Here is a 131,587-nt window from a genome sequence, read left to right on the forward strand (position 1 = left end):
GTTGGCAGTAGTGTAGCCATCTGGGATGGCCATTTACAAAGGATCATGGGAAATCTGGCCACCTGCAAAGGACCATGGGAAATATGGTCAACCCAGGACTCAGACGTTCAGAGATTATGTATATTGGATATTGGCAACTCAGATAACTAGATGCTATCGAAACCCCTAGCTACTTTGCATTTTAATGGCCCATTTCCCCAGAACAAAAGACCTGTAATCAGGTAACAGATACAGAAAGAGACTCATCGGCACCACTCCCTTTGCTCAGGGAGCACAAAAAGCCAAGGTCAATAACCGTTCAGGACACTTCCCGCCATCAAGGCACCCGCCCCTTTATTGGCCAAAATCGAAGGCAGTAATCGAAGCCTGCCGAATTATTGGGTCCAAAGCTAAGGACCGCCCAAAGGAGCACGAAATCCCAGAAGGATAAAGAGAGACACTGCCATGTGTTCAGTCTCTCTTGGCCCAGGCGCTCCGTTTCTCTTGGCCCCGACCTCCGCCTAAAACCAAATGTAGCATCACGACCAGAAGACAAGTTCAAGACCAACGATCGCTGCCAGATGGATGAACCCAGCAGAAACGAAGTCACTTCTCCATACCCAGCCACACAAGATTCGAACAAAGGCCTTGTTCCTCTGCATTAAGCCAGGTGCCTGAAGTTAAGTACAGGTTGTTGTAGTGTTAGGTGTAATTTAGCTTGTAGTGTTTTATGTTGCATTTTGAAGTAATTCTTGTGTGTAAATAAACTGTCATTGAACTTGAACTAACCAACTGGTTGTTTGGTCTTTGATCGATATCCGGTAAAACCTTGTGGTGGTATCATTTGCTACCTGGCGACTCTGAAAAGCAATATCATCATTAATAACTGTCATATCAGTATCCAGTTAAAAAGAGCAACATTATTGGTGTCTCCGGTGCGAATTGGCAACAGTACACAGACAGGAGTTAGACATAAGCAGTACCTGAGGGGCATCACAGACCATTTCTCACTGCAAATCGTCACACCTGCATTTATCCCATAACCTTTGATTATCTTACTGATTCAAGAGCTGTCTACCTCAGCCTTAAACATACTCTACCACAGAGGGCTGTAGAGGCTAGGGAGTTAAGTATTTCACAGATTCACTACCCTCTGAGAGACAAAATTGCTCCTCATCTCTGTCTTAAATGGGCGTCCCCGTAATCTGAGATTATACCCTCTGGTCCTAGACTGTCCCACAAGGAGAAACAACCTCTCAGCATCTACCCTTTGAAGTCCTTTGAGAATCCGATATGTCGCCTAAGAAACTCCAATGAATACAGGCCCAACTTACTTAGCCTCGCCTCATAAGAAAATCCCTCCCTACTCTGGATCAACCTGGTGAACCTTTTCTGGCCTGCATTGACCGGACAACAGGCACTCCAGGACTCCCCAGCCCCAACATCCTGATGATTGAGATCTCAACCACCTTCATCCCCTGGTGCAGAGGGGTCACAATGACCTGGAGAGGTCACCTTGTAGACAAGCGAGCTTAACTTTGTCGTGTTGGGTGTTCTGGTCTACAAACAGGTCAACACGGCTGGAGATGGTGTAACTCTATCTTATTAACAACTCAACTGTAATAACATATTGTAAACTTGGGTACGTACATTACCAGCTTATCTGTGGACCCTGTCCTATCACTATCCAGGTGAGGCACTAAGCACATGGTGAATGTCTGAGAGGCAGCCTGTGAGCTCGGTGCTCTGAGCTGGCTGCTGCTAGAAGGGCCGGGAATTCTGGTGTTCCCTGTCTTTATAGTGCGTGTGCTCTCACTGGTGATTGGCTGCGATGTGTATGCTGGTTGGTCCTACTATATGTCCATCAGTGTGTCAGTGTGTGTGTGACTGCACCATGATATGCTGATGTATATCATGACAAACTTCATCCATGAAGTGGGTGGAGATGAGGATGTCTCTCGTCCTCCATGTGAACCCTCGCCCCTGCTGACCTCCATCCTCAGTCACTTCCTCGGTACCCTCAAGCACGTCCTCATCTGAGAACACATGGCGCTCTTCAAGGTCGTCCTCAGGAAGCTCCTCTCCCCACCGAAGAGCCACGTTGTGGAGGGCACAGCAGACCACAACAATCCAGGAGACAATCTGGGGGATGTACTGAAGGGCGTCATATGACCGGCCAATGCAGCGGAACCACATCTTTAACATCAAGCACCGTTTGATGACAGCTCGGGTTGCACTGTGTGCCTCATTGCACATGGTCTCTGCAACAGTCTGTGGCTTCCGCACTGGCATCATCGACCACGACCTGAGGGGATATCTCCAAGGAGCCATTCCTATAGCCTGGAGTGTCCATAGAAGAGAACTGCAACTGGACTAGGATGAAGTTGTCCTGCACACTCCCTGGAAAATGGGTACTCGTGCACGACACGTCTCTGGTGGTCGCACACCAGCTCGACATTGAGGGAGTGGGGCCCCTTCAGTTTGATGTAGGGGACTCCTTGAGGCCATGGGGAGTGGAGAGCGAGCAGTAGAAATTGAGCAAAAGATAGGGATCGCCGCTACTGACCATCGTTATCTCCCTGACACTCTGGCCTTCCTGGAATCAGCCATTCCCAGAGCATTGTTTGTAGTGATCGCACACTCACAGTTCAAATGCCCTCCTATCTCCAGAACAGGGCTGTCCCCTCACATTTGACTTTTTTCTGATTAGCAAGTTCTTTCCTTTCCTCCTATCTCAACTTCTCTTTCAAAATTCATGTTTAATGTTGTGCCAAGCCTTATCTTTCTGAAATCTGTTCATCGGCCCCTTGCGCAAGAAGAAAATGGAAGTGTGGCCCCTCACGGGAAAAGGTTGGGCAAGCCTGCTCTAAAGCCGCAGATTTGGACTGTTGGGTTGGACCAGCCACTAGGCTCAAGCCTTTCACTCTCCCGAAGGAAGCTGTTATCACTGAATTCTGGTTTCATGGCAACATTGGGTCAGCAAATGGGCTGACCTGTACCAAATGGTCTGCTCATTGTCCCAAAGGCACAGGTCAACCAAATGGAAAACAGGAGAAAATACCTGTAGACTCCAGAGTGCTTAGCAAAGGCTACAGATCACTATTGGAGAGCCCCACTAGACTAAATGCACCCAAAACAGACTTCTTTCCCCTTAATCAAAATGTGGACCTTGAAGATCAGTGGTGTTTGTTTTCTGTTCAGAGTTAATTTGGGCAGCACGGTAGCACAGTGGTTAGCACAGTTGCTTCACAGTTCCAGGGTCCCAGGTTCGACTTCCGGCTTGAGTCACTGTCTGTGCGGAGTCTGCACGTTCGCCCCATGGGTTTCCTCCGGGTTCTCCGGTTTCCTCCCATAGTCCAAAGATGTGCGGTTTAGGTGGACTGGCTATGCTAAATTGCCCTTCATGTTCATAAAAAGGTTAAGTGGGGTTACTGGGTTACGGGGATAGAGTGGAGGCGTGGGCTTCAGTAGGGTTCTCTTTCCAAGGGCTGGTGCAGGCTCAATGGGCCGAATGGCCTCCTTCTAGCACTGTAAATTCTATAATTTGCCACTTTCTTCAGTTTTGGTTTTCAACGATTGTAGTCATTTACCTGCCTGTTTTAATTCACTACTTACTTAGCTATGCACTTTGGTTCCTGTTGTACCCTCCTTTCCTTCCTCTTCGGCAAAAGAATGCAATTGGGAGCGAAGATTTCTCAACTTCCTGATAGCACATGATTAAAAACTTGCCAGTGACGTGCTAAGTCATGCAGATCAGAAGAATTTATAGTTTGATCCCCAGGCTGTGCTGATCATAGTCACTGACAATAAGAAATTATAATTGACTCCAATCCAGACAGAGGAAAAAAAGGGAAAGTGTTCTAATTCGTCCTTGCTATCCAGAAATGCCTGTCAGAAAAGATGCATAGGCAGATGACAGGTAAGCACAGGTTTGGACTCAATCACAGTAACACTCCCCCTATTTTGGATAGACATATGGACTATAAGGGAATAGTGTAGATGGGCTTTAAGAGTGGTTTCACAGGTCGGCGCAACATCGAGGGCCAAATGGCCTGTACTGCGCTGTAATGTTCTAATGCTAAACAGCCTAGGCTAGTGAGTTGAAATCAGGCTTGTTCACTAACCATGACCCTGTGAATAAGATTGAATACATGCCAAATATTTCAGAACTAGTTGTAGAAAATGCTTAATCATTTACATATTAACAGAACTATCAAACTTCAAATAGTTTAAAACAAAATAAATATTTACACTGGATGCAGAAGGAGCGCACGGCTCTTTCAATGTTGTGTGTAATCAGCATGTACCTACCTTCACCTGCCGTTATTTTACATACATATCACTTCAGCCACATTGGTGGGAAAAATATGTGGACAGTAATCAGCAGAATGTGGCAACCCTGTGTGTGGGCAATGGTCAAATCCCGTGGGCCACATTCCAAACCCAGATGGGCCGTATGTGCCCCCCCACCCCCCAGGTTGCCTGCTGTGGTAGTCTGTGTAGAGGTATTACGGTACCTGGTAATGCTGGAACACCTTAGTAGATATTGTATGTTTCCTATTGGTCAAGCTGTATGGTAGCTCCACCCTGCAAGGCGGGGTATAAGAGCCCGTGCCGCCCCAGCAGCCTTCATTCTGTACCCGAGCTTCTGGAGGAAACATCTAGCTTATTAAAGCCTTCAGTTGGACTACAACCTCCCTTTTGTGGTCATTGATCGTGCATCACCTACTATCGGCCCAAGATCACTCCATTTATCCACCGGATGTTTATAGAACTGCACTGCAGCAAAGAACTGCATCGACAAAACAGCAAAAGGGGTGGAATTGAACTGACAGAACCATTGGTTATTTTTCCCTCCACTAACTTCTGGTCTTCCCTTAAGAACTGTCCAAATGGAGGAGATGGGAATGCAAACTGCATGAGCAGATCCACATGACAACTGGCCGCATGCAGGTGGTACAGCATTTCTTCAAGCAAGCTAATAGTTGTTATTGTGATGCTCAATAAAAAGTTAATAGCACTGGTCTGGATCAAAGCACGATACCATTCCAATCATGCACAGGAACGCAGCTTTACCCGAAGCACTGCCAGCACTCAGCCACATTTGAGTCAGTCATGAATCAAAACTTGTGAAGCAAGCCAAATTTGGACAGGAGATGGTTGGCTAAACTTAAAAGCTCTATCCTGGCTGTCTTTGAAGTAGGTTGACTAGCTGAGGGCTGGGTTCATCAGCTGCATTGTTACCAGCCTGAATTTTGTCTTGGAAAGCGAGTTGTAACAGGAAACATCAGCGGGAGGGAGGGCTGATGTTACAGGAATGGATGTTGCAGGTTCCGGGGTTTAGGTGTTTTAGTAAGCTCAGAGAAGGAGGCAAAAGAGGGGGAGGTGTGGCGCTGCTAGTCAAGAGCAGTATTACGGTGGCGGAGAGGATGCTAGATGGGGACTCATCTTCCGAGGTAGTATGGGCTGAGGTTAGAAACAGGAAAGGAGAGGTCACCCTGTTGGGAGTTTTCTATAGGCCTCCAAATAGTTCTAGGGATGTAGAGGAAAGGATGGCGAGGATGATCCTGGATAAGAGCGAAAGTAACAGGGTAGTTATTATGGGAGACTTTAACTTTCCAAATATTGACTGGAAAAGATATAGTTCGAGTACATTAGATGGGTCGTTTTTTGTACAGTGTGTGCAGGAGGGTTTCCTGACACAATATGTTGACAGGCCAACAAGAGGCGAGGCCACGTTGGATTTGGTTTTGGGTAATGAACCAGGCCAGGTGTTGGATTTGGAGATAGGAGAGCACTTTGGGGACAGTGACCACAATTCGGTGACGTTTACGTTAATGATGGAAAGGGATAAGTATACACCGCAGGGCAAGAGTTATAGCTGGGGGAAGGGCAATTATGATGCCATTAGACGTGACTTGGGGGGGATAGGTTGGAGAAGTAGGCTGCAAGTGTTGGGCACACTGGATAAGTGGAGCTTGTTCAAGGATCAGCTACAATCAGGGAGGGAGGAAGGCGTAGAGCGAGGGAACTGTGGTTTACCAAAGAAGTGGAATCTCTTGTGAAGAGGAAGAAGGTGGCCTATGTGAAGATGAGGTGTGAAGTTTCAGTTGGGGCGATGGATAGTTACAAGGTAGCGAGGAAGGATCTAAAGAGAGAGCTAAGACGAGCAAGGAGGGGACATGAGAAGTATTTGGCAGGTAGGATCAAAGAAAACCCAAAAGCTTTCTATAGGTATGTCAGGAATAAGCGAATGACTAGGGTAAGAGTAGGACCAGTCAAGGACACGGATGGGAAGTTGTGTGTGGAGTCTGAAGAGATAGGCGAGATACTAAATGAATATTTTTCGTCAGTATTCACTCAGGAAAAAGATAATGTTGTGGAGGAGAATGCTGAGACCCAGGCTATTAGAATAGATGGCATCGAGGTACGTAGGAAAGAGGTGTTGGCAATTCTGGACAGGCTGAAAATATATAAGTCCCCGGGGCCTGATGGGATTTATCCTAGGATTCTCTGGGAGGCCAGGGAAGAGATTGCTGGACCTTTGGCTTTGATTTTTATGTCATCATTGGCTGCAGGAATAGTGCCAGAGGACTGGAGGATAGCAAATGTGGTCCCTTTGTTCAAAAAGGGGAGCAGAGACAACCCCGGCAACTATAGACCGGTGAGCCTCACGTCTGTAGTGGGTAAAGTCTCGGAGGGGATTATAAGATACAAGATTTATAATCATCTAGATAGGAATAATATGATCAGGGATAGTCAGCATGGCTTTGTGAAGGGTAGGTCATGCCTCACAAACCTTATTGAGTTCTTTGAGAAGGTGACTGAACAGGTAGACGAGGGTAGAGCAGTTGATGTGGTGTATATGGATTTCAGTAAAGCGTTTGATAAGGTTCCCCAAGGTAGGCTATTGCAGAAAATACGGAGGCTGGGGATTGAGGGTGATTTAGAGATGTGGATCAGAAATTGGCTAGCTGAAAGAAGACAGAGGGTGGTGGTTGATGGGAAATGTTCAGAATGGAGTTCAGTTACAAGTGGCGTACCACAAGGATCTGTTCTTGGCCGTTGCTGTTTGTCATTTTTATCAATGACCTAGAGGAAGGCGCAGAAGGGTGGGTGAGTAAATTTGCAGACGACACTAAAGTCGGTGGTGTTGTCGACAGTGTGGAAGGATGAAGGATGTAGCAGGTTACAGAGGGACATAGATAAGCTGCAGAGCTGGGCTGAGAGGTGGCAAATGGAGTTTAATGCAGAGAAGTGTGAGGTGATTCACTTTGGAAGGAATAACAGGAATGCGGAATATTTGGCTAATGGTAAAGTTCTTGGAAGTGTGGATGAGCAGAGGGATCTAGGTGTCCATGTACATAGATCCCTGAAAGTTGCCACCCAGGTTGATAGGGTTGTGAAGAAGGCCTATGGAGTGTTGGCCTTTATTGGTAGAGGGATTGAGTTCCAGAGTCAGGAGGTCATGTTGCAGCTGTACAGAACTCTGGTACGGCCGCATTTGGAGTATTGCGTACAGTTCTGGTCACCGCATTATAGGAAGGACGTGGAGGCTTTCGAGCAGGTGCAGAGGAGATTTACCAGGATGTTGCCTGGTATGGAGGGAAAATCTTATGAGGAAAGGCTGATGGACTTGAGGTTGTTTTCGTTGGAGAGAAGAAGGTTAAGAGGAGACTTAATAGAGGCATACAAAATGATCAGGGGGTTAGATAGGGTGGACAGTGAGAGCCTTCTCCCGCGGATGGAAATGGCTGGCACGAGGGGACATAGCTTTAAACTGAGGGGTAAGAGATATAGGACAGAGGTCAGAGGTAGGTTCTTTACGCAAAGAGTGGTGAGGCCGTGGAATGCCCTACCTGCAACAGTAGTGAACTCGCCAACATTGAGGGCATTTAAAAGTTTATTGGATAAGCATATTGATGATAATGACATAGTGTAGGTTAGATGGCTTTTGTTTCGGTGCAACATCGTGGGCCGAAGGGCCTGTACTGTGCTGTATCGTTCTATGTTCTATGTTCTATCTCGCAGTTTGCTCGAGTTTTTTTTGAAGTTAAGGCCCTATACTATTTCAAGCACCAACAGCATGGCAACAGACTGCAAATTCTTGCAGAGTTTAACAATATATTTGCAGGTTTCTACTGGTGGATGTGACACAGAATACATGGAAATAGATATAAATGATTTCTTTGTAGTAAACAAGTTTTGTTTGTCACATCATACCCTCAGCAAGATAGAGGTAGGGGAACAATTTTAGGAAAGGGTTTGTGCGAGGACAGACATGAATGAGGTCAGACTCCACAGTCAAATAGCCTGTGGATAGGGGATGATAATGCAGTTGAAATGCTGTTCCAAAGCATGGCAACAACGGTCAGTCGCATGCAGTGTGTCATGTGGAAACTCCAGAATACTTTGCATCCTGGCAAGTCACATATGCTGGAATTATCTCCAATACTCCAAGCTCATATCTTACAAGTTTGGAGGCAGACTACAGTGAATAAGGAAGCTGACAGTTTTGCAGTTTGAATGTTTCAAGAGATGGTCACACATAGCTAGAGAGTTCGGGAAGTGGAGTGGGTGAACACCATCCCCAAGCAGTACCACACTCACAACTTCAGTGTTGAATATGAGTGAGGATGCCAACACCGCAGAAGGAACGTAGTCATATGCAACATTCCCACTAAGACGTGCAGCAATCTGGAACATAATAGTGCAACAGATGGTGTACGAACTTGGTTCCAACCAGTTAACATACAAGACGATAGAACAATCTGGAACATATGCAGTGCACCATAGCTGCAAACAAGCAATGCTCCAGTTAACATGCGCCTGTGCATGGTTCCACAGCAATCTTAAAAGGACCAATAGGACCAACAGTGCAACAAACATGCCTCGCACAACAAAGAAACGGCTAGAGGGAGCTTTGATCAGAAGTACTGCTGGAGTTGGAGATGTGGCAAGAGTGTGCAATAGGATCATGAAAGTGTAGAAATGTAGTTGTTGTAAGGAAACTCAGTAGTCAGAGGATAGATAAGCATTTCTGAAATGTGTGTTGCCTCTCCAGTGTCAGAAACCTCACTGAATGGATGTAGCACCTTCTGAAAAGGGGAACAGCCAGAAGTCGGGATCCATGTTGAAACCAAACAAGATACGTTCAAACCCCCAAGGGTAGAATATGAGGTGCAAGGAAAAAGATTATAAAGAGCAGGACTTTAAAAGAAGTAATCTCGGATTACTCCCAGTGCCACGTGAATACAGAAACAGGAAGATAGTACAGGTGAATGCAGGGTTTGAGAAATGGTGCAGGAGGAAGAGCTTGGTGTTACTGAGAGCCACTGAGGCCAGTCCTAGCACAGGAGAGACATGTTTGACCAGGGCAGGTTGCTTCAGAATGGGCTGGGATCAATTTCCTAATCATGTTAACTGCTGTCAGGGAGGTTTTAAACTAATTTGAAAGGGGAAAAGGAGCACCAGGATGGAGCAAGAGAGGAGAGACAAGGTGCACGGAAAACAAGTAGGGACAAACCACAAGAACAGTGTACAAAAAATGGAAATTAGACGGCAGAAGGAAGCAAGGTGGTCCAAAAGCATTGGAATGCATATGCGTCAATTCAAATAAGTTGGATGCACTCCAGGCACAAGGAATAAAAATAAGTTAATTGTAGACAAAAATTCAGATGGTGGAATATAATATGGAAAAATGTAGTAGACACCGTCGTAGGAAGAATTGAAAAGCAGATTATTTAAGTGCTACAGTACAGAGGAAGTCCTCGTATGTGAATCACTATATGTTGCAGAGGCGACAGCAGTCAGGGGGGTTAGGTCTTCCGAATTTACAATTTTGCTATTGGGCGGCGAACACGGAGAAGGTGAGGAGCTGGGTTAGAGGGGGGACTCCCAGTGGGTTAGAGGAGAGTCTGTGTAGAGGGTCGGGGCTGAGGGCATTGGCAACAGCGTCACTCCCGATGGCCCCGGGGAAATTCTCGAGGAGACCGGTAGTAATAGCGACATTTAAAATCTGGAGGCAGTTGCACCAGCACGTTAGGCTGGGGGCAGGATCAAGGGAAATGCCAATTCGGAGGAATCACAGATTTGAGCCAGGGAAGTGGGATGGGGGTTTTCGGAGATGGGAGAAGGGCATTAAAGGATTTGTTTCCAGGGGGCCAGTTTGTGGGATTGAAGGAGCTGGAGGCGAAATATGGGTTGGGGCATGGGGAAATGTTTAGGTATATGCAGGTCCGAGATTTTGAAAAGGAGATACGGAGCTTTCCGTTGGCGCCGACCCCCACATTGTTGGAGGAAGTGCTGACGACAGGAGGAATGGAGAAGGGTTGGTGTCGGTGATTTATGGGGCGATTCTGGGAGAAGAGAAGGCACCGTTGGAGGGGATTAAGGCAAAATGGGAGGAAGAGTTGGGAGAGGGCATGGAGGAAGGGTTGTGGTGTGAGGTGCTCCGGAGGGTAAATGCGAGGTGTGCGAGGTGGGGGCTGATACAGCTGAAGGTGGTGTATAGGGCACACCTCACAAAGATGAGGGTGAGCTAATTCTTTAAGGGATAGAGGATGTTTGTGAATGTTGCGGGGGGGGGGGGGGGGGGGGGGGGCGGCGCACAAACCACGTTCATATGTTTTGGTCCTGTCCAAAGCTGGAGTGGTATTGGAGGGAGGTGTTCAGGGTAATTTCAAAGGTAGTACAAGTGAGGCTTGAGCTGGCTCCTCTGGAGGCCATATTCAGGGTATCAGATCGGCCGGATGTGGGTGCTGAGGCAGATGTTTTAGCCTTGGCCTCGCTGATCACCCAAAGGCGGATCCTGTTGGGGTGGAGGTCATTTTCTCCTTGTGTCCTGGCTTGGCGGGGGGATCTGTTGGAGTTTTTAACACTCGAGAAGGTGAAGTTTGAATTGAGGGGAAGGAGGAAGGGTTCTACAATTCATGGGCTTTGTTTATGATGCACTTTCAAGAATTGGATGACATTGAACATTCGGGGGGCAGGGTTGGGGTGGTTGGGGTTGTACTGTGTATGTTGTTGGTGACTACGTATGGGTGGATGGTGGATTCCTGAATCCTTTTCTTTGATGTTTGTATTTAAAATGTTGAGGGCTGTTTGGGGGTTGGTTGGTGGGAGGGAGGAATTGTTAGCCAGGGAACTGACATTGTATTTGTTACCGTTGATCGTTTATTGGTGGGTGTACATTTGGATGAAAATGTGAAAAAGGAGAATAAAAATATTTATTTAAAAAACTAGCCCATTTTGAGTTCTTTGAAGAAATTCAGGATCGATGGAAGGCAGTACAGTAAATTTTGGGCTTTCTAAAAAGGCATTTGCAAAAGTACCACAGGACAGACTTATTTGGAAAAGAGAAGCACGTAGTATTAAAGAGCCATTGGTAATGTGGGTGCATAATTAGTTAAGTGATGGGCAGCAGAGCGTGGTAACAAATTATTTTTTCTGATGAGAGTGTACATAGCAACATCCAGGGGTCAGTATTAGGGCCACTGCTTTTCTTGCTATTTATAAATGACCTGGAGTTGAGTATAAGGAATAACATTTCCAATTTTACAAAAAATACAAAACTTGGCAGGATGATTGCAAATTTATGAAGGACCTAGCCAAATTAGTGTGATGGCAGGTGCAGTTTAATGTGGTTCCACGTAAAGTGATGCACTTTCGGAGAACCATGGAGAGGAGGCATAATCAAAATACTCTGCTGAGGTGGGGTGCAACTGCAAATCGGGGCATATTCATAAATCTTTGCAGGTGGTAGACAAGTTGATATGGCAGTTATAGGAACGAGGTTAGATTAAATTGGACAGCTCTTTCCAAACAGCCAGCACAAGCAAAATGGGCTAAATAGCATACTTCACTTGTCTAATCCAAGATTCTTTGAAAGCTCATCTAATCTTTCTTTCAGACCAAGTAGTGCACTACACACTTCCTTCTCGAGTGATTAGTTACTGGTTTAATGTATCAAATTTGAACCAATATTGACTGTGCACTTTTATTGCAGTTAGTCAATAAACAAGCTACATTTCCACTAGTCATTATGGTTGCAACAAAATCTGGGAAGTTGAATTCTACAATGACACAAACTCGTTATTTAAAGTGCAAGAGATATAAAATTATAGGGTGGAACAATGGCACAGTGGTTGGCACTGCTGCCTCACAGGGCCAGGGACCCGGATTCAATTCCAGCCTTGGGTGACCTGTCTGTGTGGAGTTTGCACATTTACACCCTGTCTGCTTGGGTTTCCTCTGGGTGCTCTGGTTGCCTTCCACAATCCAAATAAGTGCAGGTTAGGTGGATTGGTCATGTTACATTGCCCCTTAAGTGTTCAATTAGGGACTTCCGGTGGCGGACATGAGTGAGAGGTCGCTTATTTGGTAGCTCCTGCTTGTGGTAGACCTTTGGGACCTTTCCCCCTGATCTTTTATTGTTATAAAACCATATATGCCTTAATAAAATGTTTGTAAAATGTGTTCAGGTTAGGTGGGGTTATGCATATAGGGTGGGGGAATGGGCCTAGGTAGGACGTTCCATCAGAGGGTCGGTACAGACTAAGTGGCCGAATGGCTTTCTTCTGCACTGCAGGAATTGTATGTATTTATGCATGTGAATTTGAATACACCACTAAAAGTTACCAAATTACTGGATATGGTGCCAGCTACAGAACAGAAACGAGGAAAGCTTCCTCTCCTACAACCCACCAACACTTTTTTGGTTATATTTGGCTTGAGGTCTCTTGACAAGAAAAGCTAAATTTAACTTACATGGGGGATTTAACCTGGACAGTATCCAGTTTAAAGATACAGCAATTATGGAATACTTTGTGATGTAGCCTAATCCAACTCTGGATGGCAGGAATCCAAGTTATGCTTGACTATATCTGCAATTACTAAAAAACAAAAAAGCGAAAGGAGTTTGCAACATGTTTAGCTGTCATAAATCACTAATCCAGCATTTTGTCCAGAAAACATGGGAGTGCACGCAGGCTTTGATTCTGGCAGCAAGACAACAGAAGCTCAGTTATTCCACTCATAATTTTATTCAACATGAAATGAGAGGTATTCAAGTTATCCGGGCCAAAGGGCATCGACCCGAAATGCTGATTCAGTCTACCTGCTGCGTATTCACACCATTTGGTGCTTTTATTTTTTGGTCAAAAGTTTGGTCAAAGACATAAATTTGTCTGACAGGAAAAGAGAAGATAGAGAGTTGGACTGGTTTAGGGTCAGAACTTCAGAGTTTAGGGCCTAGACAACGGAAAACACATCCACAAATGGTGGAGCAATTAGAAATGGAGGTGACTAGGCTAGATTTAGACAAGTGCAGATATCTGGGATGTTTGTGGGACTGGAGATTCTCGAGATGAAATTGAAAATCGCTTATTGTCACAAGCAGGCTCCAAATGAAGTTACTGTGAAAAGCCCCTAGTCGTCACATTCCGGCGCCTGTTCGGGGAGGCTGGTAGGGGAATTGAACCGTGCCGCTGGCCTGCTTTAAAAGCCAGCTATTTAGCCCAGTGTGCTAAACCATCCCCTGATAGGGGGCTGGATTCTCCGTTTCAGGGACTGTGTCCCCACACCATTGTAAAAACTGTGGCCTTTCATGCCAGAAAAACTGGTGTGAAAAGGCCACATATTCATAGACCTGCAGGGGGCGAGCAGGGACCCGTCGTGAATCTAGCAGCTTTAGCTGCAGATACGGGCCCCTGCACTTCTGGGTCAGAGGTCGCGCATGCGCACAACAGCGGCCTCGCCATGCTCCATGACAGACTCAGATCGCGGAGCTGGACTTCCTAAATAGTGTCCCCGATCGGCCGCGCACCCAACCAGACAGCCCGCCCAAAAATAGCCCGGTCCCGTATGAGGCCCCCCCTGCCCTCCGATTGGCCCGCGCCTGACCATGGCGGCCACGGACTGAGTCCGTAGCCGCCACGCGAGTATCCCGAATGGCAGGACCACATTAGATCCACGCTGTCGGGACTTCGGCCGGGCGGGGCGGAGAATGGCGGGGCAGGCCGCCAGCAATGGCCGCAAGTGGGGGATATGCGGCACGGCCTACTTCACAGGTAAGCCACTTTTCGGGGCCCGGAGAAGAGGCGCCGGTCCCGATTCCATGTGCGGAGGTGGATTTTCCGCCCCGGAACCGGACGAGATTTCGGCGTCGGGGTGCAGAGAATTCTGCCCAGGGAGGGGAAAGGAAAGCCATGAAGGTATTTGAAAACAAAGTAGTGTTTAAAAATCCAGGCATTACTTAGGGGAGCCAATCAAGGCCAGGATGAGCAAGAGTGATCGGTGAATGGGGCATTGCAAATAAGAAAGTGGGCAGCAGAGTTTTGGACGGCAAGGATATATGGTGACAGTAGAATAGTAAATGTTGGTGGACAAGGCATCCATACGCCTGGACTAATGCTCCAGAGACGAGTTCAAATCTCACCACAGCAGCTGGAGGAATTCAAAGTCAATTAATTAATAAGTCTGGAATAAAATACTAGTCTCATTAATTATGAAACTATCATATTGTAAAAATCCACCTGGTTCACTAATATCCTGCAGTTTGGCCTACTTGTGATTCCAATTACAGATCAACTGAGGTTGACTCTTACCTGCCCTTAACTTGGCCTAACAAGCCAGGCAGTTGTAAGTGGCTCTCCATCACCTGCTCAAGGACAAATGGATTGAGGCAATAAATGCTGGCTTTGCCAGAAATGCCCAGATTCCATGAACAAAGAAAACAATAAATGTCAGAAATTCATCTCAGGAGTCTAACATTAGGATAGGTGAAGAAAAGCATGGTCAAAGAACTAGGATGTGAATAACATCTTTTTCAGAGGTTTACCATCGGTTTTAAGATGATGAAATCAAGGTATATTCACAGCAGTGAAACCCGTGAGTTCAGCACAGAGTTGACAGCTGACTAATGGCACTTAATACTGAAAAAGGCCTAAAATAGTTAAAATTATCTAACAAATATAATCCCTTTAAGATAATGTAGGAAGGAAAGGCTTAATTGTAATGCTTTCAAATTTTACATTACTCTACAATTAATACCGCAGCAAGTGGACTGAAGAACTCAACCATCATCTGTGGATGAACAGAATATCAGATTTCCATATTTAGATTCTGAAACTTAAAAAAAAAAAATTTAGCGTAGCCAATTAATTTTTTTTCCAATTAAGGGGCAATTTAGCGAGGCCAATCCACCTAACTAGCACATCTTTGGGTTGTGAGGATAAAACCTACGCAGACACGGGGAGAATGTGCAAAGTCCACATGGACAGTGACCCAGGGCTGGGATTCGAACCCGGGTCCTCAGCACCACAGTCCCAGTGCTAACTACTGCACCACATGCCACCCTAGATTACTGAAATAAGGAAGAACGGAAAATAATATATATATATTATATATATATATATATATATATATATATATATATATATATATATAAATGGATTACTTTTCTCAGCAAAAATTAAAATCAAAACTCTACCTTCAAAATGCAAATATAAGCCAAATGACTATTATGCCAAAACTTAAAGCATATAACACAAATTACATTTGCCACTGTTTTAAATGATTAAAATGACACCACACACTGAATTCCGAGTTTAAAAAATGACTAGTCAACTCGTTTTTGGTCATTTCTTTTTAATCTAAATGTTGTGTACAATAACATTCAAATGAAATAGCTTTTTATTCTGAGCTGATGTTTTGTATAAAGAGCACTTTCACAGAAAGTCTGACATTTTGGTGTAAGTCTTGTGGATGCGCATTCAGCTATGTTATGTGTATCTCCTAGTGATCAAACTGTTGCAGTGAGGAGCAATAGCAATTTCAGGTAATAGAAAAAGCTGTAAACATCTTCATATCCTTAGTTTACCACAAATATCTTCCATAAAGACACTTTTTATGGCTATTTAGGTTATACAGCAAAGTATCGGTTACTTTTACTGACAAGATCATGACACAGGGCGACATTTCAAACCACTGGCAAAAAGTTCTTCAATTAGTTTGACTTTAATCAATGGCACTTTCATAAGTGTACACCAATCAGCAATGCCAGATTAATTTCAGTGCAGCCAAATGCCAAATTAAATTTCTATAACTTTAGTTGCATAGTCAAATGTCTTTATGGGTTGTGCATACTTGTGCTACTTTAAAATGAAATATTTCCACATCCAGATGAAATATATTCTCAAAAAAGCCACCACTTCTTTGGTCGGTCTGCTCAGGACTGCTGACCATAACTCCTCCTTTCAGCTTTGTATTCGAAGAGTTGTCACACAATGGATTATACCACTCCCACCAATCAAAACTTTAGCTCTCATGCACATTTCAGTGAACCCCAGAATACAGTAGCTAAGTATCCTTTAAGGACTCGGCCTTGGAGCACAACCTGGGGATGGGGGTGGTAAAGAGGGGCAGGCAAGACCGAATGGGTTGATTCCAATGATACAGCATTCAAATTTCAGCAGACAAGATTATTTTGTTGACAAATTTAATCTGTTTTCGGAGAAATCAATTCTCATCTAACAATTCAGGCAAGTGGTCTCCACATTTTTCATGATTCAAATTCACAGTGAAAATTTCCTCAATTAGAAATAGCTAAATCTGGGGTCAAATATTCTATTAACCAAAAATATGTGTAAACTCAAGCTGCTTTCATTAAGATTTCACAATTAAAAAAAAAAAAAGGTCTTCCCTTTCCTTACTTTGGCAAGTCAGCCAGAGATTTCCACCTAATGTAGATAAGTTGCTCCCAACTCTATACATGGTTCCTGCCTGCACAATGGTTGTATTCAGAAATAAATAGCATCTTCTGCTTTCCTGAGAAGATTGTAATTTCATTAGTATTTTCTATGATTGCCACCAGCACAGGGACATACAGACTTCCTTTTCTGGCAAGTCATAGGTCAGAATCGGGTTTTTTTTTGACTCCCCGGTGCAATTTCAGCAGGAGATACTCATGGCATGCCCCTCCTTTCGTAAGCTTTTAATAAAACTACAGAAGACAAACAGTGACTCAAAAGGCACATGAGTAACAAAACTGCTCTGGCTGGAATCTGTAAACGAGTTTTAGTCTTTGCATTTCATTTATTACAGAACAGACTAAAGTCTATTGGTTTCCTCAGCAGTTAGAATAGGCCATATAGAGAACACAGTCAACCCACCCATCCCATTTTAGGATTTGAGCCTAATGGTATACCCTAATAACATTGTTAAATAAAGCAAGGTTAGATAGTATACACACACTTTGTGTTTTGCAGAACAAAATTAATATGGTAGTGTAGCATATAGTACATAACATACTTAAATGACCTTCTTCCCAATCCCTCCCCATGTACTTTAGATTAATTGTCATGTAACAAACTCCTTTTTTTTTTTACAAAATATTGTTCAACAGATTTTGATATCAGATCACTAAGTTGGGACCCCAACATGATCTTTAAACGCCAAGCGTGATTCAAGAGTGTTCTTGCAGTTTACTGACCGCCTGCATTTTTCAGATGTGAAAAGGCCACACGAGAAAGGACCAGACTGGCAGAAGTTAAACACCATCATATTTTTGCAATGCTTCCTCCAACTTCTGAGTCACCTTCTGGTAAAAATGGATCTGCTGCTGAAGAAAATGCTGCATTTGCGTCTTGAAGTCTGACACACGAATAGTGTGAAAATGGTGAATTTCTGCCAGTGTGGCAAAAGAAATAGTGTCACAACGTTCACGGACCCCGTCTGCCTGCTGCAGCTCCATCTTCCCTTCTTCAACATGCCGTTTACTCTCCTTTACTTTGGTTAGAGCACCTGTTACAAAAATAAATCAGTCAGTCAGTCACCTGGGCCAATGCAAGGGACAGACCTTACAAGTGAGATTATAGAAACACTGAAAAAAACATACAAGGCCCCAAGACCATAAGAAATAGGAACAGGAAGGAGTAGGCCTTACAGCCTCTCGAGCCTGCTTCACCATTAATAGGATCATGTCTGATCTGACATTCCTCATGTCCACTTTCCTACCCTGACCCGTAACCTTAGATTCCCTTACTGATCAAGAATCTATCTACCTCAGCTTCAAATATACTCAAGGACTTTGCCCCCGCAGCTCTCTGCGGTAAGCAGTTCCAAAGACTCACAACCATCAGAGAAGGAATTCCTCCTTATCTCAGTCTTAAGTGGACACCACTTTATTCTGACACGGTGTCCTCTGGTCCGAAACTCTCATGAGGGGAAACATCCTCTCAGCATTTACCCTGTCAAGTCCCAAACAAATCCTATATGTTTCAATGAGATCACCTTTTATTCTTCTAAATTCCAATGATTTGAGTCCCAACCTGTTTAGCCTTTGCTCATAAGAGAATTCCTCCATACAGGGATCATCCTAATAAACCTTCTCTGAACTGCCTCCAATGAAATAATATCTTTCCTTAAATAAGGGGGCCAAAATTGCTCAACAGTACTCCAGCTGTGATCTCACCAGTACCTTGTACAGTTCTGTAGATGGGTTATGGAATTCAGCCCATTGTCACATGCACTAGTTTGATTTTATAAAAAAAATAACTCTATAGAAAAGATCAGAAATCTATTAAATACAACATGGAAAAATAGTTACTCGAGAATCTTGGATCAGTTGACCAAACATTAAAAAAGGACCAGTTCAAAACCTGGCGGCATGGACAAGTTGGGCCGAAGGGCCTGTTTACTTGCTGTAAACCTCTATTCTGAGAATGTAGTGACTTTCTCAATGAAATCCAGTTTATATAGGTTCTGTGCTCTAGGACCATGACATTACTAACTATAAAATGTATTTGCCAAGAAATCGAACACACTGAACTGCTGAGAATACCAACTATCTGAACAGTGTAAGTGACTTAATTTAAAATAACACCCAACTTTTTCAAATTGCAGGGTAACCATATCAAATTCAGATCACTATAATAAAGCATAAAGTAGATTGTGTTTATTGAGCAAACAATTTATTTTCACCTTTTGAATACTGCTAGCATTATCACAGACTATCAAACAACGCAACTAAACCCCCTCAGGATATCTAATTCATAAAATCTTCAAATGATTTGAGTTTACTAAGCTATTAAAATATAACAACATGAAAGAATGTTTCCATGAGCTGTTTCCATTTCAAAGGGAGCTCTGTTGGTCAAAAGAAACATCTGCTCCCTAAACAGAGCCTCATCGAGAAATGACGACATGATGCAGGAAACACGGATTGCAGAATCCCTAAACCACAGAAAAACCTTATGAAAGACACATACAGGAAGATAATCTACAAATGCAAATAGCTCTACCTTTATGCAGTTCAATTAATTATACGGTGTTCTCTTAGGGTAATCCCTTAATATGGTAAAAAGCAATTTTCTTAATGTCAGTTGTTGAACATCATGTTCAAATGTGATGCCAAAAATAAAGCTCAACTGTATGTACAACAATCATGCTGTGCTCGCTCACTCACACGTTTATTTCACTTTTCTGTAAATCAGTGTGAACGTCGCTTGCAGGTGTTGCCTTTAGGAAGACAAACGTATGTTGTCTACATGGCTTTGGGTTGGTTAAGTTAAGAATATTCAGCACAAATGAAAAATCCAGTCAATGCAACATTCACAACTTGCAATTTAACAATACCTTTTACATTTTAAATGTGTGTTCCCTGCAGGTCATCTAATCTGAGCTCAATGAAGTTTACTCTAGTGATTTAAATGGTCAATTAGAAAGGTCTGACCCATTGAAATGCGAACTTGCCAGACTACTTTCACTAATGGTGCTGCGTTTAACCGTCACCTCCGCCCACTTGGCTTTCACCTACTTAGGGCCTTGGATGGAGTGCAGACTGGAGAAGCTTTCCAAGAGGAAAGAAAACGCAAATTGGAGATCCAGTTATCCAAACTGTTCTTTCCAGAAGCAATTTAAAGAATAGCACTGGTGGAATGTTAGTACCAGGTTTTGGTCCGTAATCTCAGCCTCAGGTGGCATCCAAGACACCCATGTATGTGTCTTTTCAAGACAGCAAGCCACAAATAGAAGATATAATAATAATAATCGCTTATTGGCACAAGTAGGCTTCAATGAAGTTACTGTGAAAAGCCCCTAGTCACCACATTCCGGCACCTGTTCGGGGAAGCCCGTACGGGAATTGAACCCGTGCTGCTGGCATTGTTCCGCATTACAAGCCAGCTGTTTAGCCCGCTGTGCTAAACCTACCCCTATAAAGTCATGAAGCTGGTGTCATAATATGCACCTATGCACATCATGAGGTAAAAGCAGGCAGTGACAGACACCCAGGTGAGCCAATCAACATACAGGACAGAACACAACCAATCATCAGACAGAACACCAGAGAGGGCCTTCCAACTATAAAACATACGAGGCATCAGCACTCCGCCTCTTTCCACAGGTGACAACTGTAGTGACAGTCAGGGTGTCCATATCAGTCAGCACCTTCTACACGTGGATCAGAGCTAGCCTGGTCTAGATAGTTAAGAGTTAGTACACTTAGAGTAGTAGAGTGTCAACCCACAGCCAGCTGTGTGCCTTGTTATAGAATTTCAATAAATCGTACTGAACCAACGCCTATGTTTGGTGCATGCTTAGCAGTTCATCTACATTGTGTTGCAGTCCGTGTTACCCCAGGGTGGATAACTCGACAGCTGGTATATTCAAACAAGATTTTTATATCACTCAAAGTAATGCAATAGAATTTATATATCTTAATTTCAAAGTTATAGTGTTCAAAGAAATAGAGTAAAATTTCAAAGCAAGATGCAAATATTGTGATTACAACATAGAATTACATCACATCAAATGAAAGAGAACAAAAAAAGGGTAAGAGAACAAAGCGAAAAAGAATAAAGGAATAAACACAGGAAGGAGGAAAATATAAAAAAGAGAAACAAAAAAGGTCTGTGAAACTGAAGACAAGGAGAAAGAAAGGAGAGACATGGACATATCTGCACTCAGCATGGCTTTAAAATCAGCAAGATGATAAATAATTAGCTGACCCGAATAGTGGTGTGGCCATCTAAAATGGCCTCCCGCCAAGAACGCTGGGAAATTTGGCCAAGCTTGAACACAGACAGGCTACAAATATATAAACTGTAGCTCAGATTATGCAGAAACTAACACAGGAAAAAGGACATTCCAAGGTCTTCTCCTGTCAATCACATTGTCTACCAGATACAGCGGCACCCAAGCCCTGCTCTGAACATTTCCAGGCATGGCCACTTGAGTGCCCATCCCAAAATCGATGTGGCAGCCCCTGATTGGGCTTTATCGATCAGGGGGATGGAGCCCTGATCAATTGATTGACAACGACCCAGAGGCTGCCCACAAAAGGGGCAGGGAGAATCCAAGTCAGTTAAAAGGCACTGTGCAGACCATCACTCGCTCCCTCTCAACTGCAGCATCAACAGCTACCAACACCAGCCAAGACCAAGAGCCCACGCCATCCACAGAAGGACGACAACAGAACACAGACTACCTACAAGGACTGCAGCCTCCGCCGGACTACTGGAATCAGATAAGGCCTTATCTACTCTGTATCTGCCGGTCACCTGGAAGTTAAGTCAAGGTCGTTTAAGTGTGCTAGTTATAGTCCAATGTGCATGATGTGTGATTAATTAAGTAAACAATCTTGTGTATATCAAATAAACTACCATTGTACTAAACAAACTTGTGTGATCATTTGTCCGTTGTATACGGGTTAAACACACTGTGGTTATAAAAGAGCAATAGTGGTGTAAAAACAAAATACTGCAGATGCTGGAAGTCTAAAATAAAAACAGATAATGCTGGATAGACCCAGCAGGTCTGGCAGCATCTGAGAGAGAGAAACAGAGTCAATGTTTCGAGTCAGCATGACTCTTCTTCAGAACGGAAGACGGGTATAAAATAGTGGATTATATAGGGGGGGGGGGGAACAGAATAGAAGTTTAGTGGAAGGTCGGAGCCAAGGAGAGATTGACAAACATGTCATGGACACAAGACAAAGTGATTGTTAATGGTGGCTTTAAAAACAAAACATTACTTTATTGCCCACAAGATGGCCCTCGAGTTGGGCTTTACCTCCCTCCCACTCCAGATGACCTCTAACACAAGAAACATCCAAAGGATGTTCATATGCAAACATGGATATCCAACCCCAGAAAACCATGACACAGGAAAGCAAAGTAGTACCTGACAAGACCCATATTTTCTGCTGTAAAAAACAGACCCTGCTTTGAACCTAAACCAAAATCTTTCTGGCCTTTAACCAAAATACACAAAATCTTTAACAAACGTATCAACCTGGACCCAATAGTTTGTTTCAGAATGAGAATGTCATGGGTTCAAGCCCCGCTTCAGTACATTATGGACACTTCATGGGTGGGATTCGGCGTAACGGAGAATCCCGCCGGCGGGTCGAGGCAGAAAAGTGGTGTGGAGGAGAATTCAGCCTCATAATTTGAATTTACTGTCTTTCAGATGAGACATTACACCGAGGCAGACATTGGAGATCTGTGGCATACCAAAAAGAGGATTTATTTCATCCTGGCAAACAGTTATCCCTTACCTTATTGCTATTATTTGTAATGTGCAACTTAACAGCAACATTTCCTTGCATTTCAACATTCGCTACACTTAGAAATGCAAAATACTTCATTGGTTGTGAAACTTTGATCAAAGAGCATTTTGGACATCCAATAAAGTTAAAATTCACTATAAATTGAATGTGAAGGTGCAGCAGAAGATCTGCCATGATTGTATGGAATGGTGGAGCAGGCTAAAGGGGCCATCTTGGATTAGCTTATGCGGGCTGATTTGACTAAGATTGAACAAAGATAGGTGGTTTATGCAAAATGTAACATCGTGAACCTAGCTGCAGAATTTTGCTAAAGCAATTGTTGCAAAAAGTATTTTACAAACTTATGAGTCAATAGTAATAAATGGGTTTTATTTTGTACCAAGCAGTCAAAAGCAGTTCAGATTGAAGCTACAATGAGACACATTACATACAGTTCTGAAACGGAACAAAACACCACCACTGACATAAGTCAGTGAAACCAAATATGTTGGAGTGGTACAAAAAGAACATTATAACCCTGGTACAATACAGAATAAAGTAGCAGTGCAGAATTTCAGAACAAAATTTATACATCTCCTGTTGGCTCAAGTGTTTATATGGATTCTGAAAAAAAACCCTCAAAGTTTAGATATTATGGGCACGATTTAACGGGGAGGAAAACAGAGCCCCTTTTTGGGCAAGTTTAGAGGGGTGTTACTTGGCACTGCAACCCTGCTGTAAAACGGGACTCCCTTTTCTTCGGGCTTTGGCAAGGTACCACTTTGCCAAGAGCATGACCACCTGGGGCCTCCGATGGTCTCTCTCCCTCCCCCGGGACCATTATACCAGGCCTATGTTTGTGTGGGCCAGGTGCTAAACGGTGCGGTCTCCCAGCGCAGACGTTCGATCCCGGGCCTTGGGAGACTCCGGTGCAGACATATTTCAGTGAGCCGACCTGCTCATTTAAATATGCAAATCTGTATCCCACCCAGTGAGGGCAAGATCCAGATCACGACAGAGACATCACGATGTCTCTTGTGAAATTTAACAGCCTCATTGCATTGAGTCAGACGCGATGAGGCCATAATATCATGCCCTATGATTCTGGCCGTGCTCGTCCATAGAGGGATTTAAGCCATCCTGCACACAAGTACGATGATAGTGTTCAAACCAATTTGAGGAGATGATAAAATGCTTATAATAATCTTTATTGGTGTCACAAGTAGACTTACATCAACAGTGCCTGTTTGGTTGCACAGAGGGAGAATTCAGAATGTCCAATTCACCTAACAAGCATGTCTCCCGGGACTTATGGGAGGAAACCGGATCACCCAGAGGAAACCCATGCAGACAGGGGGAGAATGTGCAGATTCTGCACAGACAGACATCGCAATGTCTCGGTCGTGATCTGGATCTTGCCCTCACTGGATGGCGAAGGCAACATGCCAAAGAGCGATTTTTCACTATTTACGCAGTGTACAAAACCTTTTCCCAAAAATAAAGATTATGGGCAGAATCTTATGAATGTCAGGAGTGAGAAATGAGATAGGTGGGTGTGATTGCTTAATTGTGCGCAAGGCCAAAAATCAATTTCCTGATGGTGGGATGAAACCATGGTATTAAATTGGCAGTGGATTGGGTTTCAAGTTCAGGAGCCTCTTTTTAATACCGTCATGTCATGTATGTTCATTAAAAAGCAGCCTCACCAAAATTAATTGTACCTTTCCAATTAAGTATTCAACAAGCAAGAATCACATGCCTTTAGATTCACAACTGCTTAAACATGGCATACAGCAGGTGAGGTATACTTCCTGGTAGCTTTGGACCGAGCAGGTGGTGTTTTTTCTCGTATGCGGAGCTTTGTTTAGCTACTAGAGAAGAGACATTGATGACTGAGATAGGATGGTATCAGGCAAGGGGAGATGGAGCATGGCTGACCATGGGAGGAAGCTCAAGGGACAATGATAACCCATGAAGGGTAATGGGGACTCGGGGGGTGGGGGACTGTGGAGGTTCAACAGAAAACAAGAGTTTTATTTAGATATGTTGTTACAGGCTGTGATGTTACGCTGTCCAGTTACTCGCGCAAAGGGCCAATGGCATCATCGCCAATGATGTCACGCAAGCTTTCTCTTCAAGTGCCGCTGTTCAGCTACAAGGCTGCTGATAAGGAATCACTGAAAATACTATAAATACACAACAGGAGTATATGGTCAAAGTCATAGAAGGCAGAGCAAGGGTAATGGAGTGAGAGTCAGAGGGGACAGGGTGACTGGTACAGTTCCAGGGATCTGAATGGCTGGTGGAAGAGGGATCTAGGTGGAGACAGGGTTACAGCAGTTGCAATTCCCAAAACCTCCTCTCAGATAGTGAAAATAATGTTCCAGGCTTTCAGGAAATTAATGCCTGTTGCTTTTTTACAAAACCGTCCGGACCTTTGACCCCATATGGTAACTGCGGGGGCGTTAACTTCCTGTCTGTCCCACCACATATTTTTGCTGTGCTCCTCATGCACAACCAACTACATTTGGCCGCTGCGTGATTGTGCGTGGCCATCCCGCCTACAAGTACATCAAGTACCGCTGCCAACAACCTTGCTGCTACCAGAAGATTCCAACCTACGTGTATTTGTTAACTTCCAAAAACATACATGTGCAACACGGACTTTTCACAGAACTAAAGAAAAAGCAGGAATTCAAACTTTCAAGGGTGCATTTCACTCAAAATGTTTTCCCCAGTTCTCAAGTGCACGATAAACAAAAAACAATGTACTTTATTTAATTAATCAGCGGGACATGAAATACAATGGCACTATAATCAGGCAATGTCTCATATAAGGCTTTGACCAAGAAAATTCTGGAGGATAATGAGCTGGGCAGATAACTGACATTCCACTGTAAATGAGACTCAAAGCCCAAGCAAGGCCAACTGCTTTGACTCGATAGAAAATTTGACTCAAATTCAAAATCATACCCTTGCTAACGAATCATAGGGCTGAACAGTAAAAACACATCACAGTCTGAACAGGAGCAGTGCTAAAAATTTCTTTAAACAAAAAATGTAATAAATTACCCAAACAAAGACCAAGGGCACGATTCTCCGACCCCCCCACCGGGTCGGAGAATCGCCGGGGCCGGCGTGAATCCCACCCCCGCCGTGTAGCGCATTTTCCGCCACCGGTCGGCGGGAATCTCCCAGCGATTCTCCGTTCCGCGATGGGCCGAAGTCCCGCCGCTGTCAACCCACGCCAGCCGGCGTGGATTGAACCACCTTTGGGGGGCGGGACACGGCGGTGCGGGCGGGCTCTGGTGTCCTGGCGGGGGCGCGGGGCGATCTGGCTCCGGGGGGTGCCCCCACGGTGGCCTGGCCGCGATCGGGGCCACAGATCCGCGGGCGGCCCTGTGCCGTGGGGGCACTCTTTTCCTTCCGCCTTCGTCATGGTCTCCACTATGGCGGAGGCGGAAGAGACCCCCCTCCACTGCGCATGCGCGGGGATGCGGTGAGCGGCCGCTGACGCTCCCACGCATGTGCTGCCCGGCAAAGTCATTTCCGTGCCGGCTGGCGGGGCACCAAAGGCCTTTCCCGCCAGCTGGCGGGGCAGAAATCAGTCCGGTGCGGGCCTAGCCCCTCAAGGTAAGGGCTTGGGCCCCTCAAGATGTGGAGAATTCCGCACCTTTGAGGCGGCGCGATGCCGGACTGATTCGCACCGTTTTTGGCGCCGGTCGGCGGACATCACGCCGATTACGGAGAATCCCGCCCCAAGTCAGTGCCACACTGGAGCTTATATTAATTAAAACTAATTTATCTGAAATTCTCTGCATAACAGCGTCTACGGCATATGAAATTACAGTGAGAATATTAATTGGCCCAAGCCAGGTGAAGAAGCATAAAATGAGATACAATTCCTTTTCTTGAAAATTGATTTATTTACAGAATGAAGCATTGTATGCATAGGTCTCCTATCTATCATCTCAGTCTTTTAATTCTTTAATTGGATTTGGGTATCATTGCCTATCCCTAATTTCCCTTGAACTGAATGGCATGCTTGGCCATTTCAAGGGCAGTCAGGAGTCAACCGTACTGCTGTGGATCTGGAGTCACGTGCAGACCAGACCAGGTATGGACGACAGGTTTCCTTCCCGATACGAACACGAGTGAACCAGATAGGTTTTTCCAACAATCGGTGACTGTTTCATGATCACCATTCCCGAGACTAGTTTATATTCCAGATTGATTAATTGAATTTAAATTTCACCAACTGAACTTCCAGAGTGTCCCAGCAATCTCCCTTGTAAAATAAACTGGACTAATTAATCAAATTAACAATTTAACAAGTTAAATTAAAGTGATAGCCCCTTTGCAGGCCACTGTAACAAAAGAAAATCTTAAAGGAATCTTATCAAATCAAAATAAAATATAACTTTGGGGGCCAATAATACACTCCAGCCCCACAGTGCCCACCAGTCGCAGAAGGCCTCAAGCGCCAGTGGAAACAGCATGCTCCACCTCCCAAGGACATCCGGCCGTGAACATAGTCGCGGAAGAGGCAGACTATTGGGGAGTCTCCCTTCAGATTCTTCTGAACAATTGTGAAATTAACCAAATTAACCTAAGTGACAGCTCCTCAGTGGGGCACTGCAACAAAAGGGTAAGGATTTAAAGGAAACTGCAATGAAAACAAAATGTTGATTTGGGAACCAATAATGCACTCCAGCCCCGCGGTGCCCACCAGTCGAAGATGGCCTCAAATGTCCCAGTGGACACCACATGCTCCCTTTCCAAGGACACCAGGTCGTGAACATAGCTGCAGAAGAGGGGCATTCAGTCAGAGAGTCTCCTTTTACGTGGTCTTGGTAATTAGTTGATCAATTCCCTTCATACGTGTATCTGTGGGGTGGCACAGTGGTTAATATTGCTGCCTCAGTGCCAGGCACCAATTCTGGCCTCAGGCGACTGTCTGTGTAGAGTTTGCACATTCCCCCCATGTCTGAGTGGATTTCCTCTGGGTGCTCCCACAGTCCAAAGGTGTACAGGTCAGGTGGATTGGCCATGCTAAATTTCCCCTTCGTGTTCAGGGATGTGCAGGTTAGGTTACGGATATGTGTGCGGGATGGACAGGGGAGTGGACTTGGGTAAAGTGCTCTTTTGAATGGTCGGTGCAGACTTGATGGGCCGAATGGCCTCCTTCTGCACTGAAGGGATTCTATGATCTTAACAATATAATTAACACACCATTAACAGCTATCGTGCTGTAAAATCAATGTGGTTTGTTTGAAGAAAGAGAAAATGTCTAAAGATATTATCTCCACTTTAAAAAAAAAATCAGCCAGCTAAATCAGAAATTGTTTTCTACAGCAGCAGCAGCCTGCAGGAGTTCAGATATGTAATTGATTCCCGACTCTACAATTTTAAGTGCAGTAATGATCAAGACCCCAAAGCCTCAAGCCTCCACATCAGGGTGAATACGAACAGGAAAAGGTGTGAAAGTAATGAAATTGTAAAGCCAAGTGACACGTAGCTGAGATTTTGCTATGTAATTGCACATGTTTTCCTCACAATAGCTCAAATATATTGTACGAACTTGATAAATGTAGCAGATTTACTAGGTTCATAATTAACTGCAGTAAACACCAGAAGTGACCACTGCATGCTGCCAATGAATCCTGTCATTTACCAAACTGAACATCCAGTACCAAAGAACTAGACACAAAAAAAGATACATAATTACTTGCAAACTTGGCAGCTTGTCACTGTCTAACAGGGGAAGTAACTTCACCCAGCCAAACAACAAGTACAATTTCCATGCCAGCTCTGTAAAAAGCTTGTGATAATTAAAATGCGCCATTTACCAATATCATTTAAACGGTGATCCGTTGACCCTACAATGAAGATTATCAGCGTATGGCCAGCTGAGGATCATTCGGTGAATCCCTGAGGAGTGAAGAATCCAGAAACTATACAGTAGAAGTGCTCTTTCAGATCGTGGCAGAGCTCTGGATTCAGTTCAGTTACTGATAGTAAAGTGACTATATATTTTTTTGCTATGCAGTGTGCCATCTCAAATGTTTTTCTAAATGTAAAACATTCAGAAAACATTATTTCAACTCAAAAATAGCAGCATCTAGGGATAATCCATTTACCCGAATCGTTTGCAGCTTAGATTCCAAGTGCCCCAGAATTATTTTTGTAACCAGCTTTACACTTGACTGATGAGCTTCATTTCCAAGATGACTGCAATTTGATTTTAAAAAGTCAGTTAGGATGCATTCTACCAGGTGATTAGTACATTAGTGAATTTGATTTGATACTGCCCATTTAAACCATCCTCTCTCCACCTCCCACATCCCCTGCATCCTCTACATAGTTAGAAAGAAGGGGCATGCTGGAGCTCAAAGCTTGGGACTCTGCAATCAGAGTGACATAATCAGAGACCCCAGTCTAAATTATGCCAAATACTCAATGGGAATTGTTATTAAGTGTTTTCAGAATTTTGAGAAAACAGATGACATTAAAATGCATAATTTACCAACATAATTTAAACTGTTGATCTTTCAATGAAGAATAATCAGCGCAAGACCAGCTGAGGATCATTTGGTAAATCCCTGGGAAGTGAAGAGTCCAGCAACAACACTGGAGAAGTACTCTTTCACATCATAACAGAGCTACTGTCTATTTACTGCTTTCAGTTACTGATAGTAAAGTGATAAAGATTTATTTTTACTATGTTGTCTGCCATCTCAACTGTTCTTCTGAATGAGACAGTGATTGTCTGCCATCTCAACTGTTCTTCCGAATGTAGACAGTGATTGTCTGCCATCTCAACTGTTCTTCTGAATGAGACAGTGATGAGACAGTCCCGACAAATCAGAGATAGAGGATAAGTGACTCCACTGACATTTTAGTTCATGTTTTTGATATGGTTAAAGATTGCCCAATCATCTCACAGATCATGCCCAATCAAAAAAACAGCCATTTCCATTAATCATGGTGTAATTGCTGGAAACACACTCAAAAGTAGATTATTTAACATATTTTTTAAAATAATTTCCCATGAACAACACAGCAATCACTTCAATGTGACATCCCCAGGATATTTCACAGACCTGTGCAAATCAAGTCCGGTTTCAGTTTTTTTCAGTCAAGGGATTTACATTGGGTGCGATGTAACGGCTGTGCCGCGCCGGAAAATCTCGAGAGAGAGAGAGAGAGAGAGAGAGAGAGGTCTCCTGCGAGATTTATCCAACTCATTATGATTCACGAGATCTAACAGGATCCCACTGAGGTCGGGATTCATATTTGCATATTCAAGTAAGTAGTTCGCCTCACTTGAATAGGTCTATGCTGGATCTACCCAGTGTAGACCTGCAAGGCTGACAGGGTGCCAGGCCAGCAGTGCCAAGGTGGCATCCTTTCCATTCCAGAGATCGGGCCATGGGGTGCCCTGCCTTACGAGGTGAGGCGAGGGGGGCTCGAGAACACCCTAATCGGTAAGTTGGTAGGGTCCAGGGATCGTGTGGGGAGGGGGCAGGAGATCGAGGTGCCATTTAAAAAGGGCGACCTATCTCTTCCGGCATTGTCGAGCTGAGCTCCTCAGTACAGGAAATTAAGGCAAGTGCGGCTTCGGTTGCAGCTTCCTTGCAGAGGCCCGGAAAAAGAACATGTTCTGTTTAATAGCGGCGTTGTTCTCGGTGCTACATGCTCAGGAAAACATCCCGCTAAACGCACCCACGATGGGACTCTTTTTTTCTGTCAAATTGCTCCCATTATTTCTACATGGTGGGAGATTTAAGTAGGTCCAAATGACAGCTTCAAACCAACAGGAAATTATGAACAGAAAATGCAGAAAATACATAGCAGGCCTGGCAGCATTATATCTCTTTTGTACTCTGACAGCATTACAATGATGCATGCCCATTGCATAGTCCAAATTCAATGTGCCATCAAAAGTAGCTGACCTCCCATTGCTATGAAACATCTGGTCAGCTACCTGTACAGGTCTAACAATAATTATCATTAATTTATACAAAATAAGCAGCTTATCTTTCTGTTCTTTCTTCCTTTCCCAACTATGATTTTCTTTCTCTCTCTTTCTTGCCTGCTAGGGAGATTATTTTGGACCCCAGAAGTCTCTTAAAGGCCCCCAGGCACCCGCAGTTCCCAGTTTAAGAACCACTATACAAGCACAACTGGGAGCAAATTGGGTCTCCCTTCATAAAAGTGCACAGTTCCAGTTCTCTTATTGCACTAAGCACCACAGAACCATAATGCAGAAAAAGTCAAGTTGCAGTGTCATAAATACGGAGTCAATTTGTTGAAAGTTGAACTCCAAACAAATGGACCTTTAATTTCCTCAATATATGCACCGAGACATACATAACCATAGTATTAACTAATTACGTGACCAAAATTAGCACTATTGTATGACTAGATACTTGGACTCCTGATTGTAAAGGGCATGAGCTATAGTAGAGACATTACATTTAAAATAAGAACATAAGAACTAGGAGCAGGAGTAGGCCATCTGGCCCCTCGAGCCTGCTCCACCATTCAATGAGATCCTGGCTGATCTTTTGTGGACTCAGCTCCACTTTCCGGCCCGAACACCATAACCCTTAATACCTTTATTCTTCAAAAATCTATCTATCTTTATCTTGAAAACATTTAATGAAGGAGCCTCTACTGCTTCACTGGGCAAGGAATTCCATAGATTCACAACCCTTTGGGTGAAGAACTTCCTCCCAAACTCAGTCCTAAATCTACTTCCCCTTATTTTGAGGCTATGCCCCCTAGTTCTGCTTTCACCCGCCAGTGGAAACAACCTGCCCACATCTATCCTATCTATTCCCTTCATAATCTTTTATGTTTCTACAAGATCCCCCCTCATCCTTCTGAATTCCAACGAGTACAGTCTCAGTCTATTCAACCTCTCCTCGTAATCCAACCCCTTCAGCTCTGGGATTAACCTAGTGAATCTCCTCTGCACACCCTCCAGTGCCAGTACGTCCTTTCTCAAGTAAGGAGGCCAAAACTGAACACAATACTCCAGGTGTGGCCTCACTAACACCTTATACAATTGATGCAGAACCTCCCTAGTCTTAAACTCCATCCCTCTAACAATGAAGGACACAATTCCATTTGCCTTCTTAATCACCTGTTGCACCTGAAAACCAACTTTTTGCGACTCATGCACTAGCACACCCAGGTCTCTCTGCACAGCAGCATGTTTTAATATTTTATCATTTAAATAATAATCCCTTTTGCTGTTATTCCTACCAACATGGATAACCTCACGTTTGTCAACATTGTATTCCATCTGCCAGACCCTAGCCCATTCACTTAGCCTATCCAAATCCCTCTGCAGACTTCCAGCATCCTCTGCACTTTTTGCTTTACCACTTATCTTAGTGTCCTCTGCAAACTTGGGACACATTGCCCTTGGTCCCCAACTCCAAATCATCTATGTAAATTGTGAACAATTGTGGGCCCAACACTGACCCCTGAGGGACACCACTAGCTACTGCTTGCCAACCAGAGAAACACCCATTAATCCCCACTCTTTGCTTTCTATTAATTAACCAATCCTCTATCCATGCTACTACTTTCCCCTTAATGCCATGCATCTTTATCTTATGCAACAACCTTTTGTGTGGAACCTTGTCAAAGGCTTTCTGGAAATCCAGATATACCACATCCATTGGCTCCCCGTTATCTGCCGCACTGTTAATGTCCTCAAAAAATTCCACTAAATTAGTTAGGCATGACCTGCCCTTTATGAACCCATGCTGCGTCCGTCAAATGGGACAATTTCCATCCAGATGCCTCGCTATTTCTTCCTTGATGATAGATTCCAGCATCTTCCCTACTACCGAAGTTAAGCTCACTGGCCTATAATTACCCACTTTCTGCCTACCTCCTTTTTTAAACAGTGATGTCACGTTTGCTAATTTCCAATCCGCCGGGACCACCCCAGAGTCTAGTGAATTTTGGTAAATTATCACTAGTGCATTTGCAATTTCCCTATCCATCTCTTTTAGCACTCTGGGATGCATTCCATCAGGTCCAGGAGACTTGTCTACCTTTAGCCCCATTAGCTTGCCCATCACTACCTCCTTGGTGATAACAATCCTCTCAAGGTCCTCACCTGTCATAGCCTCATTTCCATCAGTCACTGGCATGTTATTTGTGTCTTCCACTGTGAAGACCGACCCAAAAAACCTGTTCAGTTCCTCAGCCATTTCCTCATCTCCCATTATTAAATCTCCCTTCTCATCCTCTAAAGGACCAATATTTACCTTAGCCACTCTTTTTTGTTTTATGTATTTGTAGAAACTTTTACTGTCTGTTTTTATATTCTGAGCAAGTTTACTCTCATAATCTATCTTACTCTTCTTTATAGCTTTTTTAGTAGCTTTCTGTTGCCCCCGATAGATTTCCCAGTCCTCTAGCCTCCCACTAATCTTTGCTACTTTGTATGTTTTTTCCTTGAATTTGATACTCTCCCTTATATCCTTAGATATCCACGGTCGATTTTCCCTCTTTTTACCGTCCTTCCTTTTTGTTGGTATAAACCTTTGCTGAGCACTGTGAAAAATCACTTGGAAGGTTCGCCACTGTTCCTCAACTGTTTCACCATAAAGTCTTTGCTCCCAGTCTACCTTAGCTAGTTCTTCTCTCATCCCATTGTAATCTCCTTTGTTTAAGCACAAAACACTAGTGCTTGATTTTACCTTCTCACCCTCCATCTGTATTTTAAATTCTACCGTATTGTGATCGCTCCTTCCGAGAGGATCCCTAACTATGAGATCCTGAAACAATCCTGTCTCATTACACAGGACCAGATCTAGGACCGCTTGTTCCCTCGTAGGTTCCATTACATACTGTTCTAGGAAACTATCGCGGATACATTCTATAAACTCCTCCTCAAGGCTGCCTCGACCGACCTGGTTAAACCAATCAACATGTAGATTAAAATCTCCCATGATATCTGCTGTACCATTTCTACATGCATCTGTTATTTCTTTGTTTATTGCCTGCCCCACCATAATGTTACTAATGTTACTATTTGGTGGCCTATAGACTACTCCTATCAGTGACTTTTTCGCCTTACTATTCCTGATTTCCACCCAAATGGATTCAACCTTATCCTCCATAGCACCGATGTCATCCCTTACTGTTGCCCAGATGTCATCCTTAAATAACAGAGCTACACCACCTCCCTTACCATCCACTCTGTCCTTCCGAAAAGTTTGATACCCTCGGATATTTAACTCCCAGTCGTGACCATCCTTTAGCCATGTTTCAGTAATGGCCACTAAATCATAGTCATTCACGATGATTTGCGCCATCAACTCATTTACCATATTCCGAATACTGCGAGCATTCAGGTAAAGTACACTTATGTTGGCTTTTTTACCTCTGTTCTTAATCTTAACACCTCGATCAGTAACCTCTCCTAAGTTATATTTCCTCTTAACCTTTCTCCTAATTTTCCTCGTCGTCGAACCCATATCTTCCTGTAACAACCTGCCACATCGCTTACCATTAATGTTTTCACTTCCCGTTTTATTTCTTTTAGTATTCCTGGTCCTATTCACTGAGCTCCCCTCAGTCACTGTACCTTGTACTGTCGCCCTTTTTGATTTTTGACTATGGCTTCTCTGCCTTACACTTTCCCCCTTACTGCCTTTTATTTCTGTCCCTGTTTTACTACCTTCCAACTTCCTGCATCGGTTCCCATCCCCCTGCCACATTAGTTTAAACTCTCCCCAACAGCTCTAGCAAATACCCCCCCTAGGACATCGGTTCCAGTCCTGCCCAGGTGCAGACCGTCCGGTTTGTACTGGTCCCACCTCCCCCAGAACCGGTTCCAATGTCCCAGGAATTTGAATCCCTCCCTCTTGCACCATTTCTCGAGCCACGTATTCATCCTCTCTATCCTGACATTCCTAATCTGACTAGCTCGTGGCACTGGTAGCAATCCTGAGATTACTACCTTTGAGGTCCTACTTTTTAGTTTAACTCCTAGCTCCCTAAATTCAGCTTGTAGGACCTCGTCCCGTTTTTTACCTATATCGTTGGTGCCTATGTGCACCACGACAGCTGGCTGTTCACCCTCCCCCCCCCCCCCCCAGAATGTCCTGCAGCCGCTCCGAGACATCCTTGACCCTTGCACCAGGGAGGCAACATACCATCCTGGAGTCTCGATTGCGTCCACAGAACCTCCTGTCTATTCCCCTTACAATTGAGTCCCCTATCACTATAGCCCTGCCATTCTTCTTCCTGCCCAGCTGCGCAGCAGAGCCAGCTACGGTACCATGAACCTGGCTGCTGCTGCCTTCCCCTGGTGAGCCATCTCCCTCAACAGTATCCAAAGCGGTATATCTGTTTTGCAGGGAGATGACCGCAGAGGACACCTGCACTGCCTTCCTACTCTTGCTCTGTCTTTTGGTCACCCATTTACTATCTCCCTCAGTACCTTTCACCTGCGGTGTGACCAACTTGCTAAACGTGCTATCCACGAGGTCCTCTGCATCGCGGATGCTCCAAAATGAGTCCATCCGCAGCTCCAGAGCCGTCAAGCGGTTTAACAGGAGCTGCAACTGGACACACTTCTTGCACGTGAAGGAGCCAGGGACAGTGGACGTGTCCCTGAGCTCCCACATCGCACACGAGGAGCATGACACGGGTCTGAGATCTCCTGCCATGTCTTAAACCTTCGGTAAACTTCAACAATTTCAATTTCCCCCCCAAAAAATTTAAATAAATAAATAAACAACGAAGAAAAAAATAAATAAATATACCAATGAAAAGAAACAGAAAAACAGAAACACTACTTACCAGTCACAAAAAGCACTTCCTCCCCACCCAGCCTCGAATTCGCACCTCAATTCAAATTCCCCAACTCACTCTTTGCTGTCTCACTCCTGGCTGTCTTCTCTCTGGCTCACTGGGAGAACTCACTGGGAGTGAGTTTACAAGTGGCTCTTTTTAAACTGTCCTGAATTGACTCCCCTCCCCCACCTGCTTTTAGATCAAAGTAGATTAAAGTGACTGACACTTAACTGCTAACCAGTTATGTGAGTGGGTGGGGCAGCCCTTGTTAACCTACACTGCACAAAACTAGCTTAATTTAAATTAATTTAAACTCCTGAAATTTAAAAGGAGCTGCCTTACTGATTCAATTCAATTCCCACCTCGATTCAAATTCCCAAACTCACTCTTTGCTGTCTCACTCCTGGTTGTCTTCTCTCTGGCTCACTGGGAGAACTCACTCAAATAACTAGAGATCTGAAATTTGTAACACCTACTGTAGGTACACAACTTTACAAAACAACAACCTTTAATTTTATATATCCTAGGTGTAGACTACCTCTCTCAATAGCTGTCCATTATTTTATCATTTTGTTTGGAGATCAAACTTGTTTAGTCCAATCAGATAGCTTTTGTTTTTAACACCATTTAATTGTGAATATCAAAAAGGAATGTGATCTGATACTCTTCTGTCTCTGCAAAGCGGTGTCCACCACAGAGATGCAGTTGAAACCAGCAGAGTAGAAGGTCAGAAAACGTAACCCATCACTGCAACTGTGGTTAAAAGCACAAAGTGCTGGATACGCTGCAGCTGTGGTCGAGACGTTAAAATAATGCCATTCTCACATATCAACTGCAGCTGCCTAATACACACCACTAGAGCCTTCACAGAGATGTTGCCTCATATCCAGTTCAATAACTTATATTTATATTGCGACTTGAAACGTGCTTCATGGAAACATTGCAAAACAAAATATGATACCAAGAGGCATAGGAGATATCAGGGGAGATGGCCAAAAGCTTGGTTAAACTGGAACTCATTAAACAATGTCTTAAAGGAGGAAAGCGAGTGAGGTACCCTCAATAATGAAGCTTAGAGATTAAACTGTAAAGAAGGCTTTATTAGACTAAGAACTTTGTTAGAGCTGAGACAAGTGCTGACTGCTACACAGCCCATGAGGCAGCCCTTTATATATGGCTCACAGATGGGCGGAGCCAGAGGCGGAGTCCCCAGGGTTCCAAGCCCGGTCTTAAAGGGGACATCACCTTACATGATGATAAGGCAGTAACTGTTCATCACAGCGAGGTAGAGGGGGAATTCCAGCGCTTAGGACCCAGGCAACCAAAGACATGGGCAGCAACAGTGGAGAAATTAAAATCGGATGTGTTCAAGAGGCCGGAATTAGATGAGCGCAGATAACTGGGGTTGTAGGGCTGGAGGAGATTACAGTAAAGTGAAGGGGCAAGGCCCCTTGAAGACAAGGACAAGAATGTCAAAATCAAAATGTTGCTCGACAGGGAGACAATTTAGGTGAATTGGACTTAGTACAAATTAGGACATTGGCACAAAGGAATTGAGGGTTATGGGTACAGGTACGAAAGTGGAAATAAGGCCACAATCAGATCAGGCATGATCTTGTTGAATGACAGAGCAGGCTAGAGGGGCTAAATGGCCTGGCCCTGTTCCAATTTCTTATGTTCTGAATGACCTGAAGCTGATAGAGGGCAGATAGCCAGGAGTGCGTTGGAATAGCAAGTCTATGGGTAATGAAAGCACGAGGAAGATTTCAGCAGCAGTTGAGGCAGAGGCAGTTGAGAACAATAATGTTATAAAAGTGGACAATCAGTGGTCTTTGTGACAGCATGCATGTGATTGGAAACACACTCCAGAAGCAAATATGATACCAAGGTTGTGAACGCAACGGTTTAATCTCAGGCTGTTGCCAGGGAGAGGGATGGCGTCAGTCGCTAGGGAACAGGATTTGGAGCAGAGATCAAAAATAATAGCTTCAGTCTTCCTGAGATTTAATTGGAGGAAATTTCTGTTCATCCAGCACGAGATGTCAGATAATCAGTTTGATAATTTAGCAATAGTGAAATAGTCAGAAGTGGTGGGGAGGTAGAGTTGGGTGGCAGCAGCATACATGTAAAAACTTCAGGATAGACATAACTGTTAACAGGTTTTTAAACAGCATACAGAGTCAAACTGAAGTAACAAGGAACAAACAAGGGCAGCACGGTGGCGCAGTGGTTAGTGCTGCTGCCTCACGGCGCCGAGGTCCCAGGTTCGATCCCGGTTCTGGGTCACTGTCCGTGTGGAGTTTGCACATTCTCCCCGTGTTTGCGTGGGTTTCACCCCCACAACCCAAAAGATGTGCAGGGTAGGTGGATTGGCCATACTAAATTGCCCCTTAATTGGAAAAAATGAATTGGGTTCTCTAAATTTATATTTTTTAAAAACAAGGAACAAACAGATTTTCCTTTGCAACATGCCCAAACTGTCAAAATAAAGTCCTCCAGTATTCAAATTCAATTAAGTGCACGAGCGTCTTAATCAAGTAAATTATATACTTGAAAAACTTTGGAACATGTTTTTCCATGGCCTTTTCCATATATTTATGCTAAATCCAATATTGCTCTGGAGCACAATGAAGGTTTTAGGCTTGCATCAGATGCTTAGAATTCACTACCCCAGAGTGCGGTGGTTGCCGGGACATTCAGACAGGTTTTTAATTAGTAATGGGTCGAAGGGTTATGGAGAACGGGCAGGAAAGGGGAATTGCGGCCGAGAGGAGATCAGCCATGATCGCAATGAATGGCGGAGCGGGCATGAGGGGCTGAATTACCTATTCCTGCTGCCAGTTCTTGCACTTTCTTTTACAGATGTCTGACAACCACCAGTTCAGCCTACTTCTATTGACATGATTTCCAGATAGCCTCAGTATGAATGCTTGGCCGAACTCCAAGAAGGGCTAATATATTCAGCCCAGTCCCAGTGGGGAAGGGAGAGTGAGAGCGGGATAGAGAGTGAGAGCGAGTTAGAGAGTGAGAGCAGGTTAGAGAGTGAGAATGGGATAGTGAGCGAGTTAGAGAGTGAGAATGGGATAGTGAGTGAGTGTTTTTTCACTGCCTGTATGCTTATTTGGACAGGGTTAAAGGGTTCTTCAATGGGACTTCACTGTCTGTGTTTGACAATTTTACGAGAAGGTTAAGAGTGGTATTTTATCCCCAAAGGCAATGTTGAATGCCTGATTGTGCTTTTGGTTCCCGACTCCAGATTAGGGTTCCCCTATGGTTCAAGACAAGACGTCTGTCATCTGTATATTGCCCAGTATGGTTAAATTTGCCACATTCCATTTTACCACTCTTTTATGCAAATATATAAAACCTTTGCTATTAGTTTTGATTTTGCATGCAAAATGGAACCTTATTACTCTAAATCCCTTTGTTATTTTTTATTGCTCTCCGATAGCGTAGAATTAATTTTTCCTTCCATTTAAGCAAGTCTTTTCTCTTGACTTTGTACTGTTTATTAACTTGTCTGTTGGCCATGACCACAACAGAATCTTTGCCTTAGATGTACTGATTTTGTACATACCAAATACTTCTTTGAATACTTCCCATTGTTTGTTGATTTACCCATTAACAGTTCAGCCTACTTTGCGGCCATCAACTTATTTCTCATTCCACTGAAGTTTGCCAGACTTTAATTTTAACCTGGAGTTGGCGACTCTCATTTCTCACACTTACTGCATTATAATCACAATTACAAAATATATCCCCTCATCATTGGAATAATCTGCTCTCTTGTCAGTTCCAAAACAGAGGTAAACTGTCCCCAATACTTTCTTGACATTTATTGTCCATTCTACCTGAGCTACCAGAAAGTAAATTTACCATCAGCTGGGAGTCAAGTAACAAGAAAAATAAATCGACAGACGCATTTTGTGTACATAGTAAAAGATTTTCTTGCGCAACTTAAATCTGTCTACAATCCCTTCTCAATGATAGATCAAATGTACGCTTCCTGTGCTCGTGTTTATGATTGCTTATCTGTAGCCAGTTAAAATGGCTAACTCCTGATTTAGAATGGCTAACTCCCGATTTAAAATGGCGAACGGCAAAGGCTGATGGGAAAGTCAGCCAACAGGACACAAACGAGCAGCTGCAGGTTGACTATGTATTCACCTCTGGGATGGCCAGACAAGATCGATACCAGTAACCATCAGCACAACAAAACACCAGCCATCTGCATATTAATGAGCAATCCCCGGGAACAATGAGCAACATTTAGATACATAAAGCAAAACCAGACTCGTCGGCGCCAGCAGAAGCCTACACAAAGGGAGGTGAACGACCACCTCAAGACCGCCCATCGATCAAGGAATCGCTCCAGTATTGGAGAATATCGAACCAAGTGATTGGGACAAAGTCCAATCACTTGGAACCAGGTACAGGGTCCACCCCGAAAGGCGGGAAGCCCCTGGGGACTATAAGAATAGAGTGCAAGTTCAAATCGTTCTTCTTGACCGGGTCACTCAGCAACGCGAACCAACCCTTGGCAGTGACCGGTCCAGCCATCGCTGAAATCTAGTAAGTCTTACTTCAACGCTCGCTACGAGATAGGCGCTCCTAGCTACCAATCCGTACCAACTTCGAATCCCGCAGGCTCAGAACCCGAACGAAAGGCCATTCGTTTCCCTGACCTGGTGGGCCAGTTCCGAGTTAAGTATTGGCCTGTTAGTCGTAGAGGTAGCTTAGACGTAGAATTTATGCATGAGTAGTGATTACTGTGTATAATAAATTTGCTTTGATTTAAATCTTACTAAGCGGTGCATTGGATTATTGATCATTATAGCGACAACAATCTCTCCCTCAATGCCAGCAAAACTAAAGAGCTGGTAATTGACTTCGGGAAGCAAAGTACTGTAACACACCCCTGTCAGCATCAACGGGGCCGATGTGGAGATGGTTAGCAGTTTCAAATTCCTAGGGGTGCACATCTCCAAAAATCTGTCCTGGTCCACCCACGTCAACGCTACCACCAAGAAAGCACAAAAGCGCCTATACTTCCTCAGGAAATTCGGCATGTCCACATTGACTCTTACCAACTTTTACAGATGCACCATAGAAAGCATCCTATCGGGCTGCATCACAGCCTGGTATGGCAACTGCTCGGCCCAGGACCGCAAGAAACTTCAGAGAGTCGTGAACACCGCCCAGTCCATCACACGAACCTGCCTCCCATCCATCGACTCCATCTACACCTCCCGCTGCCTGGGGAAAGCGGGCAGTATAATCAAAGATCCCTCCCACCCGGCTTACCCACTCTTCCAGCTTCTTCCATTGGGCAGGAGAAGTCTGAGAACACGCACCAAGAGACTCAAAAACAGCTTCTTCCCCACTGTTACCAGACTCCTAAATGACCCTCTTATGGACTGACTTCATTAGCACTACACCCTGTATGCTTCATCCGATGCCAGTGCTTATGTAGTTACATTGTACATGTTGTGTTGCCCTATTATGTATTTTCTTTTATTCCCTTTTCTTGTCATGTACTTAATGATCTGTTGAGCTGCTCGCAGAAAAATACTTTTCACTGTACCTCGGTACACGTGACAATAAACAAATCCAATCCAATCCAATCCATTACTCGGACTTGAACCACGTGGTGGTATCAGAAAGATACCTGGCGACTCAAGAGCAAAGGTGATAAAACAGAGCAATTAAACGAAGGCAAAAGTTAGCAACATATCCAATTAATGTGTCGAGGACAACACAGACTGTCCACTTACTTTTTATGTTTTGTGCCAACAACAATATTCTCATATGAAAGGTTACTGCTAGTTACAGCAGAATACATTTACAGCAGTTACAAAACCTAAATAGAACGTGGCTTTTCCTTACTTTCATGAGTGATCAGCAACAGTTCATCTTGTCCACTATTTTCAGTATTTGTACTTGGGGACATATCAAATAGCAAAATTGGCCTTCTCTCAAACTGGGAAAATAGATGAATTCATTATGGCTAGAAGTAAATTCTTCACAATCTTAACAGCATTATTTTATGTATCAATTTTCTCACACATCAAACCTTCAACTAAGGTGACATCATACATAAAAATGTAGAGTCATGAGCTTTACATCACAGAAAGAGGCCCTTCAGCTCATCGTGTCTGCGCCAGCCATCAGGTACGGCCTAAATTGCACTTCAAATTTAAATATGTAATGATAAGCATGAAGACAGACGTACCCCACCAACTGCTGAGGAGGATTCAGTATCAGAGCCTACAAAGTCACATTAAAGGTACTTAAAGTACCTTTAGAACACCTTGTAGACATTGGCCAAAAATTGTCTTTTCCTTGCTTTTTGGCAGAGGAGAAAGTTGCACAGCAGCATGAAGCAATTCCACCAAGTGGACATCCATGAATATAAATTCCCTTTGGATACTATACACAGTAGACACACCAATCCAGTATGAACAGTAGAAACAGGACCTACAAGGGCACGAAAGAAATCAGGCATCAGATTGCATTAAGCCTCAAATCTAAAGGATTGTGTGGGGTGGTAGGGAATGGCAGAAAGAAACATATACGGCGGGATTCTCCGTTGCCAGGCGCTGAAATCGGGAATGGCGATTGGGTGGAGAATAGCTCTCGCCGCAGAAATCGCAGCAGGCACCAATTTGACACCGGATCACGATGCTCTGTCCCCTCAAAATCAAGTTTGCATCTAATTGTTGGGCCCACCCGCGATGCATCGCCTCCGATGTTCCCGACGGCGCAGGCCACGTGTGGTCTCAACAGTCGTGAACCTGGTGAGGTGGCTGTGGAGAGAGGGCGTACAGACAGTGTCCAGCACCGCCATATTTTATCGACAGTCGGGCCGCTGGCCGGGGGGGGGGGGGGGGGGGGGGGGGGGGTGCTTCTGCTAGGGCTGTGGGGAGTAGTGAGGGGTGGCCATGAGGTGGGCTGTGGGGTCAGGGTGGACGGGGATACGGTTCAGCACAACCGGCGCCATCTTTTTGGGCGTGATTGGTGCAAGTATGGGCAGCACGGTAGCATTGTGGATAGCACAATTGCTTCACAGCTCCAGGGCCCCAGGTTCGATTCCGGCTTGAGTCACTGCCTGTGCGGAGTCTGCACGTCCTCCCCGTGTGTGCGTGGGTTTCCTCCGGGTACTCCGGTTTCCTCCCACAGTCCAAAGATGTGCAGGTTAGGTGGATTGGCCATGATAAATTGCGCTTAAGTGTCCAACATTGGCCTTAGTGTTGGGTGGGGTTGCTGGTTTGTGGGGATAGGGTGGAGGTGTTGACCTTGGGTAGGGTGCTCTTTCCAGGAGCCGGTGCAGACTCAATGGGCCGGGTGGCCTCCTTCTGCACTGTAAATTCTATGAAAGTGATGGGGGTGTATAGTGTACGTGCAGCTGCAGCTCATCAGCCCTGTGCATGTCCATCATGGACCTGCCGATTCCACCACTTGTTTTTTGCGTGTTCTGCGGGTGTTCCACGCAGCGCCAGTGCTAGCCCCTCACCAGTATTGGTGCAGGTGTGGCGCCAAATTTTCCGCCGTGGAACTTCACGGATCCTCCGTTGGCATCAGAACTTAGATGCAGGAACGGAGAATCCAGCCCATATTCTTTCAAATTAGAGAGCAAAGACCTAATAGCAAAGTACCTCGGGTTTAATGAAAAATTTTCCTTCCCTCCTTCAGATCCTTTTTTGTTGGATGTTCCATGCTCCTTTTTATAAATTACATAAACCTCAATGCAACAGATTTTGTTGTACGCAAAAATCAAACAACTTTTTGCTTGTGCAGCTAAAACATGGAAATCAGGAAGTTTTTGATTAAAAGTCCCTCTCCTACAGGAGCTACACATCAGAGTCTGCAGGCAAGTTGCATTGGCACAAAGCTAATGTACTTACATGATAGATACAGGGAGTAGTTGAAGTGAACAGTACATTTGCAATTCAGGGGAGGCTAGATGAACACAAGCTTGGGGTGAAGCTAGAATTATACTGATGGAGATAGACAAGGGAGGAAGGGAAGAGACAAGGGAGGAAGGGAAGAGGATCATGTGGAACATCAATGCTGGCACTCGTCTGGTTGGGCTGAAAATATTTAATTTGTTATTTTCTATAAACGCACCAGATAAATTAAGCCGTCTATTCCAACGCAATTAAATTTTAATGGTGTATTTTTCAGCAATACAGAGTGCTATCCTACCAAAGTGCTAGGCGTGATAAGTCTTAATTGCCAAATAAGCTCATTGGCAACAAAAGTTAACCTTAGTAAACATGGAGTCTCATTTCTTCAGATATCAATTACTGATTACTCACCGCTGCTGGTGAGGGGCTAGTACTGGCTCCGCATGGAACACCCGCAGAACACGCAAAAAACGGTGGTGGAATCGGCGAGTCCATGATGGACATGCGCAGGGCTGACAAGCTGCAGCCGCGCATATGCTATACACCAAAAAGTGTTTAAAAAAATTATTTAATTTCGCTTTCTCTCTCTTGTCTCTCGCTCTTAAACCCTTGTTTATTTCACTTTTCATCCCATTTTGCGAACAAATTAAATATCCTAATTAATATTTATTGCTCTTCAGTATGATTAGCTGATGCAATTCACTCACAAAAGAGCAACATTTATAATACGAGATATGTGGCCATCATTGTTCTTGAACTGTACCTTGCAAACATGCTCAGACAAATCCTAAATGTGAAATATTCTAATTAGGAAGTTGATGACTAGTGTCAGTCTGTGGTAAGGCAGCCAACTAAAAGAAAAGAAACCTTCATCAAATATGTTTATCAAATTTCCTTTTTGATGACAGTTTTCTTCACAACTTCATAAATTTAACTATTGCATAATTTTGCACATGCCACCTGACACAAAACTATTAAAAAGTATTTGCTGTTTAATTATGTTCCAAATGCAGTATTTTACTTGTGTCTGAAATGCAAGTGTTGCTGTACCAAGCTTACAGAACTCTGAAGAAATAACAAGTGGTAGACACAGGAAATAGCAGATAGGAGATAGTAAAATGGGGCTCATGCGCTGATTGTTAGGGTATGACACATATATTCCCAAGGAATTGTTACTGAGCCCTCATATTTTCACCACAATATGATTTGAAGAAGAAATAGGGTACTGCTTATCCAAGCTGACATATGACACAAACCAAGTGCCACAGCAATTTGCCTGAATGAGGCAGGACATTGTAACGGGTCAAAATATCAAGTGAGTGGCAAGATTCCTGCAGATGAATATGGGGCAGATGAAGTTATCCACTCTGGTTCGGAGAAATAAAAGTAGGACGTTTTAATAGGGAGAGACTAGGAATCGTGAAGGAGAAAAGGGGTTCAAGTGTGGAAATATGAAAAGCTCGTGAACAAGTACAAAGAGTAATAAAAAATGTGAAAAGAACATTGCCCTTATATGGAAATTGGAGTCAGAAGTGAGGAAGTTGTGATTCAACTGCACAAACTCTTGGTTAGACTCAATCCGGAATCCTGAAGCCAATTTTAGTCTGCAATGTTGAGGAAGCATATTAGCCTTGGAAGGCGTACAGCATAAATTTACCAGAACAGTAACTGCTTTAAGGGCTAAATTAAGAGGTTACATAAACTAGGGTCTGTATTCCCTTCAATTTAGGCAGGTGAAGAATATCCTTCAGGTACATGTCCCCAAGATTCATTATTATGCTGGGCAAAGTACGACAGTGGTTTGCTGTTGCCTTCTGCAGGGGATCCGGGATTATGGGGAGAAGGCAGGAAAATGGGGATGAGAAAAATACCAGCCAGAATTGAATGGTTGTACAGACTCGATGGGCCGAGTGGTCTAATTCTGCTCCTATGTCTTATGACTTTATGGTCTTATGGCTGACCAGGAAACTCTCCCACTCTGACCCACTGCCATCAGGCATATTGAAACGATTTACAGGCTGATAATGAAGCTATTGGTCACATTGTGAATGCACCTTCCATGGCTATCACGTCCTGAAGTAGGGCTTGAACCCGGAGCTTCTGGTCCAGCAGCAGGGACACTACCACCGCACCAAAAGACTTCAAAATTTAGAACAAGGCAGCATAACTTTAAAACTGGACCATTTAGGACCAAAATCAGAAAGTACTTTTTCTATGCAATGGGGAGTGAAAATTGGAACACGTTCTCCCAAAATGATTGTGGATGCTGAGTGTCAATTGAAATTTACAAGACTGAGATAAATTTGTTTTGTGAGCCAAGAGTATTGAGGGATATGGAACAGCAGGTAAATAAAATGAGGTAAAGATCAACCACAATTTAATTGAACGGTGGAACAGGCTTGAGGAGCTGAATGGCTCACTTGTTCTGGTCTAGTTTATATAAATGTTCATAAAGATTTGGGTAGGGTATCATATAAGAGTTTTGGAAGGGAATAAAACAAAAGGGTGTGCTTAAAAGTAAACTACTGAGACAGTAAATATGTGGTGAGTAAAGATTCCATAAAGATCAATGTTGGGGATTTCTTACTGGTGTAGACAGAAATTATCTGGATTTAGGAATTGAGGGAATACGATCATCATAGAATGTGGCAAATTACAACAAAAAACTGTAAGACTGTAATAAATTTTTACATTTATTTTTGAATTTAATTTACTAGTTAATTAACGCAATGTCAATTAGAGAGGTGCAGTGCTCTGACTGTGAGATGTGGCAGGTCCGGGAGGCTTCCAGCGTCCGGATGGCTTCATCTGCAGAAAGTGTACCCAACTGGGGCTCCTCACAGACCGCATGGTTCGGTTGGAGCAGCAATTGGATGCACTTAGGAGCATGCAGGTGGCGGAAAGTGTCATAGATAGCAGTTATATAAATGTGGTCACACCTAAGATGCAGGTAGAGAGATGGGTGACCACCAGAAGGGGCAGGCAGTCAGCGCAGGAATCCCCTGTGGTTGTCCCCCTCTCGAACAGGTATACCCCTTTGGATACTGTCGGGGGGGGGGAATAGCCTATCAGGGGAAAACAGCAGCAGCCAGAGCAGTGGCACCACGGCCTGCTCTGATGTTCAGCTGGGATGGTCAAAGCGCAGAAGAGCAATAATCTTAGGGGACTATATAGTCAGGGGCACAGATAGGCGTTTCTGTGGATATGAAAGAGACTCCAGGATAGCATGTTGCCTCCCTGGTGCCAGGGTCCAGGATGTCTCCGAATGGGTAGCGGGCATCCTGAAGGGGGAGGGCAAACAGGCAGAGGTCGTGGTACATTTTGGTACTAACGACATAGGCAGGAAGGGGCATGAGGTCCTGCAGCAGGAGTTCAGGGAGCTAGGCAGAAAGTTAAAAGACAGGACCTCAAGGGTTGTAAACTCAGGATCACTCCCTGTGCCACGTGCCAGTGAGGCTAGAAATAGGAAGATAGAGCAGCTAAACACGTGGCTAAACAGCTGGTGTAGGAGGGAGGGTTTCAGTTATCTGGACCACTGGGAGTTCTTCCGGGGCAGGTGTGACCTGTATAAGAAGAACGGGTTGCATCTAAACTGGAGAGGCGTAAATATCCTGGCCGCGAGGTCACACAGGAGGGTTTAAACTAGTATGGCAGGGGGGTGGGTACCGGGGCAATAGGTCAGAAGGAGAAAAAATTGAGGGAGAACTAGGAAATAGGGACAGTGTGGCTCTGAGGAAGAGCAGACAGGGAGATGTTGCTGAAAACAGTGGGACTAGTGGCCTGAAGAGCATATGTTTTAATGCAAGTAGTATAACAGGTAAGGCAGATGAACTTAGAGCTTGGATTAGTACTTGGAACTATGATGTTAGTGCCATTATAGAAACCCGGTTGAAGGAAGGACAGGATTGGCAGCTAAACATTCCAGGATTTAGATGTTTCAGGTGGGATAGAGGGGGATGTAAAAGGGGTGGAGGAGTTGCACTACTGGTTCGGGAGAATATCACAGCTGTACTGCGGGAGGACTCCTCAGAGGGCAGCGAGGCTACATAGATTACATAGAACATACAGTGCAGAAGGAGGCCATTCGGCCCATCGAGTCTGCACCGACCCACATTAATCCCTCACTTCCACCTTATCCCCGCAACCCAATAACCCCTCCCAACCCTTATGGACACTACGGGTAATTTAGCATGGCCAATCCACCTAACCTGCACGTCTTTGGACTGTGGGAGGAAACCGGAGCACCCGGAGGAAACCCACGCGGACACGGGGAGAACGTGCAAACTCCGCACAGACAGTGACCCAGCGGGGAATCGAACCTGGGACCCTGGCGCTGTGAAGCCACAGTGCTAATCACTTGTGCTACCGTGCTGCTATATGGGTAGAGATCAGTAATAAGAAGGGTGCAGTCACAATGTTGGGGGTTCTACGGGCCTTCCAACAGCCAGCGGGAGATAGAGGAGCAGATAGACACATTTTGGAAAGGAGTAAAAGCAATAGGGTTGTTGTGATGGGAGACTTTAACTTCCCCAATATTGACTGGGACTCACTTATTGCTCGGGGGCTTGGACGGGGTTCATCAGGAGCATCCAGGAGGGCTTCTTAAAACAATATGTAGATAGTCCAACTAGGGAAAGGGCTGTACTGGACCTGGTATTGGGGAATGAGCCCAGCCAGGTGGTGGAAGTTTCAGTAGGGGAGCATTTCGGGAACAGTGACCACAATTCATTTTTAAAGTGCTGGTGGACAAGAATAAGAGTGGTCCAAGGGTGAATGTACTAAATTGGGGGAAGGCTAATTATAACAATATTAGGCGGGAACTGAAGAACATAGATTGAGGGCCTCATGGCCTCATTTCTGCTCCTATATCTTATGGTCATACTGACTGAATCATATCTTACAGACAATGTCCCACGCACCGCAATCACCATTCCTGGGTATGTCCATCCACAGCAGCGTCCTCAACATCGACTCCACACCCAATGAACTCTCATGGCTTGAGGTCAAAAGTGGGAAAAGAAACCTCCTGTGCATAAACTCATACCACGTTTCCTCAGCACAGGTTTTGGGTTGAACGGCCTGTTTCTGTCCTGTATTTCTATGAATTTTGATGGAACAGCTTTGAAATAAAAACAGTACACCCCCAACAATGCAGCACTCACTCAATACTTTACTGAAGTGATAGCCAAGATTGTGTGTTGGAACTCTGGAAAAAGAGCTATCAACTGAACTTATCTGAAACCGCCTGCTTGCATTTACTTTAGCCGGATGAGATGCAAAGGATATTGAAGTAAGTGGAATAGAAACTTTTCAGCCTTAATCCTCCAGCCTTCTCTAGACTCAGGGCAGATGCCAGAGGACTAGAAAAGTGCAAATGTTACACCCTTGTCCAAAAATGTTTGCAAGGATAGCCACAGCAATTACAAGCCAGTCAGTTTAATGTCAATGGGGGGCAAGCTTAAAGTAACAATTATTCAGCATGGAATTAGTAGTAACGCTGAAAAATGTGGGTTGATTAAGAAGAGCTAGCATGGATTTCTAAAGGGGAAAATCATGTCTAAGTAACCTGCTGGAGTTTTTTTGAGGAGGTAACAAAGGTTTGATGAGGGTAATGCTGTTGATGTGGTCTACATGGACTTACAGAAGACATTTGGTTCTGTGCCCAATCCTATTTTTTTTTCCAATTAAAGGACAGTTTTGTGAGCCAATTCACCTACCTTGCACATCTTTGGGTTGTGGGGGTGAGACCCACACGGACACGGAGAATGTGCAAACTCCACAGGGGCAGTGACCCGGGGCCGGGATTGAACCTTCGTCCTCGGCGACATGAGGCAGCAGTGCTGACCACTGCACCACTCCTAGAAGACATTTGATACAATGACACACAGCAGACTTACGAGAAAAATTATAGCTCATGGAATAAAAGGGACAATAGCAATGTGAATATAACATTGCTTCAAGTAATGATCAATGGATACTTTTCAGGCTGGAGGAAGGTTCGCTTTGTGTTCCCCAGGGGTCGATATTGGGACCCTTTTCCTGACTTATATTAACAATCTTGGTGTACAGGGGACAATTTGAAAATTTGCAGATGATACAAAATTTGGAAATATTGTAAACCATAAAGGAGGACAATGTAGAACTTCAAAAGGACAGACAAGTTGCTGGAGGGGGCAGATGGGTGGCAGGTGAAGTTCAATGTGGAGAAGTGTGAGGATGATGTATTTTGGTAGGAAGACTATAAAGAGACAATATAAAATAAGGGGTAAAATTCTTAAGCAGGTGAAGCAGAGGAACCTGGGTGTATGTGTGCCTAGATCACAGTACAGTAGCACAGTGGTTAGCAATGTTGCTTCACATCTCCAGGGTCCCAGGTTCGATTCGCAGCTTGCGGAGTCTGCATGTTCTCCCTGTGTCTGCGTGGGTTTCCTCCGGGTTCTCCGGTTTCCTCCCACAGTCCAAAGATGTGCAGGTTAGGTGGACTGGCCATGCTGAATTGTCCTTAGTGTGCAAAAGTTTAGGTGAAGTTACTAGGATGGGATGGAAGTGTGGGCTTAAGTGGAAAGCTCTCTCCCAGGGCCGGTGCAGCCTTGATGGGCCAAATGGCCTCCTTCTGCACAGTAAATTCTATGATTACTGAAGGTGGAGAAAGTAGTTAATAAAGCATATAGTATCCTGGACTTTAGTAATAGGGGCATAGAGTACAAGAGCAAGGAGGTTATGCTGAACATATTCAGACACCTAGTTTGGGCTCAGCTAAAATATTGTGTACAGTTCTGAGCACCAAACTATAGTAAGGATGTGAATGCATTAGGAGAGTACAGAACAGGTTTACAAGAATAATTCCAGGAATGAGAAACTTCAGTTATAAGCATAGATTGAAGAGGTTGGGACAGTTCTCCTTGGAGGGAAGGCGGCCAAGAGGAAATTCAATAGAAATGTTCAAAACCATGCGGGGGCTAGACAGAGTAGATGAGGAGAAACAGTTCTCGCTTGTGAAAGGATCAAGAATGAGAGGGCACAGATTTTAAAGTGATTTGCAAAAGAAGCAATTGTGATTTAAGAAAGTACTTTTTCCTACAGCGAGTGAAGTGGTTCAGGTCTGGAATGCAGATTCAATCAAATGGAGGCAGATTCAATCAAGTCATTCAAGAGGGCATTGGATTATTATTGAAATAGAACATACAGGGGTATGGGGAAAAGTCAAGGGAATAGCACTAAGTGAGTATGTTCGTTTGGAGAGTGGCCTCATTCTGCACCGTAACAATTCTGCGATTCTGTGAACACTAATGAAGGTCAGAATCGGTCATTTCATGCTGCGAACAGTTGTTGATGCAGAGTCCATAAAGGAAAAGGGTGTCGGAAGCAAGAGTGAATTTGATTAGGTAGCTCAGGAAAAAGAACACTAGCCCAGGCCTCATCAGCTGAGTGGCCAGTTTAAATGCTATAACATTCAATGATTGTCGATAAAAAATTAGTTTATGGAAAATGAAACATTACAGGTTTTGTCTAATTTTGCTGAGCACATCTCAACCAAAAGATCAACATAAAGGAAATTTGTAAAGAGTTTCTTCACAAGGCCCCTCTTGTTAAGCTTCTGGTTGCTTGCCAAGAGCTGCATCAGGATTGCCCTGATGGTAGACAACTTTGTTTAAGGATATAACTAACAGAATGATGGGAAAAAGTTGAAGTATTACTTTGCATCTTTATTAAAGTGTAAGTAAGCGGATTTACATCATACTAAGCCTGATACGGTTAGCTAAAGCTCCAAAATATCTGTGCGATGTAGAATGTCAGGATAAAAGTCTAAAGAAACAAATTCAAAAAACCTTTGGGTATGCAAAAGGTTAGCTAGATGATCTGCACTGGTGCAATTCCCTCTGTTCCTATGAGTCATCTTCCTCTCCTCACTAATGGCTTCAAATTGAAGGGAGTTTTATGCTCTTGATTCACAGGTAGCATGTGTTTTGAATTCTTTTATGGGCTGTGGATGTCACCAGCTAGACCAACATTTATTGCCCATCCTTAATTACCCTCGAGAAGTTGGTGATGAGCAGCCTTCTTGAACCACTGCAATCCCCGTGGCGTAGGTACACCCACAGTGCTGTTCCTGGATTTTGACCCAGTGACAATGAAAGAACAGCAATATATTTCCAATTCAGGATAGTGAGCGACTTGGAGGGGAACTTCCTTGTGGTGGGTGGTGCTCCTCTGTGTCTGCTGCCTACACCTTTGTAAAAGGCAGTAGTCGTTGGTTTGGAAGGTGCTGGAGCTTTGTCAAGGCTATCCCTATGTCACATTCTGTCCTTGCAGTTCACTTAGATCTCCAGGTTTAAGAAGGAGCAAGCTAATCATTAGGTGCTGTTCTTAAGAGAAGAAACAATCTTGCACTTTGTTCTTTAGGCTATCTAAATTTCTAACATTTGTCTCTCTTTTCCGAGCCTCTTTTTGAACTGTGATGTTACAATATTATCTACCATTCTACAACTGACAGCATCACATCTTTGAACCAATAACACTAACTCAACTGTTTGTAAGAAAATGCCCCCAAAATTATTAAACATGCTGATAATTCTGAATTTTGCCAAGTATCCTGACCTTGAAAGTGTTATTCCGCAGTCTAATTTAACCGGGTCTTGTTTAGATACAAAGGCACAATACAACATTTGAACCCTAATTTCTCAAGAGCAATAAAAACTGTGTTGTAATGTTTGCTTGCCTGCAAGGCCCTCCTGGCCCAAGCTGGCACAGAAGAGACTGTGCCCAGTTTTGGAGGATCACTTTAGCTGCATTTTAGTTTAAGCTCTTAGCTGAGCTTTGCCTTTGTGTTGGCAAATAGCCCAAAGGAGCAGGCAAACGTTTGTCAACAGTTTAAATTTACAGAGATGGACACACTAAAATCAGGGATGTGCAAGAGACCAGCCTGCAGCACACATACCTTGCAGAATTGTAGGACTGAAGGTGGTTAGATATGCGGGGAGGGGGGGTGCATACAATTTTGCAAGTGTTTAGTGCTACAGTTTTTAGATCACAAATATTTAATAGGGTGTAAATACTTTTGGGTGCCAAAGAACACGAAAAGTGCTATGCAAATGCAAGTTAATGCACGGCTACAGGTGGAGCCATCCTTGGTGTCACCGGTTGCCTTCAGGTCAGCCTCCACTGAGGTAATGACAAGACCAGCACAATTCCTCAAATTCCATAGTCGCAGCATTCAATGCAGCATCAACTCATTTCAAACCATGTGGCACTGTTGGAGGCTCAAAGGAATTTGTTTCCTGCCCTTGTGATTGGTTACATTTCAATTGGGAAACAGAGATGACGGTCGATAGTTAATGGCAAACATTCAAAGAGCGCATGGGTGAATGTCAACAATTGTTTATTCCTGTCTGGTGCAAAAGTAAAATGGGAAAGACGGCCAAACCATGGCTTACAAGGGGAATTAGGGGTCGTATGAGATCCGAAGAGGAGGCATACAAATTGGCCAGGAAAAACAGCACCCTGACAACTGGAAGCAGTTTAGAATTCACCAAAGGAGAACCAAAGGATTGATGAAGGGGAATATGTGAGTAAGTTTGCTAGAAACAAAAGAAAGAAACTGACAGTAAAGGTTTCTATAGGTATGTGAAGACAAAAAAGGTTGGTGAAGGCAAATGTAGCTCCCTCGCGGTCAGAAACAGGAACTTATAATGGGGAAGAAATGGCTGAGCAACTAAATGCATACTTTGGTTTGGTCTTCCACAAAGGAGGACACAAAGGGGCTGGTTTAGCACACTGGGCTAAATCGCTGGCTTTTAAAGCAGACCAAGGCAGGCCAGCAGCACAGTTCAATTCTCGTACCAGCCTCCCCGAACAGGCGCCGGAATGTGGCGACTAGGGGCTTTTCACAGTAACTTAATTGAAGCCTACTTGTGACAATAAGCGATTTTCATTTCATTTTCAAATAACGTATTAGAAATGTTGGGTAACACAGGGCTTAGTGAGAGGGAGGAACTGAAGGAATTCAGCATTAGTAGAGAAATGGTGTTGGGGAAACTGATAGGATTGAAGGCTGATAAATCCCCAGAGCCTAATAATCTACATCCCAGGTGTAGCGCTAGAAATATTGGATGCATTGGTGTCCATCTTCTGGAGCCATCTGGGATGGCCACGTCCCGATTACAAAATGGACATTTGCAAAGTATGCAGGGAAAATTGGACAATGCTAAGAAACAAGAAGGTGCAAGCTCTGTCTGTTGATTAGAACCTTAAACTCTCAGACAGGACAGAAACTACCAAACAATCTACATACTAATGAGCCATCTCCGGGACAAAAGGGAAACATTTAGATACACAATGTTAGGACAGACTCCCCGGCGCCAGAAGAAGCTAAGACAAAGCAGACTGACAGTCACCAGGACATGCCCAACGATCAGGGAACCACCCCTCTATTGGAGGAAAATCGATAGATTATTGGGAAAGACCCAATTAGTTGAGGCCAAGTTCAAGTCCCACTCAAAAGCACGCAAAGCTCTTTTCAGTATAAAAGATATCCCCCAAGGGAGAATCTTCCTCCTTTGGCTTTGGCTCTCACCGAAGAGAGAGACCTGCCTAGCAGCTGCACCAGACCAAGTAAGTCCCAAGTCAATGCACGCTACGAGATAGAAGCTCCTAGTTGCTACCCTGTAAACAGCTCAACCCAGCAGCCTCAGAACCAAGCAACGGCCATTGTTCCTCTGACTGAGTGGGCACCCGAAGCTAAGTATAGGCTTTAGTAATAGTGGTAGTTTAGTTTGTAGAGTTTATGCAAGAGTAGATTTGACTGTGTGTAAATAAATAAGCATTGCTTTTGAGCTTACTAACTGGTGTATCGAGTCATTGATCAGTATTCGGTTCTGAACCTTGTGGCGGTGTTGAAAGATACCTGGCGACTCTTGAGCAAACGTGATTAAACAGCCAAATTAAGAGCCAACCAAAAGTTAGCAACACTTCCAAGATTCTATCGACTCTGGAACAGTTCCTATAGATTGGAGGGAGGTCGAGAGAAAACATGAAATCAGCCCAACGTCAGTAGTGGGGAATGCTAGAGTCCATTGAGTAGTGGGGAATTCTAGAGTCCATTATCAAATATTTAATGGCAGAGCTCTTGGAAAACAGTGGTAGAATTGGACAGAGTCAGGGTGGATTTATGAAAGGGAAATCATGCTTGACAAATATACTGGAATTCGTCAAAGATGTAACTAGTAGAGTTGATGAGGGGGGCCAGCAGATGTGATTTATTTGGACTTTCAGAAGATTTTCGACAAAGTCCCACATAAGAGGTGTAAAATTGGGGGCAGTGTATTGGGATGAATATAAAACTGGTTGGCAGACAGGAGGCAATGACTAGTAGGGTACCCGCATGGATGAGTGCTCGGACCCCAGCTATTCACAATACATATTAATGATTTAGATGAAGGAACTAAATGTAATATCTCCAAATTTGCAGAGGGCACAAAGCTGGCTGAGAGGATAAGCTGTGAGGAGGATGCAAAGATACTTCAGTGTGATTTGGCCAAGCTGAGTGAGTGGGCGTGGCGGATGCAGTACAAGATGGATAAATGTGAGGTCATCCACTTCCACAGAAAAAAACAAAAAGGTAGATTATCATCTGAATGGCAATAAAGAGAGGGAAATGTGCAATGAGACATGGGTGTCCTTGTACACCTGTTGCTGAAGGTAAGCATGCAGGTGCAGCAGGCAGTAAAGAAGGCAAATCATATGTTGGCTTTCATAGCAAGAGGATTTGAGTACAGGAACAGGAATGTCTTGCTGAAATCGTGCAGGGCCTTGGTGAGACCACACCCGGACTACCGAGTGCAGTTTTTGTTTTCTTATCTGAAGAAGTTTGTTCTTACGATAGAGGATGTGCAGAGAAGGTTTACCAGACGGATTCCTTTGATGGCGTGACTGACATATGAGGAGAGATTGAGTTGGTTAAGATTGTATTCACTGGAGTTCAGAAGAATGAGAAGGGATCTCATAGAAAGCTATAAAATTCTAACAGGTTAGGTGCAGAAAGGCCGAATGCAGGAACGTCGAGAACCAGGGGTCATAGTCCAAGATTGCGGGATAAACATTTTAGGACCAAGGTGAGGAGAAATTTCTTCACCCAGAGAGTGGTAAGCTACCACAGGAAACGGTTGAGGCCAAAACATTTGCATGTTTTCAAGGGGTTAGATATAGCTCTTGGGGCGAAGGGGATTAAAGCTTGTGGGGGTGGGGTGCGGGATCAGGCTATTTAATTGGATGATCAGCCACAATCATAATGCTCATATTTTCTATATTTCTATGGAATTGTAGCAGAAAGTACAAAAACTGTAGGAACATACTCAGAAATACAAAATCAAGGACATTTTGACAAACCTGGGTCGGCCTCAACTGGAGTGTTGTGTCCAGCATGGGCATCACACATGTGGAAGTATATGGAAGAAGTGGAGAGAGTGTGGCTTCATCACAAATGGCAGCTGCTTTAGAACACAGACCCGCAAAGCCTCCTTTATTAACAAAGCTGCCAGCAGAATCTTGCAAAGCTGGCCTTGAAGGATCTTTTGTACAACCTTATGATGGAGTGATTAAATTTAACTCCAGTCCAAAACTATGCCTCTTGATAGTACAATGGCATTAGTGTCAAGAAACAATTTGGGAAGGTGCCCAAAAGTCAAAACATTTAAAACTATGTTTAATAAGGAGACAGCTTTGCCAGCAGATGGTTAACAAGCAAAATGTGCAATTGAGTTTGCTTTTTATCTAATTTCTTCTCAGGAATTGTCAATGTTGAATATTGTCAGGATTCTCAATTGTTTTTATTAATATAAACCATGCACTGAAAACCCCTATTATATTTTATAGAGAGATATGCTGAACAGTTGCAACTCTTCATAAATCAGAACATGTTTTGATCCTGATAGAATATCTTCTTTATCCTTTTTTAATGCACAGTTAACACCATTGCTTCCCCACCCCAATCCCATAGAATAAAGTGCAAATCAATTCAGTACTTTAGTTTGACCAGAAACTCGGCCACTGGTGGTCTTAAAATGTCAGCATCAGGGAATTTCTTTTTGCATCGGTTTGCAAAACCTTGTCAGTGTTAACAGAATTGTTTTTCAATCAAAACATTTACAAGAGAAGGGAAATGTCATTGTTACACCACAATGCATTTTCCACACGTGACTGGCCAGGTTATATTTGAAATGCAACCTGCTGTAACTGATGCTATCTAAAAACTCAACAAGCAGGTAAATACAGCCAGGATCACTACTGCTGCAATACAGATCAACAGGTTTTCAGATTTGATGTCTGGCCTGTGGCAATTGAACTAAATCTCAGACAGGGGGCGAGATTCTCAGACCCCCCGCCGGGTCGGAGAATCACCGGGGGCTGGCGTGAATCCCGCCCCCGCCGGTTGCGGAATTCTCCGGCACCGGAGATTCGACGGGGGCGGGAATCGCGCCGCGCCGGTTGGCGGGCCCCCCCACGATTCTCCGGCCCGGATGGGCCGAAGTCCCGCTGCTAGAATGCCTGTCCTGCCGGCGTGGATTAAAACACCTCTCTTACCGGCGGGACAAGACGACGCGGGCGGGCTCCGGGGTCCTGGGGGGGGGGGGCGCGGGGCGATCTGGCCCCGGGGGGTGTCCCCACGATGGCCTGGCCCGCGATCAGGGCCCACCGATCCACGGGCGGGCCTGTGCCGTGGGGGCACTCGTTTCCTTCTGCCTTCGCCACGGTCTCCACCATGGCGGAGGCGGAAGAGACCCCCTCCACTGCGCATGCGTGGGGATGCCGTGAGCGGTCGCTAACGCTCCCGCGCATGCGCCGCCCGGAGATGTCATTTCCGCGCCAGCTGGCGGGGCACCAAAGGCCTTTTCCGCCAGCTGACGGGGTGGAAATCAGTCCGGGACGAGCCTAGCCCCTCAAGGTTAGGGTTCGGCCCCCCCAAGATGCGGAGGATTCTGCACCTTTAGGGCGGTGTGATGCCGGACTGATTAGCGCCGTTTTTGGCGCCGGTCAGCGGACATCGCGCCGATACTGGAGAATTTCGCCCAGGGTATTTTTTTCTCAGTGCCCACAGGAGTGTGGGGGAATATTGCATGCTGCCTGTCAGAAAGACATGTGCAGATGTCAGTTAAGGAGTGGCGTAAGCATGATTTTCCCCCAGACAAAGAACTTTCCAACACACCTGGAGAGCAAAGCAGAGTACCTGGTCAGTGTCTGTAGACTCAGTATCCAGTCCTTCCATTACCAACATACTGTGCCTGCATCAGGAACTTTCTATAAGATGCACTACAGCCACACAACCTCTACCATAGAGGAGATCAAGGGCAATAAGATCATGGGAACATTCACTTCAGTCTTCTCTATGTTGGATTTGTTCATTGTCACGTGTACCGGGATAGTGAAAAGTATTGTTCTGGGTGCAGCTCAGACAGATCATTCCATGCATGAAAAGAAAATACATGTCACACACTCTACTGACTTGGAAAGGCATAATTTCTTCATTATTGTTGGATAAAAATCCTGAAATCCCCCAGCTAAAACAAATCATGTGAACATCATAATGCAGAGCTTCAAGATGGAGTCCCACTAATCTCATGGCAACTAGAGGTGGACAATAAATGCATCCTTTCCCGGACTGAACAATTTTTAAAAAACATTTATGTTCACATGTGAAGATGCTCCACATGGGTATGGTATCAGACAGCTGCTCACACCTAAGGAAATCCATTCCAACAGCAGACCCCATATTTGGTCACACGTTGAGCTCTGGTTGGGGGAAATCAGACTGTACTGCCACTATGAGCTCTGAACAAGCGAGGATTCTCATCAGCCACATGATTTATTAGAATTGCATTTGAAATCTGCAACACCTTTTTACACCAGAGCTGCTGAGGCAAATTTTAAAATTCACTTCAGAAAACTTAAGCAACTTTTGAAAATGGCTTTTCCACTGTTTTTTGCTTCCGTCTGAAATGTCTTGAGATATTGTTCCACGTTAATAAATGCAAGTTATTTTATCAGAGGTCGTTGAACCTCTGAAAGGTTGCCATCTTTTTTTTAAGCTGTAAGAATCATACAAATATTAACACAGGAGGAGGTCACAGAGCTCAACATGCCTGTTCTAGATCCACATCAGAATTACCGAATCCATTTCCTGAGCTTTTGCTGACGTATTTTTCTTCAAGTATTTATATAGGCTGAAGAATTACAGCAAACCACTGACTTCTGCCAATTTGAGTCCGCTTTTCTGAGAGACATTTCTCTACTGGCATGGCCCAAATATTTGAGAGCCACTGTTTTGGCCAATTAACATACGATCAGGCAAACTAGAATGCCACCAGATTTTATTGAGAAATTTGTTCTTTGCATGCAAGTAATTAAATCAAGACCGTATTTGTTGACTCTCCTCGGTTGCCTTGAACAAGAATTTAGGAAATAGGAAGAGTAGGACATTCGGCCCGTAAAGCCTTCTGCGTATTTCAATTTGGTCTTGGCTGATCGTCCACCTCTGTTATTTTCTCACACGATACCCACATCCCTAGATGTCTTTAATCTAGAAATTTCTATTAATTTCTGTCTTGAACATACTCCGTGACAGAACCTCCAGTCCTCTGGGATATACAATTGCAAATATTTACCATCCTCCATGTGAAGAAATTCCTCTTAATCTCAGTCCTAAATGGCCCACCTTATTCTGAGAGGGTGGCCCATGGTTCGAGGCCCACCCAAGCTAGGGGAAATATCCTTCCTGCATCTATCTTGTTGAGTCTTTTCTGAATTTCTCATGTTTCAATGAGATTACCTCTCATTCTTCTAAACTCTAGAGAATACAATCTCACCTCATGGGACAATTTTGCCTTACCAGGAATCAGTCTGGTGAACCTTCGTTGCACTCCCTCTATGGCAAATATATCCTTCCTTTGGCAATGAGACCGAAACTGTACACAATATTCCCAGGTGCAATCTCATCAAGGCTTTGTGCAACTCCAGCAAGACATTTTACTCCTGTGCTCAAATCGGTTTGCAATAAACGCCAACAAACCTTCTTAATTGCTTGCTGCATCTGCATGCTATGTTTCAATGACTCATGAACAAGGGTACACAGGTTCCTTTGGACATGAACACTTTTCAATCTTTCCTCGTTAAGAACCAAGTGGATAACTTTTTTGCTCACTCACTTAGACGGGCTAAATCCTCTTGCAGCCTCTTTGCATCCTCCTCGCAACCAACATTCCCACTACTTTTGTCATCAGAAAACTTGGAAATATTACATTTGGTCACCATATCCAAATCATTGATCACTATTGTTTCACAGGATCAGGGGGTCACTGGCTAGGCCGGCATTTATTTTCTGTCCTTAATCGCCCTAGAGAAGGTGGTTGTGAACCCTTTCTGGAACTGCTGCAGTCCATGTGGTGTAGGTATGCCCAAAGTGCTGCTATAGATAGTGAATAGCAGGTGCCCAAGCACTAATCCTTGCAGTACTCCCATGAAGGGCTGCATAGTAGCACAGTGGTTAGCACTGTTGCTTCACAGCACCAGGGTCTTAGTCTGTGTCTGCACGTTCTCCCGTGTCTGCGTGGGTTTCCTCCGGGTGCTCCAGTTTCCTCCAAAAATCCCGAAAGACGTGCTTGTTTGGTGAATTGGGCATTCTGAATTCTCCCTCAGTGTACCTGAACAGGCGTCGGAGTGTGGCAACTAGGGGCTTTTCACAGTAACTTCATTGCAGTGTTAATGTAAGCCTATTTGTGACAATAATAAAGATTATAATCACAGTTTATCAACCCGACAGTGATCTGTTTATTTCTACTCTGATCTCTGTTAATTAACCAGTTTGCAAACCATGCGATATTATGCCCAATTTCATGAGCTCTAATTTTGTTTACTAACCCCTTGTTTGGGGCCTTATTGAAAGCCTTCTATAATTCTGAAAGGTGAAAGGTGGGGAAGTGAGTGGTTCGTTGGGTCGCTGCAGAAAGCATTATTAAACAGTCAACTAACTTGGGAACACAACCTTTATAGACCAGGCTTGGTAGGGGTTGCAAATTACCATCTCAAGAATTTTTAAATTAAAGAAGTTTTAACATCCCAGAAATTGAATTTATGGAGCTTGCAGTTGAAATCTTAAACTCACATCCTCTGCGTTTAATGATGAAATCACAACACTACCATAATTTCCAATAATGAAATCACAACACTACCATAATTTCCATTCCCCCATGTTCAAATCCGAGCCTCATTATCAGTGCTACTTTAGAAAACAAAACAGACACACAAATTTGCTGATTGTACTGCTAAACAATGAGAAACTGTACACAGGGTACAAGAGCAAGGTGTGGATTGGACTGCAACAAAAAATTGTATATTTATTGCAAGCAACTGCAGGAACGCTGTGTTGACCTACCAGGGCCTAGCGTTTAGGCCCTATTGAAATTGGCCATTTTAAATTAAAGAATTGGTCACTTTAAAACGAGCCACAGTTGCTCCAGCACAGCCTCATGGGAATTCGAACTGGCCAAGTTCGAATACACTAGAGGTCAGACAGGCTGCCAAGGCAAGTCCGGACCTGACCTGTCAATTGGCCATGAAGACATAATCGATCCGATTGATATGCACTGGCCTATTGTTGCAAACCCAGTCCGGGCCAGGCTCTCAGGTACCTAGAGATCCCGCCGTCACCTTATTTGGCAAACACGACCATGAGAGATGGACACCTGGTGACCGGTCAATGGGGCATTAATCGGATCATGGGACACTAAAAGCCCTTTTCGATACCCCATTAGCAAAAGGCCACAGGAAGTGGGAAAAGGGCGCAAAGCCAGAGGGGGATAAAAATTGTGGTAAAAGGGAGAGGAAATTGAGCTCTGTTTGAACATTACTCCAAATGTTCCACACCTCAAAGCTAGCAGGCCGGCAAGAATAAAAAACGATCTGGAGGACAGTTTAGAATTTATACAGTGCAGAAGGAGGCCATTTGGTCCATCGAGTGCACCGACGCTTGGAAAGAGTACCCTACCTAAGCCCAAGCCCCGACCCTATCTCTGTAACCCAGTAACCCCACCTAACCTTTTGGAATCTATGGGTCAATTTAGCATGGCCAATCCACCTAACCTGCACATCTTTGGACTGTGGGAGGAAACTGGACCATCCAGAGGAAATCCATACACATGAGGAGAAAGTGCAAGACAGACAGTCACCCGAAGCCGGAATTGAACCCAGGTCCCTGGCGCTGTGAGGTAGCAGTGCTAACCGCTGTGCCACCTTGCCACGCCTGGCTCATCCAGGTTTTCATGTCAGAGAAGGACTGTTTAATGGCTTTGAAATAAACCTTATGGCCACTCCGACCTGCTCCACGGTTCAATAAAATTATGGCTGAACTTCTGCCTCGACTTCACATTCCCACATCCCTCAATTCCTCAAGTGAAGAAAAAGTCTATCTCAGACCTTGTGAGAAAGAATTCCTTGGAGTCACAGACCTCTGAATGAAGGAATTTCTCCTCATCTCATCCCAAATGATTTATTCCTTATCCTCAGGCTGTGCCCTCATGTTCTAGATTCCCCAGCCAGTGGAAACAATCTCTCAGTGTCTACCCTGTCACTCCCCTTCAGAATCTTGTACATTTCAAGAGATTACCACTCATTCTTCTAAACTCCAAAGAGCGTAGGCCCAATTTACTCAGCCTCTCATTAAAGGACATCCATCTAGCGAACCTTCACTATACCGCCTCCACTGCAAGTATATCCTTCCTTGGTTAAAGAGATCAAAACAGTGCACAGTACTCCAGGTGTGATCTCATTAAAGCCTGATAAAATTGTGAGAAAACATCCTTGTTCTCGTACTCAAATTCCTTCAATGAAGGCCAGCAATATCATTGCCTTCCTAATTGGTTGCTGTACCTGGATGCTAACTTTTTTCTTGCATCAGTATACCAAGTCTCAAAACAATTTCTATTCTTATGATCAATGTGAATAACTGGATAGTTCCCCACATTATACTGCACTTTGTTGCATATTCATTTAACCTGTATAAATCTCTTTGCAGCCTCCATGTGTTCTCCTCACAGCTTACATCCCCATTTAACTTTGTATTATTAACAAACCTGAATCTATTAATCCCAGTTTCTTCATCTAAGTTATTAATACAGATTGTAAATAGCCGAGATTCCAGCATTGATCTTTGTAGAACACCACAAGTTACAGCCTGCCAGACTTAAAATGCCACATTTACCTTCTTGACCATTAACCAATCCTCTATCCATGCTAATTTTTTTTTTTTACCCTCAAATTCATGAGCTTTTATCTTGCATGTTAGCCTTCTGTGTGACATCTTATCGAATGGAAATCCAAGGATGCTGCATCTACTGTCTCCCCTTTATCTGTAGCTGCCACTTTTGGAGCTCTCCGATGTAAGCAATTAGACCCTGGAGATCTATAAGCTTTAGTCTTTTATCAGTTTCTGTAACAAATATTTTTTTTTTTAATAAACATTTTATGGAGGTATTTTTGGTATTATAACAACAACAAAATAAACAATGTACATGAAACTATAAACATAGTGCAAACGCTGTCTCCCTCCCTTACAGGTCCCACCTTTATTAACCCCCTAATCTAAGTGAAACTAACCCGCCCCCCCCCCCCCTTCTGCTGACGATTAATTTTCCGCGACGAATGGTTGTCACCTACGGGCGAACCCCAACAGTGACCCTCTCAAGGCAAACTTGATTTTCTCCAAACAGAGAAAGCTAGCCATGTCCGATAGCCAGGTCTCTGACTTTGGGGGTTTAAGTCCCTTCAAGCCAATAGTATCCGTCTCCGGGCTACCAGGGAAGCAAAGGCTAGAACGTCTGCCTCTTTCTCTTCCTGGATTCCCGGGTCTTCCGACACCCCGAAAATCGCCACCTCTGGACTCAGAGCCACCCTTGTTTTTTTACACCGTGGACATGACATCTGCAAACCCCTGCCAAAATCCCCTAAGCCTTGGACATGTCCAGAACATGTGGACATGGTTCGCTGATCCTCCCGTACATTTTGCACACCTGTCTTCCACCCCAAAGAATCTGCTCATCCGGGCCACTGTCATGTGAGCCCAATGAACGACCTTGAATTGTATCAGGCTGAGCCTGGCACACATTGTGGACGCATTGACTCTGCTCAACGCGTCCGCCCATAGACCATCCTCTATCTCTCCTCCCACTTGCGCTTCAGCTCCTTGGTCTGCGTCTCCTCTGACCCCATAAGTTCCTTGTAAATGTCAGAGACGCTCCCTTCTCCTACCCACCCTCTGGAAACTACCCTGTCCTGAATCCCCCTTAGTGGTAGGAGCGGGAAGGTTGACACCTGTTTACGTAGGAAGTCCCGCACCTCCAGATACCTGAATTTGTTTCCCCTCGCCAACCCAAACTTCTCCTCCAGCGCCCTCAAACTCTGAAAGCTCCCCTCTATAAACATATCCCCCATCCTCTCGATCCCTGCACGTCATATCCAGAACCCCCCATCCATACTTCCCGGGGCAAACCGGTGATTATTACAGATTGGAGGCCAGACCGATGCTCCCTCTGCTCCCACATGTCTCTTCCATTGCTCCCAGATTCTCAGGGCCGCCACCACCACAGGGTTGGTGGAGTACCGTGCCGGCGGGAACAGCAGAGGCGCAGTTACCAACGCCCCCAGACTGGTGCCCTTGCATGAAGCCGCCTCCATATTCTCCCATGCCGACCCCTCCCCCACCACCCACTTCCTGATCATGGCTATATTCGCCGCCCAGTAATAGTTACTAAAATTTGGCAGCGCCAGCCCGCCCTCTCCCCGACTCCGCTCAAGCATTACCTTCCTTACTCACAGGGTCTTGCCCGCCCAAACGAAGCCAGTGATCATTTTGTTGACCCGTTTAAAAAAGGACCGCGGAATAAAGATGGGGAGACATTGAAACACGGACAGGAATCTCGGGAGGACCGTCATCTTCACCGTCTGCACCCTCCCAGTCAGTGACAACGGAAGGGCATCCCACCTCCGAAAATCGTCCTTCATTTGGTCTACTAGTCGGGCCAGATTTAATTTATGCAGCCGGTCCCATTCCCGCACCACTTGAATGCCACGGTACCTAAAGCTTCCCCCCACTAATCTAAACGGCAGCTCCCCCAATTGCCTTGCAACAAATATTTTATGTCCATCTTTACTATTATTAAAACCGTTACCTACATATTCCCTGGCAGGCAAACTGAACTCGAGTCTCAAACGACAGGTACTTAAATACACATTTATTGGTCACTGCAGCTGAACATCAAGCACCAGTAGCAGTTTCATTCAGTGTGGCTCTTCTTCATGGCTAATACTAAATTGAAGCAATTTCAACTGCACCATGAGTTTGAGGTTGACATTCATTTTGGATTCAATTACATAAATCAATTTTAAAGATGTTACAGCTGTTTAGAAGTAGCCCGAAATCTCCAAAGAGCAGAAAATCTGATTTTCCTGTTTAGTCGCTACACTATTAATTTCCTTGAACGTGTGGTTGAAGAGGAGCTGATTATTTTAAACACAAGTTTTCTTTGTGCTGCCACAGAACAGTTATCCATCCTATGCTACTATTATGACATTAACTTCAAGCTTTGGATAATGTGAACTCATGGTGGATAACTTTACTGCTGATCTTTAAAATGACAATGTCTTACATTGGCAAATGTAAGAAAAGAAATAATTAACCCCTCTTTCCATAGAACCACAGCAAGTTTACAGCACAGGAGGCCATTTGGCCCATCTTGTCCATGCCACCCGAGGACACCCAGGTGCCCTTTCTAATCCCACCGTCCTGCACCCAGTTCTTATCCCTGTAGTTTACAGTATTTAAGGTGCAGATCCAGGTACTTTTTGAAAAAAGCTTATATTGTCTCTGCTTCCACCACCAACTAGGGCAGCGAATTCCAGACATTGCAAAATACAGAACAGCCACAATGATGGGACATTTTACCTTCTACATAAAAAAGTTCTACCTCATGTCCCCTCTACACATTCTGCCTCTTATCTTGAATCTATGTCCCCTGATTCTAGAATTCTCCACCAAGGGAAACAATTTCATCCTGTCCACCCTACCTCTTCCCCTCATAATTTTGTACACCTCAATTAAGTCACCCTCAGCCTTCTTTGTTCCAAGGAAAATAACCCCAACCTATCCAATCTCTCCTTGCAGCTACACTTTTCTAACCCTGGTAGCAGTCATATACACCAAAAACAAAAATAAGTTGATAAAGGAAATCCATCTCCAGGCCAAGTACCACAAAGAAAATTCTTTGTAGTCTACTGCCCAGATATTGTAAAATATTAGTGCCAGTTGCCTAGAATTGCAAGTGAGACAATTTCTCTTCTACGACTACAACTATTAAAAGGTTGAGTTTTCACCGTCTTTCAGCACTGGAAGAATAACAAGTCTGTTCCCATTTGTACCTGGTCCTTATACACAATTATATCAAGTGTCTATGAAAGGACCACACAATGTAGGTCACAAAAGTATTAAAAATCATCGCAATTTCAGCAATAAACAATACAAGTGCATTCAATTTTAGCTGTCCACCATGCGGTGTAAAGAAAATGTTTTCCTTCATCTCTCGGAGCAGAAAGCTAAAAGTGATTATATGTTCTCAACATTCAGAGGAATAGCGCTAATGTTCATTTATTTTAAGTCCTGTGATAACCCTCACAAGGACCACGGGGGTCACTAATAGATCCCACACAGGGCTCGAAGAGTACGCGTTTCCATGGTAGCAGGCGGAGGCCCGCCTAGCTGAGACTCTTTAGTGAGCACTTTAAATGCTGTTCCCAGACGAGGACCGGGAGTTCCGATAGTCCAAGGTTGCGACATTTGTGTTGTACGCCGCAGTGGCAGCTTCATCTTTAGAGTTAAAATAAACCGAGTTAGCCTTCTTCTGCGTGTCTCCTGGACTACTACAGTCCTCAACTAGTCAAATGGGTAATCCACAGGCAAATGTCATTCATTGCTTTTCTCTCATTAGAAAACTGGTGGTGAGGCACACAGGAAGAAAAGCCGATTTCCTGGAATACAAATTTTCTGTGAAAAATGTCCTAGGAAATCATGGGACGTGGCAAAATGTCCCATCATGTGGCTGGTCTGTATTTTGCAATGTTCTACCCAAGACAGTTATTTTGGGATTGTAACTGCATGAAAAACACACATCTAAACCAACATTAAATATTCTTTGTATAATGAAATGGATGTTGAGAATAAATAAGGGATTCCCACTTTCTATCCTACAGGGTGGCACAGTGGGTAGCACTGCTGCCTCAGTGCCAGGGACCCAGATTGAATTCCCTTGGGTGACCATGTCTATGTGGAGTTTGCACTTTCTCCCAGTGTCTGCGTGGGGTTCCTCCGGCTGCTCCGGTTTCCTCCCACAGTCCAAAGATGTGCAGGTTAGGTGGATTGGCCATGATAAATTGTCCCTGTCCAAATTTTAGGTGGGATGACTGGGTTATGGAGATAGGGTGGGGGCGTGGGCCCAGGTAGGGTGTTCTTTCCAAAAGTCTGTGCAGACCCGATGGGCTGAATGGCCTTCATCCGAACTGCAATTTTAAAAATTAAATAACATTTTTAAAGTGAGCCAATCTGACAAACACCTCGGGTCATTCACGTTACTGAGAGTCACCAGTGGGATATAAAATATTGCAACTGACTGACGTTTGCATTTGTTGCAGAATAAAAGACTAGTTCACAATGAAATAATTACTGATGCACATGCAACTCCCATGACATGATGATGTTGAGATTCTCCCGCCCACCCCCACTGCATTCCCATCTGTTCCTAATTGTGATGTCATTTACACCCCATGGCAATGTCATCCCATCTGGTGTCATTGACATTTATTTCAAACTAAACTAAAGCTCTAAGACAGCAAACAGAATGCAAGTTTTCATTTACCAAAACCTGTACAAACACTTTCTTACCCAGAACACAAGGCCAACACAGATTATATATTTCTCCAATACTACAAAATGTAACCCCCTCTTCCCTCTTTCTCCCCCCCCCCCCTCCCCCAACCAACTGTAAACAGGGCAAATTTTTTTGGACCGCCAGATTACTACACTTACAAAAGGCAGTTTGGCTTTGGAATAAAAGAGCTTCCTTAACGATTAAAAAGAAATACGACATATTCATCCAAGATGTATGGAATAATTAGAGACACTCATTTTACATCACTCAAAACTTTTACTATTTTAGTGCAGTAGCAGTTAGTCCAAATGGAAAAACAATGTTAGCATTTGGAAGATATTATGCCAACAGTTTGACTCAGCAGCTTGCAGCTATGGGATCATGCCAGTTTGCATGATTAATCTGTAAAAAAAAACAGATACTGTGAAATAAACTCGCTTGCTTTTTAAAGTAGTGTACTTCTTTGGTCAAAATGAGAAATGCAAGAATAAATTACTTTTCCACTTTGACCATCTTGCATTAAGTGTACTTACTGTATGTTAATTACACAAGAGTAATGCTTCACCGAGTGTACCCCAACAAATTGCCTCTTCATCTTGGGTGGTCAGCGTGGCACAGTGGAGAGGTATGGAAATGCCACTGAAAACTCAGAACAGGCAAAGAAATACTGTGCCTCTCACCAGCTGTGAAATTGGAAGAAGGCTGCAGACAAGGTGGTCCCAGTCACCATGCTTTGACACATTACCAAAATCTCATCACCAACCTGGTCAAGGTCATGTGGACAATGTTTAATATGGGGACTATTGAGGTACCGTCAAAGTCACATACAAGCAAAGTTTTTGAGGAGTTTTATGAGAGGTTGTATAAGTCAGAGCCACCCGGAGGAGACCGTGAGATGCAGGAATTTCTAGATGGGTTGGAGTACCCAAGGCTAGGGGAGGGGGACAGGACTACATTAGAAGGAGCAATAGTGGAGCAGGAGATAAAGGATGCGATTGGGAGGATGCAGTCGGGGAAGGTGGCAGGGCCGGATGGGTTTCCGGTGGAATATTATAAAAAATTTAAGGATAGGTTGGCACCCCTGATGGTGGGGATGTTTGAGGAGGCGATAGGGAAGGGGGTGTTGCTGCAAACCTTGGGGCAGGCATCGATTTCACTGTTGCTAAAAAAAAGATAAGGATCCGACGGAGTGTGGGTCGTATCAGCCCATATCACTTCTGAATGCGGAAGCAAAAGTGTTGGCGAAGGTACTGGCGGGTATGCTGGAGGAGTGCTTCCCGAAGGTGATAGGGGAGGATCAGACGGGGTTCGTGAAAGGGAGGCAGCTGTTTTCGAACATTAGGAGGGTTTTGAACGTTGTTATGGCACCGGCGGAAGGGAAGGAAACGGAGGTAGTTGTGGCATTGGACGCCGAGAAGGTGTTTGATCGGGTAGAATGGGGGTACCTGATGGCAGTGCTGGAGCGGTTTGGGATTGGACCAAGGTTTGTGAACTGGGTAAAGCTATTATATAAGGAGCCGAAGGAGAGTGTCCGCACAAACAATATCCGTTCGAGATACTTTTCTCTCCACCGTGGGACGAGACAGGGATGTCCCATGTCCCCCCCTGCTGTTTGCACTTGCGATTGAGCCGTTGGCATTGAGAAGTTTGGGAGCATGGAAAGGAATAGTGCAGGGGGGGATAGAGCATAGGGTGTCCTTATATGCCGACGACTTGCTGCTGTATGTGTCGGAGTGCGTCGATAGGAGGAATATTGGAGCTACTGCGGGTATTTGGGTCTTTCTCGGGGTACAAGTTGAACCTGGACAAGAGTGAGTATTTTGTGGTGTCTCGGCCGGGGGTGGGGGCAGAGGTGGGGTGGGGGGGTGGGCTGCCATTCCGTAGAGCATGGACTCATTTTAGGTATCTGGGGGTGCAGGTTGCCCGGGAGTGGGGGAGGCTTCACAGGTACAACATCACTAGTTTGGTGGGGAGAGTGAAAGCCGATCTGGCAAGGTGGGACGGCCTTCTTCTGTCACTGGCGGGTTGGGTATAGGCGGTTAAAATGAATGTGGTGCCGCGATTCCTGTTTATTTTTCAATGCCTACCGATTTTCCTGCCAGTCTTTTTTCAGGGAGATTGAGGGAAGGATTACCTCATTCATATGGGGAGGGAAGGTGGCCAGAGTGAGAAAGGTGCTGCTACAGAGGGGAAGTTTGGGTCTCCCGAACCTGTTGTACTACTACTGGGCGGCGAATGTGGAGAAGGTGCGGAGCTGGGTCAGAGGGGTTGATTCTCAGTGAGTCAGAATGGAGGAGAGTTTGTGCAGGGGGTTGGGGCTGAAGGCACTAGCAACAGCGGCGCTCCCGATAGCTCCGGGGAAATATTCAGGGAGTCCGGTAATAATAGCTTCATTGAAAATCTGGAGGCAGTTTCGCCAACACTTCGGGTTGGGGGTAGTCAAGGGAAATGCCGATTTGGGGGAACCACAGATTTGAGACAGGGAGGTGGGATGGAAGTTTTCGGAAATGGGAAGTGAAGGGGATTAAGACGCTAAAAGATTTGTTTCTTCGGGGTCGGTTTGCAGGATTGAGGGAGCTGGAAGCAAAGTATGGCCTAGAGTAGGGAGAAGTGTTCAGGTACATGCAGGTTTGGGATTTTGCCAGGAAGGAGATACAGAGCTTCCCAGAGGAACCGGCCTCCGCATTGCTGGAGGAGGTGTTGACGACAAGGGAACTGGAGAAGGGGGCAGTGTCAGCGGTGTATTTTGGAAGAGGATAAGGCACCACTGGAAGGGATCAAAGCAAAGTGGGAGGAAGAGCTGGGAGAGGTTATAGAGGAGGGGGTCTGGTGTGAGGTGCTCCGGAGAGCGAATGCCTCCACCTCATGTGAGAGGTTGGGGCTGATACAGCTGAAGGTGGTACATAGAGCGCACCTCACGAGGGCGAGGATGAGCCGATTTGTTGAAGGAGTAGAGGATGTGAGCGTTGCGGGGGGGGGGGGGCTAATCACGTTCATATGTTTTGGTCCTGTCCAAAGCTAGGGGAGTACTAGAAGGAGGTGTTTAGGGTAATTTCCAAGGTGGTGCGTGTGAAACTGGACCTGGGTCCCCAGGAGGCCATATTCGGGGTGTCGGACCAGCCAGGGTTGGAAACGGGTGCAGAGGCAGATATCATAGCCTTCGCCTCGTTGATCGCCCGAAGGCGGATCCTGCTGGGGGATGGACAGCAGCCTCCCCACCCAGTGCCCTGGCGTGGCGGGGAGACCTGTTGGAATACTTGACCTTGAGAAGGTTAAGTTCGAACTGAGGGGAAGCTCGGAGGGGTTCTACAAGTCATGGGCACTATTTATTATGCACTTTCAAGAACTGGATAACATCGAACATTAGTTGGGGAGGGGAGGGGGGGGGGGAGAAAGAGAGGGGGGCTGTGTAGATTAAGGATGACTATGGGTAATCCCTGATTCCTTTTGTCATTTGTCTATGTAAACATGTGGGCTGATGTTTGGGGGTTGATGGGCGGATGGGATCGTTGTTATTATGGGGATTGACATATCTTGCTGATTATTGTTTATTGTTGATGGGTGTAAATGCGGGAGAAAATATGAAAAAGGAGAATAAAAATATATAGTTTTAAAAAGTCACATACAAGCTTCTCAGATTCATACAGCACAGAAAATGACCTTCAGTCCATCGTGTCTGCACTGGTGAGAAACAGCCACCTAACTATTCTAATCCCATTTTGCAGCACTTGGCCCACAGCCTTGTTTGCCCTGGGATTACGAGTGCACATCTAAATACTTCTTAAATGTTATGAGGGTCTCTGCCTCCACCACTTTTTCAGGCAGCGAGTTTCAGACACCCACCAGCCTCCGGGTAAAAAAGTTTTTCCTCACATCCCATCTATGCTCCCTGGTCCCTCCACCAAGGGGAAAAGTTTCTTCCTCTCTACTTTGTCTATGCCACTCATACTTTTATACAAATCAATCATATCCTCCCTCAGTCTCCTCTGCTCCAAAGAAAACAATCCAAGTGTATCCAATCTCTCTTCATAGCTAAAACTCTCCAGCATTCTACTAAATCTCCTCTGCACCCTTTCCAGTGCTGTCACATACCTCCTATAATGTGGATTCCAGAACTGCACACAATGCTCTAGCTGTGGCCTAACCAACATTTTATAGAGTTCCAGCATAACCTCTCTGCTCTTAAACTCTATGGCTCAGCTAATAAAGGCAAGTATACTTTACGCCTGGGGGCTGGTTTAGCTCAGTTGGCTAGACAGCTGGTTTGTGTTGCAGAGCGAGGCCAGCAGCAGAGGTTCAATTCCCGTACTGGCTGAAGTTATTCATGAAGACCCGTCTTCTCAATCTTGCCCCTCATCTGTGGTGTGGTGAACCTCAGGTTAAATCACCACCAGTCAGCTCTCCCCTTCAAAGGGGAAAGCAGCCTCAGTCATCTGGAACTATGGCGACTTTACCTTACCATATGCCTTCTTAACCACTGTATCCACCTGCTCTGTTACCTTAAGGGACAGGTGTACATGCACACTAAGGTCCCTCTGATCCTCGGTGCTTCCCAGGGTCCTGCTATTTATTATGTATTTCGTTACCTGGTTTGTCCTGCCCAAGTGCATCACCTCACACTTATCTGGATTGAATTCTAGTTGCCACTGATCAGCCCATCTGACCAGCCTGTCTATATCCTCCTGTAATCAAAGGCTATTTACCACTATTTACTACCCTACCAATTTTCATATCACCTGCTTACTGATCAACCATCCTATAGGTTTCTGCTCCCAGTCCACTCTGGCCAAATCATATCTGATCTTATTAAAAATAGCTTCCCCCAGTTGAGAACTTTGATCTCAGTCCCATTGTTGTCCTTTTCCAGAACAATTTTAAATCTAATGGAGTTATGATCACTGTCTGCAAAATGCTCCCCCACTGATACTTTAGCCACTTACTTCGGTGCAGAAAATTAAGTCCAGGACCGCTCCCCTCTCTTGTAGGTCCTTCTACGTACTGGCTTTAAAAATTCTCCTGGATGTATTTTAAGAATTCCGCTCCCTTTAAATCTTTCACACTTTGGGTACCCCAGTTAATATTGGGAAAGTTAAAATCCGCCACTATCACTACACTATTACATTTACACTTCTCTGGGATTCTATGCTCTTCTATTTTTCTCGGACTGAAAGGGGGCCGATAGAAAACTCCTAGCACTGTGATTGCTCCTTTTTAGCATTTAAGTTCTACCCATATGTTTGGCACAGTAGCACAGAGGTTAGCACCGTTCCTTCACAGCGCCAGGGACCCGGGTTCGATTCCCGGCTTAGGTCACTGTCTGTGTGGAGTTTGCACGTTCTCCCAGTGTCTGTGTGGGTTTCCTCTGACAGCTCCGGTTTCCTCCCACAAGTTACAAAAGATGTGCTTGTTAGATGAATTGGACATTCTGAATTTTCCCCTCAGTGTACTCGAACTGGCGCCGAAGGGAATTTTCACAGTAACTTCATTGCAGTGTTAATGTAAGCCTACTTTTCTAATTAAGGGGCAATTTAGCATGGCCAATCCACCTACTCTGCACATCTTTTTGGGTTGTGGGGGTGAGATCCATGCAGACACGGGGAGAATTTTGGATTCAATTTGCCAAATCCCCTTGGATCCCATGGGCTCTTACCTTCGCTATCGGTCTCCCATGTGGGATCTTGTCAAAACCCTTTCTGAAGTCCAAGAATGTACAAGCTCTGCACGAACAGTGATCCTGGGCCAGAATCAAACCCAGATGCTTGGCGCCGTGAGGCAGCAGTGCTAACCACTGCGCCATGTCACCCCTGATAAATGAAACTCATGACACTCCACCTCAGCTAAACCTCAACCCCAATGAAGATATTAAGGAAAAATTCTATTCTGACCTTGATGAAGTCCTCACTGCTATTCCAAAAGAAAAGATCATCCCTCTAAGGGACTCGAATGTCTGGGTTGGCCATGACTCCAGTGTCTGGAACAGAGCCTGGGAAAATGGGGTGGGAAAAGCCAAAGCAAATGGCATCCTTCTGCTGACGAAATAAGCTCAGCGCAGCCTCATTATAACAAAATCCCTCTATCGCTGGAAGAACAAATACAAAACCACCAGGAAGCATCCTAGATCAAAACATTGGCACTTCCTGGATTGCATCATTGTTTGAGTCAAAAATCCAGGCGATGTCTGCATCATTCAATAAATGCAGGGTCGATGCCTTCCAGACAGATTTTAAAATCGATAATGAACAACCACCAAGCATAAAGACATTCCAAGGCTCAAAGGTCCAGGAGGAAGCAAATCATGCGGCCCAGCTGAGGTATTCCAAATGCAGCTCACAACCAATCTGGAAAGCCTTCACACATCCAACTCAGATACCAGAATATTTATATCAAATATAGTCAGCTGTAATGGACTCCTTTGCCCAGATTACTGGGTTGGAGCATTTTTTCACTGAACTAGTCCTGATGCTGAAATGTGTGACATTCTTGAACAAAACCCATCAGCTTTTCATTGTCCAAGGTTACAAGTTGAGAAGGCAGTCTTACAACATCATAAATCTGGTGCTCAAAGACAAATCTAGAAGATGAGAGGACATGTGGTGGGAAGTGAAAAGCCCAAATGATCAAATAATATGATCATGACATGCAAAGCTTTTTTTGAAGCCACTAAGGTCATCATACAGACCAAGGTCATAAACAAAATTCCCTTTGTTCACAGGATGGTTCTTAACTTCTTATGGATGACAATCCCACCCATAAATGCCTGAAAGAATATTTCCAACAATTCAATTGTGAACCCACATTGGCGGCAGTAAATTCCAGGCTATTCCCCAGGACTCTTGTGGTAGAATCCATGGATGAAGCACCATCAACGGGAAAGCTGCAACAAACATGAAAATTAAGTCTAAGGCACTGATGGTATACCAGCAGACGTCTGCTCACATCAAGACGCCATGCACTCATCCTATTAATTTTTGATGAAAAAGTTTCCTCTCCCTCCAACTTCAGCAACACGACAATTGTAACTAGCTTCAAGAAGAGAGATAAAGCATGTCTGGAAACGATTGAGACATTTGATTTCATTTGAGCAGGGAAAATCATTACATGAATTTTCCTACTTCCTATGGCTGAGGACAGCCTCCCAGAGACAGTGTGTGTTTTTAGACCATCCAGAGGAACCTCGGACGTGGTCGTCACTGCCAGACAGATCCAAGGAAAAAGTCAAGAGCTACACCAGGAATTCTTCATTGCATTCATCGGCCTGACCAAAGCATTTGACTCAGTAAATTGTGAAGGTCTGGAATTGTGCTCCAAAGATTTGGGAGTGAGAAATTGTGTCACAATCCTGTAATTGCTTCATGATTTGTCTGCAACTGACTTGACTAAGAGATCTGAAACCGATGCTTTGAAAATCCTAATTGGGGTCAAGCAAGGCAGTCCCCATGCTATTTACAAACTATTCACCGCAAAAATCAACTGCAGTGCGGTATATTAAATATCTAGATTGAAAACTCTTCAACCTCAATCACTTCTGTGCCAAAACTAAACTGGCCACCCTAGATATACATGTTTTTTTTTCGGATGACTGCAGTATTGTCCACTCTGCACAAGATTTGTTCCTGTTCAATTCTGTATACAAGAAACTTGGCCGGTCTTGAATGTTGCCAAAACAAAATTTATCAACCCACACCTGATCAGCCAACAATTCCACCTGCCAAATTGAAGGGGATTCTCTCTTCCCATAATTGTCTATGTGGAGTCTGCACGTTCTCCCAGTGTCTGCATGGGTTTCCTCCGGATGCTCCGGTTTCCTCCCACAGTCCAAAGATGTGCAGGTTAGGTGGATTGGCCATGCCAAATTGCCCTTGGCCAAGGTGGGGTTACTGGTTTAGAGGGATAGGATGGAGGTGTGGGCTTAAGCTGGGTGCTCTTTCATAGAGCCGATGCAGACTCGATGGGTCGAATGGCCTCCTTCTGCACTGTAAATTCTTCGATTCTATGAAGTTGGCAGCCACATCTTCTCAAAAGGCCACCATTGATGAGGGGATCGAACCGTGGATCAGCTGTGTCAGCTCAGACTTCTACAAACTACAGCAGTGAGTGTTTGACAATAAAAATCTCTGTAAATCAACAAAAGTCCAAGTGTATAGAATATATGTCGTTACCACACTCCTGTACTACAGAGACTTGTATATCAGTAACAAGTGCTAGAGAAATTTCCAGCAGTAGCACACTGTCCCATCCTCCAGATCCAATTGGAAGACCATCAAACAAATGTTTGTGTCCTACTTGAAGCCAGCTCCCCAAGCATTCAGGAAAATCTCCTGCAACATCAATGGACTGTACATTGTCCAGATAACCGAAAAGTGTCTCACCCGCCAAAATGGCCAATATTCCAGGGAAGGACAACAAAAATGCTTCACTCTAAAGCTCTCCTTGAAATGTGCCAGCGTTGATATCAAATAACCAGGAGGAGCTTGCTACTTGTCAGTCAAAATGATGACAACTTGTCCATCCAGCTGCATCATGCTTTAAGTCCAATATCTTAAATGATGAGGTAGAGTGGTACAGAAGAAAAGGAAGCAAATCCTGCAATCTGGATTCCAAAACCACGTGGGATGTCCTGCGCCATGTGCCCAAAGAACTGTGGGTCGAGAACAGGCCTGTTCAGTCACATGAAGACTCATGGCAAAAACTCATGGCCTTGAGCAGATGTCATCCTGGAATCAAGAAACAGCCTATGACTGGCAAATTGCCTTAATAACCAGTGACTACTGCTTGAATATGAAATCCTCCTTTTGCCATACCACATACTCTTGCAGTTTAAGTGATGTGTCAAATTGTGCAGACTGTTATGGCCTTAAATCCACTAGGCTGACTATCCAAATTAATTTCACTGAAATTTTAAGGTCCACCAATGAAAGATTGTTTCAACAACACCCAGTTACTTGTGCAGCTAGTGCGACAAAACCAGGAAACTAGGGTAAAAAACAGCACTAACCATGGACAATCACAAGTGTATAAAATATTGTCCTCACCTAAAAATTATTGATGCAAGTGCAAGCTTTGTAGCTGCTCCACCAGCAATCTAACTGTTTTGACCACCTACTTTTAAGGGTTTGTCATCAGTATGGCATTATTTTTTAAATGACTGTTTGCCAAAGGAGCACAAAATTCCCTGGACCAATGAGTTGCAATCTCCCACTCCCATAAATCTTCAAAATTCTTCATCAGGTGAAGTGATGATGAAGGAGCTACGCTCCGAAAGCTTGTGATTTCAAATAAACGTGTTGGATTTTAACCTGGTGTTGTAAGACTTCTTACTGTGCCCACCCCAGTCCAATGCCGGCATCTCTACATGATGATCAGCAAATTTGGCAGCCATCCCTTCATCCAAGTCATTTATGTAGATTGTTATTCATTGAGGCCCCAGTGCTGAATCAATGTGGCACACCGCTTGTTACATCTTGCCAATCTGAAAAAGACCCAGTTATGCCGATCCTCTGCTTCCTGCTTTTGGCATATTATCACGAGTGGTGATGTCAACATATTATATACGTCAAAACAAGTCCGACAATAATGAAGTCTGCAAAGACGACTGAATATATACAGAGTTATGCAATGTTGGCAATAATAAGACTTTGATCCACCAAGCAGGTCAGAAAAACATGGGTTTGCCTGGTCCGCATTTTAGGCGCTTTCTCCAAGGAAATAGAAGGTAATAATATAACAATTTAATCAAATGAACAGTATCATTCAAATGTATTTCCGGAACAAAGCACCCATCAAGGCTATTAAAAACACCTAATGGGAAATATGGCTTTAACATCTTTCATTCCATCAAGGTATATATCAAGTATCAAACCATAATAAAATAACTCACATAAATGCTTAATACCCTGGCTGGCAACATCATTATTGTTTTCATCTTACTTCAGTCTACAATATTAGCACTGCTCAAAGATGCAGGCAGACTTGACACATGGCTAGGTTTCTGGGGGAAACAGGGCAACACCCTGGAGTTTTTACAGTCAACAACAGTAAGGAACCTCTTGAGCTTGAGTTTTGCTTTATAGTCCTGCGAAAGTCTTCAAAATTATTGACATTTGTTACATAATTTCACTCTGCAGAAAGGGAAACACATTCACAGGAAAGTGCAAGGGCCAAGGTGCTGGCAGTCATGGTGGGCTGTCTCACCGTTCTATGGAAATCACTGCAACGGTCAGCCTGCGGCGCAAGAGCAAGAGCCAGGCCAGGAAAATTAATGCATCAACTAACCATTGATGTGAATTTTATTTAAAAGCTGCACTTGCGGTTGCATATTGAGGATTTTATAACTCTCTCAACCCTACAGTTCCATCATGAATTATTATGCATCTAATCTCCACTACCTAGTCAATTTGTCATCTTCAATATTCACATCACCTCTGATAAATCTACACAGTACATTCAAAAAGTAAAAGGTGCATGTCTCCTCAGCTTATTATTCATCCAAAAAAGCTCCTCACATTTGTCTGCATTAAATTATATCTAAATGGCCAATCCAATATAACCTCCCATTTTAAAGCTGCCTGCAAATTTTACCCATTTAGATATTTTAACTACACATGAATGAGGCTTACATTGGCTCCTTGGCAACACCATTGCTTACATCCCTCCAATCCATTAACACTACTCAATTTAATATTCACACTGTCCAAATCCCTTCAATACTGCTTCTGACTTTTGATCAAAATGCCTCATACAGCACCTGATTAAAGTACCTTGTGAAAATTCATGTAAACAATATCCTTTGCATTCTCTTATAAATACACACTTTCTGAAAATAGTTCAAATGTGTTAGTCAGGATTTGCCATTAGAACATAAAGAACATACACTGCAGAAGGAGGCCATTCACTTCCACCCTATCCCCGTAACCCAATAACCCCTCATAACCATTTTGGTCATGAAGGGCAATTTATCATGGCCAATCCACCTAACCTGCACGTCTTTGGACTGTGGGAGGAAACCGGAGCACCCGGAGGAAACCCACGCAGACATGGGGAGAACCTGCAAACTCCACACAGACAGTGACCCAGCAGGGAATCGAACCTGGGGCCCTGGTGCTGTGAAGCCACAGTGCTATCCACTTGTGCTACCGTGCTGCCCTACTTTATCTAGAGTAACTATCTTTAGACAAGCTGCATCTTTCCAAGCCAATTTGAATTTTACCCAGTATATTATGGCTTCAAGAACCTTATCCATTGCCTAGTCCTTTCACACTTTCTGAACAAGAGGTGCTGCTTTGGAAACCTTTGATTTTAACTTCCCTTTTCAAATATTGTGAACACAGCCTCTTATTTTTTTTGCCTTACTTCAGCATTCTTAAATGTATGTCATCGATATCGGGTGCCTCTTCCAACAGGTTTGAACAGCTTCTTTCAATATTGCTTCCTTACCTATAACTTTCCTATCTAATTAAGCTTCCTCCTGTAGCCTTCCATTGCCGTTATCACATACTTGTGCAGACTGTGGCAAATTACTCATTTAGTCCCTCTGACATTTCTTCATCCGCCATGAGATTTCCCTTTTCCTCTCTATTAACAATTCTTTTACTTATCAGTTTATAAAATGCATCACTATTTCCTTCTGAAAGTTGCCAGTATATTCTCAAAACATCCTGTTATGTGCACTAATTGTTTTCCTCCCCAATTCATCATTATTTTACCTCACTAATTACAGTTTAATTGTCAAATTTACAAACATCAGTTAAAATCTGGAACACTTTCCCCAAGTCTCTGGATGCCGTGTCAAAGGCATTTTTCAAGTTTTGCATTGATAGATTTTAGTTGAGTAAAGATATCAAGAAATATGGGAAAGAAATGGCAAAGTACAGAGCAACCATAATTGGAATGAATGGAGAAAACAGGCTTGGGGAATAGTTTTTCGCCATTTTTTTTTTAAAAATCAGTCAACCAGCTTAAACTGTTCCCATGCCAATTATTTGTATTCACTAAGCATATTTTCAGTCACATAAATGTGACTACATTTGCATTACCTACTCAGACCCATTTGATTTCTTAAAATATATGGTTTATTTGAACTTTCAGAAAGTTTTGATAAAGCCTGACCCTGTAAAATTAAAGTGCATGGGTTTGCGGGTAGTGTATCGAGATGGATAGAAGACTGGTTGGTAGACAGGAAACAAAGGAACAAACGGGTCTTTTTCCAAATAGCAGGCAATGACTAGTGTGGTACCGCAGGGCTCGGTGCTAGGACCCCAGCTATTCAGAATATATATTACTGATTTACATGAGGGAGCAAAATGTTATATCCCCAAATTTGCAGATGACATCTGTTGGGTGGGAGGGTGAGCTGTGAGGAGGATGCAGAGATCCTTCGGTGTAATTTGGACCAGTTGAGTGGGCAAATGAATGGCAAATGCAATATAATGTGGATAAATGTGAGGTTATCCACTTTGAATAAGCAGATTATCTGAATGGCCAAAAGTAGGATGGGGAATGTGCAATGGGATCTTGGTGTCCTTGTACAGTCACTGAAGGTAAGCATGCAGGTGCAGCAGGCAGTAAAGAAGGCAAATGGTATGTTGGCATTCATAGCCATGAGAGGATTAGAGTACAAGAGCAGGGATGGCTTGCTGCAATTATACAGGGCCTTGGTGAGACCACACCTGGGTATTGTGTGCAGTTTTAGTCTCCTTGTCTGAGGAAGGGTGTCCTTGCTATAGAGGGAGTGCAGAGAAGGTTTACCAGGCTGACTCCTGGGATGGCAAGACAGATTTATGAGGAAAGATTGAGTCAGTTAGGATTATATTCGCTGGGGTTTGGACGAATTAGGCCGATTTAATCAAAACCTACAAAATTCTAGCAGGACTAGACAGGGCAGATGCAGGAAGGATGATCCTGATGGCGTGGGTGTCTAGAAACAAGGGTCATTGTCTCAGGAAACAGGGTAAACGATTTAGGACCGAGATGAGGAGAAATTTCTTCACTTAGAGAGTGGTAAGCCTGTGGAATTTGCGACCACAGGAACAATTGAGGCCAAAATGTTATATGTTTGAAGCAGTTAGATATAGCACTTGGGGCAAAGGGAGATCAAAGGATATGGGGGATGGGGGGACGCCGGGAACAGGCTATTAAGTTGGATGATCAGCCATGAACATAATGAATGGCAAAGCAGGCTCAAAGGGTTGAATGGCCTCCTCCTGCTCCTATTTTCTATGTTTCTATATTCAGCACTACCTACTTTCTTGTTGAACTAAAAACATTTATATTAAAAAAGAACCGTCTCAGCAATCCCACTCATCTCAGTCTAACAGCAGGAAGAACTACTACTGGCATTAAGGTAACTGTTTTCAGCCTCTTTCAACATCAGATTTTCGCGAGTCATTACGGTCACAAATTGTGCACAATACAATTGTGAGCAGTAAAATCAAGCACACTGAAACAAGGCACAAAACAGGTTACCTCATCTTTCAAGTATTAAGGAAAGAAGTTAAAGTGTTTGATAGTTATCTCAGGGCAGTTACAATGGGGCATGCTTCAGAAAATACACAAATTAGGATTTTAAACCAATTCAAGATTTAATTGATATGTGATTCAGATGCAAGAGAAACAATAAAGAAGGACTAGAAATGGGGAAGACATACCAGCAAGTAATTTAATCTATGTAGCCTCAATTTTGAGGTAAGAGAAACTAGGAATCAAAAATATAATGCGGTTGCTCTGGAAAGGAAGGGCGTGAGTGTGTGCAGGCACAAAACAACTGCACTTCGAGCAGCTCCCAACATTCGACTCGGCTGGGATTTGAACCAGGGATACTACCCACCAATAAGGAGACTCCTTCAAGGAATAAACCAGACTCTTAGAACACCTGATAATATGCAAAACATTGGCAGTTCTATTCTCAACTCCCTTTGCAATAGTAATCTTAATTAGTGTCACAAGTAGGCTTACATTAACACTGCAATGAAGTTACTGTGAAAATCCCCTATTCGCCACACTACTGCATCTGTTCAGGTACACTGAGGGAAAATTCAGAATGTCCAATTCACTTAACAAGCACGTCTTTCGGGACTTGTGGGAGAACATCGGAGAGCCCGGAGGAAACCCATGCAAACATAGGGAGAACGTACAGACTCCACCCAGACAGCGACTCAAGCCGGGAATCGAGCCAGGGTCCCTGGCGCTGTGAAGCAACGGTGCTAACCACTGTGCTACCGTGCCACCCAGACTTGCATTCATATAGTACCTTTAATGGCAAAGGATGTTTTAATAAATCGTTACAGTGCAACATTATATATCAATAGGTAACAGCTTAACACATTGTAATGTGACACAGCACTGCAGTCACTTTTTGGGGGTTTAGCTACAAGCAAAGGGGCACATGCATCAGCCATCTGACGAATCCCCAAAATGTCATAACCATCAGCTCATTTTTTGACAAGGATAGGAATTTGCAGAGGGTGTGATGGGAATTTATTAATTAAAGGAAGAATTACAATATAGTAACAAGCTATTTGACCGCACCAAACCATGTCTATCAAAAAGTACCTATTTTCAAAGGGGAAGGGGTAGAACCTGGCAATCTAGTGTAACGACTTTTAAACTCAAACTGTGGCGGTCTGAGTTTGGGAGACAGGATGGTGGGTAGGTGAGGAAAATGGTTCTATGTTTTGCTATGTCTTGTTTAAAATTTTGGTCTTTTAATATTGTGAGTTAAGTTGCGATGTTCGGGAAGAAAAGGGTTTAGGAGTTTTAATATAGGAGCAGGGAATATTCATTCTACTCCCATGTACATAAGGCGTACTCCAGGATAGATTTCTTCGTGCTAGATAAAACACTGCTAGCAGGGGTTGAGGACACGGAGTACTCAGCAATTGTGGTTTCAGGTCATGCACCACACTGGATAGACCTACGGGCAGACACGGGAATGTCCCAGCGCCCACAGTGGAGACTAGATACAGGGCTGTTAGCGGATGAGGAGATCTGTGAGCAAGTGAGAGAGACCATTCGGGGGTACATAAAGATCAATGACACGGAAGAGACTGCAGCTGGGGTGGTCTGGGAGGCACTGAAAGTGGTCATTAGAGGGGAATGTATTTCGATTCAAGCCCACAGGGATAAAACTGAGCGGTCAGAGCTGGATAGGTTGTTAGGAGAAATCTTACAGGTGGACAGGAGATACTCAGTCTCCAAATGAGGAGCTCCTGAAGGAGCGTCAGAGACTTCAAATGGAGTTTGGGCTCCTTTCCACAGGAAAGGCGTGGGGTCAGCTGAGGAGGGTAAAAGGGGCAATATATGAACATGGGGAGAAAGCTAGCAGGATGCACATCAGCTGAGGAAACAAGAGGCGGTGAGAGAAATAGGGAAAATGAAGGATTTGAGGGGGAAGACGGTGACGGACCCGGGGGTGGTGAATGAAGTGTTCCGGAGTTTTATAGCCAACAATCAGGGGCTGGTTTAGCACAAAGCTAAATCACTGGCTTTGAAAGCAGACCAAGACAGGCCAGCAGCATGGTTCAATTCCCATACCAGCTTCCCCGAACAGGCGCCGGAATGTGGCGACTAGGGGCTTTTCACAGTAACTTCATTTGAAGCCTACTTGTGACAATAAGCCATTTTCATTTTCATTTCATCTATACGAGTCTGAACCCCCGGATGGGGAGGAAGGCATGAATCAATTCCTGGGGAGGCTAGAATTCCCGAAGGTAAATGAGGAGGTGGTGGAGGCCCTGGGGGGCCCGATTGGGCTTGGAGAGGTGATAGATGGACTGGGGACGAAGCAATCGGGTAAAGCACCGGGACCTGATGGGTTCCGGTGCTTTACCCGGTTCCCAGTGGAATTTTATAAGAAGTTCTCTGGGTTACTGGGGCCGCCCCTGGTTCAGGCTTTCAACGAGTCCATTGAGCTGGGAATACTCCCCCCAACGTTATCACAGGCATCAATTTCTCTCATCCTGAAGCGGGACAAGGAACCGGAGAGCTGTGGATCGTACCGGCCAATCTCCCTCTTGAATGTAGATGCCAAATTATTGGCAAAGATCTGGCCACTCGAATAGAGGATTGTGTCCCGGAGATAATGGGGAGGATCAGACGGGATTTGTAAAGGGCAGGCACCTGACATCCAACATTAGACGGCTTCTTAATATAATTATGATGCTAGCGGAGGGGCACAAGGCTGAGGTGGTAGTTGCCATGGATGCAGAGAAGGCTTTCGACCGAGTGGAGTGGAAGTATCTATGGGATATTTTAGGCAGGTTTGGGTTTGGACAGGGATTTGTGGAGCGGGTCCAGCTACTGTACCAGGCCCCGGTGGCAAATGTAAGAACTAACCGAGTTTGGTCAGAATACTTTAGTCTTTGTCGGGGGACAAGGCAGGGATGCCCACTCTCCCCATTACTGTTTGCCATGGCCATAGAACCCTTAGCAATGGCTCTGAGAGCAGCGAATACCTGGAGGGGAATAGTGAGAGGGGGGGTGGAGCACAGGGTCTCTCTTTATGTGGACGATTTGCTGCTTTATATCACGGACCCGGTGGGGGGGGATGACCGAAATCATGGAGGTATTAGGGGAATTTGGGCGATTTTCAAGTTATAAGTTAAACATGGGGAAAAAGCGAGATGTTCGTGATTCAGGCACGGGGGCAGGAAAGGAGGCTGCGGGAGCTACCTTTTAAAGTGGTTGGGAAGAGTTTTAGGTATCTGGGGATTCAAGTGGCCAAGGATTGGGGGCAGCTTCACAAGTTAAATTTGGGCAAAGCAATGGATCAAATGAGAAGGGATTTTTGTAGATGAGACATGCTCCCACTGACGCTGGTGGAGAGGGTTCAGACGGTGAAGATGACGGTCCTTCCGAGACTGCTTTTCTTTTTTCAGTATCTCCCGATTTTTGTCCCAAAGGCTTTTTTCAGAAATATTAATGTGGCGATATCGAGGTTTATATGGGTGGGTAAAACCCCGAGAGTAAAGAGGGTACTCCTGGAACAGACCCACGGGGAAGGGGGATTGGCTCTCCCGAGCTTTATTAACTATTACTGGGCTGCCAACATATCGATGGTCAGGAAGTAGGTAGTGGGGGAGGGGTCGGTCTGGGAGCGGATGGAGGCAACATCCTGCAAAGGTACAGGTCTGGAGGCTTTATGGATGGTGCCCCTGCCGTTCTCGCCGGCTCGGTACTCCACAAGTCCTGTGGTGGTGGCAACCCTGAGAGTGTGGGGGCAATGGAGACAGCATATGAGACTGGAGGGGGCGTCAGTGTGGTCACCGATCTGTGACAATCACCGGTTTGTCCCGGGAGGGCTGGATGGGGGCTTTAAGGTATGGCAGCGGGCAGGGATTGAGAAGTCTGGGGATCTATTCATCCAGGAGGGTTCCCGACCTTGGAGACACTAGAGGAGGAGTTTGACTTGCCGGGAGAGAACGGGTTTCAGTATCTTCAAGTGCGGGACTTTGTACGGAGACAGGTCCAAAGCTTTCCTCGCCTTCCCCTGAGGGGACTACAAGATAAAGTGCTGTCAAAAACAGGGGTTGGAGGTGGGAAGGTTTCGGACATATAGAGGGAATTGTTAGAGTGGAAAGGGGCCCCTATCAGAGAGGTGAAGAGGAAGTGGGAAGAAGAGTTAAGAGGGGAGCAGAAAACTGAACTGTGGGAAAAAGCCTTGAAAAGGGTAAATACATCCTCGTCCTGTGCTAGACTCAGCTTGATTCAGTTCAAGGTAGTCCACAGGGCCCACATAGCGGTGGCCCGGATGAGTAGGTTCTTCGAGGAGGTGGAGGACAGATGTGGGCGGTGTGGGGGTATTCATATGTTTTGGGCATGTCCGAAACTGAGGGAATTCTGGCAGGGATTTGCAGATGTTATGTCATAAGTCCTGGAAAGTAGGGTAACTCCGAGGCCAGAATTAGCAATATTTGGGGTGTCGGAAGATCCGGGGGCAGGGGCGGGGGAGGGGGGGGGGTATTCTGGCCTTCTCCTCCCTGGTGGCCCGGAGACGGATCTTGCTGAGATGGAGAGACTCGGAGCCCCCAAAATCAGGAGTGTGGGTCAGCGATATGGTAGAGTTTCTCAGTCTGGAGAAAATCAAGTTTGCTTTAAGAGGATCAAAACAGGGATTCGCCCGGAGTTGACAGCCGTTCATCGATTTCTTTAACAAAAACTGAACGTCAGCAGTAAGGGGGGAAAGGGATAAAAGGGGGGTGGGGGGGGAGGAAAATAGGAGGCATGGTAATGTTAAATAAGGACAGGGAATTTAGTATACGGGTAATTGGGGATAGGGCGGGAGAAGTGGGGGACGTGGTTTATTGTGTGTTGTTATTTTAGGGGGCATTTTGTGCATCGATCCACGCGGTTGTTTTAGAAATGTCAATATGTTAAATTGTGAAAATTACAATAAAATATATATATTTTTTTTTAAAGTACATATTTGGGTACCCTTTAACACTTTGAGCCTGTTCCACCATTCAATGAGATTGTGGTTGATTGCAACTCAACTGTTTGTGCCAGTCTTTGCCTCGAATCCTTTGTACACCAGTCGCTGAAGGTAAGCATGTAGGTGCAACAGTCGGTAAAGGAAGAAAATGGTATGTTGGCTTTCATAGCGAGAGGATTCGAGTACAGGAGCAGGGATGTCTTGCTGCAATTTACAGGGCCTTGGTGAGGCCACATCTGGAATATTGTGTGTAGTTTTAATCTCCTCATCGGAGAATGGATGTACTTGCTCTTGAGAGAAGGTTTACGAGACCAATTCCTGTGATGGCAGGAATCGTAGTTTTACAATTAATTGTTATTTGTCATCCAAACTTCTACCAACCTTTACATGAATAAGTCTCTCCAAGTTTCACTCCTGAGAGATCGGACTCTAATTTTTAGACTATACCCCTTAACCCTAGACTCTCCAGCGAGCAGAAATGGCTTATCCCAATCTATCCAATCTGTTCCCTTTAATAATTAAAAACTTTGATCAAAACACCCCTTAACGTTCTAAATTACAGATAATACCTTCCTTTTTGGAACCTCTCTTTGCAATTTAATCCTTCCATATCTACGCAATATTCTGGTAAACCTATGTTGCACTCTAAGGCCAATATATCCCTTCCTAAGGCGTGGTGTGCCCAGAGCTGCTTACAGTACTCCATGTGTGGTCTAACCAGAGTTTAGTACAACTGTCGTGCGACTTCTAGCTTATTATATTCTGGTTAAGATACAAAGGCCAGTACTCCTTTTCAATTATTTTTCTGTACCTCTTCTGGACATTTTAATGATCTATGTGCTTGGACATTCAAATCTCTTTGGAACTCAAACTGTGTTTAGTGGCTTATCACCATTTAGAAAGTACTCCGGTCTTTCCATTTTCTGTCTAAAGTAGATAACCACACACATTTGCCCACATTGCTTTGAGCTCAGCGAATTCCTGACCAAGTAAATAATTATCCTTCAATTCCATGAGCTTCAACTTCAGCTAACTGGCTCTTATGAAGGACTTCATCAAAGGCCATCTAAAGGTCCACAGAAGTAATATTCAAAAACATTTCTTGGTAACTAATAATCCTGAAATAAAATCACATTAAATAGGCATGATCACCTGCACTAATCTATTCAATCCTCCACTCTAAACAGCAATCCTAATCCTTCCTTCAAATACCCATCAAAACTATCCATGAAAGTTAACATGGACTCTCAAGAGATACTTGGGAGGGGAGACGTGAAACATGGCCTTTGCCCTGACCTTCCAAAGAACATCTCTGCATTTGATTTATAACAGATACCAGTACCTCATAAAATCAGCAGCTGGGGATAATCAAGCATTGGGTCATTTAACAGACGGGGAGAAAACAATTCACAGGATGTAAAAATTAGCCTTTTATACAGCTGTCCAGTCCCCCACTGCCAAATATTGTCCAGGATAAAGAGCAGGGAAGAATGTTGAAGCCAACTATTTTGAAGAGAGCATGGGAGAACTCCTCTCTCTTCCAGTCAATAACATTTGTGGATGGAACACAGAATAGAAACATCCAATAATTCATCAAACTATGACTTAAGCATTTCTTAATAAATTAACATGAGAACATAGCAGCCACATTGTGAAGATACAAGCATTAAATCTCTGCTTGAAACAAGCAGTTTCTGTACAAGTCTACACCATATTGTTCCAGTATTAAAAATTGCATTCCAGTGGTACTATTGAAAGTAGATACTGACAACTTCCGGTTGCGGCTATGCGGAGCTAAGCCGCATGATTCGGCAGCTCCCGCTATCACGGACCTTCGGGCTCTTTAGAGGAGCCCCAACGGGAATTTTTTTGAAGACGATCCATGGGGAAGAGAAGAGCAAGGTCCCCCTTCACCTTTCATGGACCGGACCAGAAGTGAAACGGCCAAAAAAATGGCATTGGAGCAGCGGGAGAAGCGAGGGAAAAAAAGCAAAATGGCGGCGGCCGGGGACAAAGCAGAATGCGGGCCGGAGCTGCAGGAATTCATGAAGCGCTGCTTCGAGGAGCTGCGGAAGGAGATGCTGGCGCCTATGTTGTCGGCGATTGAAGGACTAGGGATGACCCAGAAGGCCCACGAGGTAAAGATCCAGGAGGTGCAGAAAAAAGTCAGTGAGAATGAGGACGAGATCTTAGGCCTGGTGGTGAGAGTGGAGGAGCACGAGGCGCTGCACAAGAGGTGGGCGGGAAGATTCGAAGACCTGGAGAACAGGTCGAGGAGAAAGAACTTGCGGATCCTGGGTCTCCCTGAAGGAGTGGAGGGGGCCGATGCCGGGGCCTATGCGAGCACGATGCTCGAGGCGATGATGGGCGTGGAGGCCCCTTCGAGGCCTCTGGAGCTGGATGGGGCACACCGGGTGCTGGCGAGGAGGCCCAAGGCTAACGAGCCGCCAGGGGCGATTGTGGTGAGGTTTCACCGTTTCACGGACAGAGAGAGGGTCTTGAAATGGGCCAAGAAGGAGCGGAGCAGCAGGTGGGACAATGCGGAGATCCGAATATACCCAGACTGGAGCACGGAGGTTGCAAAGAGGAGAGCGGGTTTCAACCGGGCCAAGGCGGTGTTGCACCGGAAAGGAGTGAGATTCGGAATGCTGCAGCCAGCGCGATTGTGGGTCACATACAAGGATCAGCACCATTATTTCGAAACGCCCAAAGAGGCGTGGACCTTTATTCAAACCGAAAAGTTGGACTCAAACTGAGGGTTTGTGAGGGTGGGGGGGGATGTTTGATGTTTGTTGTTTATAGGGTGTTAACCACGCGCAGGAAATGCTACATGGGCTGGGGGAGAGAGGGGGATTGCGATGGGGGAAAAGAGACAAGGCCGCGACAGGAGCTGCGCCAGAGGGGGCGGGGTAGGCTTAGGAAAGCGCGGGGTTTTTTCCCGCGCTAGGGAAGAAAGACGGGAGGGGGAATGGAGGAACGCACACTGATTGGGAGATTCCCACACGGGGAGGTCAATGGGACGGCGGGGGAAGCCGGGGTCAGCAGGTGACAGCTGACTTACGGGAGTGATATGGGGTAAGCAAAAAAGCTAGACACGGGTCTAGCGGGGGGAGGGGGAGGGGGGGGGGGGGGGGGAAAGGGTTGCTGCTGCACTGGCCGAAGGGGAATGGGACACAGAAGAGGTGGTCGGGGACTTCCGGTGACGGCGGGCGGGAGCACAATGGAGAGCTCCCGTTCGGCAACGGCATTTCCGGGGCTTTAAGCCCGGTCCCAGGGTCCGTGGAGGCAGCAGAAGCAGGGAGAAGGCACGGAGGAGACACAGTGAAGACACAGGAGGAAAAAAAAAACAAAGAAAAATGTTGAGGGTGAGCAAGAAAACGGCCGGAAAAAAAACAGCTGGAGGTCCGTCGGGGAGTGGAAAGGTCACCGCGGGGTCACCAGGAAAAATGGAGGCTGGAGCACCAGGGAAGGCCGCACTGTTTACGGCTGAAGAAATAACTAAGGTGATGGCTGCGGAATTTGAAAAGCAGTTGGCGCAGATTGCGAAATGCATGAAGACGGTGAGGAAGGAGTTGAGGGAGGGTTTGAGTGTGCTGGTGGAGGAGGCGGTTTCCCCGGTGAGGACGGAGGTGGCGAGCGCAGTGGCGGAGGTGCAAGAGCAAGGGGAAGCGCTGAAGTAAGTGGAGGAGACGTTATTGCAGCACGGTGATCAACTTGCCTCGATGGGGAAAGAGATGAGGAAGGTGATGGATACTAACAAGGATCTGCGAGGAAAAATGGAAGACCTGGAAAACAGATCCAGGCGACAGAATTTGAGGATTGTGGGGCTGCCTGAAGGAGTTGAAGGACCGAAGCCGACTGAGCATTTTGCCGCGATGCTGGCAAAAACTATTGGGGGAGGGGGAGAATCCCTCCCAATATGAACTGGAGCGGGCTCATCGGTCGTGGAGGCCTGTACCAAAGGCGAGTGAGCCGCCAAGGGCAGTGACTCTGTGCTTCCGTAGGTATAGTGTGAAGGAGAAGGTCCTGAGCTGGGCCAAGCAGAAGCGGGTGGTGCAGTGGGCTGGAGTTGGTATACATGTATACCAGGACTTTACGGTGGAGCTGGCAAGGAGGCGGGCTGCCTTCAACCGGGTGAAGAGGGCACTGTGCATTAGCAAGGTGCGGTGCGGCATTGTATATCCAGCGAAGCTGAGGGTGACTTACAAGCTCAGGGACTTTTATTTTCTAACGGCGGAAGCAGCGGAGGAGTTTGCGAAAGCAGAAGGACTGTGGCAGAACTGACAAATTGAGGAATGGCCATGTTCCGATGTAACCTCATGACTGTATTTTCTTCTTTTTTGTATCACTGCGCGTGGGTGTAGAGATTAAAGGAGCCAATGTGGTATATATTTGGACAAGGGAAGGGACGGGACTTTCACTCGAAATGAGAGTTCTTTGGGGCGTAGGTGGATATGCGGGGTTTGTGTGCTAAAAGGGGGTCTTTGGGCTTTCCTAGGGCCGGGCAAGTGGGAAGGGACCCGGGCGGGGGCCTCCACGCTGGCCGGTTTAAGCCGGCCAGTGAACGGGAGTGAGGTGGGGGGAGGGGCTGCGGCCATCGGAGCCTGGCAGAACAGGGTCCGAGTGGTCTAGCCGGGGTGGAAAGTTGGGGGGGGGGGGGTTGGGAGGAGGAGTTTTACAAGAGGCAGAGGATGGGAGGAGCTGGAGACCTGCTTGGGGGGGGGGGGGGGGAGCTGTGTAAGATTAAGGGTGACTACGGGTAATCCCTGATTCCTTTTTGTCATTTGTTTATGTAAACATGCGGGTTGAGGTTCGGGGGTTGGTGGGTAGATGGGATCGTTGTTATTATGGGGACTGACATATCTTGCTGATTATTGTTTATTGTTGATGGATGTAAATGTGGGAGAAAATGTGAAAAAGGAGAATAAAAAATGTTTTAAAAAAAAGAAGAGGTGGTCGGGGCGGGGGTCTCCCGGCTGGGGGACTGGAGGGTGAGGGTGGCGCGGACATGGGACTGGCCTAGGAAAGGAGATGGCTAGTCGGCAGGGGGGGGGGGGGGAAAGAGAGCCCCCCCAATCCGGCTGATAATGTGATGGGCCTGAATGGGCCGGTAAAGAGGGCCCGAGTGTTCGCGCACTTAAAGGGACTGAAGGCAGACGTGGTCATGCTCCAAGAGACACATTTGAAGGTGGCGGATCAGATCAGGTTAAGAAAGGGGTGGGTAGGACAGGTATTCCACTCGGGGCTGGACGCGAAGAACAGAGGGGTGGCAATATTAGTGGGGAAGCGGGTGTCGTTTGAGGCCACGAATATCGTAGTGGACAACGGAGGGTGATATGTGATGGTGAGCGGTAAGTTGCAGGGGACGTGGGTGGTATTGGTAAATGTATACGCCCCGAACTGGGATGATGCCGGATTCATGAAGCGCATGTTGGGGCGCATTCCGGACCTGGAGATAGGAGGCCTGATAATGGGTGGGGATTTCAATACGGTGTTGGACCCAGCACTGGATCGCTCCAGAGGGTGAGGTGGTGTGTGGGAGGGTGAGGGGGTGCATCGAAAAGTACTTGGAGGTCAACGACAACGGAGAGGTGTGGGTGGGGGTGGTATGGGAGGCGCTGAAGGCGGTGATCAGGGGAGAGCTAATCTCCATTAGGGCTCATAGGGAGAAGATAGAGGACATGGAAAGGGAGAGGTTGGTGGGGGAGATTTGAAGAGTGGACAGGAGATACGCAGAGGCCCCCGAGGAGGGATTACTTGGGGAAAGGCGACGTCTCCAGACGGAATTTGTTCTGTTGACCACAGGGAAGGCAGAGGCACAGTGGAGGAAGGCGCAGGGGGCGACCTACGAGTATGGGGAGAAGGCGAGTCGGATGCTGGCACACCAGCTCCGTAAGAGGATGGCAGCGCAGGAAATAGGGGGAGTCAAGGATGGAAGGGGAGCCACAGTGCGGAGTGCGACGAAAATAAATGAGGCATTTAAGGCCTTCTATGAGGAGCTGTACAGATCCCAGCCCCCAGCGGGGGAAGAGGGGATGAGACGATTCCTAGACCAATTGAGATTCCCGAGGGTGGAAGAGCAAGAGGTGGCTGGTTTGGGGGCACCAATTGGGTTGGAGGAGCTGAGCAAAGGTTTGAGGAGTATGCAGGCAGGGAAGGCCCTGGGACCGGATGGGTTCCCGGTGGAGTTCTACAGGAGGTACGTAGACCTGTTGGCCCCGCTACTAGTGAGGACCTTTAATGAGGTCCTCACTAAAGGTGAGGACCTCACCTGCCCCCGACAATGTTGGAAGCGACAATTTCTTTGATCCTTAAGCGGGACAAGGACCCACTGCAATGTGGATCGTACAGGCCAATCTCGCTCCTCAACGTGGATGCTAAGTTGTTGGCAAAAGTGCTGGCCACGAGGATTGAGGACTGTGTCCCGGGGGTGATCCATGAGGACCAGACTGGATTCGTAAAGGGCAGGCAACTAAACACCAATGTGCGGCGGCTCTTAAACGTGATAATGATGCCGTCGGCGGAGGGAGAGGCGGAGATAGTGGCAGCTATGGACGCGGAGAAGGCCTTTGACCGAGTAGAGTGGGAGTACCTCTGGGAAGTGCTACATAGGTTTGGGTTCGGGGGAGGGTTTATTAGTTGGGTTAAGCTCCTTTACAAAGCCCCGGTGGTGAGTGTGGTGACGAATCGGCGGAGGTCGGAGTATTTTCGGCTGTACCGTGGGACGAGGCAGGGGTGCCCCCTGTCCCCCCTGTTGTTTCCATTGGCAATTGAACCCTTGGCCATATCATTGAAGGAGTCTAGGAAATGGAGGGGGGTGGTCCGAGGGGGAGAAGAGCATCGAGTGTCGCTTTATGCGGATGACCTGTTGCTGTATGTGGCGGATCCAGTGGAGGGGATGGTGGAGGTCATGCAGACTCTAAGGGAGTTTGGGGATTTTTCGGGCTATAAGGTCAAAGTAGGGAAGAGAGTGAGCTTTTTGTAGTACAGGTAGGGGACCAAGAAAGGGGGATAGGTGATCTACCGCTGAGGAGGGCGGAGGGGAGCTTTCGGTACTTGGGGATCCAGATAGCCAGGAGTTGGGGGGCCCTACATAAACGGAATCTGACAAGGTTGGTGGAGCAGATGGAGGAGGACTTCAAAAGATGTTAGCGCTCTCGCTAGCGGGTAGAGTGCAGTCGGTCAAAATGGTGGTCCTTCCAAGGTTTCTTTTTGTGTTTCAGTGCCTTCCCATCGTGATCACCAAGGCCTTTTTTTAGAGAATAGGCAGGAGTATTATGGGGTTTGTGTGGGCGAATAGGACCCCGAGGGTAAGGAGAGGGTTTCTGGAACGCAGTAGGGACCGAGCAGGGTTGGCGCTGCCAAACCTAGGGAGCTACTACCGGGCAGCAAATGTGGCGATGATCCGTAAGTGGGTGATGGAGGGAGAGGGGGCGGCATGGAAGAGGTTGGAGATGGCGTCCTGTAAAGGAACGAGCCTGGGGGCGCTGGTGACAGCACCGCTGCCGCTCCCGCCGTCAAAGTACACCACGTGTCCGGTGGTGGCGGCAACGCTAAAGATCTGGGTCCAGTGGAGACGGCACAGGGGTGCAATGGGAGCCTTGGTGTGGTCCCCGATCAGGGGTAACCACCGGTTTGTCCCGGGGAGGATGGACAGGGGGTTTCAGAGCTGGCATCGGGCGGGGATTAGAAGAATGGGGGACCTGTTCATTGATGGGACGTTTGCGAGCCTAGGGGCACTGGAGGAGAAGTTTGAGATACCCCCGGGAAATGCATTTAGATACATGCAGGTGAGGGCGTTTGTGACGCGGCAGGTGAGGGAATTCCCGTTGCTCCCGGCACAGGAAATTCAAGACAGGGTGATCTCGGGTGTATGGGTTGGGGAGGGCAAGGTGTCGGCAATATGCCAGGAGATGAAAGAAGAGGGGGAAGCGTTGGTAGAGGAGCTGAAGGGTAAATGGGAGGAGGAGCTAGGGGAGGAGATTGAGGAGGGGTTATGGGCTGATGTCCTAGGTAAGGTTAATTCCTCCTCCTCGTGTGCCAGGCTCAGCCTGATACAATTTAAGGTGGTTCACAGAGCGCACTTGACGGGGGCGAGGTTGAGTATGTTTTTTGGGGTGGAGGAGAGATGTGGAATGTGCTCAGGGAGTCCGGCGAACCATGTCCATATGTTTTGGTCATGCCCGGCACTGGAGGGGTTCTGGAGAGGAGTGGCGGGAGCAATATCTCAGGTGGTGAAAGTCCGGGTCAAGCCAAGCTGGGGGCTAGCACTATTTGGAGTAGTGGACGAGCCGGGAGTGCAGGAGGCGAAAGAGGCCGGCATTCTGGCCTTTGCGGCCCTAGTAGCCCGGCGAAGGATCTTGCTAATGTGGAAGGAGGCGAAGCCCCCCAGCGTGGAGGCCTGGACAAACAACATGGCTGGGTTCATTAAGCTGGAGAGGATAAAGTATGCCTTGAGAGGGTCTGTGCAGGGGTTCTACAGGCGGTGGCAACCGTTCCTAGACTATCCTTAGAGGAAGGTCGGTCAGCAGCAGCAGCAACCTGGGGGGGGGGGGGGGGGGGGGGGAGGAGGGGGAGATGTCCTGTGAAGGGAGGGGGGAGGGGGGGGTTTGCCTAGGGGGTGTTTGAGCAAGAGAACACATGAAACATTTGGGAAACTAGCATGTACGGGAGGGAGCCAGTGTACAAAGCTCTGTAACATACCGTTTTACCATGTATATATCTTGCTATGTGCGTTTTCTTTCTATTTTGTTACAAGGGGGGGGTTTATTGTTTGTAAGGGTGAAAAATTGTGTTAAAAAACTTTAATAAATATTTTTATTTTTTTTTTAAAAGAAAGTAGATACTGACATAGACAAATTATTGCAAAGCTGCCATGTGTTCAAACACCCTTACTTAATGTGGCTGCCTTAAAAAGTGAATTATAAAAATATGTGTAAAAGTGATCTGCCTGTATCTATTAAAAAAGGAAATGGGTTATATTAATACAACAACTTTCATCACCTTGGATGTCCTAAATTGCCCCAAAGCCAAATAAGCACTTTGAAATATTGGCAATATGGTCATTAAGAAACACAGAAGTAATTGGTGCATTGTAAGGTGCAATAATCACAATGGGATAACCAGATATTCTGGTTTTCATGATGATGATCGAGGGATACATTTGGTCTGGCGGCCACGAGGGAGAACACCTCCTAGCACCTTTGAATAAGACCACTGGACAGATAGGGACTGGGGTTATTAAGAAGATGCCATCTCAAACAACGCGTCAGCCCAGATTACCTACTCAACTCTAGTTTGGAACTTCAACCCATTCGGAGTCTCAGGCAAGAGTGCAACCGCTGAAGATTTTTTTTTTTAAAAACTCATTCAATACTCTTAAGAACATAAGAACTAGGAGCAGGAGTAGGCCATCTGGCCCCTCGAGCCTGCACCGCCATTTAATGAGATCATGGCTGATCTTTGTGGACTCAGCTCCACTCTCCGGCCCGTACGCCATATCCCCGAATCCCTTTATTCTTTAGAAGGTATCTATCTTTTTCTTAAAAACGTTTAAAGAAGGAGCCTCAACTGCTTCACTGGGCAAGGAATTTCAGAGATTCACAATCCTTTGGGTGAAGAAGTTCCTCCTACACTCCGTCCTAAATCCACTTCCCCTTATTTTGAGGCTATGCCCCCTAGTTCTGCTTTCCCCGACCAGTGGAAACAACCTGCCCGCATCTATCCTATCTATTCCCTTCATAATTTTATATGTCTCAATAAGATCCCCCCGCATTCTTCTCAACTCCAATGAGTACAGTCCCAGTCTACTCAACCTCTCGTCATAATCTAATCCCCTCAACTCTGGGATCAACCTAGTGAATCTCCTCTGCACTCCCTCCAGTGCCAATATGTCCTTTCTCAGGTAAGGAGACCAAAACTGAACACAATACTCCAGATGCAGCCTCACCAACACCCTATACAATTGCAGCATAACCTCCCTAGTCTTGAACTCCATCCCTCTAGCAACAAAAGACAAAACTCGATTAGCCTTCTTAATCACCTGTTGCACCTGCACACCAAATTTTTGCGACTCGTGCACCAGCACACCCAGGTCCCTCTGCACAGCAGCATGTGTTAACATCTTACCGTTTAAAAAATAATCCATTCTGCTGTTATTCCTCCCAAAATGGATAGCCTCACACTTGGCAACATTGAATTCCATCTGCCAGACCGTAGCCCATTCACCTAACCTATCCACATTCTTCTGCAGACTTCCGGTATCCTCTGCACTTTTTGCTTTACCACTCATCTTAGTGTCGTCTGCAAACTTTGCCACATTGCACTTGGTCCCCAACTCCAAATCGTCTATGTAAATTGTGAACAACTGCGGGCCCAACACTGATCCTTGAGGGACCCCACTAGTTACAGGTTGCCAACCAAAGAAACACCCATTTATCCCCACTCTCTGCTTTCTGTTAGTTAACCAATCCTCTACCCATGCTGCCACTTTACCCTCAATGCCATGCATCTTTAGTTTATGCAGCAACCTTTTGTGTGGCACCTTGTCAAAAGCTTTCTGGAAATCCAGATATACCACATCCATTGGCTCCCCGTTATCTACTGCACTGGTAACGTCCTCAAAAAATTCTACCAAATTAGTCAGACACGACCTACCCTTTGTGAACCCATGCTGCGTCTGCCCAATGGGACAATTTCCCTCCAGGTGCCCCGCTATTTCCTCCTTAATGATAGATTCCAGCATTTTTCCTACAACCGAAGTTAAGCTTACCGGCCTATAATTACCCGCTTTCTGCCGACCTCCTTGTTTAAACAGTGGTGTCACGTTTGCTACATTCCAATCCTCTGGGACCACCCCAGAGTCTAGTGAATTTTGATAAATTATCACTAGTGCGTTTACAATTTCCCTAGCCATCTCTTTGAACACTCTGGGATGCATCCCATCAGGGCCAGGAGACTTGTCTACCTTTAGCCCCATTAGCTTGCCCAATACTGCCTCCTTAGTGATTACAATCATCTCAAGGTCCTCACCTATCATATCTTTATTTCCATCAGTCACTGGCATGTTATTTGTGTCCTCCACTGTGAAGACTGACCCAAAAAACCTGTTCAGCTCCTCAGCCATTTCCCCATCTCCTATTATTAAATCTCCCTTCTCATCTTCCAAAGGACCAATATTTACCTTAGCCACTCTTTTTTGTCTTATATATTTGTAGAATCTTTTACTATCTGCTTTTATGTTCTGAGCCAGTTCACTTTCATAGTCTACCTTACTCTTCATGATAGCTTTTTTAGTAGCTTTCTGTTGTCCCCTAAAGACTTCCCAGTCCTCTAGTCTCCCACTAATTTTTGCCACTTTGTATGTTTTTTCCTTCAATTTGATACTCTCCCTCACCTCCTTAGATATCCACGGTCGATTTTTCCCCTTTCTACCGTTTTTCTTTTTTGTCGGTATGAACCTTTTCTGAACACTGTGAAAGATCGCTCGGAAGGTTCTCCACTGTTCCTCAACTGCTTCACCATGAAGTCTTTGCTCCCAGTCTAGCTTAGCTAGTTCTTCTCTCATCCCATTCTCTCTAATCGCCTTTGTTTAAGCACAAAACACTAGTGTTTGATTTTACCTGGTCATCCTCCAACTGTATTTTAAATTCCACCATATTGTGGTCGCTCCTTCCAAGAGGATCCCGAACTATGAGATCATTAATCAATCCTGCCTCATTACACAGGACCAGATCTAGGACCGCTTGTTCCCTTGTAGGTTCCATTACATACTGTTCCAGGAAATTATCCCGGGCACATTCTATAAACTCCTCAAGACTGCCTTTACCAACCTGGTTAAACCAATCGATATGCAGATTAAAATCTCCCATGATAACCGCTGTACCATTTCTACATGCATCCGTTATTTCTTTGCTTATTGCCTGCCCTACCATCCTGTTACTATTTGGTGGCCTATAGACTACTCCTATCAGTGACCTTTTCGCCTTACTATTCCTGATTTCCACCCAAATTGATTAAACCTTGTCCTCCATAGCACCAATATCATCCCTTACTATTGCCCGGATGCCATCCTTAAACAACAAAGCTACACCACCGCCCTTACCGGCCATTCTATCCTTTCGTATAGTCTGATACCCTTGGATATTTAACTCCCAGTCGTGACCATCTTTTAACCATGTTTCAGTAATGGCCACTAAGCACCATTAAGTATATGGTTTAGTCCAGTTCCCCAAGGAAAGAAGCTGCCACATATTGCAAATATTACACTGCTTTTTACATTTAAATGTAAATGATTAAAAACTCCAGACAAGTATAAGTAATTAAGCTTGAAGGCCACAAGTCGGTGGACAATATTAAGCACATTAGCAAATTACTGTGGATGCTGGAATCTGAAACAAAAACAGAAAATGCTGGACAATCTCAGCAATCTCTCTGGATAGTCTAGACTCGAAACGTTATCTCTGCTCTCTCTTCACAGATGCTGTCAGACCTGAGATTGTCCAGCTTTTTCTGTTTTTGTTTCAAACACATGGGACTTGGGTTGCATGCAATATGATGTAGAGGGAATGATGGGGTGGGGCGAAAAGATGTACAGGTACCTTTCTGGACGTGGATGATATCGGGAAAATTGGTCAAGTGCCCCTGGTAAAGTGCTAATAAGTCCACGATCGGGTCAATATCTTGTTTGGGCTGCTCTGCGAAAAGTTCCCCGATAGCATCGTAGGCGTCTCCAGTGAAGGCGATGGCGCGGTTGAGTCCCACCGAGAAGGATTGCTGGTCCATCTCGAAGGCTTGGCTCAGCAGTCGGAAAGAGGTGCCCACTTTCTGATACTCCTTCTTGAAGCCCACCACCTGCTTTCTGGCGAACTCGTTGGCGGTGTGGCTGAGCTGGAAGACGCTCTCGTCCATCCTCTTGGTGAAGCTCTTGAAGCCGTCCACCCGGCTCTCCACCTCCTGCAGGTCCAGCGGGGCGGGCGGGGTGCTGAGGGTCAGGAAGAAGTTGCCCCCCACCATGTCGTCCTTCTCGGCCTTGCGCTTGCCCTGCTTCCACGCCTTCTCGTCGCTGCAGGTGAGAAAGTGCTGGAAGGCGTCGCAGCGGGCCAGCACCGGGTGGCTCGTCATGTGGTTCATCCACAGGATCAGCCCCTTCTTGCGCTTGGAGATGAAGTCCTCCTCGAAGCGGCCGGTGGCCTGTTTCTCGGGGATGTGGGGCACCGAGATGACGGGGAATTTCTCCACCAGGCGGCCGTACAGCCAGTCGAAGTGTTTGTAGCGGCGGTTGACCGAGATCTGGGTGTGATTGGGCACCAGGCGGTAGGAGATGTAGCTCTTGATGCCCTTGAACTTGGTCTGCTTGGTGGGCTCGTCGATGGAGCAGCTGAAGGGGTAAGGGTCCTCCTGCCACGCGGGGCCGTGCGGCCCGCTCACCACACAGATGCGGTCGCCGTCCTTGACGAACCCCGCCGCCTCGCCCAGGATGAAGGCCTCGCCGCCCGACTTGACGAAGGTGGAGAAGCGGTTGAGGTTCCTGCTGACCGTGGTCGTGCTCTTGGAGGCGGCCGAGGCCGAGCTGCCGGACCGGCGCCCGGCCGCCGTGCTCACTTTGTAGCGGCCGAGCCCGTCCAGCTCCGGGGAGAAGCCCATCCCGCCGCCGCCGCCCCCCGGCAGGGGCTCGTCCGCCACCGTCGAGCTGTCGTCCCAGTCGTCGTCCCAATCGTCGTCGTCGCCGCTGCCGGACGTCTGGTGCTGGAGGCCGCCCAGCTGGACCAGGCCCCCGGGCCCCCCTCCTCCTCCCGCCGTCGCCGCCTGGAGCTGAGGCGGGGGGCAGAAGGTGCTGCTGACCACGGGGCCGGCGGCCGCCGGCTGGGGTGGGGGCGCTGCCGGCACATTGGCATAGCGGGAAACGGGGGGCTCTGCGGCCGCCACCCCGCCAGCCGCAGCCCGCTGGATCTGCACGTAGGAGGCCGGGAAGAGGCCCCTCTCCCCCCGGCTGTTGACCCCCTCCAGCCAGCCCTCGATATCGTGCTCACTGTAAACGGTCAACACCTCATCCTCCCGGACTGAGATCTCCCCCACATTCTCACTCTGGAAATCATAGAGAGCCCGAGCCTGGAGCGCCATCGTCCCGGCCGGCTCGCCTCACCCCCCCAGACACCCCCTCACCCCCCCAGACACCCCCTCACCCCCCCAGACACCCCCTCACCCCCCCAGACACCCCCTCACCCCCCCAGACACCCCCTCTCAGACTTCCCTCAGATACCCCCTCTCAGAATCCCCCAGGTATCCCCCTCATACTCCCTCTAGATAATACCCCCTCCCTCGATATCTTTTCACTCTCCCCAGATACCCATTCACTCTCCCCTAAATACCCTCTCCCTAGCTACCCCTCACTCTCCCCCCTAGATACTCTCCACTCTCTCCCAAAACGGCCTCCCCAAGGCAGCCCTCACCCCACTTCGCCTCGCCCTCGGCCCCCTCCGTCACCCCTCACTCCGGCTCCCGAGCCCCTCACTTCGGATTTCCTCCCCAAACACCACACATTCCGGTTCCCACTCCCCCCGCACTCCGGTTCTTTTTCACTCTGAGCTGCCCAATCCTCCCGGCTCCAGCTCTCCCCTTGAGTTGAGTGGTGGCGGAGAGGCTGCACTTCAATGGTTTTTCATGTCCCTTTCCAGCAAATTGTCTCAATTCATAAATCCTCCGAGTTGAACAAATAATCGAGTCCCGTTTGAATTCTGCAAAGAAACCTAACGGAAAAAACAATGAAGAAACGCTTTTTGTTTCCCTTTAAGAGCAACTTCCCGCTGTTTTCCTCCAAGCTACAGGCTCGGGAGCCGCTCTGACTGTCTGTGTGAGTGACTGACTGCCCCAGTCAGAGAAAAAACACACGTAACCAGTCTGAGCAAGCAAGCTCCGACAGCAGGGGCAGGGCAGGGCAGAGCATAACTCTCATAGGCACAATGCTACAAGCACCAACCCACTCATCAGCAACTTGATTCCACACTTCACGCCGCAGGAATTAATGCAATTTTAACCTCCAATTGTGATTTAATCTGTTTGCATACATATGCAAAGCTTCTTCCTACTCAAATATGATTCATTGTCGTGTCACTGGAAGTTTCCTTTTGGCATCATCAAAAAGGGATCCGTATGATGCAAACTGAATAAATATATAATTAGTTTAATAATTCACTGTTTTAATTGTTAAAGGTGCCAGCGTAATATTTGCTATACTTACATTTAGGTTCTTGAGCTAGCCTGACAGGATAATGCTTTTACAACTCTGTCAAATTATTTTGCCTCCGGTCGCAAAGATGCATTTTGCCCTGGCGTCTGGTGAAGTACTACCAGCAGCTCAATTTCTGGCTGGAAAACAACACTGAGTGGAAAGGAAACAAAGGAGAATGGCAGCAAGAAGCTCCTCTCTAAACCGGAGCCGCAGTAGAAAAGCATCTATTTCAGATATCAGATCGATGGCACTGTGTGAAATAACGTCGTTTACTACCATGAGTGAAGAAAACAAAAGATCTTCACACTTTTAACTTGTCAGAAACACCGTGTTCACATTGCTGCGTAGATGTGGCACCAAAACATGTCTTTATTGGGGGAGAAGAATGTGAAATAATCTGGCTGAAATAATATGGATTCGGAGTCATTACTTATTTGGAGATCGTGTGGCGCCCGTTTTCCAGCGGGCTGAATCATGGGAATTTTAACAATGTATTTAGCTCATTGACAAATTGGCCCTTTTTTAGATGTACCGTTTGGCCTTGTATATATGTTTTTTCCTGTTTTTAATAAAAAGATATGCCCAAGGGGCCTCCAAAACTGGCATGGGCCCCTTGCACATGTTATTGAGGGGCCAAAAGCCTGTTCAATGATCCCTCAGGGACAGCGATTTTCCAATAAACGGGGCAACTGCGACCTAAACATTCCTGTTGTGTCCCCATGGTGCAACCCCCCCCCCCCCCTCTATTGCTGGTAAGCAGCTTAATAATGTGTAACAAAATGCACACGTTACCTGCAGGTGCCGGCAGCGTGTGCATAGTTACTGAGGCCCGGAGTCGGTGTGCTGCTCGTTTGGGCTTTAAAACGGGTCATAACCAATTTCCACCCCTCAAGAGTTTGAATATGATCATTTTAAATTGACTCCGGCAGGATTACCTGGACCGAGACTACAAGCTGTGACTCATAATGCTGCAAATAATATTACTTTGCCTTTCTGTTCCTTTCTGGTTGCATGCCTATACAGATGAATTCACCTGAGGAAGGAACAGTGCTCCGAAAGCTAGTGTTTGAAACAAACCTGTTGGACTTTAACCTGGTGTTGTAAGACTTCTTACTATACAGATGAAGGCTAATGAAGGATTCCATCCGGAGTTTGGTACAAAAAAACTTCATATCCTGTACGTAAGACCACAGGACTAGGAGTATGCTCTTTAACCCCTTCAGTCTCTGCCATTCAATGAGATCATGGTTGACCTGTTACCCAGCTCCATTTGTCCCATATCCCGTGATACCTTTCGTTAACAAACATCACAGTTTTAAAATTAACAATTAGATTAGTATCAATTGTTTTTTGCAGAAGAGGGTTCGAAACTTCTACCACCTTTTCCTGTATTATGCTATTAGGCAGGTGGCAATAGGGCACTTAGAAAATCAACGCATGATTATGCATAAGCAAAGTTGATTCATGAAAGGGAAATTGTTTTCACATAACCATTGGAGTTGGATTTTCAAAACTGCATGAGATAAGGTGCCACACAAAAGTTATGATGTAAAACTAGGACACATGGGATTGGAGGTAATAAATTGCATGGATTGAGGATTACTTAATGGACAGAAAAATAATAGGGTCTGAATTTTCACAATGATAGGGAAGGTCTCTGGCTTAGCCAAAATACTGCTGGAGACCCGAAGTCTCACCCCAAAATCTTTGTGCACACCATTTTCTCCTGTGGGGATGGGTGCTATGGGTAAATTAAGGTAGCTGCACGTGTGAAAATGCCGCTGTCTTCAAACATCCACTTTTCGATAGTGGGATGTCCAAAACACAATCAGTTGCCTTTACGCTTCAAGAAAAAGTCTAAGCTTATTGAAGTTATTTGGGAATGTAACATGCCCTTTTGGATAGATCCAGGGACACCTAGGGGTGAGATCAAGTGCCCTTTTAGGTTTGTTAAAAGTGGACATGATTGTGTGCAGAAAGTAGGTAAACTTGGAACTGTCAAGCTATCAAGACATTTAAATCAACTGAAACAATTTAAAAATAGTATTTCATTTCAAAGTCCATGCTTGCTATTTCATTCTTAACATAAGCCTGAGGTATCATAGGATTCATGATGCATAACGACTCCCACAACGTATCTTCATAGTAGGGTGCCTGTCAGTTCACAGTTTCTTTTTTAAAATAAATTTAGAGTACCCAATTAATTTTTTCCAATTAAGGGGCAATTTAGCGTGGCCAATCCACCTACCCTGAACATCTTTGTGTTGTGGGGGCGAAACCCACGCAAACACGGGGAGAATGTGCAAACTCCACACGGACAGTGACCCAGAGCCGGGATCAAACCTGGATCCTCGGCACCGTGAGGCAGCAGTGCTAAGCACTGCACCACCATGCTGCCCCCATCAGTTCACAGTTTGACAGCTACAAGTGGCTATCAAATCTTTGAAGTGGGGCTATGAATACAACTTCTTGTTTTATAAGGGATTAAGTCATTGAGAACATTCAAATGTGTTTTCATCAATAAGTTTATGTTAGGGCAGCACGGTGGCGCAGTGGTTAGCATTGCTGCCTCATGGCGCCAAGGTCCCAGGTTCGATCCCGGCACCTCCTCCTGTGCATGACTCAGCCTTATTCAGTGCAAGGTGGTACATCTGGGTCGCCTAACTAAAGCTAGGATGAGTGGCTTCTTTTCGGGAGTGGAGGACAGGTGTGAGCAGTGTTGTTTAGGGCTGGCTATTCACACTCATCCGTTCTGCTCGTATCCCAGAATGGCAAGCTTTTGGGTCCCCTCCCTTAGCACCATGTAAGTGATTCTTAACATTGATCTGGAGCTTTGTCCTTTGGTTGCCATTTTCTGGGTATCGGACTCACTTGGGTTGCAGGCAGGGGTGAAAGTGGATGTTCTCGCCTTTGCCCCGAGGCGAGTTCTGCTGGGATTGGAGATCTTGTACTCCACCCAGCGCCTCGGTCTGGTTGGGTTAGTTCCATGTTGATACTGTGTTGACATTGTTTGTTATAAATGAAAAAATCTTTTACTCAGAATATTCTTTTAAAAAACAACTAATTAAGTACTTTAGAGTTGTCGTCATAACATAGGTAATGTTATCAAATAGCAGAGTAGACTTCAGAGGCTGAATGGCCTACTCCTAATACATATGTTTGTATATCCTTCTAGGATGGAAATGGCAAACTGGCTGAAATGGCCTTTTTCATCCATAATTATTTTGCGAATAGAGGGTGGGATCATGGTTGGAGTTCTGACTATTTTGTTGTTAATGAAAATGTACTGTGAAAGGGATTTGTGGGGTGAGATTGCCAGGACAGCAGTGCATAATGTGCTCATGGTGAATCAGTAGCCTGTTACATTGCACAAGATTCTCAAGAGTCTTTTCAGTTGACTTCAATCTTGTTCTTTTGTCTATTTTCCCACTCTATCTTGGTGCTATTTATGAGTTTTTGAGGTATTGAAATGTTATAAAAAAGTTATGTTCCATAGTAGATATTGAAAATATATTGTAGTGAGAAACAACAATCAGCAGTATTCAGAATTGCTGATCAAAAAAAGCACATATGCAATTGTGGACCATTTAGTCTTTGTCTCTGGTCCCTTAAATGTTGTGTTGCACAGAGACACCTGAGGGCTCCAACACTTCTCACCAGCAGTGAATAGGGGATAATAGGATAAGGGAGATGGTGGTGTAGTGGTAATAGCACTAGACTTTAACCTAATGGTCCAGGCTAATGTTCCAGGGACAAGGATTCAAATCTCACCATGGCAGCTGGTAGAATTTAAATTCATTTCATAAATCTGGAATTGAAGGTTAGAGCAGAATGCTCCTATCCTTCATCCAGCAGAGGGCAGTAGAGCGGAGCTGCTGATTGGCTGTTGCGGGGGAAATTTGCATCCGTCCGTTGTGGTCACCCTAACTTGAAGGTGTACCTGTGCAAGAGACCCTAGCTGTTCAAGTGAAGACAAGCATCCAGCAGAGGGCAGTAGAGCGGAGATGCTGATTGGCTGTTGCGGGGGAAATTTGCATCCGTCCGTTGTGGCCACCCTAACCTGAAGGTGTACCTGTGCAAGAGACCCTAGCTGTTCAAGTGAAGACAAGCATCCAGCAGAGGGCAGTAGAGCAGATCTGCTGATTGGCTTTTGCGGGGGAAATTTGCATACGTCCATTGTGGTCACCCGAACTTGAAGGTGGTTTGTGGAGGAGCTGTTGTCAAGTGACACAACCACTGTAAAGATCAAGCGGAAGGCTCGAAGGCAGGTAGAAGTAGAAAAGTTGAACCGTGACATCACAGCCTGCAGGTAAGGGATTGACTGGTGACTGATAAGTAGTTTTTCTTTTATTTTCCCTCCGGTTTTATCGTGCGGGGCACAGAGATTGCTGAGTGAGTACTTGCTGAGATGGGGAGTGAATAGCAGGTAAGCTCTTTCTTTTTCTTTTTTTATCTAGAGGGGATGGCAGGGAAGGTAGTGCAATGTTCCTCCTGCAGAATGTTTGAGGTGAGGGACGCCGTCAGTGTCCCGACTGATTTCATCTGTGGGAAGTGCACCCATCTCCAGCTCCTCAGAAACCGCGTTAGGGAACTGGAGCTGGATGAACTTCAGATCATTCGGGAGGCAGAGGTGGTCATAGATTGAAGCTTCAGGGATGTAGTTACTCAGAAGAATAAAGATAGATGGGTGACGGTGAGAGGGGTTGGGAGGAAGCAGTCAGTACAGGGATACCCTGTGGTCGTTCCCCTTAGTAACAAGTATACCGCTTTATATACTGTTGTGTTGGGGGGACTTACCGGGGTAAGCCATGGGGTACAGGTCTCTGGCACAGAGTCTGTCCCTGTTGCTCAGAAGGGAAGGGGAGAGGAGTAGAGCATTAGTCATTGGAGACTCCATAGTTAGGGGGATAGAAAGGAGATTCTGTGGTAACGAGAGAGACTTGCGGTTGGTGTGTTGCCTCCCAGGTGCCAGGGTGCGTAATGTCTTGGATCGTGTTTTCGGGATCCTTAAGGGGGAGGGGGAGCTGACCCAAGTCATGGTCCACATAGGTACCAACGACATGGGTAGGAAAAGGGATAGTGATGTAAGGCAGGAATTCTGGGAGCTAGGGTGGAAACTTAGATCTAGGACAAACAGAGTTATTATCTCTGGGTTGTTACCTGTGCCACGTGCTAGCGAGACAAGGAATAGGGAGAGAGAGAAGTTGAACACGTGGCTACAGGGTTGGTGCAAGAGGGAGGGTTTCAGATTTCTGGATAATTGGGGCTCATTCTGTGGTCGGTGGGACCTCTACAAACGGGATGGTCTACACCTGGACCAGAGGGGTACCAATATCCTGGGGTAATGCTCTTCGGGAGGGTTTAAACAAGTTCAGCAGGGGCTTGGGAACTTGCATTGTAGCTCCAGTATACAGGAGATTGAGAGTAGTGAGGTCATGAGTAAGGATTAAAAGTTGCAGGAGTGTACCGGCAGGCAGGAAGGTGGTTTAAAGTGTGTCTTCTTCAATGCCAGGACCATCCGGAATAAGGTGAGTGAACTTGCGGCATGGGTTGGTACCTGGGACTTCGATGTTGTGGCCATTTCGGATACATGGATAGAGCAGGGACAGGAATGGTTGCTGCAGGTGCTGGGGTTTAGATGTTTCAGTAAGCTCAGGGAAGGTGGTAAAAGAGGGGGAGGGGTGGCATTGTTAGTCAAGGAAAGTATTACGGTGGCAGAAAGGACGTTTGATGAGGACTCATCTACTGAGGTAGTATGAGCTGACGTTAGAAACAGGAAAGGAGAGGTCACCCTGTTAGGGGTTTTCTATAGGCCTCTGAAAAATTCCAGAGATGTAGAGGAAAGGATTGCAAAGATGATTCTGGATAGGAGCGAAAGCAACAGGGTAGTTGTTATGGGGGACTTTAACTTTCCAAATATTGACTGGAAACGCTATAGTTCGAGTACTTTAGATGGGTCCGTTTTTGTCCAATGTGTGGAGGAGGGTTTCCTGACACAGTATGTAGATATGCCAAGGAGAGGCGAGGCCATATTGGATTTGGTACTGGGTAATGAACCAGGATAGGTGTTGATTTGGAGGTAGATGAGCACTTTGGTGATAGTGACCACAATTCGATGACGTTTATTTTATTGATGGAAAGGGATAGGTATATACCGCAGTGCAAGAGTTATATCTGGGGGGAAAGCAATTATGATGCGATGAGGCAAGACTTAGGATGCATCGGATGGAGAGGAAAACTGCAGGGGATGGACACAATGGAAATGTGGAGCTTGTTCAAGGAACACCTACTGCATGTCCTTGATAAGTATGTACCTGTCAGGCAGGGAGGAAGTGGTCGAGCGAGGGAACCGTGGTTTACTAAAGCAGTCGAAACAGTTGTCAAGAGGAAGAAGGAGGCTTATGTAAAGATGAGACATGAAGGTTCAGTTAGGGCGCTCGAGAGTTACAAGTTAGCTAGGAAGGACCTAAAGAGAGAGCTAAGAAGAGCCAGGAGGGGACATGAGAAGTCTTTGGCAGGTAGGATCAAGGATAACCCTAAAGCTTTCTATAAATATGTCAGGAATAAAATAATGACTAGGGTAAGAGTAGGGCCAGTCAAGGACAGTTGTGGGTGGAGTCCGAGGAGATAGGAGCGGTGCTAAATGAATATTTTTTCGTCAGTATTCAAACAGGAAAAAGACAATGTTGTTGAGGAGAATACTGAGATTCAGGCTACTAGACTAGATGGGCTTGAGGTTCATAAGGAGGTGTTAGCAATTCTGGAAAGTGTGAAAATAGATAAGTCCCCGGGGCCAGATGGGATTTATCCTAGAATACTCTGGGAAGCCAGGGAGGAGATTGCTGAGCCTTTGGCTTTGATCTTTAAGTTATCTTTGTCTACAGGAATAGTGTCAGAAGACTGGAGGATAGCAAATGTCCCCTTGTTCAAGAAGGGGAGTAGAGACAACCCCGATAACTATAGACCAGTGAGCCTTACTTCTGTGGTGGGCAAAATCTTGGAAAGGTTTATAAGAGATAGGATGTATAATCATCTGGAAAGGAATAATTTGATTAGAGATAGTCAACACGATTTTGTGAAGGGTAGGTCGTGCCTCACAAACCTTATTGAGTTCTTTGAGAAGTTGACCAAACAGGTGGATGAGGGTAAAGCAGTTGATGTGGTGTATATGGATTTCAGTAAAGCATTTGATAAGGTTCCCCACGGTAGGCTACTGCAGAAAATACGGAGGCATGGGATTCAGGGTGATTTAGCAGTTTGGATCAGAAATTGGCTAGCTGGAAGAAGACAAGGGGTGGTGGTTGATGGGAAATGTTCATACTGGAGTCCAGTTACTAGTGGTGTACCACAAGGATCTGTTTTGGGGCCATTGCTGCTTGTCATTTTTATAAATGACCTGGAGGAGGGCGTAGAAGGATGGGTGAGTAAATTTGCAGATGACACTAAAGTCGGTGGAGTTGTGAACAGTGGAAGGATGTTACAAGTTACAGAAGAACATAGATAAGCTGCAGCGCTGGGCAGAGAGGTGGCAAATGGAGTTTAATGCAGAAAAGTGTGAGGTGATTGATTTTGGAAGGAATAACAGGAAGACAGAGTACTGGGCTAATGGTAAGATTCTTGGTAGTGTGGATGAGCAGAGAGATCTCGGTGTCCATGTACATAGATCCCTGAAAGTTGCCACCCAGGTTGAGAGGGTTGTTAAGAAGGCGTATGGTGTGTTTATCTTATGAGGAAAGGCTGAGGGACTCGAGGCTGTTTTCGTTAGAGAGAAGAAGGTTAAGAGGTGACTTAATTGAGGCATACAAGATGATCAGAGGATTGGATAGGGTGGACAGTGAGAGCCTTTTTCCTCGGATGGTGATGTCTAGCACGAGGGGACATAGTTTTAAATTGAGGGGAGATAGATATAAGACAGATGTCAAGAGGTAGGTTCATTACTCAGAGAGTAGTAAGGGCATGGAATGCCCTGCCTGCAACAGTAGTGGACTCGCCAACACTAAGGGCATTCAAATGGTCATTGGATGGACATATGGACAATAAGGGAATAGTGTAGATAGGCTTTAGAGTGGTTTCACAGGTCGGTGTAACATCGAGGGCCGAAGGGCCTGTATTGCGCTGTAATGTTCTATGTTCTACCTGGTACTAAGTTCCAGGACAGGGAGTGTTGGCTGATGGGAATTTCTGTGATATCTTACAACTTTGGATACATTAACCAAATAGAAACAATGTGCAGAAGTACTGGGAAAAGGCAGGGGAATATCACTAAGTCATGATGCTCATTTGGGGACCTGGTGCATATCTGACGGGTCAAATGGCCTCCTTCTGCAGTGTAAAAATTCTATGATTCTGTGAAGACTCATGTTCTTTTCAAATTAATTTATGGGATGTGGGCTGGTTAGGCCAATATTTATTGCCCAAATCTAGTTGCCCTTCAGAAGGTGGTGGTGAGTTGCCTTCTTGAACTGCTGCAGTCCTTCAGGTGTAGCTACACTCATTGTGCTGTTAGAGAGGGAGTTCCAGGATTTTGCCCCAGTGACAGTGAAGTAGCATTGATTTATTTCCAAGTCAGGGTGGTGAATGACTTGGTGGTGTTCACAGGTATCTGCTGCTTTGTCAATCTAGATGGTAGCAGTCGTAGTTTGGAGGGTGCTGTCTAAGGAACCTTGGCGAGTTCCTTAAGTGCATCTTGTAGGTGGTACACACAGCTGCCACTGTTCTTCGGTGGTGGAGGGTTTGAATGTTTGTGGAAGGGGAAGCAATCAAGCGGGCTGCTTTGTCCTGGATGGTGTTGAGCTTCTTGAGTTTTGTTGGAGCTGCACTCATCCAGGCAAGTGGAGAGTATTCCATCAAATTCCTGACTTGTGCCTTGTAGATGGTGGACGGGCTTTGGGGGAACAGGCGGTGAGCTACTTGCCGTAGGATTCCTAGCCTTTGACCTCCTCTGGTAGTCACAGTATTAATATGGCTGGTCCTGTGTTGTTCAATCATTCAATTTTGTTGCTAGGGAGTCATTTGATCTTTCTACCCTGTGAGATTACTGATAAAGTAGAATCCAATTACAAGCCTATCTAGGATGCAAGTATTGAAAGTATAAAATTATACTCTGGGTTGGCAACAATGGGCCTGGGGAGTGGATGTGATGTGAGGAGTGGACGTGATGTGAGGAGTGGGGGCTAGCGGGCCCTCTTTTTGTTTTCTCGATGGGCAGTGGACAGGCTTCCGGGGGACAATCTGGTGAGCACCACACAGTTGCTGATGGACGTTAGGTAGACACAGGGATATAAAGGGGAGACAACGGTCAGTGGTCTGCTGGATCCAAGGACTCAGCTGGGTCCGAGTCAGATGCTAAGCCTCTGGACAAAGTTCTCCCAGATATGATGCAGATGATAGGACACAGCTGTGACATTCCGGAGGGGATGTCAGTGACATTCCAGCGAGTGCACAGCCGATTAGAGGAGTCCCAAAGGCTACGGGCATAGGAGATGGTGCTGATAATGCGTGGCACCAGGGCCAGTTTAGCTCAGTGAGGTAGACAGCTGGTTTGTGATGCAGCACAAGGCCAGGAACGCGGGTTCAATTCCTGTACCGGCTGAGAATTCTCAATTCTCCCTCTGTGTATCCGACAGGCACCAGAATGTGGCGGCTAGGGGCTTTTCACAATAACTTCATTGCAGTGTTAATGTAAGTCTACTTGTGACAATAAAAAGATTATTATTATTATGTGGCACAGAGGCACACTGTCACTTTATTGAGACGGAGTCTCCTGTGGCACATGCTGACCGTTATCTCATTGAAAGACCAATGACCCCTGTGCACCTTGGCCGTCACTGGCCTCCCCTTCTGGGTTCATCCTCGGCCTGATGGACGGCCGGGGTTTCAGGGTGTGCGGCGGCCGCCTGCTCATGGGGTGCTGCCTCCAGCCTGTGTCTGACCACCTCGGCTTCCACCAGCAAAGCGATGGCAGCCACTGCAGGAACAACACTACCATCCGTTTTGGTATCTAGGAATTGGAGAAGGATATAGACTGACAATCAGTTTGAGCTTCCAGGCAGGACACTCAAATCCCCCAAGCCTCCTCTACCCTGACTATGACTGTTCTGCCATCTCTGAGTGCCATCCAGTGAGCCAGTTGTGCTGGCAAACCTCACTCTGCACATTCACACCTGTCCACAGCAGGAGCCCCTGACCCCAGACCTCTGGCGGGAATATTAGGGAGGCAGTGCCCAGGTGCCCTCCCCTGATCCACACACTTACCCTTTGGTCACGAGTGCTGAAGCCCTGCTCTTTAGTGTTTGATTCTTGGCAGCTGCCTCTATGGTGCTAACACTCCTAGAATTCAGACACAATCTCCAGGTTTCAACTTTGATTGAAATGCTATGCACTAATCATCCTCTGAGACATGGCACATGTCCCCTTGAAAAGCCACTTGAGAGTTGAGAATAAACAACATTAACAAAGATTTGAAAATCAACTATGTAACATTCCACATATCACACTAACCATTAAACAACAAGGAAATGTCCCCGTTCCATATTTGTACCAATACAAAGGAATATCAGCTAATTTTCACAAAATAAACAAACACACGGTATCACCCCTTGCAGGTTCCTCAATGGAATTGGAAGATAAGCCTGAGAATGTGTTAACATGTCCAGAATTTGTCGTAGAAATGATCTGTTCAACAATGTGACTTGTTCCCACGTATCGGTGCCATTCTCCGTCCAGGAGCCGCAGTTGTGGAGACCCTCCCTGCCCGATCTCACTCCAAATCTTTGCATCTACATATTCTACTGGCACTCAAGATATAGTTGAACATCCTTCACTTCCAGCGAGTTTAACCCAACGTGACGTGCCAGTTGCATGCAGCACTCATCACACTAGCAACAAAAGCATCAGCAATCTGTGAAAGTATTTCTTCAGAGTGGACATGGAGAGGATGTTTCCACTTGTAGGAAAAACTAGAACCAGAGGACACCATCTCAGACTAAAGGGACGATCCTTTAAAACAGATGAGGAGGAATTTCTGCAGCCAGAGGGTGGTGAATCTGTGGAACTTTTTGCCGCAGAAGGCTGTGGAAGCCAATTCACTGAGTGTCTTTAAGACCTAGGTTCATGATTAATAAGGGGAGAAGGCAGGAGAATGGGGATGAGAAAATATCGGCTATGATTGAATGGCAGAGCAGACTCGATGGGACGAGAGGCCTAATTCTGCTCCTATGTCTTATGGTCTTCAGGATGTCATCAGGTGGCACATTTGGATCAATGTCACGCACCAGGACCTGCAACATCTTCTTACTTCAAACCGGATTTCCTTCTGGACTCGTACGTCCCATGAGCCGGAGGTTCCAAGACCTAGCTATCTAATAAAAAAATTGTCCTCCTTTCCGACTTCCCAGAAAAGGAAGGAAACAGCAACAGCAGCCTCCAGGCATTTGCAGACACCAGCAGGAGCAAGCAACAAACACTACCTGCAAATATTTCAGTTCATTGACAGTATCAAAATACAAAGGATAATACAATGAGGACACCAGTCACTTGGCACCCTAAACACACACATCCCTCCGCAATCTACATCAGCGGAAAGAATCACCAGCCCAGCTCAGCCCACCAGAACTGGCCATTCCAATACAGAGCATAGCGGAGGAGAGAGAGAAAACCATTCCACCCCACCCAAGAAGGTCACAGTTCAGCCCAGAAGAGATCTGGCACATTATAAACCAAACCAAATACAGAGCAACCACCGAAGGAGAACACAAAACAGGCAGTGAGACAACAAAGTTACCAGTCATACATCAAGGACGAAAAGCATAACAAAGAACAAATGAACAAAGCTACCAGCAACGCACCCCCCCCCCCTTCCCCCCTCACCCCCCAGCATCAGACCTGCATTAGCAGGAATGTGCAAAGAAGGACTCAATCCACCGGAAAAGAACACCGACACAGGTCGAGTGGAAAGGAGAGAACATCCCCTCACTTGCACCAGTAGCGTGCACCAAAATATAACACAGAACAGGAAGGAATATAATGAGGACACTAGCTGTACACCAAAGACAAAATTGAGATAAATAACCAAAAAGAATACAATACGGCCAGCTGCCGAGTCAGCGCTCGCCCCCCACAACACCGGTCCCAATAGCAGACCCACACCTGTGGAAAGGCACCCGCTGAATGTACAGGAAAGTATGTGCGTGAACATCAGCGTGTGCATATTGGTGAGCGTGTGCATGCATAAAGAGTATCGGATGAATGACTGCGCATGCATGCCAGTTAGATTATACGTGTGTGAGAGCGAGCAGCACAGACCACTGGAAAAGGTCACGACAACGTAGGGTACAGTGGAAGGAGAAGAGAGAACACCCCACCCCTTCTCCAGCACTGGTGGTATAATACTCTTTATTGTCACAAGTAAGGTTATATTAACACTGCAATAAAGTTACTTGAAAAGCCCCTAGTCGGCACATTCCAGAGCCTGTTCGGGTACACTGAGGGAGAATTCAGAATGTCCAATTCACCTAACAGCACGTCTTTCGAGACTTGTGGGAGGAAACCAGAGCACCCGGAGGAAACCCAAGCAGACACAAGAACGTGCAGACTCCGCACAGACAGTGACCCAAGCCGGGAATTGAACCTGAGACCCTGGAGCTGTGATGCAAAAGTGCTAACCACTGTGCTCCCATGCCTCCCATTTGCCGGGGTCCTGGCCATTGAAGCGAGAGGAGTCGTAGCAGACAAGCACACAGCCACCAGGAAAAAGACAGTACATTGCCAACGGTGTAAAAATGACTCCGCCCATAAAGTGGATCTGCGCCAGTAGAAAGCCACATGCTAAGCCTACCACCAGAACGTCTCACTGTCCTGGAGCATAGCGGAGGAGGGGGAGAGCAAATACCACCTATCCCTTGACAGTACTGGCAGCCTCTTCCAGCAACTCCCAGACCACAGAGGCAGGAGGGGCTGCAACTTGCAAAAAGATTATCCGCAGGTACATGGTATCCATCATACAATTCCACTACCCCCCGCCCCACGACAAAAATAGAGCAAAAGGAAACAAAGGAACACCAGCGATCCGCATGGCTCCCATGGCTCGGGGACTTCCGGGTGCGGCTATGCAGAGCTAGGTCACATATTCGGTAGCTCCTGCTTGGAACGGACTTTTGGGCTCGTTACAGGGCCCCCACGGCATTTGTTTGCCATTTCCCGGTGTGGGAAGAAGGCTGTAACATTCCCCCGACAGTGTCCCCCAGGAAGGGTATGTCTCTTGGTTGCCAGACACGGCAGAAACAGTAAAGGATTTGGCTGCAACTGCAGGATAAACAGGGCCTCTTCCAGCATGCAGGTGGGGGAAGGGCAAGCTTAAAGCTGCAAGCTGACCTGAGGGCCTGTATCAAAGGTGAATTCTAGCAGCAGAGGGAACAACTGTGAAAATATCTCATCAAGGCCACTGAAGGGACTTCCGGTTGCGGTGATGCCTAGCTAGCCGCAAGCTTCGGCGGCTCCAGCTCCGACGGACCTTCGGGCTCTTTTAAGAGCCCAACGGGGAATTTTTCGACGACGCAACCCGGTGTGGGGGGTGTGAGAAGGGAGTCCCCCCCCAAACGAAGGAGGAAAAAACCGGCGGCGGCGGCTGCAGCGTGAAGAATCGTCGACCAAAGGGTCAGAAAGAGAGACGTACAAGATGGCGGCGGAGAAAGCGCAGGCGACATGGGGGCCTGAGCAGGATGAAATTGTGAGACGGTGCGTGGAGCTGCTGAAGAGGGAGATGCTGACCCCGATGCTACAGGCAATTGAGGGGCTCAAGGAGACACTAAAGACCCAGGAGACAGAGCTCCGCGTGGTGGAGCAGAAGGTGACAGATTGAGGACGAGATCCTGGGCCTGGCGGTTAAGACAGACGCACGAGGCACTTCATAAAAAGTGTACTGAAAGGATCGAGGCCCTAGAAAACGGAGCGCGAAGGAAGAACCTTCGGATACTGGGTCTCCCTGAGGGTGTGGAAGGAGTGGACTGTGGAGCGTACGCAGGTACGATGCTGAGCTCACTGATGGGTGCTGAGGCCCCTACGGGCCCCTTGGAGGTGGAGTGGGCAAATCGGATTCCGGCGAGAAGACCAAAAGCGGGAGAACCACCCAGGGCGATAAGCGTGCGATTTTACCGCCTTAAGGATAGAGAAGAGGTCCTGAGATGGGCTAAAAAGGTGCGGAGTAGCAGATGGGAGAATGCAGTGGTACGGGTATACCAGGATTGGAGTGCGGAGGTGGCGAGAAGGAGGGCGAGCTTCAACCGAGCCAAAGAGGTGTTGCATAAAAGGAAGGTGAAGTTCAGGATGCTGCAGCCGGCAAGACTATGGGTCACGTATCAGGAGAGACACCATTATTTCGAGACGGCGGAGGAAGCATGGACCTTCATCAAAGAAGAGAAATTGGATCGGAACTGAGGGACTGATGCTGCAGGAAATGTTATTGTTAATGTTATGGTTGAAGTTAATTGAGAAGTAAATTGGGAAGGGGGAGACATTGGGGAAATGTGGGCGCCGGTGAGGGGGGAAAGATGGGACATAGTTGGAGAATGGGGAAGGGAGGGGGAGGGGAAAGGGAGCTGCGCCATAAGAGGCGGGTCAGGTAAAGGGATGTTCCCGCGCCAGAAAGAATAAGGCGGGAAGACAGGCGCAAGGCGGATGGGAGTTCCCCACACGGGGGGGTCGAGGAGTGAGCAGGAGTAGCCGGGGTCAGTTGAAGTCAGCTGACTTACAGAAGTAATATGGGGGGAGCAATCATGCTAGAAAGAGATCTAGCCGGGGGAGGGGGGGGGACAACTGGGTTGCTGCTGCGGAAATCCAAAAGGAAATGGCTAAAGAGTGGGTGGGCGGGGATGGTGTGCGACGCTGGGGGAGCGAGCGAGAGCGCGGAGGCGGGATATGGGACTGGCCTAGAGAAGGTAATGGCTAGTCGACACGGGAGGGAGGCAGGTAGCCCCCTAGTGAGGCTGATCACGTGGAACGTGAGAGGCCTGAACGGACCGATAAAAAGGGCCCGAGTGCTCGCGCATTTGAAAGGACTAAGGGCAGACGTGGTTATGCTCCAAGAGACGCACCTAAAGGTGGCGGACCAAGTTAGGTTAAGGAAAGGATGGGTGGGACAGGTGTTCCACTCCGGACTGGACGCAAAGAATAGAGGGGTGGCCATTTTGGTGGGGAAACGGGTAGCATTTGAAGCAAAGAACATCGTAGCAGATAGCGGAGGTAGATATGTAATGGTGAGTGGCAGGCTGGAGGGAATGGAGCTCGTGTTGGTTAATGTGTATGCCCCAAACTGGGACGATGCGGGATTTATGAGACGGATGCTGGGGCGTATACCGGACCTGGAGGTAGGAAACTTGATTTTAGGAGGGGACTTTAATACGGTGCTGGACCCGGGGCTAGATAGATCCAGCTCAAGGACCGGAAGAAGGCCGGCAGCGGCCAAGGTACTTAAGGGGTTTATGGACCAAATGGGGGGAGTGGATCCATGGCGATTTCTTAGACCTAGGGCTAGGGAGTTTTCCTTCTTCTCCCATGTTCATAAAGTGTACTCCCGGATAGATTTTTTTGTTTTGGGGAGGTCGTTGATCTCTAGGGTGGAAGAAGCTGAGTACTCAGCCATAGCGGTTTCGGATCATGCCCCACATTGGGTGGACCTGGAATTAGGAGAGGAAAGGGAGCAGAGAACACTCTGGCGAATAGATGTGGGACTGATGGCGGATGAGGGAGTGTGTGTGCAAGAGTGCGAGGGTGTATTGAGAGATACCTGGAGGTCAATGACGACGGTGAGGTCCCTGTGGGAGTGGTATGGGAAGCACTAAAAGCGGTGGTCAGAGGAGAGCTGATCTCCATTGGGGCCCACAAAAGGAAAACAGAGGCCAAGGAAAGGGAAAGATTACTGGGGGAGATTTTAAGGGTGGATAGGGAATTTGCAGAGACCCCGGAGGAGGAATTGTACAGGGAGAGGAGCCGACTCCAGATGGAATTTGACCTTCTGACCACCAGAAAGGCGGAGGTACTGTGGAGGAAGGCATAGGGGAGGAGGTATGAATATGGGGAAAAGGCTAGTCGCCTGTTGGTTCATCAATTGCGAAAGAGGGCAGCAGCGAGGGAGATAGGAGGAATTAGAGACGAAAGGGGAGACACGGTGCGAACGGCAGGAAAGATAAATGAGGTGTTCAAGACCTTCTATGAGGACCTGTATAGGTCTCAACCCCCAGAGGGAGAGGAGGGGATGCGGCAGTTCCTGGACCAATTGAGGTTCCCGAAAGTGGAGGAGCGGGGGGTGGTAGGCCTGGGGGCACCGATTGGGGTGGACGAGGTTATTAAGGGACTGGGAAGCATGCAAGCAGGGAAGGCCCCGGGACCAGACGGGTTCCCGGTGGAATATTACAGAAAATATGTGGACTTGTTGGCCCCGTTGATGGTGAGGACGTTCAATGAGGCCAGGGAAGGGGGGACTCTACCCCCGACAATGTCGGAGGCGACGATATCGTTAATTTTGAAGAGGGATAAAGATCCGTTGCAGTGCGGGTCCTATAGACCCATTTCATTATTGAACGTGGACGCCAAATTGTTGACAAAGGTACTGGCATCGAGGATAGAGGACTGTGTCCCGGGGGTGGTGCACGAAGACCAGACAGGGTTCGTAAAAGGGAGACAACTGAATGTTAACGTGCGACGACTATTAGGGGTGATAATGATGCCCCCAGTGGAGGGGGAGGTAGAGATAGTGGCGGCAATGGACGCAGAGAAGGCATTTGATAGGGTGGAGTGGGAGTATTTATGGGAAGTGTTAAGGAGGTTTGGGTTTGGGAACGGGTTTATTAGCTGGGTTAGACTTCTTTATGGGGCTCCAACGGCAAGCGTAGTTACAGGTCGACATAGATCGGAGTATTTCCAACTATATAGGGGAACAAGACAGGGATGCCCGCTGTCTCCACTGTTGTTCGCGTTGGCAATTGAACCTCTGGCCATGGCGTTGAGAGACTCCAGGAAATGGAGAGGGGTGATTAGAGGGGGAGAAGAACACCGAGTCTCGTTATACGCGGATGACCTATTGTTATACGTGTCGGACCCAGGGGGGGATGATAGAGGTTATGCAAATTTTGAGGGGGTTCGGGGATTTCTCGGGGTATAGGCTAAACATGGGGAAGAGTGAATTAGTTGTGATACATCCAGGGGTAGAGTAGAGAGATAGAAGGCTTGCCTCTAAGGAAAGTGGAAAGAAACTTCCGATACCTGGGGATTCAGATCGCTAGGAGCTGGGGAACCTTGCACAGACTTAATCTGACACGGTTGGTAGAACAAATGGAGGAGGACTTCAAGAGGTGGGACATGCAGCCTCTATCGCTGGCGGGCAGGGTGCAAGCAATTAAGATGATGGTCCTCCCGAGGTTCTTATTTGTATTTCAATATCTCCCTATACTAATCACCAAGACCTTTTGTAATAAAATAGACAGGAGCATCACGAGCTTCGTGTGGGCAGGGAAAGTTCCGAGAGTAAGGAGGGGGTTCCTTCAGCGTAGTAGGGACAGAGGAGGATTGGCACTACCGAACTTGGGCGATTACTATTGGGCCGCCAATGTGGCAATGATACGTAAATGGATGATGGAGGGTGAGGGAGCGGCGTGGAAAAGACTGGAGAGAAAGTCCTGTAAAGGGACGAGTTTAGAGGCGCTGGTGACGGCGCCGCTACCGATCTCACCTAAAAAGTTTACCACGAACCCGGTGGTGGCGGCAACATTGAATATCTGGGGACAGTGGAGGCGACAGAGAGGGGTGCGGGGAGCCCTGGTGGGGTCCCCAATCAGGAACAACCATAGGTTCGCCCCAGGAAGAATGGATGGAGGATTTCAGAGCTGGTACCAGTTGGGAATTAGGAGGGTGGAAGATTTATTTATAGATGGGTCTTTTGCGAGCTTGGGAGCATTGGAGGAAAAGTATAAGTTGCCCCGGGTAAAATTTCTTGAGATATATGCAGGTGAGGGCGTTTACTAGACAACAGGTGAGGGAATTTCCGTTGCTCCCGACACAGGGGATACAGGACAGGGTGCTTTCAGGGTGTGGGTCGGAGAGGGCAAGGTGTCAGAGATTTACCGAGAGATGAGGGAAGAGGGGGAGGAGTCGGTGGGCGAACTAAAAGGAAAGTGGGAAGAAGAACTAGGGGAGGAGATAGAGGAGGGTATGTGGGCTGATGCCCTAAGCAGGGTAAATTCCTCTTCCTCATGCGCCAGGCTTAGCCTGATTCAATTTAATGTGCTACATAGAGCACACATAACGGGAGCAAGATTGAGCAGGTTCTTTGGAGTGGAGGACATGTGGGAGGTGTGGCGGGAGCCCGGCAAACCACGCACATATGTTTTGGGCGTGCCCAGCATTGGAAGGGAGTGACGGGAGTGATTTTGCGGGTGGTGAAGGCCCGGGTCAAACCAGGCTGGGGGTTAGCTCTATTTGGAGTTGCGGAAGAGCCGGGAGTGCAGGAGGCGAAAGAGACCAACGTTGTGGCCTTTGCGTCCCTAGTAGCCCGGCGCAGGATCCTACTCGTGGAAGGAGGCGAAACCCCCCGGACTGGAGGCCTGGGTAAATGATATGGCGGGGTTCATTAAACTGAAGCAGATAAAGTTTGCCCTGAGAGGATCGGCTCAAGGGTTCACCAGGCAGTGGCAGCCATTCCTCGACTACCTCGGGGAATGTTAGAGGGAAGACAGATGACCAGCAGCAGCAACCCAGGGGGAAGGGGGGGGGGGGGGGGGGTTAGTTTAGTTTAGGTCAAAGATAATGGGGTTTTGTTACTTGTGTATTGTTAAAAATTTCTGTATTATTGTTGCGTTTGCTTTGTAAGAGGGGAAAAATTGTTGTTTGGGAAAAAAATTTCAATAAAACATATTTAAAAAAAAAAAAATTTTTTTTTAAATGGCCCCCATGGCTCCCATAACCGGGGTAGCAGATGGCCACTGAACATAAAAAAATCACCAGTAGTCCATGAAAATGTCCCGATGCAAACTCCGGGCTGTGCAATTGAGCAGTGCGGCCGCCCCTCCTCTCATGCAGTACTGGAATCTGATCATCCATCACCACCCTGTCTAAAAACCAGGCCACAGGAACACAGGGGGCATTAACAGGTGACCCAGGGTCCAGAACAGAATATACAGTAAAAGTACAAAACACAGACAGCTCGAATAAGTCCTCTTGCATCCTCAGCACGGTAGTAGGCCTGCCAAAATCCTTTCCTCGCTGCACCCCAGGTAAAAGATACTTAAAGGCAACTACCTTATTTCTTCCTTCTTTTCATCCAGAAATCAGCAAGTAAGTAAGCCCAAGGAAAAGAGGCAGCAGGGAAGCAGAAAAGGCAGCAGCAAACTGCAAGCAAACTCCCAGCTACAGCCTTCAGGCATTTACAGCTAAGCAGCAGCAAGCAGCAAACACAACTTGTAGCTGGGAAGTGCTCTCATACCTAACAAGATCAATTCCTTAGGAGCAATAGCCTCCAGCTATGAAGCTAGAGGCTGCTCACAGTCAAAGGGATTAAATTGAGTTGCAGCATGAAACCAAGAGCAAAGCTACTGTCCTGGAAGTGTATGGTAGGACAGACAGGCAACAGCTGTGGTTGACTCTGTTTTGGGTCTCCACAATATTTAAAGATTGCTTGAAGGCCTCACAGATGTAAAGCCCTTCACCCCCCTTGGCCAAGGGATGACCCCCCAACCTAGAACACTTCAGTCCCACAACCAAGCCCAATCCCCCTGAGGGGTCCCCACTTTCCCCCGAGCCCTGGGCAACAGCTCCGGTGCCCTTGAGCTGCCTGCCAGAAAATGGAAATGGTTACTCATCCCTCAGTTTCTCGCAGTTGCCATTGCGCCAGCTTCATATTTTTAAAAAGGAGTACTAAACTATGCCAGTATAATTTCTCACGGGGGAGTCAGTTAATTCCCGAGAGACCGCTGCATTTGACTTCAATCTCGCTAATTAGTTTGAAATGAATGCAAATGAGTGTTAATGATATGCTCGCCATTTTGGGGAAAGATCTGGAACTCGCCATAGGGAGCGGGCTGGATAAATTGTAAACTGCCACACGCCCATCGTGAATCTCGATTTTAGCCTTTCCTGCCATTTACCCGTTGTGCCCAGATCCGCGCCGGGTGCAATGCGGTCGTTAAATCGTGCCCATGATCTGGAAGGGAGTTAATTGTCCCATCAGTTGGAGTGATCACGAGGTTACAGTGGCAATTTAATTGCCAGTGTTCACTTCATCAGCCAGAGAATCCCTGTCGACAATATTTACAGTTAGACTGCTGGAGAAATCAGCACATGTATTGGACATGAAAAACGAAATGTCTCAATAATTTGAAAGGCCCATCATGAAATCTGTACTGAGGAGAATTATGTAAATAATGACTTCCTTTACGATATTTCATGATGTCATCATGCCACAACTTCAGAGGTCCTGCCAAGAAATCGCCCAGCTCGCATATTGTATATTAAAACCAGCTCCCTTGCTGGGTGACTGTCACTTTTTCCGAGCTTGGTAAAATGCCACATTTATTCTTCAAACTTTCAGAATTTCTTTCTTTCATTTCCGCTTTTTACTTAGTGTACTTGATATGATGGAATAGCTTGGGTCACAATTTAAGTAACATAGTGTGAGTGGGTTACAAAGATTTCTGTAACATTTTGGGTATTTTAACCACTTTTTCACAGAGAAGATTTTGAAAAAGCTACTTTTAATGTTGGGTTGAGTAAATTGCATTTTCACATATTTTTAAAGTCCCAGGACGAAAGATGATTAATATATTAAAGTGAATCTTGTTTTTACAAAATCTATCAATGGTAACTAATTAATTAGCTTACACCAGTAATTATAAATAGCCCACAGCGATTGTCTAATTAATGCTTTAATTCATGCCTGTTTGTGATGGAGGAAGACAAATGTGAAAAGACTGAGACACAGGCAGATAGTCAGATTTGTCAAAGGGAAAGGATTTTAATGAAATTAAGAATTAAAAATCTTCTTCTTCAGCAATCATTCGCTAATGAGTATGATTGTCCGCTGAACAAACTCTGTGTTATTGGTCATGGGTCCTGTGGGTCCTTGCGTGCACATCTTCGACCACACACTTGGCAGGTGTTTCCAGGAGGTAGGGCCAGTCCTTGGACTCTAGATTGCTGGTATTCCTTTCTCAGGCATCTTTTCCAGGCCCCTTCTTGCCGTCGAGTGTCCTTGACAAATTATGTCCCTTCAATCATGAAGTTCCTCCAAGTAGGTCTCTTCAGAGCAAGGGTCTCCTAGGTATTGACGTCTATGTTGCATTTCTGAGTTAGGCCTTCGGAGTGTCTTTTAATCACTTCCTTTATTCTCCTCTTGTTCGGGAGCCTTTCTTGAGCTGGGTGAAGAAGATTTGTGTTGACAGTCAGGACTCCTAAGCACATGACCAGCCCAGTGGAGTTGGTTTTGGATGAGCATGGCTCTTTCAAGGAGCTGATGTTAGTGAGCCTGTCCTCCCAGCTTGTGTGTAGAATCTGTCTCAGCGTTGATGGTACCTATCCGGGGCCTTGAGGTGGCGTCTGTACGTAGTCCAAGTTTCCTGGCCGCATAGAAGCGTTGGAAGGTTGACTGCTTTGTACATGAGGACTTTGGTGTCAGCACGAATGTTGCGGTCGTCAAAGGCTCTAGTCCTTACGTGTCTGAAGGAGGTGCTCGGGGATTGGATATGATATTGTATCTCTGTATTAAGGTCAGCCTTAGATGAGAAGTGGCATCCCAGGTAGGGGAAATGTTCCATATTTGATAGGGTCTCCGTTGATCTTGATGGAGACCATTCTGTGTGGGGGGGGTGTTGGTTTTCTCTGGAAGACACCTGGTGCAGGACATCTTTTAATGTGGGAATGCCATTGCACATCAGCAGTCACATGGTCCCTGACAAAGGGTAGGTCCAATTCCAGTAGCAACGGAACCTCAATGACTGTAGATCTTCCTACTGCTGCAGCCTTCACCCGCTTTCGCAGCCAATGATACCATATGAGTATCTTCCGTCTGATCCACCATTGAAGACTTGTTTTGGATTACGCTTTGTCTGGTTCCTCCCCTCCAATCGTACCATCATGGGTGGCTCTGCCAGGAGCTTAAGATCCTGACGCCATTACTCTTGGGATGAACGGAATGCTCAAGCCTCTCCAGCATTGCAATCCAAGGAATTAAAAATAAAGGATAATTAAGGACAGCATGGTGGCACAGTGGTTAACATTGCTGCCTCACGGTGCCGAGGTCCCAGGTTCGATCCCGGCTGTAGGTCACTGTCCGTGTGGAGTTTGAATATTCTCCCCATGTTTGCGTGGGTTTCGCCTCCACAACCCAAAGATGTGCAGGTTAGGTGGATTGGCCATGCTAAATTGTCCCTTAATTGGAAAAAATGAATTGGGCACTCTAAATTTATTTTTAAAAAATAAAGGATAAATAGAAATCAAATAAATTTTGAGGACACATGCTGCTCCTCAAGGTCATCCTCAAGAAGCTCCTCGCCCTGCTGCAGAGCCATGTTGTAGCGGGCACAACAGACCATGACAATGAAGGAGACACTCTCGGGCTGTATTATAGGGCCCCACCAGACTTGAGGCATCGGAATTATTTCTTCAACAGGCCAATGCACTGGTCGATGACAGCTCTGGTCGCACTTTACCTCATTGTACCTGGCCTTCACTGTGGTTTGTGGCCTCTGCACTGGCGTCTTCAACCACAACCTAAGGGGATATCCCTTGTCTCCATGGAGCCATCCCTGTAGCCTGGGGTGTTCTTCAAAGATTCCAGGGATCTGTGACTGGCTGAGGATATAAATGTCATGCACTCTCCCGGGAAATTGGGACACTCATACATGAAACGTATCTGATGATCACACACCAGCCTGAAACCGAAGGAGTAGGACGCCTTCCGTTGATGAAGAGAACACCCTAGTGCCACAGGGGCACAGAGAGCGACTGTGTGTGTAGTCTATCATCCCTTGCACCTGTGGCAGTTATGTGCTCAAAGTCTGTAGCCCTCTCATCCTTCTAGGTCCGGTCCAGGTTAAAGTAAATGCAGTCCAGAGCCTGAGCATAAAAGAGTCATGTCCTCCCTCATCTCAACTGTCAACCGGTGATGTCCACCTTGCAGAGGCTGCTGGATCCTGACTGGCAGGCGTTGAGGTCCCATCAGAGGTCCAGCCTCTTGATCCTGTGCCACCAAGCTTTTGAGCCCTCAACCCTGATGATTCCTCCCATTCCTTGGCTTTGAAATCTTTTGAAGCTCAACCAATTAAACTAAAGTAAACAAATGAAGGGACACAACAAAAGGGGCTACTCCTTAAAGGGGCTCTGCCCAAAACAAAAACAAAATCAACTGAAACTTAAAAATATCCAATTAAAAGGTGATGAAAGGAGTTGATAAAACATCCCAGTCCCTGCGGTGCTCACTGGGCACGGAAGTGCCTTGGCTTTGAGACTGGGCAGCTGATGGGTTAACTTTTGATAACCAATTAGTTTGACGAGCATGAGTCCCAGGAATGTTAAAGGGCACAATTGCTTTCTGCTAATAGACGCCCTTCTCAGTCGGCTACATAATTCAGAGATCTCATTGCTGTCATGCCTCTACACTTCAGCCTCCTGGACAGCTGCTCCATAGGTTGAAACTTCCTTGCCTTCCCCCCCCCTCCATAGGTTGAGACTCCGACCCCCCACCCCTCGCCAGCTGGGTGGCACCGTGTGCTTTCTCCCTCGGTCTCATCCATCCAGCCCATTATGCCTAACTCATTAATTTTCATCACATCCCATCCCCCAACCCATGTACCCACAGCTGTCCCCGCCCCAGACTCCCATGCCACAGAAAGCAGACTTACACAGCACTAAAAGCTTATTCCCATGACACAGGCAGCAGACCTCAGGCCCACCGACACCAACTGCGATGCTCACCCCACCCCGTGAGTACAGCCTCAGGCCCCCAAAAGCTGCCCTCCTCTTTCGCTCCCCACTGCATTCTCCTGGCAACCTGCACCAACCCCCTCCCCCAACAGCTGCCCTCTTCTTTCGCTCCCCATTGCAACCTCCATGCACCCTCCCCACTCCCCCTCGCCACCACCACCCCGGAACTGCCCAGTGGCCTCTTTCCCCTTGGACTTCCAGGTGCTAGGTGAAGACAGTGGTGCTTACCTCCTTCCTCCCTCTCGGAGGCCATGGTGCCTGGTTCCCACTTTTAAAAAGCAACAGTAATTGGAGCTGTTGTAACATCGTGCCTGGTTGGTGGGAAGATTGAATGAGGGCTGAAGATGCGATGTAAACCTTGCTAAGTAGATGTTAATTGATTCAAATTCATGTTAATCAGGTTCACACCCTTCCTGGGCGTGAACTTTATCATGCCATCGCAGAGGGCCCAGGAAGATTGCATTCCAAAATCTCGCCAGCGCAAATCCTGTTTTCAGCCTCTCACAATATTTTTTGGGAAAAATATTTTATTGAGGCATTTATATTTACACACAACAAACACAATCACAAAGCAAAACAAACCAAGAGGGCTGCAATTAACAAACTCAACAAAATACCCCCCCCCCCCCCCCCCCCCCCTCCCCAACCCCACCCCACTGCTGGCATCTTAACTTTTCTTGAATAAGTCGATAAATGGCTGCCGCCTCCGGGCAAACCCCTCCACAGAACCCCTCAAGGCGAACTTTATTTTTCTAACCTGAGAAACTCTGCCAGGTCACTCACCCACACCCTCAGTTTCGGGGCCCCGAGTCTCTCCATTCCAACAATATCTGTCACCGGGCTACCAGGGAGGAAAAGGCCAAGACCACGGCCTCTCTCTCACAATGTGCGCACAGCTAACGGTCCTGCTAAATCATGCCCTAATTTTCTTTCTATTTCGTACCCCACATGAAAATAAGCTGAAATTATTAACTTTCTGGCCACGCTGCACCCGAAAAGCAGTGCACCACAGTGGAGACCCCACTCCCGAGATCTATCCAGCTCGCCACGCCTCGCAAGATCTAACACAATCTCATGAGATGCCACGATGTGAAGCCCGCCCATTGAGGGAGGAGTAACGTTTTGGCAAATCTGCATATTAGAGCGAGACCCTGAGGTAATCAAGGCGTTGGCATCTAACTCAGCCAATACTTTCACATCTGTGTTCAATAGTGATATGTGTCCTTCCCCTTTTTTGGGATTAGTGTGATTACTGCCTGCATCATCGTCTCCGGCAACTCCCCCTTCTCCAGTGCTTCATTAAACGCCCGCAACAGATGTGGTGCCAGGTCCGTCACAAATTCCTTATAAAATTCCGCTGAGTACCCATCCGGCCCAGGGACCTTCCCCGACTTCATACACCTGATACTATCCAGCACCTCCCTCAGCCCCAGGGGCTCCTCCAACACTTGCCTCTTTGCTTCCTCCACATGGGGCAATTCCAGCTTGTCCATAAACCGCCCCATGTCCCCCTCCTCATCCCCCGGGTCTGCCTCATAAAGTCCCCAGTAGTACTCCCTAAATGCCTCATTTATCTTCCCTGGCTCTGACACCACATCCCCAGCCCCAGTCCGCATCTTCAATATTTCCCTGGACGCAGCCTGCCTTCGCAGCTGGTGCGCCAGCATGCGGCTTGCCTTATCCCCATACTCATATTGCACCCCCCTTGCCCTTGCCCTATGCAGTTGCCCTACTGCCCTCCCCGTTGTAAGCCTGTCAAACTGCCCCTGCAACTTTTTCCTGCTCACCAATCCCTCCACGGTGGGCATCCTCAAATATTCCCTGTCTACCTCCACTATCTCGTTGATGAGGCGGTTATGTTCCAACCTCCTTTCCCTAGCTGCACGAGCATTAAACAAAATAATTTCCCCGTGGACCACTGCCTTCTGTGCTTCCGAAAAAATGGCTGCCGCCAACACCTCCCCATTCTGATTCAACTCCACATACTCCTTAATCGCCGCCCGACCTTATCACAAAAACCTCCATCCACCAACAACCCAGAGTCAAACCTCCACCCCGGCCTCTGCTCTCATCCAGATCTAAACCGAATCTCCAGCCAGTGGGGTGCTTGGTCCGAGATAACTATCCCCGCATACTCTGCCCCCTCTACCCCAACCAAAATCTCCCGACTCACAACAAAGTAATCAATCCTTGAATACACCTTATAGACGTGTGAAAAGAAGGAATACTCCCTTACCCCTGGGTTCTGAAAGCGCCGTGGATCCACCATACCCATCCTCTCCATAAACCCCCCCAGCTCCCTTGCCATTCGTACCCTACCCATCGAACTGGGGCTCGACCTATCCACCCTCAGCTCCAGGACACAGTTAAAATCTCCTCCCATGATCAACTGGTACATGGCCAAATCCGGGATTGCTGCCAGCAACCCCCTCATAAAACCCACATCATCCCAATTTGGGGCATACACATTTACCAAAATCACTGGTGCCCCTTCCAATACCCCACTCACAATCACATATCTCCCACCCGGATCCCTCATCTCCTTCGCACTCACAAATCCCATATTTTTGCTCATTAAAATCGCCATTCCCCTCGATTTCGAATCAAACCCAGAGTGAAAAACCTGCCCGACCCACCCCTTCCTTAACCTAACCTGTTCCTTCACACAGTGGTGCATCTCCTGCAGAAAGACAACCCCCGCTTTCCAGCTCCTGAGGTGCGTGAACACCTGCGACCTTTTAACCGGCCTATTCAGTCTCCGGATGTTCCACGTTACCAGCCTTACCGGAGGCTTGTGACTCCAATCCCCTCTACCGTCCGTCATCTTCCCCACTTAACTCCCGCCCCTTTAATTCCACCCTGTATCTAGCCCATCCCAGATGGCCCCTTTGGATAGCTCCAGACTCACCCACGCAGACTCGGGGAGAACATGCAGACTCCGCACAGACAGGCATCAAGCTGGGAATCGAACTCGGATCCCTGGTGCTGTGAAGCAACGGTGCTAACCACTGTACCACTGGGATTCAAAGGTAACGGGGGAAACAGTATGGTCATGGAAGAACGGGGATTTCAGAGATGGTGAGTATGAAGAAGAATGGGAGGAACGTGGTGGGTGAACGATGTTGTAAGCCAATCTCACAGATGAAGGTCAGCAGCACCATTTTCAAGCTCACCTTACAATGATACAGTTGGGAAAACAAGCTACAAAAATGTTGATTTGGAAGGGGGCCTCAGGCCTGTGGGAGGAAGTCAGCACAGCAAATTTTGGCCGGCTGAGGGACACCCTGTAAATGTCTTGCTGAAAGCATGAAGACAATGGCCCTGCTGAGTGCTGGACTGAATGGTCTAATGTACAATGAATAAGGGACACTACAACTCCTTCATTGTCATCTTTAACACGTCCCTACAGATCAACAATGTCACAATGATTACTGAGGAAATCGCCTTGAACCCTAACGGTGGAGCCAACCCTGGAAGACGCAGTAGCCTAGAGACCATTTGACCGCTGTGGAATGTACTTAGCACTCCAGAAATGCACATCTTATCTTCAAACAACTGCGTACAGTTCTGCCCTTTAAACGATGACACCAACAAATCAGTGACCTTGGCATCCTTCAAGAGGCTGAAAAGCCATTGCACACATGGATGCACTCACGCCTGCATGACAGCAGCATTACAAGGCGGCTCTAAGAGGAAATACATTTGTCAGTGGTTGGGACTAGACTGTCCCAAGAAGGTTGTACATTGAGACAACTCTGACATCAGCTCTCATGCATGATTAATGCAGAGACCAGGGGCGGAGTTCTCTGATAATGGGGCTATGTCCCCACGCCCATGAGAAAACGGGCGCGAATCACTCTGAACTTTCTTGGAGAAAGTCCAGAGTGATGCTCCATTATGAAGGGGGCTTGCAGGGCCCCGGAGTAGTCCCCGGAGCTCCAGCTGCCGATACGTGGCCCTGCACATCCGGTCGCCTGCGCGGCGGCCCCGCACAACAGACCAACACAGCGGGCTGGCCCCGTAAATATAGGCTCCCCCCAGATTGCGCCCACCAATCGATGGCCACCGATCGCGCGCCTGGCCCTCCTGGAGGCCCCCTCCCTGGTGATGGATCCCCCGCCCCCCACCAGGGTGGCCGCGGACTGGGTCCACAGCCGCCACTCCGAGCTCCAGCCGGGTGAAACCATGAGTGAACCATGCCGGCGGGTACTCAGCCAGTTGTCGTCGGAGAATCGCCGCGGGGGCCTCTTTAAATGGCCCCCGACCAGTGCCGCGAAATTCGTATGCGCGTGACTGGCGGCAAATTCTCCGGTCCGCGGAGAATCGCGGAAAGGCGTCGGACCCAATCGCGGTTCTGATGCCCCATTCTGCGCCCCTGCGGTGAGCGCGATTTTGGCGTGGAGGCTCGGAGAATCCCGCCCCAGATCATTGATGCTGAACCACAAGGTGCCATTGGACATCACAGGCGGAATTCTCTGATAATGGAGCTCTGTCACAACGCAAGCAAGAAAATGGGCGCGCATCACTCTGGACTTTCTTGGAGAAAGTCCAGAGTGATTCTCTGTTTTGAAAGGGGCTAGCAGGACTGCGGAGTGCTCCTCGCAGCTCCGGCTGTCAATACAGGGCCCTGCACTTCCGTCCACGGGTCCGCGCATGCGCGCAACGGCGGTCCCACGCAACATGGCAGGCCCACACAGTGAGCCGGCCCCGTAAATATAGGCCCCCACCAGATCGCACGCGCCTGCCGATCAGTGGCCCCCGATCGCAAGCCTGGCCATCCTGGAGGCCCTCGCAGTGACGGATGCCCCCGCCCCCCACCAGGGCAGCCGCGGACTGGGTCCACAGCTGCCACTCCGTGATCCCGCCGGATGGAACCATGAGTGAACCACGCCAGCGGGACCTCGGCCAGTTGTCGGCGGAGAATCGTCGCGGGGGCCTCTTTCAATGGCCCCACAAATGGCGCCCCGTCGACCGCGCGTGCGCGACTGGCAGCGATTCTCTGGTCCGCGGAGAATCGCGGGAGGGCGTTGGACCTGATCATGGGTCTGAGGCCTCATTCTCCGCCCCAACACCGGGCGCGATTTCGGCGTGGAGGCTCGGAGAATCCCACCCCATGACTCAGTGATCAGTAACAGGACAGCATGCACCCGAAGCTGGAGGTTATGTTAGCATTGTGCTCACAGAGAGTGGTTCAGCAGGACCATCGTGTGTTTAATGACAAACATTCATAACCTTACTTTCATCGGCCGTCTGCAAAGCCTACGCCCAATTCTAAGTTGCTTTGCCTTGACATTTAGGAAGGGACATGGATAAGACAGTTTGACACATCAGTCAATTCCTTTCAACCATATTGCGAGTATTCAGGAGATGTTATGGGCAGCACGATAGCACAGTGGTTAGCACTGTGGCTTCACAGCGCCAGGGTCCCAGATTCCATTTCCTGCTGGGTCACTGTCTGTGCGGAGTCTGCACGTTCTCTCTGTGTCTGCGTGGGTTACCTCCAGGTGCCCCGGTTTCCTCCCTCAGTCCAAAGATGTGTAGGTTAGGTGGATTGGACATGCTAAATTGCCCTTTGTGTCCAAAAAAGTTAGGAGGGGTTATTGGGTTACGGGGGTAGGGTGGAAGTGAGGGCTTAAAGTGGGTCAGTGCAGACTCGATGGGCCGAATGACCTCCTTCTGCACTCTATGTTCTATCACTTTCCTGGACATTTTCCGTTTCACAAAGGCCAACCATTTATTGGAACCAAAAGTCAATTAGTGCAGTCATGCCATGAATTACATATCGATTTGCGTTCTGTGGCCTCAGAAGGATTCTGTGAAGTGTTACTAGGCAGACCCCACAGCTAAGTGAATGGGTTCATCAGAATGAGCACACACCTCTAACATCACACATTAATTCCCGTCTAGCGCATCCATTTCAAATCTCTCCAACAGGAACCAACTTCTATTGTTCATCATCATGCATGGGGAGAGAGGGAACTAATAAACAAATAACGTTCAACCTTAATCAAGGAGATTAAATAATGCTGCATGGAGGCAAGAAAGGCTATGGTGCTTGACAATGAATACTTCTTCAATCCAAATCTCAATAATAAAACAAGCGTCATTGCAAAGATCATTTTGGGGAAAAAACTCCAATGTTAGTCAAGACAAATACTTATTATATCCATGTACTGCAGACTTCAGTGTGACAGTATCAGGATAAGTAACCTTGATGAACAATTCACATGAGATCACATAGTGTCTGCCTAAGATGCAAGGGTTACAACACGTGCCTTGTCCAGCTATCATTTTCATATCGAAGTGCCTTTTTCCTTTTGCTGATGTGGAACTGAAGGTGATTCACTGTGATGAGATTGAGAGAGATTTAATGAAATGGAGGAAGAAGATGAGAGATAATGGGGGGGGGGGGGGGGGGGTACCATAGAACCATAAAATTTACAGTGCAGAAGGAGGCCATTTGGCCCATCGAGTCCGCACCGGCCCTTGGAAAGAGCACGTACTTAAGCCCATACCTCCACCCTATCCATATAACCCAGCAACCCCACCCAACATTTTGGACACTAAGGGGCAATTTAGCATGGACAACCTGCCCAACTTGCACATCTTTGGACTGTGGGAGGAAACTGGAGTAAACCCACGCAGACACGGGGAGAAAGTGCAAACTCCACATAGACACAGTCAGTCACCTGAGGCTGGAATTGAACCCGGGTCCCTGGAGCTGTGAGGCAGCAGTGCTAACCG

General features: G+C 46.3%; 1 protein-coding gene across 1 annotated transcript; it reads right to left on the minus strand.

The window, feature by feature from the left end:
• Nucleotides 1-15,610: 15,610 nt before the first annotated feature.
• LOC140409021 (sorting nexin-18-like) lies at nt 15,611-99,793 on the minus strand. The gene is made up of 2 exons (XM_072497050.1): nt 98,250-99,793; nt 15,611-17,781 (listed from the first exon to the last, which is right to left on the minus strand). The coding sequence occupies exons 1-2, from the start codon at nt 99,769-99,771 to the stop codon at nt 17,528-17,530; spliced, it is 1,776 nt and encodes a 591-aa protein (XP_072353151.1). The 5' UTR covers nt 99,772-99,793; the 3' UTR covers nt 15,611-17,527.
• Between the last annotated feature and the right edge of the window lie 31,794 nt (nt 99,794-131,587).

Source organism: Scyliorhinus torazame, chromosome 3 (genome assembly GCF_047496885.1).
Source record: "Scyliorhinus torazame isolate Kashiwa2021f chromosome 3, sScyTor2.1, whole genome shotgun sequence".
Lineage (NCBI taxonomy): Eukaryota > Metazoa > Chordata > Chondrichthyes > Carcharhiniformes > Scyliorhinidae > Scyliorhinus > Scyliorhinus torazame.

What these genes read in the sequence shown, in the direction of transcription:
- LOC140409021 (XM_072497050.1), bottom strand. Translation starts at nt 99,771, where the DNA reads ATGGCGCTCCAGGCTCGGGCTCTCTATGATTTCCAGAGTGAGAATGTG. An exon ending in TATCATCCACGTCCAGAAAG is followed by an intron (nt 17,782 to 98,249) that starts GTACCTGTACAT and finishes TTTTTGTAACAG; the next exon opens with GTGCTCTAACCAAAGTAAAG.